Here is a 144,179-nt window from a genome sequence, read left to right on the forward strand (position 1 = left end):
CGGAAGTGCGACGCGAGAGAGAGTGCGAGAAGAAGAGCACGACGATATGGTGAACTCGCTCTACTGTAATGTGTAGAGCATAGTGAGTTCTTATTAGGTTTTCACAAAAGAATATGTGTACATACTTGGCGGCCCACCCACTTACCTGGGCGACCACATTGGGCTTTATACCCCAACAAGGAGAAGAAGAGAATGGGGAAGGGGATGAAGCACAATACACAACAGGTTTGGGGTTAGTGAAGAGGAAAGTGAGAGAGTGGTCAACTCTCTCCCTTTCTCTCCCTATATTCATTTAGGTGAAATTGTAAATAGGGGCGGTTTCCCACGGCCACCTGGCCTACACCCCAACACATAGGTCTTCACTACTTCTGGTGGGAATCTACTCTAGACTAGGAATGCTCCTATTTGATGTAGTCTATGATGTCACTAGCTTCTACTTAGGGCTATATAAGGGCCTCTTCCCTTCCTCTTTGTATCTTTTCCATCACACCTATCACTCATTATGCTCACTTTCACTCTCCCTATTTTCCTCTATCCTCTACTTTGTTTTATTATTGTGATCTCGTGAGTTGTTTGGTCCCTCTCATGTTTTGTACATGGTATTAAAGCGGGTACGATAACCTAATCTTACCCATTTTTTATGTATTCATTTTATTTATCCATTGTCTCATCTCGTTGACTATGCCTTATTATTTACGAGTAATTTCCTATATTGAGAAGAGCCTACTATGATTATGGATAGGCCTTTCATCCATAGAGATAAGATCCTCGAGATCATTCAGATGTGTGTGTGTGTGTTTTAACTCTCATGAAAGAGTTCAGTTTTATTCTAAAGCCTCTTTATGGCTTGGCCTCTATCAAATGAAGCCTTTTTGACGATGGACATTTCTTGTGAGTGCTCATGCTACAACTAGAGAGTCACCCTCCTTGCTAGCGCCATGATTACTTTACTCGTGCATACGCACTAGCATGGAGATTCTCAGGCCCTCATCCAACAAGCTTTGAGCATCTTGCACATTCAAGCTTGCCATATTCAGTGGCTTCTCTGAAAACCCATTACAGCTATGTAACCTTCATCATCTTGGCTATTCAAACCCTTATGAGCCCAATTCCACAAGCTCAACTTGTAGCAGTGCTAGCCATCACTTGTTAATTAAGGCAAGGTGTTCAAAAAATTGCCCTCCACTAGCATCAACTGGCACCTATTCTCATACCATACAAGGTGACCTTGAACAATGCAATCTTCCTGTCATCCTCTGCAAATCGGCCGATTTTCGATTCACTAAGTGGCTCCAAATCAATCAAGCATATGAAAGCTGTTTTCGCCTTAGTTGGCACTTCACACTGTATGTATCTCAAAGCTCGACATATAATATGTCAATTGCTGACACCATAACTTGTCGAGAACCAATTGGCACAAGAATAAGGAAAGTCAAGCTGCTCTATTCACTATTCACACATAAATGCATAGCCAATAAACCACCTCCAAAACGGGCTACAAGTAAATTGATTGAAATTGATGGAAGATTGAAAAAAGCCTTAGGCTCTTAGTTTCATTGAGCAATCCAACAATTTAAGATTAAAAATTCCTCTTTTGAGGGGGAGTAGAAGAAGTTTTAAATGGGAATTTTTATCCAACCCATAGAGCAACGTTATATCGAAAGATATCATATAGCAAGGGTACGAGATCGACATTGTACATCAAGAGGAGTGGAGGGTCAGCTTCATAGGAGAGTGTGAGCATTTGTTGACAGTTGAGGCCACTTACAAGATGAGTGGGGTGTAAGGTTTAAAAGCAAGTCTAGAAGGGAAAGCTTCCTTTGGGTGCACTTTGCAAGTCTATATTGAAAGCACGTGTCCAACCTCCAAGGTATGGGGACTCAAAAGTATGAAAAGTGTGTAAGGTCCCCACACCACACTAAGGGAAAAAAGGGCCAAAAGGCTGTACCCGGGCAACCGGGACTGTCGGTCACCTCCCTCGGTGACCTGCTGCGGACTCAGAGGTTTAAGAGCGAGTAATTCTCCCTTAATTCTCCCACATTTCGTCTTTCAAAAAAAACTATACACAGGTCGCGGGGAGACGCCAGACTCGCTCCAGCGCCCTTACTCGCACACGACCACACAAACACAGACATCTCCACATCACCTGCACTCCCATAAACCCTGCCAGGGCTGATTATGGCGGGTCTCCAAGCGAAGGACGGCGAGCAGAGCTCTGCTTCGCCTGCAGCTCAAAAACGCTCAGACTGTGACCAAGGTGCGACTCTCTGCGACGGCTCAGTGGATGGAAGGGAGGACGGCTGCACCACCATCAAGACAATGCCCTACCATTTTTGCTGCCCTCGCGGAGTTGACCTCTATGCGCCTAGTGCCACCGCGACGCCTGGCACTGGGCGTGCCAACTTGTCAAATGGCATCCCTGGATGGTACTCAGAAATCAACCCCATGTGGCAAGGTAACCAGCGTCCTTCTCTCCTACATGTCTATTCAAGTATTGTCTGATATTGCAATAACTTGTTCTTCATACGGATTGTTGGTGGTGCTGTTTTCTCCCTTACATTCTCTCTCCCCTGTATGAAATGCCTGTTTCCTCAGTATTTTCAGTCCATACTGATTCATCATGTGAAAATCTATCCATATTTGCTATGTAGAAATGTATTTTCCTTTAGTTCATCATTGACAATTGTGGTGCCTGTATATATTTAGAAGAGACAAAAATCTATCCTACAATTGTCACAAATTCATCTTGCAACAAGTGTTAAGGATGCCCTCAGATGGAGGTACATTATGAATGCTCGTCGGTTATGTAATCTCATGCTACATTGCCACAAAGCCACATGGTGTGTGAGGAAGTTTCTTTTGTTATTCTTCTTAAGGATACAGGATAAAGTGTTTCGTTCTTTGGTTAGTTTCAAGGGACAGTTTTTCAGAAACTCTCTTTGGCTGTTTCTTTGTGTAGATCTTAGAATGCACAGCTTTCCATTTCAATTCTTAGATGACCTTATTGCAATGCTTTAAAGTGTAAGCTCTTTTTTTCAATGAGTTTGTTTACAATGTAAGATTTAAACTTTCAACAGAATCTGAGGTAGAGGGGCCAATAGAGCGGTGGCCCACAGCCATGCCCAGACATGTCCTAGTAATATTGCAAGCCTGCTTTAATTTCACAAATGCTACATTGGTTGGCTGGATGGTGTACATGGCTAGCTTGAAAGACGGACATCATAGATTTGCAGCTGCCATATTGCTGGCAATGAAGTGCAACACTACTTTTGTCCACATCGTTTTCGCAATCGAAGCAGTCTGTGCTTGGCGAAATGGAGCAATATTTTGTTGCGACAGCAAATTGATGCTCGCAAAGACATTGCTGCAAGCGAAAATTGTGTCTGAGTTCAAGAGAGAGCTCTGCGTTCAAAAAATAGTGCATAAGACTGGCCCTGTTACCTTAGTGCCTTTTTTTGGGGTGGGGCAAATAGGTCCAGCAAAAGTAGAACAGATTTTAGTGAGATGTAAGGATTGACTTTTCTGTAACTGAAAGGTTCTTTCGTGGGCTGTTTGTCTTTTTGTTATGCTTGTATGCGACATGTTTTCAGTTCTTAATGAGAAAGAGGGTTGAGGGCCTCTAAAGATCTAACTTCAAGCTTATGATAAGGCCGGAAACAGGCAGGTGGAGCCCAGATCAAAATATCGTTAAAGTTATTGTTTCCATCTATTTATAGATCATTATGGAAATTCATGACGTAAGTGCGAGATTGCTGTTCCTCTTTGTTTCAACTTTTGAATTGGACACTGTTGGAGGTTTTCACATTTTGGATTTTTTGGCTTAGAAAAGTTGTCCCCCTTCCCTCCCCCCCACTTCTCTTCCCCTTTTTCCCTACCTCTTTTTATATATGTTTCATGTGTCCTGTTGTCTCATGAAAGTCATGCTAAGAGTGGAGGGACTATTATGTTAGTCACAATGTCATGTTTTTGCAGGAGAAATTGATTACTTGAAAGAGGGTTGACATTGTAGAATGCCTTCACATTTATTTGATAGTGGGTTTGTCCTCTTATAGTGTCACGGTTTTCTTTCAGGGGAGGCACATTCTCTGAAGGTAGACAAAGTTCTTTTTGAAGGGAAGTCAGATTATCAAGATGTTCTTGTTTTTCAGGTTTGTGGTGTTCTTGGATAAATCTGCTGGTATTTTGCTTGTGTTGGCTTTTTCCAATCTTGCTTTGAAAGATTATGGCTAACATCCTTTCTATTTATGGCAGTCTGAGGCTTATGGAAAAGTATTAGTGCTGGATGGTGTCACTCAACTGACAGAACGTGATGAATGTGCTTACCAAGAGATGATTACTCATCTTCCTCTTTGCTCTATTTCTGATCCTAGAAAGGTTAGCTATCGATCATGTTGCACAGGGAGCATGCATACTTTTGCTTATGTAAAGGAATAGTTACTATCATATGTTACTAAGCAATTCTAAGAAAATAGTGAGTGGAAGTACAAGTGACCTTTGCGCTTGCTGGTAGCTGCATGGAGTCTTTGCTTTGTCATGTATTTGGCCATGCTAGGACTGCACCTCCTCATGATAAGGCATTCCTTTGAGCATTGCGACTCTTGGAATGTCAACCATTACATGCCGGGTTCATGTGACCTGCCATATGCAGCCCACATGGAGTTGATTCCAAATGGTGCATCAAATCAGCCCCAGAGGTGCTTCATGTTGAAGATTTGCCATGGAGTAATCTCCCTAGAGTCATGTCAGTCCGTGCATTGAGTTATATTACCTGTTGTACTTTCTGCTTTTGCAATGGAAAGCAAATAACACTCTGGTAATAGGGTGGGGGGGCCTTTGAGAGGGTTTTGACCAACCTTGTTGGTGTGTTGCCTCTCTCTCTCTCTCTCTCTCTCTCTCTCTCTCTCTCTCTCTCTCTCTCCATCTTTAAAAGTCTGTTTGAGTCTCTTTCCGCTTGTATCTGCCTATCTACATTGAGAGTTCTATCTCTTCATCTATTTCTTTATTTGTGAATGCAAAGTCACATCCACCAAACGAGATTAAGCAGAAGGATTTTGATTGTGATTGCGAGTTGCAATTTTGTCTAATCTTTTAGTTTTGCTACATCTAACAGTATATCATAAGAGGGCAGCCTCAACGTTGAATAGATAGCTGCATGATTAGGCACGATCAAGAATTTGGTCCACTCCTTTCTGAACAAGTCAGTGATAACGTGATGGATATCCGATATCACCCTAGGATACAAAGGGAGGATGAATAGGAATTGTACGCGTGAGAAAGAGGACAGTGGATAGACAGCCAGCCAAAATACTGGGATGGAGAGACAAGAGAGCGATATTAGGAAACCACATATCCAAGGGTAGCGAACCCCACACATATAGCCCCCTTAAAAAATCTTGTCACAAAACAACAAAAAACATCTAATCAGACATTGTCCAAAGACTATTCGGCATAAAATCACTGAGCCACCACAAACTGGGTTGTGTTGGTATTACATGGTAGAATATACATGAGGCGAGGCACAACCACAAAATAGTCCTCACTCCCTATAAACCACCCTTGGAATATATGGAGGACCTAGGAGCACTATCAAAGAGGTGAATCTTGTCCTGTTGTGGTGGACAGTGGCTTGTCTGAAGGGTACGTTAGTGTGGCGGCATGCATACCAAAAACCCTCCTTGGCATGTTCCATAAGTCTTTGAGTGGAGTTGGACTTCTGTTTCAGGCAATATCGCAAATCTTCTGGGTAGACTGCATAAAAGCTGGATGAAGGCAAGGCCCGATGGTTATCCTTGTAGCCTAAAAACGTATCAAACTTGATAGCTCGCTCTCCTTCCTTGAACTTCTTGGTCTTCTCACCCTTTTTCTCGAGATGGTCGTCTAAGTCAAACTGTGTATAGGTCTTCTGTTCTTCCTATAGTCAAACTGTGTATAGGTCTTCTGTTCTTCCTATACATTGGCTCATGGAGTTGGGATTGTTAGAGGATGAGGTATCCTCGTTGGAACTGTCATAATGCTTGCGGTGCTTTCTAGACTTTTTGTGGGATTTGCTTTCTTGCTTTTCTTGTTCTTTTGAGTCTTTCTCCGCTTTCGGTGCTTCATGTCCTCCTTGTTGGAGTGAGAGGAAGAGGAGCTCTCTTAATTGTCTGATGATGTCACAAATACTGACGTGTTAAGCCACCGAAGAATGGAGTCAACTGACACATCTGACCGAGGGGCCTAAACCCTAGAAGAAGCAGAAGCAGCAAAATAAGTTTTACCAACTTGCAAAGTCTTGCTGAGTGGCCTATTTCTAAAGAGAAGTTCTCGCCAACTTATGGGACCCTGTCCGATGGGGCCCAAGTGACTTAAAGGCATCAAAATAAAGTAAGATCACACGCACACTCAATCTCTTGCATAGAAGCTGATGATGTAGTAGCTGCGGAACCCCGCGATTTGAGCTGACATGCTGACGTGGCAGACAATACAAAATTCTGCGTTTTACGTTGTAGGTGTTGACGTGGAAGTTGTACGTATTTTCGCAATTGGCGTTGCTTGCTTTTGGACACCTGCTTTTGGACCAGAAGCTTTCGAGTTTGACTGCTTTTCATATAAATTGCTTTTAGAGGCCAAGGGCCTTTAAATATGACCCATGGGCTCTCACTCTGGCAGTCTACTTGCGGGGGATGCAGAGTAGAGCCATGGGAGTTGTACTGAGTTCAAGCAATATAAAGAGATACCGAAAGGGGTGCCAACGTTTGGGGCCAGTGCTCTCTCGGGGTGGAACTTAGCCACTCCCTGTCTCGTGTGTCGTCTATCTGTTTCAGTTCAGTTGTTATTTGAAGTGCTTAAACTTGTTCAATCTGTTCTTTTCTATTGGCACGTGGTGCCCGTCCCCGTTACAGTGGTATTAGAGCTTTAGGCATGTGCTTTTCTTGAAAGCATACCGGTCCTACCAAAGAGCAGACAGAGCAAGAGGGCGCTTCTAAGCTTTACATGAAATTTTATTAAAGAATCTTTGTGGAAATTGAAAGAATTTTCGTGGCTCGACATGGGACTTATTAGCCACTCCCACCCTTCCTTCATCGCGCATCAGGCGCGCTCCTGTCTTCATCGCTCTGTCTTGCAGGGCATAAGCCATAAAGATCACTTGCAAGAGAACGATCAAAGATTTCTTGAGCCACTGTTTTTCTCAGAGGTAGTGCCATGTAGTGGTGGAAGTCTATAGCCACCAAATCGCACACTTCAAGTACCTGGCAAGCTTTCAATAAATTTTTTTGCCCGAAGTTACATGCTTTTTGACATTTTTCTTCGGATTGCAACTTCTGGCAGAGTGCGGTATTTTGAAAGGCTTGCCACAGAAACCCTAGCAGATTACAACTTGCACTCTTTGGACATCTCTCAACAGGTGTCTCTTTTCGAGCAGATGACCTTGGAGGTAGTGTATTGGTATATCTTGGGGCTACCATCACCGGCGCAGGAACTTTGTTTGTTAAGGCTTGTTTCGACTATTCAAGAGCTTATGGACCATGCTATGGTCGGCTACACTTGATGGAAAAAATCTAACCCTAATTTTGGTGCAGGTTTCAGGGTGGAAGCCATGTTGTCCTTTCGAGCTTGAGTGATGTCGGGAATGCTTTTTTAGTTTGATGGAGCAGTTTTTTGAAATTTTTTTGAGAACTTGTTTGGTGATCGTGTTTGAAATTTGTTTGAAATGGATGGTATCTGTTTTAAACATGTCTTGGTGCTGATTTGAACTGTTTGACTCTGGTTTTAATATCGGTTTCAATGCTTTGTGATTTACTCCCGGGTGGAGTAGTGAGAAATGCTGTTTTGGTATTGTCTGACCCTCCGAAACGACGTAGACGGGATGTCTGGGGAGCGTTTCGTTGTATGTTGGAAAACCTCCGAGCAACGTAGACGGGATGTCTGGGGAGCGTTTGGTTGTATGCTTGAACCTCCAAGTGATGCAGTGTAAGGTGCAGCGGAAGTGATTGTTGAACTTTGCTCAAGATGAGTGCTCCGAACTGTGCTCAAGGATTCCTTTTACTTACGAAAGGGAGAGCCTTCCGTTCCTTTAGTGAGAGAGTGCAATGGACGCAAACAAAGTGAATGGACCATAGTTACCGGGGAACGCCCCCTAGCCCCCGTTCCGGCGTTCCGGGGGGCAGTTCCCTTCCCGAATGTTCCGGAACGTCCCGGAATGTCTGACATTCCGGGTGGCCAATGCAAACCGGAACGGCCGTTCCGGAACGTTTCGAAACGCCCCCGGACCGTTCCGGAATGCCCTTGGAACGGCCAACGGCTACAAACAAATTTGGCAAAAATTGAAAAAATTGAAGTAAATGTTTGGGCTTCTTTTGAAAGTGTGCAAGGCCTCAAGGACTCATAAAATGCACCCCCCTTCCCCTTTCTCTTCACAAGCTAATCCTCAAGGCTCAAGCTCTCTCCCTCTCACTCTCAAGATCTCTCCCTCTCAAGACTCACTCTCTCAAGGCTCAAGGCTTCAAGCCTTCAAGCTCTCTTCCTCTCCCTCCCACTCTCTCAAATCTCTCCCTCTCCCTCTCTCTCTCTCTCTCTCTCTCTCTCTCTCTCTTCATCTAGTCATAGCAAGGTTGAATGGTCTTCAAAACGAGTTTTTTGTGAGTATTAGAGTCAAAGCACTCTAATACTCCTTGTATTTAAACACAAGGAGCTAAAAATTGCACTATTTGGGTGTTTTTTATACCTCCCGTTCCGCGACGTTCCCGTTCCGGACCCCTAGCCGTTCCCCCGTTCCGCGGGGATCTCGTTGCCGTTGCCGTTGCCGTTCCGCGTTCCGGGTAACTATGGAATGGACACTGTGCGTGAAGATGCATGAGACTGAGAGAGAGAGAGAGAGAAGAGAATACGACACTAGAGATGTTGTCAAACCCTCCTCCAAGGGCCCCACTCTCTATGGCGAGAGCGGTCTACTTATGATTGCACAAATCTCTACAATGCTTGGACTTGTCGACGATGAGGACGACGGCGAGATGGGCTGAAATTTGAGAATGCTAAGGGCTGAAATATGCAAATCTTTATCTGCTGAATCCTGACTCTATGTCGGTGACGACGTTGATGACGACGATGCGACGACGACGCACTGAAAACATAGATGCTGAAATCTGCGTTTTTAGGGCTGAAACTGTAAACTTCGATGGATCCCACCGTGTGGCGAGGAACTGTTGCGGGAAGGTGAGGTCTGCGAGGTTTGGGACTTGTTCTGCTGTGTCTAAAGGCTGAAAACTGAAAATGCTGGTCCTATGGCTGATTCTGTCGCGATGATCTACAAAAACGCTAGGTCTCTGGCTGATCCAAAAACGCTAGGCTGATTTGGGGTTCTACGGTGGAAATCTGCTAATGGTAGGGCTGATCTACTGTCTACTGTCGTCGTGAATCTGCAAGTGCAAAAACACTGGCTGATGTGATGCAAAAATGCCAGGCCTTTTGCAATGTTGAAAACGCTACAGTTGTCGTGGGGGTTGGTCTTGTTGAGAAGTTGCCTGTTGAGCAAGAGCTCTTGTTGCCACTTCTGCCAGAAAGTGCTAGCTCTAGTTTTCTTTTATACAAACTTAGCAAAATTGCCCTACCTACAGTCACTTAAAAATAATAAGTGAAAAATGTCAAAAATAGGGAAAATAGGTTTAATGCACTGGAAAATTCCCCGGATGGATTCTGATGGGAATGTTGATGATCATGCTGTGTGCAACAGGAGGATATGCATCTAATCTAAGTGACTTGTCATGCACGGTCTGCGAACAAACTCACAAAAGTGCCAGATCACTTCCTATTCTAGACTGACTTGACTGAACTGAACCCTGGTCACGCTGTATCTTGTCGACGGACACATAGGGTTGGATGTGTCACGTGACATCCCCTCCTTTTCAAAGTGAGGTACTGGTACCGAACTGTATGGCGTCGAGGGAGATCGCCAACAAGATCCGGAATCCTCGAAAGGACTCTTCGCCGGCCCACTTTGAGGTGTGGGTTGTGCGATACTTGAACTTCATAAAGGTCTGCAACGTCTGCTTCTTTGGGCCGTGCCGAAAGCGACAGTCTTCTGTGGCTCCTCAATGCTTCAACTTCGGCTATGGATGTAGGTCCATCTTCTTCTAGAATCTCTGAGGCTAAAAATTCCTGAAACCACTTACAACACAAAAACATGAACATACCTATTCCATGTAAAGTGACTGGAAAAATTCGTCTTCCTCAAAGACTGTGCATGCAATGTAGATGAACAAATAGGCGGAGTGCCAAACCGTTCACCACACACACGCAAACAATGAGATCGAATCTTGTCTTTCTGATCTATATCAATCAACTGTGGCAAAACACAATGGAAATGCCGATGCTTGGTGCTCATACTTTCTTGTGCTCTTTCTACGACTGTGTCGTGCCAAGGAAGAGACATGGAATGTGACTTGCTTGAATGCATACTTTTCAGCCTTTCATGAAGAATCCGCACGGCGCATACATCCGTGCTCATTCATGAGTGAAACGTGCTCAACGTACAATATGTCATGCCTATGGAAAAGGGATCACATAAAGACGTTGACTAAAATACAGGAAACGATCACGAATGAAACACTCGAACAATGCGTGCTGATGATCATTCGGATACATAGTACTTCCTGTGAGGGGCTCGAGAGCCAAGATCGGTTCTTCTTGAGGGGGTTCTTTGGACCTAGGCTTGAGAGCCAAGATAGGTTCTTCCTGAGGGGGTTCTTTGGAGCTCGACTCGAAAGCCAAGATCGGTTCTTCGTGATTGATCGAATCTACAATGAGGTTAGCTTCACTAGAGAAAGTATCAACTAACACATCATCCTTGTGAACAATCACATCATCTTCATGCAAATCATCATGCTTGTGAGAAATCACATCTTGATCATGCAAATCATCATGCTTGTCATTGTCATCCAAATCATCATGCTTTAACATTATCATTCAAATCTTGTGTGGCTTGCCTTGGAGACGAAGAGACTGAGAGAGTCTCCTTTTCCCAAATCTCTTGCATCTGTGCCTGCACTTGAGAAAAGAGTCGCAACATCTCTTTCATGTGTCGGTCGTTCATGGCTTTTCTTGCTTTGTTCTCGCGATCCATTTCTGCTTTTCTTTCTGCACATTCACGATCAAATTCTGCTATTCTTTCTGCTCTTCTTGCTTCGCGTTCTAACTTCTTGTCCATCATCATCATGTCGAAAGGAGTTAGTTCAATCCTTTGCGTAGATGGGGAAGGGAGAGGGTCGGAAAAAACTCTTGGTGGGGAAAATTCTTCTTCGCCTCTCTCATGCTCATAATTTCCAAGCGAAGTATCCATTCCGCTTTGAGGGATGACCATCCACTGAAGTCTTGTGTTCTTGTGGGTTCTTGGGTTCTTAAGTTCACGAGGAACTTGGGTTCTTGGGGGGTCTTGGTTCTTGAGGTTCTTGAGAGTCTTGAGGTTCTTGGGGTTCTTCTTTCGCTTGCAATCTGTGTTAGAGAAGGATCTTCTCTTCACCCGAGTTCTTTCTCTTTTCTGCGGGCGCAGTGCGCACCCCATGGTGGCCTTGCGCTCACACCAAGGTTGCTTTTTCCCACCTCACGTCGATTGGCTAGCCGCTAAGTGCACGGTCCGCTCTCAATGAGTGAAAAGAGGCACAAGGGGAGGTTGGACAAGCCCTTCGTTCTTAGGTTTCTTGTCACTCTTCAAAAATACGATTAGGAATCGACACGCCCAAGTGAACTTGGGTTCGTGCGACCTCAACAAGCAAAATTTTTTTCTGTGGTTCTTGTGGTTCTTTCGTTGAGTGATACAGAACACTGCCAAAGCTCTGATACCAATGTAAGGTGGAGCGGACGTGAATGTTGAACTTTTGCCAAGATGAGTGCTCCGAACTGTGCTCAAGGATTCCTTTTACTTACGGAAGGGAGAGCCTTCCGTTCCTTTAGTGAGAGAGTGCAATGGACACAAACAAAGTGAATGGACACTGTGCGTGAAGGTGCATGAGACTGAGAGATAGAGAATACGACACCAGAGATGTTGTCAAACCCTCCTCCAAGGGCCCCACTTTCTATGGTGAGAGCGGTCTACTTATGATTGCACAAATCTCTACAATGCTTGGACTTGCCGACGATGAGGACGACGACGAGACGGGCTAAAATCTGAGAATGTTAAGGGCTGAAATCTGCAAGTCTTTATCTGCTGAATCCTGACTCTATGTCGGTGACGATGTCGATGACGACGATGCAACGACGACGCGCTGAAAACGCAGATGCTGAAATTTACGTTTTCTGGGCTGAAACTGTAAACTTCGATGGATCCCACCGTGCGGCGAGGAACTGCTGTGGGAAGGTGAGATCTGCGAGGTTTGGGACTTGTTCTGCTGTGTCTAAAGGCTGAAAACAGAAAATGCTGGTCCTATGGCTGATTTTGTCGCGATGATCTGCAAAAACACTAGGTCTCTGGCTGATCCAAAAACGTTAGGCTGATTTGGGGTTCTGCAGTGGAAATTTGCTAACGCTAGGGCTGATCTACTGTCTACTGTCGCCGTGAATCTGCAAGTGCAAAAACGCTAGCTCTAGTTTTCTTATATACAAACTTAGCAAAATTGCCCTACCTACTTTCCAACAAAAGTCACTTAAAAATAATAAGTGAAAAATGTCAAAAATAGGGAAAATAGGTTTAATGCATTGGAAAATTCCGCTGATGGATTCTGATGGAAATGCTGATGATCATGCTGTGTGCAACCGGAGGATATGCATCTAATCTAAGTGACTGGTCATGCACGGTCTGCGAACAAACTCACAAAAGTGCCAGATCACTTCCTATTCTAGACTGACTTGACTGAACTGAACCTTGGTCATGCTGTAGCTTGTCCACGGACACATAGGGTTGGATGTGTCACGTGACATGGAGGCTGCCATCTGGGGAGTGTTTGGTTGTACCAATCCTCTGAACTCATGGCTCGGACCTTTTTAGGTTATTTGCGGGGGGAGTGACAAGGTAGTTGTTGAGTAGCTTCATACTGCAAATCGTCTGTCTCAGGGGAGTGCTCAACGGCGCTGTTCGTTGTGTCTTGTAACATGCATATGTGAGCATGCATTTGTGTCTCATTGTGATGTGTCAATCACTGTATATTCCTTATTGGATGAGATTTTTCTGGGAAACCCAACGACCCAGGATATCAAGAGTTCCAATCTGGAATGAGACTCCTTGTTGGATGAGGATTTTCTGGGTCTTTATAAGATTTTTCTGGGAAGCCAACAACCTAGGATATCAAGGGCTCCAATCTGGTCCCTCGGCTCCGAATGTCACTCAGAACGACCCTCGAAATTTTTTGAGCTAACTTGAGTTGTTTTGCAAATGCTGTAATCGCGGACGATTACTTTCTTTCAAGAAGGGGGAATGTTACAAACTACTGACGTGTCAAACCATTGAAGAACGGAGCCAACCTGCACATCCCGGTCGAGGGGCCCAAACCCTAGAAGAAGCAGAAGCAGTAGAATAAGTTTTACCAACTTGCAAAGTCTTGCCTAGTGGCCTATTTCTAAAGGTAAGTTCCCGCCAACTTATGGCAAGTGACCTAAAGGCATTAAAATAAAGCAGGATCACACGCACACACAATCTCTTGCGTAGAAGCTGATGACATGGTAGCTGTATGGAACCCCCACAATTTGCGTTGACATGTTGACGTGGTAGACAATATGGAATTCCACGTTTTGCGTTGCAGGTGCTGACGTGGTAGTTGTATGCCATGTGATTTTCCGCAATTGGCGCTGGCTGCTTTTGGACACCTGCTTTTGGACCAAAAGCTTTTGAGTTTGATTGCTTTTCATGTAAATTGCTTTTAGAGGGCAAGGGCCTTTAAATATGACCCATGGGCTCTCACTCTAGCTGTCTACCCGTAAGGGATGTAGAGCAGAGCCATGGGAGTTGTAATGGATTCAAGCAATATAAAAAAATACCAAAAGGGGCACCAATGTTTGGGGCCAGTGCTCTCTCAGGGTGGAACTCTGCTACCCCCCGTCTCGTGTGTCGTCTATCTCTTTCAGTTCAGTTGTTATTTGAAGTGCTCAATATTGTTCAATCTGTTCTTTTCCGTTGGCATGTGGTGCTCGTCCCCGTTACAAATGACGAATGCAACGAATTGGGATCAACCTCGAAATGAACATGATTCTTGGATTTGGTAGCTTCCTCAAAAGTAGATTTCCGACCCAAGTAGCCGAGATGATCTGTTGAATGGCTCTTCTTTCGAGAATTCTTGGTAGTCTTCATCAATTTGCCAACCGTGTGCTCAAGGGCGTCGTCAAACTCTTCTTGACGATTTAACTTGTGACTAGAATTCACCACTTCACAACAAATCAAGACTTGGTCGTTAGAGTGGTTCCAAGTAGACAATGACACCCAAAGGTTGGCCTCCTTTTCGGGATTTCTTTATTCCAATTAAATTTGGAGAAAGCTTGTAAACTTCTACGCCCACTTCTATTGGGCTGAAAATTGCCTCTAGCCCAATTTTGGCAGCATAATGTCTCTAGAAGGCTTCATAGACAAAATTCCCATGTAGTAGGTGACTTTCCGCGGGTATTAGAGCACGTTTACAAACCTGGCGAGAAAATACAGCACGCTGAAATCTCTGTTTTTCACCTCTAAAATGCACCAGAACACCTGTTTGATAGTTCCCTAGCCTCCCAGAAGCTCTTGCGACTCTTAGGCATAAAAAAGGGTCAAAACTTTAAACCTGCAAAAAATTACAGCAGCTGTAATTCTCTGTTTTGGGCTCCATTTTGCGTGCCGAACGCATTTGTAGATAGCCCTCGAGTTCGCGCACTTGTAGGGCTACTCGCCCATTGATTTCGACGAGATGTCTTGCGAGAAATCTCTCTAAATCAGCTTGTACTTGCTTGGGATCAACAATTACCTAATTCGGTACGTGTGCAAGAGGCTCTTGCCTCGACAATCGCGCATAAACCCATAGAGCCTCGATCTCGGCATCACGATTCCGTATTCTAAAGGGGAGAGAGGTGCATGAGAGCGGAATCCAGGTGGTCGTATCACCATAGGGCTCTGATACCATGTCAAAGGTGGCAACGGAAGATGCAATGAAGACAAGAACTGGCTCGCGATCCGGTGGGTACCTCGACTCCGATCTAGAAGGCCTACAATGCCAAACACATGAACAAGGCACACTTATGGAGAAGAGAGATCATTGAGGTAGAGAGAGACTGGACATTTGAGAATGAGAGAGAGAAAGAGAGAGTGAGATGTGAGAAAGGTTCTCCATGCTGATAACAATCTGCTCATACAAGTGACCAAGGGTGGTCCGGCATAGAATTGGCATGCCCAATGGATAGACCCGAAGCGCGCACAACTACGATTGCTATTGACACTGCCGAATGCTCCTGCACACTAGACCACTGGCACGGTCTCCACATAGACATCACCTCCAACATGCTCTGAGAGCATAGATCTGGTGCATCTCCTCTTGGCTATATCTAGATGTGGATCTAGATCTTGGTCCAGGAAACCTGCCATTGCATGGTTGCAAGGGCCTATGAAAGGTTGCCACGAGGTGGTACTGCATCGTAGAGATGAACACCGAGCACTGCTCCTGCTGCCCATGAAAAACACATGGCTCATCCTTCTTTGCAGGCTACTGACTGCACCAAAAACGCTAGTATGGGTGCTGCCCAAAAACACTAGGCTGCCACCCTGTTGTCCACTAGCTGTTGGCCTCAAAGGACTGCGTCACAAATTGCTGACGTGTCAAGCCACCAAAGAACGGAGCCAACTTGCTGATCTTGGCCGAGGGGCCTAAACCCTAGAAGAAGAAGCAGAAGAAGTTTTACCAACTTAAGGGACCCCGTCCGATGGGGCCCAAGTGACACTAAGATATTAAATAGAGCAGAAACATACTGAGAATGCTTTGCACAATAAAATATGATGACGTGGCATCTGTACGGACATCCTGAAATTTGCGGCGGATTTTTAGAGAAATCCCGAAATTTTAGGAAAGTGTTTATTTGGGGACAACTTTTCATATTTGATGCGTTTAGGCTTTGGGCCTTTAAGTATGAGCCTTGGGGGACCCTCTTTGGCACTCTTTAGTGCGTAGATTGCAGTGGATGTGCTCGCTGGCTGTTGTACTTTGCGAATCAGCAATAATAAAGAAATACTGAAACGGGCGCCAATGTTTGGGACCAGTGCTCTCTTGGCGTGGAACTTCGCCACTCCCCGTCTCATGTCTTGCATCTCTTTTGGTTCATTTGTTAGTTGAAGTGCTTAAAGTTGTTCAATCTGTTCTTTTCCGTTGGCACGTGGTGCCTGTCCCCGTTATAGTGGTATCAGAGCTTCAGGCGTGTGCTTTTTTGAAAGCATACCGGTCCTACCAAAGAGCAGACAGAGCAAGATGGTGCTTCTAAGTTTCATCGCGAATTTTCTAAAGAATCTTCGTGCCCCAACCCAAACTTATTAGCCACTCCAACCCTTACTCCATCACGCATCGGATCCACGTTTGCATTGCTCTGTCTTACAGGGCATAAGCCATAAAGATCACTTACAAGAGAAGGATCGTTGGGCCCACTCGTCTTCATCGCTCTGTCTTACAGGGCATAAGCCATAAAGATCACTTACAAGAGAAGGATCAAAGATCTCTCGAGCCACCATTTTTATTTTCTCAGAGGCAGTGCTATGCAGTGGTGGATGTCTATGGCTACCAAGCTGCACACTCCAAGGACTTCGCAAGCTTTCAAGAAATTTTTTGCCCGAAGTTGTATGGTTTCTAACATCTTCCTTCGAGTGTAGCTTCTGGCATAGTGGGGTATCCTGAAATGCTTGCCATGGAAACCCTAGCAGATTACAACTTGAAAATTTCTCGACATCTCTTAGTAGGTGTCTCTTCTCGAATTGATAACCTTGGGAGGTCCAGCGTGATTGCCATGTCTTGGGGCTACCATCACTGCCACATGAACTTTGTTTGTCGAGGCTTGTTTTGACTATTCAAGAGCTTATTTGACCATGCTGCGGTCGACTACAACCTTATGGAAGAAATCCGACCCTAATCTTGGTGCAGGTTTCAAGATGGAAAGCCAATCGTCTTTGCGAGCGTTTGAGAACTTGTTTGGTGATACTGTTTGGAATTGTTTGAAATGGATGGTATTTGGTGCCGATTTGATTTGTTTGACTCTGGTTTTAATACTCGTTTCAATGATTGTGATTTTACTCCCGGGTGGAGTAGTGAGAAATGATGTTTGAGAATGCTTGCTCATACTCATGGCCCGGACCCTTGTGGTTATTTACAGGGAGGGTATTGAATGTTTGAAAAGTGCTATTTCTACTCATGGCGTGGACCCTGTGGTTATTTACGGGGGGAGTATTGTTGTTGGTACTCATGGCCCGGACCTCGATGGTTATTTATGAGGGAGTATTAAGAAGTCTAAGCAGTGGTTACTCTCAGCACCTCCAAACGACGCAAGTTGTGGTCTGGGGGGTGTTTGGTTGTAAAAGGCCTCTATATCTCATGGCTTGGATCTTTTTAGGTTATTTGCGGGAGGAGATGAGAGGGTCGTTGAACAACTCTTGGCCCGTACCTGGATGGTTATTTGCAAGGGGAGTGTTCATTGGCGAATTTATGTTTTTATGTTCTGTAACATGCATATGTGAGCATTTGTGTTGCATTGTGATGTGCCAACCACTGAAAACTCCTTATTAGATGAGATTTTTCTGGGAAACCAACAACCCAGGATATCAAGAGCTTCAATCTGGAATGAGACTCCTTATTGGATGAGATTTTTCAAGGAAGCCAACAACCGAGAATATCAAGAGCTGCAATATGGAGTGAGAAAACTGATTGTCCCTCGGAATGACCCTCAGAATTTTTTTGAGCTAACTTGAGTTGTTTTGCAGATATGTTGTAATTGCGGACGATTACTTCCGTTATCACTCTAGGGATAACTTATCTTTCTATTTGTGCACTGAGCAATACACTCTTTGTTGTGTGTCTCAAGAAGGGGGGATGTCACAAATTGCTGACGTGTCAAGCCACTAAAGAACGGAGCCAACTTGCAGATCTCGGTCGAGGGGCCTAAACCCTAGAAGAAGCAGCAAAAGAAGCAAAAAGCAGCAGAAGAAGTTTTACCAACTTAAGGGACCCCGTCCGATGTGGCTCAAGTGACACAAAGATATTAAATAAAGCAGAAACATACTCAAAAGACTTTGCACAACAAAATATGATGACGTGGCACTTGTACGAACATCCCAAAATTCGCGGCGGATTTTTAGGGTAATCTCGAAATTTTAGAAGTGTTTTTTTTGGGGTCAGCTTTTCATATTTGATGCTTTTAGGTTTTGGGCCTTTAAGTATGAGCCTTGGGGGCCCTCTTTGGCACTCTTCAATGCGCAGATTGGAGAGGAGGTGCTCCCCGGCTGTTGTACTTTGTGAATTAACAATAATAAAGAAATACCGAAAGGGGTGCCATCATTTGGGGCTAGTGCTCTCTTGGGGTGGAACTTCGTCACTCCTTGTCTCGTGTCGTGCATCTCTTTCAATTCAGTTGTTATTTGAAGTGCTTAAATTTGTTCAGTCTGTTCCTTTTCGTTGGCATGTGATGCCCGCTCCATGATAACTGCCCACTGGGGCACCCAAGGGAGGGCGCTCCCCCACTGAGGTTGATCTGTAGTGAATGGAAGTGAGACCCCCCCCCCCCCCCCGCCCCACCCCCACCCTGAACACACACACCACCCCCATTCCGCCTACCTATATAGGCATGTCCGACCCACACCTCCAACCCCACTACCTGGTGAATAGGGGAAAATAGGGAGAAAGTAGAAAGGGGGGTACCAGAATCCGGATGCCCATAGGCTCAGGGCGGGGAAAATATACCAAGGCTGGGAAATGCTATTCCCAGCCTGTAGGACAACTGGAGACCATGGAACCAAGCCAAAACCTGAGCTAAACATGGCTAGACACAACCCAACATGAGGAACCTACCTCACACTGGCCGAGCGCAATCACAACACAACCCTCACTCCCTAGCACTTGTCCCTGGGATCGACTGGGCAAATCTGGATATATGCCTAAACTCTAATAGAGAGAGGTGTACGAGATATTGTGCTACATGAGACAGAGGAGAAGGCAAGCTTCCATTAAAGCTGTGATCACCTGCACCAACTACTCCCCACGCACAGTAGCTCAGAAACGATTCAAATGAGCCCCTCCCTCTCTTGAGATCGATTATGGGGGCTCCCCTTGTTGAGGTGTCCCTGCAAATGGCTCACAAAGTGCCAAGTGTCTTCTTCACCCTTTTGCGTTAAATTCCTCACCAACTGTACTTCGGGTCCTTGGAGTACTTCAATTATTCTTGTGGCACAAGTATCAACTTGCAAGTGATGCCAGTGGTAAGATCTTGGGCGGGAATGGGCCATGCTTTTCCCCATATTCCTCAAAGGAAGGTCTGCTACGGTCGGAAGTCTCGTTGGTATCTGCTGATCCCCCATTAGGATTGGGGTCGATTTCATCCTCACGAAGCTGGGTGGTCGGTGGAACAACCCTCTCTTCACCATATTCATTGCGGGGATCCATGTGCTGTGGAAAAAGGCATCGGACCCTCCGCATAAGAAGAATTGTCTGAGCTCTGATACCAATGTAATAGACATGGACACCCCAAGCCAAAAATTAATAGCAACACGTGAGAAAATTGCAAAAAACTGAATTGAATTTAAAAGAGAGAGAGAGAGAGAGAGAGAGAGAGAGAGAGAGAGAGAGAGAGAGAGAGAGAGAGAGAGAGAGAGAGAGAGCTTTCTTTTTGACCTATTGGGATGTATTGCAAATACCACTGCTTCGTGGTTGTTAGGATATCTTTGCATCAGGATATATGCATCCGGATCTTTGTTCAGGTCTCATATCTCTTATTTCGAAAGGGGGTGACACCACACAGCTCCGTCAGTGGAGACCTATTACCCTACTCCCTTCTGTCTATAAGATATTAGCGTTACTGATCAGCCATCGCCTGCGACCGTTCTTACCGGATATTATTCATACTTCTCAGACAGGCTTTGTCATGGATCGATGCATACTGGATAATATCTTCACTTTTTATGAGGCAGTAGAGTGGGCCAGATCATCTTCTGAACCTCTCGCTTTTTTCATCCTTGACTTCGAGAAAGCATACGATCGTGTTGAGTGGGAGTTTCTTGAAGGATCATTAGCCAGGATGGGTTTCCCTTCGTCATGGATCTCAAGCATTTCCGCTCTCTTCAGGACTGCTAGCAGTGCTATTACTATTGGTGGTCGTGTCAGTCGCAGTTTCGAGCTCTCTCGATCTGTTCGTCAGGATGTCCTTAAGCAGCATATCTGTATCTGTTTGTAGGAGAGACTATGTCCGACTGTCTTCGAGCGCAGAGTCCTGCATTTCGTGGCTTGACTATGCCAGTATCTTCAGCTCTGGACCTTATCGATCAGGAGTTTGCTGATGACACTATGTTGATGTTGCGCTATTTGCTAGCAGCTCTTGATGCCATGCGGGAGGCCCTAGAGGTTTTTTGCATGGCCAGTGGTGCACGCATTAACTGGCATAAATCCTATGGGTTACTGGTTGGCACTGATGACATACCTACTTGGGGGGTGACTGATGGTTTCACATGGCTACAGCCGGGTCAAACATGCAGATATCTTGGCTTTCAGGTTGGATTAGACGTTTCCTCACAGCAACAGTTTGCACCCGTACTACAGTCTATTCGCAAGAAGCTATGTCATTGGTCTTCACGTCATCTGTCGTTGGCTGGCCGTGCATTGGTCGCCAACCAGGTCATTCTGGCTACAGTATGGTATACTGCCTCCTGTTGGATGCTACATTCTGGTGTGATAGCTCAGCTACGCAGACTCGTGCGGAACTTTTTATGGAATGGCACAGATGGGACTACTGATACTCGTGCTCGAGTTCGCTGGTCCACGATTATTCGTCCTAGGTCAGCATGCGGCCTTGGCATTATTGATCCAAAATTACAGAGCCGCGCCCTTCTTACCAAGCTTATTGTTCGGGGTCTCTTTCCCGGCCAAGAACCTTGGAAGATGCTTCTTCAGGCTGCTCTTTCCACAGCGACTCCACGTCTCGGCACTAGAGATGGCCATACTTGGCAAACAGGGTATCGTTTTCTCTTTACGGATGCCCCCTTGTGCACTAGCACTCTCTCACCCTTCATCCGCTTACTCCTGCTGATTTGGGTATCCATGCGGCGAGCTATCATACGCTCACCTCCCTCATGCCGTGAAGAGATTGAACGCCAACCTCTCATTTGGAATGATGTAGTTCTTGATTCTTCAGTTAATCCACCCCGTCAGCTTGGAGAGAGGACTCACATTGATTGGGCTGCTTGGGACACTGGCGCTGTTGCCTCTATGCGGTTGTTTTATGAGACACGTATGCTGGATGCAGATTTTGTGGCAGAACATTATGACATTGGTCGTGGGGTAACAGACAGACTGCTTGAGATTGACTCCGCCATTCCTTCACATTGGGACGCAGTCATGCGAGGCACGGTTCAGATGCCTCCACATTGTGGCTGGGAAGGCCTCTTTGCTCAGAGCACTCTCTTATTAGTTCGTTTTGACACCATGCTGTTCACAGTTGAGACTGACTACTCTCCGGGGATGCATGCTAGATTGACATATGCTACCACCACTCCGCACCTTCTCTACAGCGGCGCTCGATGGGAGGCCATACGAGTAGTTGGCTCTCGCGAGAAGCGTCGTTGTGTTGACCCCCGTTTCGCTTCCGCTGATGCTACACTTTGGAGGCTTTGGGTTTGGGAGGGTCATGCCCTATCTCAGCTTTATTGGGACCCAGGAGAGTGGCATTGGCCTCACACTAACCCCACGGGTGCACATGTATCATTCTTTGAGTACACTGTCAGAATTGGAAGATTCGCATTGATGAGACAACACATAGAGCAGCCCACTCGTATGCGTTTCTGGTTACATTCAGGTCTCTCCCATGCCTATCTACAGCAGTTTTGGTCAGCCATCTGGGATTTACATGTGGCTCGTCGTATTTCTTTTTTCATGTGGATGATTGCACATGCAGGACTTCTAGTTGGGACTTGGCTCGCTTCTATGGGTCATGATCCGTTATGTACTCGTTGTCCTTTGCGACTCCCTGAGTCACCTGCACACTGTCTTTGGTCATGCTCGTCTTCTCATGTAGTGTGGCTAGCAGTTTGCTCTTTACTTAGCAGAGCTGGTGTTCAACATGGATTTCTCACTTGGGGATCTGTCTCTTGGTTGATGACGATGCCCGGACCGCATCTTTTCTACGAGGGCTCAGACACAGATCCAACTCTTATGCTTACCTCGACTGGTTATCGGCGAGGGACTTTGGCTATCTTACCACATATTGCTTGGCACGGGGATCCTCAGACGCGTGATGAAATCTTCTCAGTTATCACTAGCATTGCAATTGTCTTCACATTCTCAGTGCGGCTCCACAGCTCCTTCCGGATACCCTCACTGCCATTTGGCTCGACATCATTCACACCCTCCTTTGGCAGTGGGATTCTTCCTCAGGTACATCTACAACAGCCGAGGCTCGTCGATTTGACTTCCTTCGGCATTGGGCTCAAACTCCACTCTTCTTCACACTTACAGGTGGACAGATTACATGGCATTATGCACCTCCTCAGTGGTTTCTCCTCCACTCATCATATAGACCACCATGAGATTGTACTAGTAGAGTTGTCACTATAGTGGCTATCACCCTTACATTCAGCTTGTACACCCCACGTGATAGGCTTTTTTGGCATCCGCTGGGGATTATATTGTACTCAGTAATATACAACCCCGATTTTTCCCAAAAGAGAGAGAGAGAGAGAGAGAGAGAGAGAGAGAGAGAGAGAGAGAGAGAGAGAGAGAGAGAGAGAGAGAGAACGAAATGTTATATTAACGTCTTCAAAAGGCCAAAATGACCTTTGAGACCAAAACATTACAACCATGTGTGACTCTAGTACAATGTCAGGGAAACATAAAGATAAAAATAAATGGGGGTACCTAGAGTGGGTAGGTATGTAAGCCTAACCTATATCTTGATCATCATAATGTCCTCATCACATAATACATTAGCTCAGAACATATGGGGAGTGGTTACAATCACGAGGGCTTATGAGGTGCACAACAGGGGAAGTACTTAGTAGACAATGGTGATCATCCCATGAGCTCTCTCATGGGTCTCCACAATATTGCCTCAATATCCTCCATGGTCAGCTCTCAAGGGAGGAGGGGCGTGCTTGATATCGCTCAATGATCTCCATAGCATCCGATGTAGACCTCGTCTATTGTGTGAAGATTCTCACATCCTTGAGCGTCGTGACTGGCCAAGTTGGATGACTCAATCAAGAAGACTGCCCTGATGAGGGTGTGATTGAGTAGTCTCTTTGTAAAAAGTAGTGAGCTGGCTTTGTATGGATCCTCTATGTGTAGGCCTTTTGCTTCGAAGGATAGTCTCTCCACGTCTACGGATCTCCATCAAGAAGAGACCTAGGCGCCACTGATCATAGTAATTTATGATGCAGGATAATGGGCAAAAGCCCTCTCTGAATAAGCAATGAAAACACCCGCGGATCTCATAGTATGTTGGTGCACTCGCAATTATAGTGCTCCTTTGTCTCTGGCTCTCTTTGGCAAACGTGGCATAATCTCTCCTATGGGGGGTATACCTCTGTATTGGCCAGTCTCTATCTCCAATTGGTGAGATGAGGTGTGTAGTTGATCAATAACACATCTAATGCCATGAGATAGGTGTAAGGTGCAGCGGAAGTGAATGTTGAACTTTGCTCAAGATGAGTGCTCCAAACTGTGCTCAAGGGTTCCTTTTACTTAAGGCTTCCGTTCCTTTAGTGAGAGAGTGCAAATGATCACAACAAAGCGGTAAACACTGTCAGTGAAGGTGTTGAGATTGAGAGATAGAGAGAGAAGAATACGACACCACTCCTCCGAAGGCCCCACTCTCTATGGCGAGAGCGGTCTACTATTGATTGCACAAATCTCTACAATGCAATGGACTTGCGGATGATGTCGACGACGACGACGAGACGGGCCGAAAAACTGAAAACGCTAAGGGCTAAAATCTGCAAATCTTGTATTTGCTGATTTCTGACTCTACGGCGATGACGACGCGCTGAAAATGCAGTTGCTGAAATCTGCGTTTGTTGGGCTGAATCTGCAAATACTGGCTGATCTAATCATGCGGCGAGGATCTGCTGCGGGATGGTGAGATCTGCGAGGTTTGGGGGCTGCGGTACGGAGTCTATACGCTGAAATCTGAAAACGTTGATGCAGAAAATGGCTGTGACGTCGGGAATCTGCAAAACGCTAGGCTGAAATGCTGGTCCAAAAACGCTAGGGCTGAATCTGTATCTGTTGCAGAACATGCTAGGAAAACTGCAAACGCCAGGCTGATCTACAAGTGGAAAAACGCTGGGGCTGATGTGCACTTGGTGAAAAACGCTTGCTGTCTTTGGTGGCTTGAAAACACTGGGTCCTCTTGCCGTCTTGCTGAGAAGGTGCACTTCAATTGTGGTTTGCTGCCTCTTCGGCCAGAAATTGCTAGCGCTAGCTTTTCTTATATATTGTCTCAGCCAAATTGCCCTACCCAGTTTCCCAACAAAGTCACTTATTAATAATAAGTGAAAAATGGCTAAAATAGGGAAAATAGGTCTGTGCACTGTAAAAATGCTTCTGATGGGTTCTAATGGTAATCTGATGATCATGCTGTGTGCAACCAAAGGATATGCATCTACTCTAAGTGCCTGGACATGCACGGTCTGCGAACAGACTCACAAAAAGTGCCAGAACACTTCCTAAGCTAACTGAAGTGAACCTTAGACATGAAGTAGCTTGTCCACGTACACATAGGGTTAGATGTGCACGTGACAATAGGTGGGTGTCCATATACTTGGGGCGTGAGATGAACCCATCACGTGTCATCTGGAGAAGATGGTCTCGATAAAAAGCCATCTTCATCCTCAACTCGTGTGACGGAGACAACCAAGTCCTTCTAGTATCTAGCTGAATGAGATCATGTCTGATAATCTTGCTAATCTGTGAATGTGTGAGGGTCCATCCAAGGAATACTGAAAAGGGGGCAGCCTGTCCATACTAAATCCACGTAGCTCAAACCAAGATGATACCTGTGCAAACCAACATGAAGTATCACCCTCACTAGCACTCTTTAGATGATCCCAGATGCAAGTCACCAGTTGGATTTCTGCTAGTGAGACATTGTTTTCACCACGATATGCAACATCACACTATGGACCATGTGGAAGGCTGGTTGTGCTCACATTCTAGGCTCACAATCCTCCCCTACGTCCACCATTTTGATAGCCATTTGGACTCAGCTATTGCATACTCTTCGTAGTCCGTGGGATTCTTTAGTAGGCTTCTCTATGGGCAGCGGAGCAGTGTCGATGTGTCTTTCTTCGCACATGGATGAGGTCATTAATTTTCTTTTGTCGGGATTATCGCCACATCACGTGGCATTATGCATCCCCACAGTGGTTCATTCGACAGTCATCGCACATACCACCTCGATGTTTACATAGCTTACACATTGTTGCCCCGCTTTTGTACTTACTCTAGGTGATAGGCCATTAGGCATCTTGAGAGGTCTCTTATGTACACTGAATATAGCCCCTTTTCTTGCGCGCGCGCGCGCACACACACACACACACACAGAGAGAGAGAGAGAGAGAGAGAGAGAGAGAGAGAGAGAGAGAGAGAGAGAGAGAGAGAGGCCGAGTTTTACTTTTGGATGCACTGGTCCCAAGCATAGTTGACACATACGCTCATGTACGACGTTACACGTGTGACATGCGGTACTAATCGAACTAAAAAAAATAGATGCACGTTGACGTAACGTATGATGCAAAAAAAAAATCATTCATCTATAGAGCCTACACGAAACCAAGAAGTTCTCAAACTCAAGAGTCAAAAGTTAGAACATGATAGATCAGTCATCACATGTATTTACTATTATGAGTTATGACATAGACCTTAGTACTTAGTACTAAGTACTAACAAAGTCTTACAAGTTGCGAGGAGATGGATAGTAAGGAGAGTGATGGAGGGCTTGAAGGAGATGAAGGGAGGGTGATGGAGATGAAAGGAGCTTGATGGAATAATGGAGAGCTTGAAGGAGATGAAGGGAGCTTGATGGAGTAGGGGGCTTGATGAATGGAGAGAGCTTGAGGGAGATAGGGTAGGTGGTAACTTGTAAGTTGATAGAGAAGAAGAGAGGGTGGGAAAGCCTTACATAGATTTTTTGGGGGGGAAAAGAGAGAGAGAGAGAGAGAGAGAGAGAGAGAGAGAGAGAGAGAGAGAGAGAGAGAGAGAGAGAGAGAGAGCTTTATTTACGTCTACTAAACGCCAAAGTTGGCCTATGAGACCAATCATATACAAAAGTGGTGATATGGGTGTCGATAAAAATGAGAGAAAAGAAAGAATAAACTGACTGTGCCTACTATGAATGAGTATGAGAGTGGGTGGTAGCTCCGACTCCGCGGATAGTGGCTACCCTGTGTGTGCAGCATAGCAATATAGGCATGTGTGTAGCTCTGGCACAACAGAAAATGACTACACAGTATAATACAAGGCCACATGATGGTGGGCAATGTCCAGCTAAAAGCATACTATAGGGGGTGGGGGGAGAATGTCATACATAGGGGAGGGTGGTCGAAGAGCCTCCTGCAGCCTGGTGGTCCAATGCGTAGATGCATACCTCATCTCCAGGTGGTGCTGATGGAGTGCTCGTATCCTCAATACCTCGTCGTGATGTGGCCGCCGTCTCAGATAGCCAGGGACTCGTGGTCTACGTCGCGCTCTTTGGGTGTCGGCCTACTGAAGCGTGAGCCCGCTTGTGTTAGTCGGAGGTCTCTGGCTATACACCTCTCGCTAGAAGAACTCTGTAATAGTCCGCTGTGTACTCGCACCTGGCTGCTGCCGTGGCTGTAGAATCTGCTCACGCATGCGAAAAACAGTGGTTAGGAAGCGGCCTAGTTGGATCTGGTCACTCCTCGCTATACACTGTTGGAGTGTATCCTCTATGCCAAACTGAACTCTGAGCTCCAAGTAAGCTGGGCATCTCACCATGAAGTGCTCCTCGCTCTCCACCTCTATATGGCAAATGGGACATATACGCTCATCTCGTGGTATGCCTCTGGCTCTGCCCCTCTCAATCTCCAACTGGTGCGAGGACACTCTAAGCTGCCCAATGGCCACCCGAAGGTGATGTGGCATATATCTCTGCATGTATAGGGGGGTCTCAATGAACCCCTGCTCTGATAGCTGTAGAAAATGCTCGCGGTAATGTAGCATTTTCGATGGTAGCTCATGTCCTGGGTCAACCCATGTCTTCTGAATGTAGGTGTGCCATATCTCGTGTCTAATGACCCTATTCCTCTCAAATCGTGTGAGGGAATAGGTGGGGGCTTGAGTGTCGTACTGTAGTGGCGGTAGTCTATCAATATCCAGTCCCTGAGAAGAAAACCAATCCCGTGTCTGAGCATACCATGAGGTCACGCCAAGGTAAACATATGACCCTGTAATCTCAATGCTCCCTCCTGCTATAAATGCACTCTGCCTCCTGACCTGTGCTGAAGTATGAAAGATAAGAACCTTGGTTTTACCAAGGTTCACTGAAAGCCCTCGATGTAAGCAAAAATCATCAGGCACTGAAAGATGTTGCTGTAGCCCCTCAGCAGACTCTGCTACTAGCACTATGTCATCCGCGTAGAGCAATATGTGTACTGTAGTCCCGCCTATCTTCACTCCATCTCCTCCTCTGTGCTGAATGAAGTCCACAATCTCATCAATATAGAGTCCAAATAGTGTAGGTGAAAGAGGGCACCCCTGTTTCACCCGAATGGTGTTAACAAGAGTGTTTGATATACCTCCTGGACATCTGACTCTGCCAGAAACATGCTCATACAATGCATATATCCCCCAAATCATCTCCTCACCCACACCCAGATCCATCAGTCGTCTGAATAACCTCTCTCTAGGTATTGTGTCAAAAGCTTTGCGGAAGTCCACAAAGCAGCAATACAATCTCCTCTTCTTCTCTCGAGTCTGATCAATCAAACATCTAAGAGTGAAGATATGGCCTATGGTAGAGAAAGACCGCCGAAATCCTGCCTGGCCTGGAGCTCTAAGACCCTCCGTCTCGGCTAGAGTGCTCAATGCCTCCTCCAATACTGCTCCATATAACTTGGCCAGCATGGGCCCAATCATGATAGTGCGATATGTGCCCGGGTCCATAACATCCCCTGACTTGTGGATAGGCACAATGGTATGCTCTGTCCACGAGTTCAGGAATCCCTCTACTAGAGCCCTGTTGAAGAGGTGAGCAATAAGTGGTGCCAGGGTATCTCTCCCATAAATCAAATGCTTTGCTTGTAATCCAGACTGATCTCTGGCTCGTCCATGCCGGAGGCGCCCTCGCTCAAGGATGCGTCGCCAGGCCTCTCCACTATCTCTACTCATGAGCAAGTGATATAACTCCCAATACTGACGTTCTTCCCATTCCCGCTTTTTACGGCGGATAAGGCATTGCATGCGCCTCTGTGCCTGTCTGTGTGTGATCTCGTCACGAGCCTCTGCTGTGCGAAGACCTCTGCGAAGCTCCCGGCAATCATCATCATACCAGCCATTCTGTGGCATAGACCCCACTCGAGATGGGTGTGTGTGAGTGCTATGAGGAAAACTATGGAGAGCTGAATCATGGAGAATCTGTGTGAATTGTGTGGTAAGTGTGTCGAGTGGGGCATGAGGGTCAAGAGAGAGCAAGCGTGAGTGGAGATGATCAATGTAGACATGTGAGAGCTCATGAGTAAAGTGGATCGTGGTGTGAGTGTGTGTAGGAGGTGGAGTGTCAAGTGAGACGGAGGATGAGAGTGCAAAGCTAAGAAAGGTGTGGTCAGCTCCCAGTGGGCAGCGTCCAATACTGAATGATTGTAATAAGTGTGCAGCAGATAGAGGTCCCAAGACGTAATCCACAGTGCTCCCCCCTCCTCCATGTGGGAAGCAAGTCAGTCCGGTAGAATCTGGCCATCGATGCATCCCGTTATATCCTGTGGTATCCTGGCCTGTGTCGTTTGAAGATTTGCCGATCCCCGTCTCCTCCGGGTCAAGAGTCCTCATAATATCGGGCTGCTCCATGTCATATATCTCGCACTGTCTGGTCTGGGTGCGGTCGTTGAAGTCCCCCATGAGGAAGACTTCTCCGAGTGTGGAGTAATGTAGGATATCCTCCGATAGAGACGCGTATGGGGAGTCACTATCTCTGACCTGTCTCGCACCCTCCTGACCCGCGTATCTAGATCCACGTGGAGGAAAATAGCAAATGGCTAGATAAATCCATCTGTGATGTGATATCTCCAGACGTACCCATAGATATATGGCCTCCTCATCCTTGCTCATGATCTGAATGTGACTCTGTAGAGTATGTCTAAATAAAATAGCCACTCCCCCCGACCCTCTAGCTGTACTCTGGCGTGTAGTATGACGGAAAGCTGACTCCCACTGGAATCCGGTAATACGAGGTAGTCCCCTCTCCGGGCTCTCATGAGTCTCTGTGATACATATGAAATCATGCCCCTCCATGACCTCCTCTAGCATGTCTGGCCGCGTCCATAAAGAGCCATTGCAGTTCCATACTGCTCCTCTAATCAATATCTCCGGTGGTATTGATGTCTCATAGGCCACGTGGCAGGGCGACCATCGATAAAGACCCTACCATCATGGTGGAAGGCCTTTCTGCCCTCCCTCCTGGCCTGTAGAATCTGGGGCATGCATGCTCTCCTATGCTCAATCTGCATCCTGGTCAAGTCCTCATCCATATATATGGTCTCACTGTGCCGCCCACGTAGTATGGCTCGCTTTCAAAAGAAAGCAACTCTGTCCTCTTGAGACTGCATCTGTAAAATAAGAGCTCTAGATCTAGTTGCATCTTTCCCTGCCCTCCAGACCCGTGTGAATGGCATGGTCGTGTATCCCATGCTTCGACAAAACTCCTGCGCATCTGAATCGGGTGAAGCCCCTTTTGGGAGTCCAGTAATACGCACGTTTAGTCTGCGTGCATAACGTAGCTTCTCCTCTTCCAGTCTGTCCTGAACCCTTATCACATCTTCTTTCGCATTCTCTTCCCGCACTTCTTTCTTGATGTTTTTCTTTACTACCTCGATCCAATTCCCTTGCTTTGCATCCAATTCCTGTATCATGTCTTTCTTGAGCTCTGCTATGCACTCTTTTTTCAGTCCTCCTTTGAGTTCCTCTATTTGGGAGATTTCACCTTCTTCTCGTGCTACCCCTCTCATATGATGTATGTCCTCTTGTATGCGGTGAAGTTCTCTAGTGAACTCCTACTGAATTTCAGCGTTTGCTATCTTCCATGCATCCCTTTCTGCAGTGAGAACTTTAAATTGCTCCTCCGTTTGCTTCCTCTCCTCTTCCAATTGCTTAATTTTGTCTGACAATTTGCGCATCTCTGTGTTTAGTGCTTTGTCGGCCTCCTTCTTGACCTGGGAGATGGCCCGAGCTATCATTTCCTCCACCTCCCTCTTATCAAGGGGTGCCATGATGGGAGGGTGGGGTGAAGGAGGGGCGCTCATGTGGGTCACCAAGTGTTGAACCTCATACCAATGTGGGGGGGGGGGGTCTGAAATTAAAAACACAGAGACTGTTTTTCAGGACAGTTTTGGGCTCTGTTGTTTTCTTTGCTGCAGACAACTTACCCGTGCACACTGCAAGTAGCAGGCACATTTGCAGGTATTACAAGATCGAGTTTGACTCCCAGGTACAGGTTGAGTTTAGTACTCCCACAGGTGTTGCCAATTGCAGTTGAGTGGTTCTTCTGCAGTGTTGTGGCTTGCATACATGGTCTTTGAGCGGGTAATGCTCTATGTATGCTTATTTGGTGAGCAGTAGATCTTGTGAGCAAGTGCAGAGGTTGGTTGTGAATGACATGTATGGTCACCTGTGGTACTATTTGTGAGCATTTGTTGGACACAGGTTTGCAGAGCTTATGCATGTATGTTGACTGTAGTTTGATGCGCATTGGTTGCTCATTGTATTGAGCTTGCAGGACAATGCTTATTTTGTGTTGATAGCCATTGTGCGTCGAAACTCTGGCGAAATTTTCCCAGGAGTTTTATGCGTATCATTTATGCGATCTAGGTAGGGATTGCGGGTTGCACTCAACATTTGCGTGCGGTGTTCTCTGCAGGTGGGAGATTTGTGCGTGTGTATGCATCGATACCGCACAGTGTGGGCTTGGTGATTAGCTCATGGTTTGACAGGCGTACAGTTATCTTGGCAATTTGTGCGTGTGTATGCATCGATACCGCACAGTGTGGGCTTGGTGATTAGCTCACGGTTTGACAGGCGTACAATTATCTTGGCACACTCACAGGAGTGAATATTGTGATGTATGCTTGTGTGGCTACTACGAGCTAGGTAGCTGGATTCGAGCACCAATGGCTTGAGGTTTTTTAGCAGGTTTCAGCTTCAGGTTTACAAGTTTATAGGCAGGTTTGAGGGCTTATTTGGGCGCTGAATTTTCAGCCTTTGTTTCCTCTTTGCAGGTGTCCATGTATGGCTCAGTTGTAGGCTGATCTGGGACATGTTTGTGACTTGTTTATGCAACTGTTTAAGAGCTGAATTTTGGGGCTGTTTTGGGGCTGATTTGCAGTCATATTTTACAGCCATACAGGAGCTTGGTTTACTCTACAGGAGTCTCGTACACTTGGCATTTGGGATTTGCATCATTGTCATTTGTGGAGCACAGTGTGGTTACACTACTGCGAGAGATTTTATGCGTGGATTCGCATGAGCATTGTAGGTGCTAGTGAGCTCTTTTTTTGAGAGCATTTTCTCGTTGCAGGTTGCTTCTTTTGGTCTAGTTGAGTGCATTTCATTGCTACCGTACCTAGAGTAGAGTTACAGCTCTTGGTTACTTTTTACATTCACTTATAGTAGTCAATATGTGTGAGACTTTCGAGTCTAGGACAATGACTCATGAGAGACAGCGTTCTCGTTCGTGTCGACACTTGAGATGTTGGCATTGTGGTCACACAAGGCACATTAGACGGCGATGCTTTCGTCGTATGAGACAGCACAGGAGACAGGCTAGTCTCAAGGATGCAGTAGATTCTATAGGCTCCGTTGACTTGACAGTTGCAGGATCAGATACAGTGTCTGAGTACCCTAGTGACAGTGAGGTCACATTTGCTTTCTGTATTACTCCTGATTTTTTGACGTCTGAGGATAGTGCACTTCTTTTGCAATGGGTGCTAGACAGGGACGCTACTTTTCATGTCACTCCGTATCGTGACTGGTTCAGTAGCTATTCTAGCAGAGTGCATGGTAGTGTGCGATTGGCAGATGGGTCATTGCATGAGATTGCTGATTCAGGAGATGTGAGACTGTCATTACCGAGCGGTGCATCGTACGTGCTCAGAGATGTGCGTCATGTGCCAGATTTGACAATGAGTTTGATCTTCGTTGGTCAGCTCAGGGATAGTGGATGTCGGGTAGTGTTGCTTGAGCGATCTTTTGCGTTGCATTTGGGTTCGCTAGTGATTGCGAGAGGTGCTAGAGTTGGCACATGGTACCCATTGCACGTAGTATTGGTGCGAGATGGTCGAGTCTCAATCTTGTTACAGCCATACAGAGAGCGAGAGACCCGGACAGTCTCTTTTGCTCATGGGTTGCAGGGTGCTTTGCATGGAGTGCAGAGTAGTGAGCTCGTTGTGCACACAGTTGGGGCACGACTTGAGCAGTCACACAGAGAGGTGACAGAGTCAGACATGCATGCTTTGCTAGTGACTGAGCAAAGCAGAGAGTCACTTGTGCGAGATACTTCTATGTCGGATAGACAGGTAGAGCGGTCTTGCTCTAGTGAGTCACGACAGGAGGAAGTTGTGCAAGAGTCTATGCATAAGGAGTTAGAGAGTCACAGCAGATTGAGTGGTCATGTTTGCAGTGGGTGATTGCAGAGGAGGCTGAGACGTCAGCGATAATGCAATCATTCCTTTCTATGCTCGACAGTGAGCATGGGGATATAGTTGTGCAGGATATGTTTTCCAGCAGACACCTAGAGCAGCTGGTTTGCTCTGAGGTTGCACGACAGGTTGATGCGTCTTTTGCGGACAGTCAGGAGATGCATGTGGCTGACACGCCTTGTCAGTCAAAGATGCCTATTGCCAGGGATATATATGTTGATGCATGCTCCGTAGAGCTAGCAGGGCCCACTAGCATTGCATCGGCATTCGGTGGTCTCATGTATGAGATGCTGATCTTGAGACCGGATATCGCAGTTGTAGTGGGAGCATTTGCAGTTGGGGTTGTCAGTCGTTTGTTGATTGATGATGTCATAGTGCACGAGGGAGATATGCAGGTATTGCGTACATACTTGCAGTACGTGTGCTGTACGTCTGGTGGTGTATGGACTTACACGGGAGCAGGACAGCCGGATGCACACGATCACAGTCAGCCAGTGGGCATCGGTTGAGAGCGGTTTTCTCTCGCCTTTTGTAGTCTTTAGACTAGGTTCTCTTGCTTAAAGGCACAATCGCCTTTAAGTGGGAGGTTGTTGGGGTATAGGTGCCTTTTGTAGTCTTTTAGACTAGGTTCTCTTGCTTAAAGGCACATTCGCCTTTAAGTGGGAGGTTGTTGGGGTATAGGCGTCTGTGCCTTGCTCGGCCGCCCAGAGTCTGGGCGCCCACTGACTTGTATACCTTATACATAACATTAGTGTATAGGGGGCTGTTCACTCTATTGAGTCTCCCTACCCATATTTGTGTGTCGTGTCTCCTTCTCTCTCTCACTCTCCGTCTGTGGTGCTCTCCGATCCCCTGAGAGAGAGAGAGAGAGAGAGAGAGAGAGAGAGAGAGAGAGAGAGAGAGAGAGAGAGAGGCTCCCAATCGCCATGCTAAACAATAAATAAAAAATGCAACCGTTGGGTGCCTTTCAAACCCGGTCAAACGCGTGGGTTGCAACAGGCTTAGAGACTCCAAGCGAGAAATCAATAGCAACACATGAATAGAAACTTCAAAATCACTGAAATTTGATAGAGAGAGAGAGAGAGAGAGAGAGAGAGAGAGAGAGAGAGAGAGAGAGAGAGAGAGAGAGAGAGAGAGAGAGAGAGAGAGAGAGAGAGAGAGAGAGAGTCGACATTGCCCGATGTAGTTCCGTGCCTAGGGGTATTGGCCCCAAAGTCTGGCGTCCCTTTCGGTTTTCTTTATCATTAATCATTGCAAAATACAACTCCCGAGGGACCTTTGCTGTCAGACTCTGTGTCCAGATGCTCTGCAAAGTGAGGCCCCCAAGGCTCTTACAAACAGTACAAGGGATGCCCCAAAAACCAAAGCCCCAAAAGCAATTACATGAAAATCTTCAATCTCCAAATCATTTGGCCCAAAAACAGTTGTTCCCATGGCGCCAAAAGTTGCAACGCGAATCGCGGAAATCTGTAGAGGTGCCACGTCAGCAGTCAGCGTGCAAATTGCGGAGGTCTGTACTACCTGCCACGACAACATCCTCCGCAATCTTTATTTTTATTGTCTCTGTGTCCCCTTGGCCCATCAAACGGAACCCCCATAAGTTGGGAATAACTTTTTATCTGATCCTTGATCGAGTGGTCATGCCACGTCATCATTTTGTGACACTCGGACGCAAGTTAGGCCATGCCACATCACAAATTTGTGACATGCATCGACTGTGTAACTCACTGAGGCACTGTCACGTGCACATGGCTCTATGTGCCACATGGGCATGCTTCATCGACTGCTAGAGCCAATTTTCTAGTTATGGATTTCTTGCATAAATGGTTTGTACATGTGTTTTGGCAGATGTTCTGACACTCAGGTGGGTATCTGACATGATGAACATGTTGTCACGTGCCGCGTGCGCACTGCACTTGCGTCACGCGGACAAGCTTTTGCTACAGTCTAGCGTTAGTCCTAGTTAGCAGAGGACCTAGCCTGGCACTTTGGTGAGCCTCTAGCAGGACGTGCATGTCCAGGCCGGTCATAGTTGCATACCCTCACTTTGCACAGTCAAGTTGCTTAAGCATATAGACATATGAACAATCACTTAAGTCATTTTTTAATAAGTGACTTTGACTTGAAATTTATTAAAAGTAGGTAGGGCAAATGGCTAAAAGACCTATAAACGAAGCCCTTTGGGCGCTAGAGAAGACAAAAGAGACAGAAGACGAAGTAGTATCGACATCACCCTCTTCTCAACAGTACCTAGCAGAACATCAACGTTTTCAGCCAGCCTTGGCGTTTCTCCTTAGCCTCTCCCACCAGCGTTTTATAGCCCTAAGCACCCTGAATTCAGCGATCAGCCCTTGCGGATCAGCAACGTTTTCAGATCACCCAGCAAGACCAGCTTTTTCAGTTTTTCAGCCATCATTATCCTCGGCGATAGCATATCAGCCACAGCCTCCTCATCGTTGTCATCATCGTCGCAGTACCAAGCATCTCCAGCAGTACCCATTAGCACCTCAGCAACATCGCAGTACAAGTATCTCTCATTGTCCTCATCATCGATGCAATACCCCAATATCTAGCACCCCTTGCGTTTTGGCTTGGCTCTTGCCTAGCTCAGCATAAGGATCATTAGGACCTCCGTGTCCTTAGCACCCAAGTACCTTCAATACCCAACAATACCCGCAATACCAAGAACCTGCAGTATCAAGCACCAAGTACCCGCAATACCCCTCAGTATCTCAGTAGTACCAAGCATCTGTGACAAGAACCCATTAGCATCTCAACATCTCAACATTAGCATCATTGTATCAGCATTTGTGCAAGTAATAAAAGCAAGTACTTGCTCTGGAGCAATGGGGCCCTTGAGGGTGGTTGGGACTTGACATACCTTGTGGTTTCTCTTTCTCTCTTTGCGTCTCTTTGATTAGTTGTCTTCAGTTTCAGTTTCTCTTTCAAGTGAAGTAAAGTAACCCCTTGTGTTTGTGCGGAGTACTAGATACGAGCTAAACCCTTAAACACTTTCGCTGCACCTGACACATGTAGTTTTGGGTTAGAGGAACGTGTCGGTCCGGTCGGTTCGTCAATTGGCTCATTGAGCAATGAGTTGTTGCCCGTGTGCGCTCATTTGCACATTTTTTCCGATCTGACCTAAGTTTCCCAACTTGGCCAAAAGTCATATATAAGGAGCAGCTAGGCCAACATTCACACAGATTTGGAAATGCTAGCTGGAGGATAGCGTTACCGATTTGCAATAGCAGACCAACCCTAGCGTTTTTCAACTCCAGATCAGCTTCAATGTTTTCGGGCTAGATCAGCCAGTGCTTGTGCAATTCAGCCCTAGCCTTTCGAGATTCAACAGATTAGCACTAGTGTTTACAGATTTCAGCCCTTCCCTTGCTGGATTGACCTGGATCTACAATCGCTAGACATCTTCGTTGCGGTACAGTACTGTGGCAGCCCATCAAGCCTCTCCTTCGCCATTCCTGTTAGAGTTCATATTCTTGTCCGTTGGTAACTCTGGTATCTCCTAGGAGCAGATTAGGGAGTGGGGGCTGTTTTGTGGCTGTGTCTGGTGAGTGTGAGGTAGGACTCTCATGTAGGGTCGTGTCTAGCCATGTTTAGCTTGGGTTTTTGGCTCTGCTCCACGGCCTTTAGGCCCCTACAGGGTGGGAGTAATTTTCCCACACCTGCTGGTATTTTTCCTTGCAGTCCACATGTCATCTGCTGCCCTCTTTTCATTCTTTTTCCCCTTTATGCTGGTCGTGAGTACTGGCTGCTGGCTGGCCGACCTGGTCACTGACAAGTATATTGTAAGGTGCAGTGGAAGTGAATGTTGATATTGCTCAAGATGAGTGCTCCGGACTGTGCTCAAGGGTTCCTTTTACTTACAGAAAGGAGAGCCTTCCGTTCCTTTAGAGAGAGAATGCCACGATCACAAACAAAGTGAATGCTACTGTGAGTGAAGGTGCTGAGATTCAGAGAAAGAGAGAGAAGAATACGATACCAGGTGGTTCTCAAACCCTCCTCCCAGGGCCCCCCTCTCTATGGCGAGAGAGGTCTATGCTATAGATTGCACAAATCTGGTACAATGGTCTAGATGCAGTGGACTTGCCGACGATGTCAGCGACAATGATGACAATGACGAGGACGGACTGAAAACTGTTAATGCTAGGGCTGAAATGCTGAAATCTGCAAAACGTTGACTTTTTGCTAAATGTTGACCAGGATGGCGATGGCGACGACTCGACGACGATGCGCTGAAAACTCAGATGCTGAAATCTGAAAACAGCGGGCTGAAACTGTAAACGTTGGCTGACTCGACGATATGGCGAGGGTTTGCTGCTTGTAGGTGAGGTCTGCGAGGCTATGGGCTAAATCTGCAAAGTCTAAGTGCTGAAACTGAAAACGCTGATGGTCTTGGCTGATCTGGTGTCGGAAACTGCAAAACGCTAGGCTTGATCTGGAAATTGAAAATGCCAGGTTGATCTAGTACTGATGGAAACGCTAGGGAGGATCTATTGTAGAAACGCTAAGGGAGGGAATCCAAACACGTTGGCTACTTCTGTTGGCTGAAAACGCTAGGGCCTTCTGCCGGTCTTGCTGAGAAGGTGCATTGCAAGTTGCCTGAGCTTCTTCTGCATCCTCTTCTGCTTTTATTGAGTGACCACTAGATTTCTTTTATAATTCCTTAGCAATTTGCCCTACTTACATTTCCAAGAAAAGTCACTTGTTAATAAATAAGTGAAAAATGTGTATTTTGGCAGGTTCTATGCTCTGGATGCCACCAGGAGGTGTATTTTTCCTGTTGCCTTTCGTAAATAAGTATTAGATATATTTATTTTATCTTTACTTGTTTGTCCCAAAACCCTTGAAAAGGTGCAAGTGGACATTGCATGGCCAGTGTGAAACGGCTGCAGCCAAATGGGTTTCTCACGTCGGGGATCTAGGTCGGTCAGACAGGGACTGCCCGAGCCAGTTAGCACTGAATTCTGATGAGTATGGAAGCTCGTGTGCGCCAAACTGGAATTTGGGCTGTAACAAACTTGGACACTCCAAGTCAAGAATCAATCGCGACAGCACCAAATAACCACTTCAAAACAATTCACAGATCACAATAGATTTGCACTAGCTCGGCGGAGTTCCGTGCCTAGAGATATTGGCCCCAAAGACTGGCGCCCCTTTTGGTATTTCTTTTTGTATTAATCAATCATCAAAGTACAAGAGAGCGGTTAGGGTTTCACTCTCAGACTCTGCGTCCAGATGCTCTGAGAAGTGAGGCCCTCACCACTAATTTAAAGGTTACAAGGGATGCCCAAAAGCAGAGCCCCAAAAGCTTTTAAAATCAAAAGCATCAGTTCTCTCTCTCTCTTAGAGAGTCTTTTCTCTTTTTTTTAATAAAAAAAAGCAAAAGCAAAATTCGCGTTGCTCATCATTTTCCAAAAAAAAATAAATAAATATATTTTTTAATAATTCGCCTCCGCGATTTCCGAAATTTAGGGTTTTTGGCAAAAATTAGGGTTTGCAGGAATTTTAGGGTTTCTGGCAGAATTTAGGGTTTTTGCTGTCCGCCACGTCATCACTTTGTGACATGGGCCACTTGTCAAGTCACTGCAACTTTATAAGTTGAAAGGGGCCAGTAAATTAACCCACATTGTAGATGTTGGTCAAATGGTAGTCTTCAATGATGGTCAGGAGACCGATAGGGACGCCATGGGAGCATCTCTTAAAATTTAGGGAACTGCTATTTTTGACCGGAAAATGTGTTCGCGTCATTAGCTCTGGAATGACAAGGGGAACATTTTATTGCTCTGCTGCCAAGTCAACTGACGCACCAGTTGAGATATTTTTAGCAGGGAAAGCCCAAACTCGGAAACTGGGCGACGTGTCAGCCTGTGAGCGATTCTGTCACTCTGGGAGGCAAAAACGAGCTGCATATCAACAAAGGGGGCGCCATTTTCAGCCTCAGGTGGATTGTAGCAGGTACAGAAGCTATGGAATGCTTACCTTGCCCTCTATGCACAGTATGGTGACAGGAGTGATGCCCCGCACGCTACATACTGCTCTCTTTCTCCCCTACGTATAGTATGTTATGCCCCACTAGTGGGCTTCTCATTTGACCTATGTACAGTTGTGGGGAAATATGCTTTCATGCTGAGGCAAGAGCCTCTTTGCACAGGAACATGTGTAGCTAGCTGCTGCACCAAAGCAGGTCCACGAGAGGGTGATAACCTCTCGATTGCGCAGTAAATTCAGCACTGTTTGCTTGCTGTTTTTTTACTTTGTTTTGAGACTGTTTTGTGTACGGGATGCTTCCAGAATCAAGGGGCACTAAGCCCAAGGTGCAGGGAACAGTCGTGTGCCCAAATCAGGTCAAAAACAGGGCTGAACCAGAAATTACAGCGACCTGCAATTTACTGTTTTGTGCTCCCGACTAAGGGAATATGTCCGTGGAACAGAGGGCCTACCTTAGAAACTGATTCGGATTGATTTCGGTATCGTTATGTTGCCGAAATTTTGCCGAATCTGGAGCGTACTAGCTGGATGCAGGTGTTGTCTTCTTGGGGCTCTTTTTTGTAATTCTCTCTCTCTAAATTAAAGAAATACCGAAAGGGGCGCCAATCTTTGGGGCCTATAGGGTGTCGGTCTCGTGTGCGCAGTGACATTCTAGTCGCTGGACGCAACTGTGTTCTCTTCTCTTCTCAGTGCTCTGTGTAAAGTTTACAGGTAATTGAAATAGTACTGTCCTCTACATTGTACGGGCCGGTTATATTGGAAAATGCTCATGATGGATATTGAATGTCATCCTGATGATCTTGCTATATGCAATCAGAGGATATGCAATTACTCTAAGTGCCTGGACATGCACGGCCTACGCACATGCTCACAAGGGTGCCAACACACTTCCTAAGCTGACTTGAACCCTAGACTTGAGATAGCTTGTCCACATGCACATAGGGGGTTAGATGTGCACGTGATATATATATGCAAGGCAAGGGTGCAGTGGGAGAGCAATGTGTATGCAAGCCTTGGGAGCATAGGGTGTCCCTAGGGGCTAGCCCGAGGAGGTGCAGAGGGCGGATGGGGCAGACAACCCTAACGTTTTTGTCCATGCTGCCCAACGTTTTCTCTCCCTTCGCCAGAGGGCAACACTCAGCCCTAACGTTTTTGGTGGACAACAGATGCGGTGCTTGGAGATCATCTCGACGGTGCAATATTATCTCAGGCCCCAGGGCAGCCCTTCACAGGCTTTGTGTCCATGCAGTAGCCGGTTTCCTTGACCGAGATCTAGATCCACATCTAGATCCAGCCAGGAGGAGATGCACCAGATCTATGCTCTCTGAGCATGTTGGAGGTGATGCAAATGACGAGACCGTGTCAGTGGTCTCGTGTGGAGCAGTTGGCAGTGTCAATAGCAGGCGCAGTTGTGTGTCCTCGGGTCTATCCATTGGGCATGTCAGTTCTATGACGGACCACCCTTCGTCACTTGTATGAGTAGATTGTTATCAGCATGGAGAGCCTTTCCCATCTCTCTCTCTCTCTCTCTCTCTCTCTCTCTCTCTCTCTCTCTCTCTCTCTCTCTCTCTCTCTCGTCCAATCACAAATGAATGTGCAATGCGTCGTTTGGAAGCGGGGAACAGAGCATATTATGCATTTGAGAACATGTGTAATGCGGGAAACATCAAGTGTTGGGTTCTCAAGAAGTACCATTTTGATGCATTGGTGACACCGGTTCGTCTTTATGGAGTTGAAGTGTGGGGCGGGAGCATCTCAAAGTCTACTTGGAAAGAGTTTGAGAATGTCCAAAAGCGTTTTCTTACAAACTTTCTCCAAGTTAAGACACAAACACCATATCTGCTCCTACTTCTTGAGTCGGGATCTCTTCCATTTGAGGTTATGGGCATGGAAAGGGTTGTGGAGTACATGATAAAGATGCGTAAAAACCTCTCACATCGACTTCCTACAATTGCATGGGAAGCAAGCCAAAAAGTTCAAAAGACGCATAAAAGCAAGATCTTGAGCACGGGATGGATGCAAGACATAAAGAAGTGGTTTGGGAGATGGGATGCATTACACTTGCTACATGATGCTTCAATTGACTCCCAAGTGAATGAAGCTTTTCTACAATGCCAATGTATTACGGCTTGGGAGAAATCTGGTGGGTCACATTTCATATATTACACTGCCCCCAACTACAAAACCATGTTCTTCGTTGCAAGGTAGTTAGGTACGTAGTGTTCGGTACATATTCGGTACGTAAGTATGTAGTACATAATGGATTGAGTTTTTAGGTACGTAAAAATTCGTCCTTTTTTTTACAAAGCCTAAAACAGGGGGAACTTCATACATTTACTTATGCATTCACCAAGACTTCAAATAAGACTAGCAAATCAACAGTACACCATTACAAATGCCAAAAACTGGAGTCCACGACTCTAACCGAACAATGAAAACGCAAAGCTGAGATTAGCTAACCATTGATCAATGTCTACCAACAAATAGTATCAGATGTTTGCTGCCATGGTCACAAAACTAAGAGCATCAAAATAAATACATAGTGAATCATGAAAATGATAAATCCAAGACTGAAGTTTGAAGTCCTGACTCCAATAACTAGTAAGCACTAAAAACCGCACACTCAGCACTGCACTCAAAAGCCATCATCATCATCAAAGGACGATGAAGATGATGAGGAGGACATCTCTGCCTTTGTGAGGACATTGCCCTCATCATCATACTCTGGCCCTGTAAATCCTGGGTCCCTTGGTGTGTTTGCATCATCCTCATGTGGATCACCCTGCTCTGAAGTCTGGAGGAGACGAATAGCCGGGTTCGCTCGAACTCGAGGTCTATGTATTGGAAGCTTCCCAATCCAAATGCTCTCGCCGTGCTATGTCAAGATCTGCAGCCTCCTGGTGGAGAGGGATGCTCTAGGCCCGAGCGCGTGACCTGGTGACTCGCCTATCCACACTCTCCAACTCTCTGTGAAGCTCTCGCAGTATCTCCTCCTGCTCGTCTCTGATAGGAGTATCTATCTCCTCTACTGTAGGGTCTGGAACCATCTTCACCTCCGTAGGATCCACCTGCACCAACATTGATAAAAATCCATAAAGATTTAAAGATACTTTAAGTAATTCAACCTAGTCTATATACGAGCCTTTAGGGGACTGAAGCATGGATCAAAGTTCAAACCTGCTTGGGATCTCCCAAAGCATGGAAAGAGCGCACTAGCCTCATGTTCGCTCGACAGTACACCAACTTCTCTAGCTGGGTCGTGCTCAATTTGTTCCTAATCTTCGTGTGCACCAAGGAATATGCACTCCAATTGCGCTCATAAGCGCCAACTAAACAATCCCGATGGCAATGTAGTAATGTACACGAGGTGCAAATCTTTAGAGGACAAAAGTGCACAAGGTCAACGTTTTAGGCACAACTCACAAACATGTTACAACTTGAGTACTTGAGAGAGAATACGTAGAGCTAGCTTGCAAATTTGTGGAAGTCCTGAACTTCCATAGTTCTGCCACCAACTTGAGTACCTGAGAATACGTAGAGCTAGCTTGCAAATTTGTGGAAGTCTTGAACTTCCATAGTTTTGCCACCAACTTAGGGGAAGCTTGGCAGCCTCGGGTCTCACTGCAACACTCCTCATGAAAGTAGGACCCAAGTTGTTCATGAAGCTTGACATCTCACCATCTATGATCAATTGCTCATCCTCGCTGAACATGAGATTGAGGTACTCCGAACGAAGGGTCAGCAAGGCCATGTTTCCAAAAAGCTCGGGCTTCTTGTAGAAGGGATGGAGTATAGCTGCCATCCCATGAATGGGACGACGCATATACTGCCGTCGACTATCTACAATAGCCAGAAAAAGTTCAAAAAGAACAATCATTGAATCTGAGATTGGCAGATTGCCTAACATTCTATTTGAGAAAAAGCAAGGTAAGCAACCTATTGAATCAATGATTCTTACCGCTCTAGAGGTAGTGTCTTGCACGTCTCAACGTGTCCTCTCATCTGCATGAAAAGGTGAAATACTAGACCAAGGGTAGATCCCTCCATATCTGTCACGTGCAAGAGAACAAAGAGTGGCTGAAGAGCCACGGCAAAGCTATGCACCTTTGTCCAGAAGGCTTCATCTAGAACCTTCCTCTGAATGGCCTTGGTAGGCTCCTGTCCTGCATGGCGCATTAGGCGCCACTTTGGATCCACAACAGTCTGCAAAAGTGGGTCCCTCAGCTTGTACAATGAAGAACAAGGTACATGTATGCAAACCTGGTCTTCGAGGGCCCCACCATATCCAATGTGCTGTGGCTCCTGAAGATCGCTAGAGCTTGGTGCTTCTTGCGGAAAAAAGTGGTAATCCTCGTTGCCTCAGACACAATAGGCTGAACCCATGGCAATTTTTCTATGTCCATCATGAGTAAGTCTAGGCAATGGGCGGCACATGGAGTCCACAATGCGAGGGAAATCCCTCTCTATCATATCACCCATGGCCTTGCAATTGCTAGCATTATCGGTAACAACCTGCAAGTAGCCAAACAATGTACATTGAAATAGTAGAGATAGAAAAAAAAAACACAAGGAGAAGAGATGCCAGCAGCAAAATGGGGAGATTGAATTTACCTGCACCACATTCTCCTTTCCCACCTCAAGAATGGCCCGACGAATATGTTTGTAGATGAACTCTGCAGTGATCTTCTCACCCGCCTTTCCGGCATCCACGGCTCTCAAAAAGTACGTACCAAGGCAAGATGAGACTAGATTGTTGATGATGTGGCGTCTACGTACATCACTCCATCCATTAGAAATGATAGAACACCCAAAAGTTTGCCACCGAGCTTTTACTGGAGTGACTACTCTGTCAATGACCGCTTTCTGCTCATCTAGCATACTTGTACGCATCTTGTTGTAATCCAAGCTAGTCCACGACTCCGTGGGGCCAACCTGAGAAATGGCTCTGACCACCCTCTTCCATTGATCTGTTCGAAGCACATTGAATGCACTATTGCACTCTACAAGAGTGCGAGCAATCTCCATCTCTGCTATCTTTTGTCTCTCTTTCACCCAATACTGAGAGTTTATGCGTGAAGGCAGCGTGGTCTGCCTCGGTGCATTGGTGGGAGTTGTAGACCGTTCATCCCCAATGTCCTCCTCATCATGCCCTGCTACACGAGCTCTTTTTCTACTAGTGCCGACATTGGAGGGCACACTAGTCTGAGAGCCAGAACCCATCCCTCCATCTCTTGGATTGTCACCAAGGTCCCCAAGTAATGCATCCTGCAAGGCATCCTGTGAAATCGAAGACCCCCTCGAAGGTGCACTTGATGCTGAGGAGGAATGCTCTCGAATTAGGTTTTCCTTGATTAGAGGTGGAGTCTTCTCACAGCCATCACAATGATTTGTAGTACCTATCTCTGTAAGATGCTTGAGAACACGAGTAATAGTACTTGTCTTGCTTTCCCCACAGTATTTGCATTGCCACTGACGAGTACCCGACCCTTGCTGACCCGGCGTAGTAACTATTCGGATCATGTGGGTGTGCGTGTCCCACAGTGGGTTGGGTTTGCGAGGCATCTTACTGATCACCTGCAAGAGAGGAGCACTCACTGGTCAATTGCACCTTGCAGAGTACCTGCAGGTTCTTACCAGAAGCGCTTAAAAATCAGCCGCAGAAGACGTTTTGCGATAATAGTTCCCAGCGCCTGAAATAGGGCTTAATTAAAAAAAAAAAAACACGTGTACACTACCTATCCGTACAGTATGGTACGGTTGTACGGTACGGATATGATTCATACGTACGTAGGATGCAACCTTACTTTGTTGAAAGAGGAAACCGTACTCACACTTACATGCTTGAACCTATCCCCTTGTCGGTCGATGATACGCACTATTGCAGCCATTCGGCTTAGCTCCCATTTCCTTCGATGCGAGACAGGGCGTTGGGGCAATGAAGAAGAGTCAAATCGACTGCGCACATTATGCTCACTGCTAGAGTGCTCAGCTTTTGGTCACATTCGAGCTTGCTTCTCTCACATTTTCAGCCATGACTTAGACCTACACACTTTCCTCTCCCAGCCACAATGTGGGCTCTCCATTGCGACACTCATCACCACAATTTTGGAGCATCGAGAGTCACTCATCAGCCATACACACACTACATCACATGTAATTTTGGTCCCAAAGGTCATATTTGACCTCCGAGGACGATTATGAAATCTATCCATCTATCTATCTCTCATTCTCAGATGTCCCGTCTCTCTCTCTCTCTATCTTAGTGATTTCTCTTCTCCACAGGTGCGCCTTGTTCATGTGTTTGGCATTGCAGGTGTTCTAGATCGAAGTCGAGGTACCCACCAGATCACGAGCCAGTTCTTGTCTTCATTGCATCTTCCGCTGTCACATTTGACATGGTATCAGAGCCCTATGGTGACACGACCACCTGAGTGCTTGGATATGGCTGATCCGGTGCGGTTCTGGACATGATTGCGAGAGAAGGAGATTGCTGTTTTTTCCTGATTTTCTCGAAGTTTGGGGCATATTTGGTTAACTGGACGCCTTGAATCCTCGTCTACGACTTCCCTGTCTTTACCCTTTATTGCCCTGACCTCTCTTCACTGAGGGGAACCCGATGGAGACTTGAGGATGTGTAGCAGTGCTGGATTGCTCTGGTTATTCTAGATGGAGTTATGTTACCGTGCTTTCCCGCAAGGGGAGCAAGCATGCAGTGGAGCCACTTATTTCTAGCTTCGTTTTCAGAGAGAAGTGGTTTTTATGGTTGTGTTTTCTTCGAGGAGATGGATTGGTAGATTTGCTTTGCCTTTTGCAAATGCACGTCTTTCTTGGAATTGTCGATGGAGCTACCTATCCGATGGGTAGCAGCTTTGATGATTCAATTGTACTTCTGTACGAGAATGTGGATTAAGGATGACAAAGGGGGATTTCTTCCCGTTTGAAGCAGAGGACGTCCCATGATTTTTCATTTTCCATCTCAGGATGGAAGTTCCAGTTCCGGCTTAAGTAGCTTTTGTTTATCCGGTATGCAGCAGGTGCATGCTCCAGCGCATGTCTTCGAGTTGGCTTTGACATGGAGAGGGGGATACTTCTATCTCCAGAACCACTTCGTGTTTGATCATCTGACTTCCCTTGGATGAGGTTTAGAGGTGGAGAATGTGGTACCAGACCCTTAGCCAACAATGACAACAATTCGAGGAGGTTTTGTTGGAGTGTGGACCCTTTTTTTCTCCATGTTCTCTCCTTTCCCCAATGGTAGTGTGGCCCTACAGATTTGGTCGCTTCTTTGCCTTCTTGTGAGCTTGTTAGTATCAATTGTGGGACAATTTACGACTTCTTGTGAGCTTGTCAGCACCAGTTTCGGGATAGGTTTGCAATGTTCTATGGGCAGTTTTCTTGATGATCGACAACAAATTTGTTGAGATCCTTTGGATGATAGGTTTACACGTAGTGTCGACAGTTGGTGGGAACATCTAGTTCCTACTCCCGCAGTAAGCAACATTTGGATGCTTCTTCCAGACATCCGTTTGGAGAGATTCAACCTTGGGTGCAACCCTTCTTTAGGTGTGCAGATTTGGCCACGGTTGGCTAGTATAGCAGGTTCTTCCCTTGCAGTCTTTTGCCCAGCTTTCTGGCATGTTACAAATTAGCCACAGCGTTCCTCACGGGCTTGTTCCCCAAGCTGGTTCCTTTATTCTCCGTTTGAGTATTGGAGCTATGTTGTGTATTGGATATTGATTGCACAGTTCAGTTGTGGGTATGTTTTCCTTAGCACAAGTACAAACGATAATTTTTGATGAAGAACCACAAAGGGAGTATATGTGCTCTTCCGAGTGTGTGCAATTTGGCATATTGTATTGGATTGTACCTACAGGTTTTGGTCTTGGTAGATGCAGAGATGTGGTGGACCCCCAACGGCTTCTTTGGCAAACATGATCATCAGGTGATGACCTTTCAGGTCTTCCTATTCTTAGCAGTCCGAGTTTACCAATGGTGTGATTCTCTTTGAGCCTCGAGTTGCATGAGATTCAGGTTATTGCTGTTCTGTTATGGAGGAAGCAATTTTACTCTAGATTGTCTCAGATTTATTGCTGCTGGTACTTCTTCTCTTTTCCCAGGATTGAGCGGGAGGGGGACTTCCTATCTTTGGGGGAGTTCTCAGCTTTATCTCTTGAGCATTCAGTCACAGTGTTTGCTCTATTCTGACGTGGGTTGAGTCACTTGCTACCTCAGAGCGTACTTTTGAGGATACTTCTCTTTCAAAGGGGGATTCCGGGTTGTTATCTTTAGTCAACTACCGGTGCTCCATGTCACAAGACGAACACCACGTGCCAATAGAAAAGAACAACTGAACAAACTTTTAGCACTTAAGTAACAACTGAACTGAAAGAGAGAGACGACACATGACACGGAGTGGCGGAGTTCCACCCCAGAGAGTATTGGCCCCAAACCTTGGCGCCCCTTTTGGTATTTCTTTATATTGCATCATCAAATTACAAGCCGATACTCCATACTCTGCATCTTCTCCAGGAAGCATGCCCGAGAATGAGCCCATGACCTCATATTTAAAGGCCCTAGGCCCAAAAGCAGTTTACAAGAAAAGCCTTCAAACTCAAAAGCATCTAGTCCAAAAGCGATGCCCAAAAGCTGCGACCGTAAATAACGGAAATCCGTACAATTGCCATGTCAACAGCCAGCGCAAAACCCGGAAATCTGGACAATCTGCCACGTCATCATGTCAACGCAAAATCCAGGTTTTCCGTACAGTTGCCACGTCATCAGCTCCACACAAATCCTTCTGTGTGTGTGTGTGTGCGCACTATGGGTCCTGCTTTATTTATATGCCTTTGTCACTTGGGCCCCATCGGACAGTCTTCTAGGTTGATCCCTGGAGACTATACCTCTCAGGACACACCTTCTTCCCTTATCCTTAGACTTGCACGTTCTCTGGTGGATAGTGGTCCTTCTCGGACTAGGAACCACTTACAGTTAGCTGGCATTCTTCATAGAGGGGAGACAATCTTCATGGTTCTCCTAGATTTGGTTCCAGGTTCCACAGGTATATTTTATTTTCCTTTCGGATTCACCTACCTTTGGTGATCCAGTTACATAGACAAAGACTATTGGAGAGTTATGATAGTTATCCAAGGTTCGGGTGTTCTCCCTTCTGCTGGGGATATGGCGCCAGCTTGGGAGCCAGTTTCTGCGGATTACTTCTTTACAGTTCCAGTGGTTCCATGTGTAACATACAAGATTAATAGTCTATTTGATGGCTTTCTACAGCACCTTGTTTTTCTCTTGTAGAGCTTGGGAGCAGGATCGTCTTTTGATCTTGCCTGTTAACTCAAGTCTCAATATTGATGTGTGTTTCTTTATTGCTGGATGTTTGTTCCCTATTCAAATTTCACTCTAAGAGTGAGGTGATATTCTCTCGGGTGGTGTTCCAGATAGATCAGTTACAGTTTTCACTCTCAGTTCCGATAAAGTTCCTTCAGATACAGTTTTGTTAGGTGCAACAGAATGAATGTTTGTGCTTTGCTCAAGATGAGTGCTCCGAACTGTGCTCAAGGTTCCTTTTTGTTCTTGTGGAAGGTAGAGCCTTCTGCTCTTAATGAGAGAGTGCAATGTTTTCAAACAAAGTGAATAGACACTGTGCGTGCAAGTGTATGAGACTGAGAGATAGAGAGAGAAGAGAGATACGACACCAGAGACGTTGTAAAACCCTCCTCCGAAGGCTCCACTCTCTATGGCGAGAGCAGTCTACTTATGATTGCACAAATCTCTACAATGCTTGGACTTGCCGATGATGTCGACGACGATGAGGACGACGACGAGACGGGCTGAGATCTGGAAACTCAAGGGCTGAAATCTGCAAATCTTTATCTATTGAATTCTGACTCTATGTCGGTGACGATGTCGATGACGACGATGTGACGACGACGCACTGAAAACGCAGGTGCTGAAATCTGCGTTTTCCGGGCTGAAACTGTAAACCTTGCGGAAAGTGACCGTGCGGCGAGGAACTGTTGCGGGAAGGTGAGATCTGCGAGGTTCGGGACTTGATTTGCGAGGTTTGGGACTTGATCTGCGATGTCTAGGGGCTGAAAACTGAAAACGCTGAGGTTTCTTGATGTTCCATCGCGGTGAATCTGCAAAACGTTGGGGCTGATCTGCAATAAAAAACGCTAGGGCTGAATTCTGTGCTTCTGCAAAAACGCTAGGCTTCTGCTGTGTCTTGCTGTCGCCGGGTTGGTCTGCAATGCAAAACACTGGGGCTGATCTGCAATGGAGAAAAACGCTGGCTATCCTTGGTTGAAAACGCTAAGTCTCTTGCCGGGGGGGGGGGGTCTTGTTGAGAAGTTGCCTGTTGAGCAAGGTGCTCCTCCTGCCTCTTCTGCCAATTAGTGCTAGTCTAGGTTTGCTTATATACAACTTAGCAAAATTGCCCTACCTACTTTTGTTGGAAAGTCACTTAAATTAATAAGTGAAAAATGCCAAAAATAGGTAAAATAGGCTAAATGCAATGGAAAATTTTCCTGATGGAATCTGATGGATTCTGTTGGGAATACTTCTAATCATGCTGTGTGCAACCAGAGGATATGCATCTACACTAAGTGACTGGGAATGCACGGTCTACGAATAGACTCACAAAAAGTGCGAGATCACTTCTAAATCTAGACCGACTGGACTGACTGAACCCTTGTCGTGCTGTAGCTTGTCCACGGACACATAGGGTTGGATGTGTCACGTGACAAGTTTGTTGATCATCATTCTATATGGTGGTTGGTGCAGCTCTTTGGTTCTTTGTCATTGGACATATAGTTCCTTAGTAGCCTGGGTTGTCCCTTTCCTTGGACTTCTTGTAGCAGCTTGGAGTTTTTTGGCGTGTGGTATATGACTGGAGGTGTAGATTTCCGTTTCTTTCCTTGAGGGTGGACACTTCGGAGTTGGGAAATGACTCGGGTACCAGTCCTTCTATGCCTTTTACCCTCAGTACGGATACATACTCTTGGAGCGGTCATTGGTCAACAACATTACCTTCTGTAGATGCTGGTTGTGCGACTTATAAGTCGGTTGGCTTGAGGAGTGTAAGGTGCAGCGGAATGAATGTTTGAACTTTGCTCAAGATGAGTGCTCCGAACTGTGCTCAAGGTTCCTTTTGTTCTTACTGAAGGGAGAGCCTTCCGTTCCTTTAATGAGAGAGTGCAATGGACACAAACAAAGTGAATGGACACTGTGAATGGAAGTGTATGAGACTGAGAGAGAGAGAGAGAGAGAGAGAGAGAGAGAGAGAGAGAGAGAGAGAGAGAGAGAGAGAGAGAGGAGAAATACGACACCAGAGACGTTGTAAAACCCTCCTCCGAAGGCCCCACTCTCGTCGGCGAGAGTTGTCTACTATTGATTGCACAAAATCTCTACAATGCTTGAACTTGCCGACGATGTCGACGATGATGAGGACGACGACGAGACGGCTGAAATCTGGAAACGGCTGAAATCTGCAAATCTTCTATCTGCTGAATTCTGACTCTATGTCTATGACGACGGCGATGACGACGATGCAATGACGACGCGCTGAAAACGCAGATGCTGAAATCTGCGTTTTTTGGGCTGAAATTGTAAACCTTGCGGAAACTGACCTTGCGGCGAGGAACTGTTGCGGGAAGGTGAGATCTGCGAGGTTCGGGGGTTCTTTTGCGATGTCTGAAGGCTGAAAACTGAAAACGCTGATGGTTCTTGAGGTTCCGTTGCGAAGAATCTGCAAAACGCTAGGGTTGGATGCAGATGTAAAAACGCTAGGGCTGAAAATCTGCTCTGCTGTAGCCGATTGTCTTGCAAATGCAAAACGCTAGGCTGATCTACTGTGTTGGGATGGCGCCGGGGCTGATCTGCTGTGCACCAACACGCCAGGGCTGATATGATCCAAAACGCTAGCTTTATGCTTGTGAATCAAAAACGCTTGGGCTTGGGGTTCTGCTGAGAAGTGCCTGTTGAGCGAGTGCTCCTGTTGCCTCTTCTGCCAATTAGTGCTAGTCTAGGTTTGCATATATACAAACTTACTCAATTTGCCGTACCTACTTTCCAACAAAGTCACTTAAAAATAATAAGTGAAAAATGTCAAAAATAGGGAAAATAGGCTAAATGCATTGGAAAATTCCCCTGAAGGATTCTGATGGGAATGCTTATGATCGTGTTGTGTGCAACCAGAGGATATGCATCTACACTAAGTAACTGGGCATGCACGGTCTGCGAATAGACTCACAAAAAGTGCAAGAACACTTCTAAATCTAGATTGATTGGACCGACTGAACCCTTGTCGTTCTGTAGCTTGTCCACGGACAAATAGGGTTGGATGTGTCACGTGACAAGGAGATTCTTGATAGAGCTGGATTTACTTTCAGCAGAACACATTATACTTCCCGAATGTCTTTCGCGGGTAGTGGTTGCATGATACAACGGCCGTGTATTGATTCGACCCCGGAGTTCTTTAGCAGATATCCTCGTCCACGAAACCCTCTCTTTAGAGTTGCAGATTGCTCATTCAAGCTTCTTGGACTCGTTTCCCGTTCAGGATCTGAGAGGGGATGTTAGAGTTCATATTCTTGTCCGGTGGTAGCTCCGGTATCTCTCAGGGGCAGATTAGGGAGTGGACTGTTTTGTGGCTGTGCCCAGTGAGTGTGAGGTAGGACTCTCATGTCGGGTTGTGTCTAGCCATGTTTAGCTTGGTTTTTGGCTCTTTTCCATGGCCTTTAGGCTCCTGCAAGGTGAGAGTATTTTTCCCACACCTGCGCAAAGGTATTTTTCCTTGCAGTCCAGAGGTCATTTGCTGCCCTTTTTTCATTCTTTTTCCCCTTTATGCTGGTCGTGAGTGCTGGCTGGCCGACCTGGTCCCTGACAGGTCTATATGCAGCATAGTTACAGGGGACGGAGGGGACGGACCCTAGGGACGGGGGACGCCCGATTCCGGGACGGGGACGGACGGGGACGGGTGGGGACGGACGGCAAAAGGGCTGCCAGGTCGGAACGCAAGCAAAACGTCCCCGAGACGGGAGGGGACGGGAGGGGACGGCAGGAGACTTTTTTAAAAATTTGAAAAATTGATCATTTCTAGTGGCTTGTTCCTCTCCAATAGCCATATGTTTGAACTTTGAAGCACCCCAATGGCTATAAAAGCCACCCTTTGGTCCTCATTTCTCGATGTTTTATAAGCACATTTGCGTTTATATCACTCATGTTGTTTGGTCTAATTAGTGTAAATTTGTGGTCAAAGTGATGCTCTGTGTGTGTTGCATGTGTGTAGGTAAAAAAATGCCAAAAAAAATCTTTTTTTTTTTTTGTTTTTTTTGCCGTTTCGACCCCCGTCTCCATTTCTTGACTTTTGCCGTCCCGTCCCCGTTCCCGACCTCGACCCACGGTCCCATGTAACTATGATATGCAGGGCAGGGGCGCATTGGGAGAGGAGTGTGTATGCAGGCCTTGGGAGCACAGGGTGTGCCTAGGGAGCAGCCCTAGGAGGTGCAAAGGGCAGATGGGGCAGGCAGCCCTAGCGTTTTTGCGCATGCTGCCCAGATTTTCTCTCCGTTCGCCAGAGGGCAGCACTCAGCCCTAGCGTTTTTGGTGGACAGCAGATGCGGTGCTCTGAGATCATCTCTACGGTGCAGTATTACCTCAGGGCAGCCCTTCACAGGCTTTGTGTGTAGTAGCCGGTTTCCTTGACTGAGATCTAGATCCACATCTAGATCCAACCAGGAGGAGATGCACCAGGGTCCAAATCTATGCTCTTAGAGCATGTTGGAGGTTATGCACATGACGAGACCGTGTCAGCGGTCTTGTGTGCTAGAGCAGTTGGCAGTGTTAGTAGCAGTCCCAGTTGTGTGTCTTGGGCATGTCAGTTCTATGCCAGACCACCCTTGGTCACTTGTATGAACAAATTGTTATCAGCACAGCTGAGGCATACCCACACACACAGCCTGAGCAGAGCTAGTTCTGGGAGCATGCCCTAGAACAAATGGTATGACAAGGAATGCCGCGAGACCAGAGCTAGACTTCAGAGGGAGGTGCTTTTGGGGGACATCACTCACAGACAGTCACAGATTGACCTCCGACACCTAGTGCGGCGGAAGAAGAGGGCATTTTTGGCTCACCTAGAGCAGGATCTATACCAGCTATTCTTGAGCCTGGACTCACGTGAGGCATGGCGGCTCTTTCATGAGTGCACAACCCCTCCCCCCCCCCCGGGGCATTACCTCTACAGAGGCCTGGGACCAGTATGCGTCATCTCTGTACACGGTTGATGGACAGCCGCCCCTTCCTGACACCCCCGATCCATGCCCCCACACATGTGCTTTTTTCACCGTTGAGATGGTGAGGAAGGCCATTGACAGGATGAGGATTGGGAGTCTGGAGAGCATATGATCATGATAGCTTAGTGGCTGAGCACTTCATGCATGCCAGAGATCTACTAGCAGAGCTCCTAGCAGTTATGTTTAACCGTGCCATGTGTGAGGGCTTGCCTGATACTTGGAGCCTATCTACTATTGTACCTATCTTCAAGTCAAGAGACCCTATGGAGCCTGGGAATTATCGCACTATCATGATCGGACACACATTGGCACGGTTGTACGCATCCATTCTTGAGCAACAGCTGAGTAGATGGGCAGGGAGGGAGAGGATACGCGTAGCCGGGCAGGCAGGATTTAGGAGAGGTTTTTCTACTCTTGACCATATCTTGACACTCAGAGCCATCATTGAGGAGGGCAGATCGCATGGGAGACGGATCTATTGCAGCTTTGTGGACTTCCGCAAAGCAATTTACATAGTACCCAGAGCTAGATTGATGCGCAGATTACAGGAGATGGGAGTACCCACAAAGCTCATTTGGGGGGTCATGGCACTATACAGGTAAGTACTGCATGTACGCACCTCAAATGGCCTATCTACAGCGGTTCATTCCACTATTGGGGTGAAGTAGGGTTGCCCGCTCTCTCCTACTTTGTTTGGTATGTATGTGGATGAGGTTTCTGACTACATTGAGAGAGATGGTGATAGAGGTGCACAACTGGTAGGAACGTGGATTCCACTATTGCTATATGCTGATGATATTGTGTTGATCTCCGACTTTGCGGAGGTGATGCAACGTCACTTGGATGCTTTGCATAGGTTTTCCCATGAAAGTGGTTTGTCTGTCAACCTTGGTAAAACCAAGGTCATGGTATTTAATACCACCCCATAGTGGATCAGGAGGTTAGCGCCTGCATTCACATACGGCCAGGAGACAGTGGAGTATACAGATGCTTACACCTACCTTGGAGTGGTTTTCAGTGGACCAACATTTTCATTGAGAAGAGCAGCAGAGACTAGATTGACCAGAGCCCATGCAGCATTGGGTAGATTGGAGAGGATGTGTTCACATGTTCAGTTTCAGGAGGCTCGGACGAAGCTTTGGCTCTTTGTCACCCTGGCGGCTTCTGCATTGCTTTAGGGAGCTGAGATTTGGGGACCTTCATTGGACCATCATGGGAGGACGGGTCGCACTGATGGATGGGGGGACATACAGAAGCCACTAGTCTCTATGATCTCACAGCTCATTAGAGCCAAGGCTTCAGTACCACGTGCCATTATCCGAGCAGAGATAGCTGCCCCCCCACTAGTGGTTGAGGCGCTCACCAGATCTGTCTCCTTCATACACCGCATGTGGGAACTTCCCAGAAACAGATATGCCCGCCGTGCACTTGAGTCCTCTCGACAGTTAGCCATGCAGGGAGATACATCATGCTGGTATGGGGAGATGACATCATGGTTTCAGGCGCATGGGTTCAGCATAGACAGATTGCCCCCCTTCCAATACTCATTGGATGCACCCTCTTTGACGCTCACACAGTCCGAGATCACCAGGCTCATCCGCCAGGACTTGACTCAGCTAGACACCAGGAGGACATGGATACAGCCAACACAAGAGCTGGGCACGAAGATGGCTTTCTACAGAGAGCATCTTCTTCAGCTCACGGAGGACGGTTTTGTGAATAGACCCAGATACATGGACAACCACTTGTCTAATGGGATACGGTGTGCTATTGGCCAGATACGCACATCTTCACACCAGCGGATCGAGACTGGGAGATACAATAGAGTACCAACAGAGGCCAGGACATGCCCCTTGTGTGACCTAGAGCTTGAGACAGAGCTGCACTACGCATGCCACTACCCCGTCTACTACGAGATACGCGGCCGCTTCCACTGCTTGTTCAGAGAGGGCTTCGGACCACTCTCCAGAGTCATGCGGTACGAGGATCAGAGATGCTTGGGTCTGTTTTTGCTCGAGCTGCGCAGACACAAAGAGAGCATGATGAGGGGAGAGGCCAGCCAGTCTCAGAGACGGATCACAGACTTCTTTAGAGCAGACAATGGACACTCGGAGGAGCTACTACCACAGGAGAGCTCGCCGCCTCACACCAGAGGCACACTGATCAACCGAGCGACGAGCTAGGGAGATCCAGACGCCCACGATTGCGGAGGACTACACAGCATCGACGGAGGCTGCATCAGAGGATTCTGATCACTTTGGCCCGTCATGCACGACGCCCGGTCAGGCTATTGACCATGGAGGAGATTGATGAGATCTGCCAACGACCGATGCTGGATCTTTTGTGATCTTTGATTTAGCTATCCCACCTAGCTTCTCAAACCTAGCTGTTTCGGATTCCGTAGCATTTTATTCTGTCATTTTATTTTATTTTGTCATTTTCGTTACTCTGACTTTGTGTCAGATCCACCACATTGGAACTTTCTGGTTTCATAGGTCATTCTGGCCTTCTGAAGATGTTAATATAACATTTCATTTCATTTCATTTCACACACACACACATTCTGAGATTGTCCTCTCTCTCTCTCTCTCTCTCTCTCTCTCTCTCTCTCTCTCTACCTCAGTGATCTCTCTTCTCCACAGGTGCGCCTTGTTCATGTGATTGCATTGCAGGTGTTCTAGATCGGAGTCGAGATACCCACCGGATCACAAAGCCAGTTCTTGTCTTCATTGCATCTTCAGCTGCCACCTTTGACAATTCCCGCAGTGGCATCGAGAAGTCCCGCTCCCGCTCCCATGGCTGTCCATCATCAGCATCATCGAGATCGGCGTTTTCAGCCCTTCATTCCTCTCACATCGAGAGCGCAATTCAGCCCCAGATCTACCACTTGGTGGCCATCCGCAATCCTACATCGAGTAGGGTTGAAAGATGCATTAAATCAGACCCAAATACCACGGCGACATTCCCCATTCGAGTCAGTAGAGGTATTCCATGTGTGTATTTTCCATTTACGCAATCAAAAGCAAATACCACATCGACAACGGTGTGGGGGGCCCTTGCGAGGGAGGGTTGGGACCCCATCGGGTGTCATACTCTTCTCTCTTCTCTCTCTCTCTCTCTCTCTCTCTCTCTCTCTCTCTCTCTCCAAAAACCCCCCCCTCCCCCAACACACACACACACACACACACACACACACACACACACACACACACCACTACCGCTCTCTTCCATTTCCTCTCGAGGAGAAATAAAAGGAACCACCATTCAAGCTAAAAGGAATCACTAACGCAAAGAAAGGAAGAAAAGGATTTGTGGAAGTGTAAAACCTAGTTTTTTACCATTTCAATTCTGTCGCACCTGATAGGCACGCGGGCCTAAACCCTCTCTCTGCATACATCTTGGCGCTATGTGTTCCTTAGTTGAGAGATGCTCCTGATAAAACTCTGTAGCCATTGCGCGCATATCCTCTGGGTCTGTGGCCATAGAGCCATCTATCTGTCACAACTGTGACACTGTCGAATGCATGTGCGAGCAAGTCGGGGGCCCATTGTAACAAAAAACTCTCCTGTGATGCTGTTCCCCACCTGAGTCCAATGAGCAGCCTGTCTATGAAAGCATTGAGAAAACTCACGTCTGTTCTCCCCTGCAGTGGCAAGCTCATGTTGAGCTTGTTGCAACTTGTCCTCCATCCATGGGCTATTAGGGTGCTTCTTTGCATTTTTTGAAGAGTTGCTATGCCTCGTCGAAGCCTCCTCTCCTCCTCTTGTGCCTCAACCAATCTAATTGCAGTCTCTTGATGAAAGAATTTGCCGAGTCTAGGGAGGCCGTCAGCTGCCATGGTAGCTGGATCCACTGTTGCTGTGCGCATGCTCTCTTTGCAGATAGCCTCTACCTGAGGCTAGGAAACTTCAAATCCGTATCCAAAAGCATTCTCTCAAGGATATGCAACTTCGACCTTGAAGTCCTCTGCCTGTCTGCTATTGTCAGAATAATAAGAGCATGATTTGAAAAAGTAGTCCCTGCAAGAATGCAAAAGAGGTTCGCCCCCGGACCCTACGACCGGAGCGAAAGTGAGCACACACAAAGCCCACATGTTGCCATACATCTGTAATCCTCAGAGTCATACATAAATGCTCCCAGGCAGCCAACTTTGCACCATGTAGTGTAGTGTGATTTCCTACAATTGGTCAAATGAGCCCGGAACTGTGCTCGAGCACTTGCATGTTTGGGAGCATAGAGGTTGAGAAAACCCATTGTACTACGCTGAAATTGCATGGTGAGCTAGTGTGCTCGTCCCATCACAAGGAAATCTCTACCAACAATAGCATGTTGCCAAGAATCCCCAATAGTCATACATACTTCTTGGATACCACCTGGCCCATAGGCGACTGACCAAAAAGTGTCATAGCAGCCATGCAGCACTTGACCACATTATCGAAATTCGAGTACGGCTCACATAGATGGTGCTCTTGAATCATGAGCATATCAATCTGGCCCCCGATAAGGGAGCTTTGTAACTCTTGTCTCAACCGACCTCTCTGTCGCATAAACAAGCCCCCCCCCCCCCCCCCCCCCCCCCCCCCCCCCCCAAAAAAAAAAAAAAAAAACCCCCCCAAATCCTTGTACATTCCATTAAACATTTATTATAGGGTCATTGAGAGAAAACTGTAGCTACCATGAGAGAAAACTGTAGCTACCACAACAGCCAAGCGTGCTATCTTTGGAGCCGGCTTGGATGGGGGATAGTGTCACAAAGTGATGATGTGGCATGACCAATTGAAAGAGAAATGGCCGGGTGGACAAGAGAAACTGAACCGACTTGCAGGTCGACCGCTAGGGGGGCCTGTGGGATGTGCCTGTCGTCGGCAGCAATAGCCATGCACTTGTTGCCTCACCAGTCTTTGTGGAGGTGCCATCGTGTGCACCTTGAGCCTCTGTCTGCTGTGTGGCGAGCCTTGAGTATGTGGCGCCAGTCAGGTTCTATTGCGAGGACATGCCTTCGCAAGATGGCACATCTGTTTGCATATGAAGCACTGATTCGAGAGACCCGAATACCAATGTAACAGAAAACGAGCGGAACGGCCCCTTGCTGTACCGAAACGGTGTTCCAGTCGGTGCAGTGTGCCAAAACGGTGACGGGAACGTTTTAACGTTCCGGAACCGGAACCGGAACCGCGGGGGGGAACTTGAAGTTGTGGAACCACTCTCACCCTCTCTCTTAAGCTTGAAGCCACAAGCTCTCAAGCTCCATCCCTCCATCGGAGTCCATCCCTCTCTCAAGGCTCTGGCCTCCAGCTCCATCCCTCTCTCCCTCTCTCAAGCTCCATCCCTCTCTCCCTCTCTCAAGCTCCGTTCGCAACCACTAACGCGCACAAGCGACATGTTGAAACATGCCAAACCATGATTCTAATTGTGCAACTAGACCTTAGAAGCTTGGCTTATACTTGTTTACTAACTTATAGGCCGTTTTGAGGCTGATTTGAGCGTTTTTTTAGTGTACCGTTCCGACATCCCCCTCCTTGTTCCGGTACCATTCCAAAGCTCCCCGTTCCCGTTCCAAGTAATTATGCCGAATACTCCACACTTTGGCGGAACCATGTGTCACAAATTGTTGACGTGTCAAGTCAGTGAAGACCCTAGCCAATCTGCAGATCACGGCGGAGGGACCTAAACCTTAGCAAAAGCAAAAGAGATGAAGTCCTCACAACCTTACAGATCCTTGCCGAGTGGCCCATGGGTTAGAACCCCCAACAACTTATGGGACCCCCGGCCAATGGGGCCTAACACACACACACACACACACACACACACACACACACACACACACACACACGCACTGAAGACATTGTGTAGAGGGTTGACGACGTGAAAGTTGTACAAACATCCACGTGTTACGATGGCATGTTGACGTGGCAGCTGTATGGATTTCGTGATTTCCGATGGCAGATTATGGTGCGAGCTTTTGGGACCAGATGCTTTTGGACTCAATGCTTTTCATGTAAACTGCTTTTGGATGGCCAAGGGCCTTTAAATATGTACAAGTGCTCACTCTCTGGCATGCTACCTACGGGAGATGCAGAGTAGAGACGCAAGTGTTGTACCTCTTTGAAAGGGACGCCACAGTTTGGAACTAGTGCACTCTGGGGGTGGAACTATGCCACTTCGCGTCTTGTGTAAATTCTTTCTTTCAGCTCAGTTGTTTTGAAGTGCCTAAAAGTTTGTTCAGTTTATTCTTTTTTGTTGGCATGTGGTGCCGTCCCATTACACCATCTACCACTCACCCTAGGCAGCAGGACTACCTTCCGGGGAGAGTGGGTGTCTCAAACCAAAACGCGTACTGTAGGTATAACTGCTGCCTTGGTAGCGACTGAAGTTTAGGCCGGGGAAACAAACCGAGATGGGAAAACATTCTTCCTCGACAGGAACATGGGAAGCTGGGTCGAAACCATGGTGTCATTGTCAAAATGAGCCCTAACTGCTTGGATGGCCAGTGGGCTCATTGAAATGACCTTGGGTGCCATCTCGGGGGTCTCAAACTCGATATGATAGCAGCAACAGGGGGAGGGGAGGCAATGGGAGGGTGAAGCAGCAGCAGCCAGCTTTGTTCTTGATTTTTTTTCCTTGGTTATACATAATTATTGAGACATTTCATGAGACTGGCTTACAAAGGGGTAGTGTTTTTGCAGGTGCTGGTTATTGGCGGAGGTGATGGAGGGGTTTTACGGGAGATAAGTCGGCACGACTCAGTCGAACAAATTGACATATGTGAAATAGATGAAATGGTTGTGGATGTATGTGACTTCCAAGAATGCTTTCCCACTTCAATTGAGCATTTGTAATGCAAACATTTACCCCTATCTGAACATTCTGGGGTTTGTATGCTGTGCTGTGTGCTAGCAGGTGTCAAAGAAGTTTTTTCCCCAGCTTGCTGTTGGCTACGAGGATCCAAGGGTGAAGCTTTTTATTGGTGATGGTATGACTTTCTCTTTCTTCTATGAACATGACTAATGAATTCACATGACTTTGTTATGTTGCTTACTTGGTCTAGTGGTGTTTGACTTTCAGGAGCCACTTTTCTTAGAGATGTCTCTGAGGGATTTTATGATGCTGTGATTGTCGACTCTTCTGACCCTATAGGTGGTTTAATTTTTTTTTAATAGATTGACCTCTTTATTTCACTTTCAACTCTTAACGGTTAAATTGTTCCTTTCATACTAGCTGATAGACCACCTTGCCTTCTCTGCAAATCCTTGTATTGAAAAGCATTTTTGACATGCAGGTCCTGCCCAACAACTTTTTGAGAAGCCGTTTTTTGACTTAGTAGCAAGGGCCTTGCGACCTGGAGGAGTTTTATGCACACAGACAGAGAGTTTATGGTTGCACATGCACACCATTCAAGACCTTGCTGCTGTTTGCAAACAAACATTCAAGGGATCTATCAATTATGCTTGGACAAGTGTTCCAACTTATCCAAGGTATGCATATACTGCGACCGTTTCCTGATTACTACCTCTAACAATTTGCCAGGAAGGTAGAAGGAGAGCATGGGCTGAGACAACTCAGTTGAAAATGTGATGTCTGGATGTGTGCGTTGGGGATGTATTATTTGGGGGGCCAAGGAGCTGGGAAAAATAAATATCAACAAATACTTGCATACTGTGTGGAAGGGATTCACATAAAAGAAGTCAAAATAAACCTCTTTGGCCCAAGCCTTGCTGGGTGCATATCAAGCATTTCAGCCCATCCCAAATGTCAGCTGAATTCTTCCTTGCTACATTGTAATGACGGAGTGATTTATCTCATCAATGGCTGTTTTTTGTACAGGATGTTTGCTTAAACATCCTCTATACTGAGTATGTTGTAGTACGGACTGGAACTTAAGTGAGGCGAGGTCTACTTGTTTCACTCTGAACTGTGGTTTAAAACATACCATTCAACAAGTGTAGAACCACTGAATTTGTGATCTCATACTTTTGTGTGTGGATGAAAAGTTAAAAAGAATTTGAGAGTAGTTTCCACATTCTCACAAAGACTGGCAAAAACTAACTTATTATCTTAGGATCTCTACCCGAAACAAAAGATGTAGGCATCCCATAACATCTGACAAATTTGAGAAACGAAACTTTCCATTTGATTGAAACTGGCCATCTGGTGTCTTTGTGCTTGTCATATTTAGCCTCCTGACAAACCATGCCTATAGGCATTAAGGTATCCACGTCACTTGAGTTGAGGCTGAAAGAAGTAAGGCTCAACTGCCTTGAGAGTTGCCATGTCCTGTAAAAGGTGGGTTGTGAGACTTAGTCAACGCCTGCTATCTCAAACTCTTTGTGGCACACAATCTGGTATGCTCGATCCCTTGAGAGAATCCGGAACGAAGGGTCCATTTTGCAAATGCACGTCTTTCTTGGAATTGTCGACGGAGCTACCTATTCGATGGGTAGCATTGATTTAGCTGCACTTTTGTACGAGATTATGGATTATGGATGACAGAGTGGGATCTCTTTCCTCTTTGAAGCAATGGATGTTCTTTGATTTTTTCTCTTCCATCCAAGGATGGAAGATTCAGCTCCAGCTTCAGTAGTCTCTTGTTCATCTGGGTATGCAACAGACTAGGTGCATGTTCGAGTTTGTGTTGGAGTTGACTTTGATAGACAGAGGGGGACAATTCTACCTCCAGAACCACTTCTTGTTTGGTCATTGAACTTCATTATATGAGGTGTAGAGGTGGAGCATACGGTGCTAGATGCTTAGCAGACAGTGATAACAATTTGAGGAGGTTTTGTTGGATTGTAGACTACTATATCTCCATGCTCTCTCTTCACCGATGGTAGCGTGGCCCTACAGATTTGGTCATTCCTTTGCCCATTTGTGACCTTGTCAGTATTTGAGTTGCTGGACAAGTTTGCGATCTCTTATGGGTGGTTTTCTTGGTATATTCTAAAGGATAGTTACAACAATGGGAGTATATGTGTTCTTCCGAGCCTATATGGAGTATGGCATATTGTATTGGATTATACCTAGATGTTTGGTTTTAGCAGATGCAGAGGTGTTCCTATTCTCAGTAGTTCGAGTTTATGAATGGTGTGGTTCTCTTTGAGGCTGGAGTTCTATGAGATTCAAGTTTGCTATTCAATTATAGAGGAAGCAGTGTTACTCTAGGTTGTCTCAAATTTCTTTCTGGGGGTATTTATTCTCTTTCCCCAGCTCTCGGATTTAGCTCCAAAGCTTTTAACAGTGTTTGTCTGTGTGCCGACGTGGGGTTAAGTCAGTTGTTACCTCAGAGCGTACTTTCTAGGATACTTCCGTTTTAGAGGGGGCTTCCAAGTTATTATCTTTAGTTGACTATTGGTGCTCCATTCATCGAGTACCATGCACGGTGTCTTTCAGTCCTTGGTTTCCTTGCCCATTTCTTGTGGCTTTGGATGATGATGCTTTAGCCCACAATGCAGTTAGTATCTTGACGGATTTTTTCTTGAGCCACTTTGGTGGCTGCTTTGTCTTTTGGGATTGTGGTGTGACAATTACTCTTCCCAGTGCATCCGAGCGGTAGTTCGTGGTGCCTTATTGATCCTTGGAGACTGTACTCATCTCGAGAGAATATCTCATGTCACATGCACATGCTTCATTGGCTTCCAGAGCGAGTTTTTCACTTCTTCCTAGATAGGAGTGTCCAGAATCCTACGAGGATTAGTATCGGCAATTTTGTGAGCCTGTTCGCAAGACTTGTATGTCCGAACGATTCTATTAGATTAGGTTTTCTGTCACCAGGAGGTGTATTTTTCCTGTTTCCTTCAATAAATAAGTACTAGATAATTTTATTTATTTTAATATTTACTTGTTTCCAGGGTGTCAGTCTCGTGTGCGCAGTGACATTCTAGTCGTTGGACGCAACTGTGTTCTCTTCCCTTCTCAGTGCTCTGTGTAAAGTTAACAGGTAATTCAAATAGTACCGCCCTCTACGTTGTATAGGCCGGTTAAATGGTTCCATCGACGGGATAGTCACTTTTTCTTCAAAAGGTGCAGCGTGGATTGTTGTGGGTGAAAGCAACACAGAGCTTGTCGTTATGGCAGAGAAGAGAGACCAAGTACCTGAAGAGGGATCTTCCTCATATGGCACAGAGAAAATTCCTTTAACTCTTCAAGAAGAGGACAGGTTGTTTAGGACTCAACTGTGTTGCTGCATGGACATGTTTCAGCAGTTGGCTAACAACCCAAGGATGCAGGAGTTCTTACAAGCTCCGACATAGGGTTTTCAGCCTCCTACACAGAGCATGATTGAGCCGTTGCAGGAAAAGGAGATTTCCAATGCGCAGAGGACTCATGATGCTCAAGGGAAAGCCCGTGTGGTTGAGCAACTAGCGGTGTCAAATGATCCAAAGCAACTTGCTTTAGCTGGACAGGAACCGTTTGTGAATGGTCAAGGGAGTAATGTGAAGAGTGCGTGCGAGAGCGTGTGTGTGTGTGTGCAGCAATGGAGAAGAGAGGAGACACAGGTTTGGGTGGACTCCAAACACAATACTGTTAGGGTTATGAGTCCTTATTCTTTTCGTATAGAATGAATGGTCAATGTTAGTTCCCGGTTAGTCTCCGGCCGCCCAACACTCAGGCGCGGCACATTGGGCTTTACCACCCCAACAACCTCCCACTTAAAGGACAATGTGCCTTTAAGTTGGGGTGATAATGTATATATACATACAATATAGGTAGACTATGACCATGATTATCTACCCAATGCCCATGAGTGCCCGACAATGTGCAAACCGCTCTGAAGGTAAGCCCTTTGTTAGAAGATCAGCAGGATTCTCAATGGTGTGAATTTTGGCAAGCTGCAATCGCTTGTCCTCAAGCAGCTCACGAATGAAGTGATACTTCACTTCCACATGCTTTGTCTTTGCATGGAACACTGGATTCTTTGCCAATTGTATAGCACTTTGGCTATCGCAATGTAACACAGGCATCTCAACATTGATTCCCAAGTCTCGCACCAACCGACCAAGCCATATAGCTTCCTTGCAAGCTTCTGAAGCTGCAACATATTCAGCCTCTGTAGTAGACAAGGTAACACAATCTTGCAAACGAGATCGCCATGAAACTGCACCTCCAGTGAATTCAAAAAACATAGCCTGAAGTGGACCTTCTCTTGTCCAAGTCTCCTGCATAATCTGCATTTGTGTAACCAATGACACATGCTTCCTTTCTTCCAAAGCAAATGCACATGTCTTTTGTATCATTCAAATATCGCATAACCCCTTTCACTGCCTTCCAATGTTTCTTGCCTGGATTTGACATATATCTGCTAACAACTCCCACTGCAAAAGCAATATGAGGACGTGTAGCAATCATAGCATACATCAAACTTCCAACTGCAGATGAATAAGGCACTTTTTCCATTTCAGCCTTTTCCTCTTCAGACTTAGGGCAATCATTTTTAGAAAGTTTCACATATGGAGGCAATGGAGTACTCAATGTCTTCCCCTTCTCCATATTGAAACGCTTGAGCACTTTAGCAATGTACTGAGATTGAGACAAATAGACCAATTTCTTGCATCTGTCTCGCTTAATGCGCATGCCAAGGATATGGTTTGCTTCACCCATGTCTTTCATTTCAAAATTTGCATGTAACTCTGACTTCAAAGCTGAAATCTCATCCCAGCATTTCCCGGCAATTAACATATCATCCACATAAAGGACCAAAATCAACAAACTACTATCTTTAGCTCGCTTAGTGTAGAGGCAATGGTCCATATTGCTACGTTTGTAGCCTTGAGAGAGCATGAACGAGTAGAATTTACGATACCACTCCCTTGATGACTGTTTTAGACCGTAAAGAGTCTTTTCTAACCGACACACCAAGTCTTCATTGCCCTTCTCAACAAAACCTTCTGGCTGCTGCATATAAACTTCTTCTTGAAGATCACCATGCAAGAACGCCGTCTTGACATCTATCTGGTCAAGTTCCATGTCGTCTTTAGCAACCAATGCAAGTACACACCGCAGAGTAGTCATCTTGACAACCGGAGAAAAGATCTCATCAAAGTCAATACCCTGCTGCTGCTTAAATCCTTTAGCAACAAGCCGTGCCTTGTACTTGGGTTTATTATCATGATGTATAATTTTCTTCTTGTACACCCATTTGCATGGTAATGCCTTTTTACCTTTAGGCAACCGAACCAACTTCCAAGTTTGATTCTTATGCAACGAGTCCATGTCTGATTGCATAGCTTTCTCCCACTTCGCCTTGTCATCCATTGACATGGCTTCCTTATAGCAGGAAGGCTCTCCGCAATTTGTCAACATAATGTAGTCCAATGAGGGAGTAAATCTATCAGGAGGCCTTGAAACTCTTGTAGACCTTCTAATAATTGCTTGAGCCGGTTGTCCCTCAACATCTTGTACTACAGGAGGATTTTGCACTTCTTGTCTGACATTAGGCACTTCAGTCCTATTGTGGACAATCCATCTTCTTGGAAGATAACTCTCCTGACCTCCACTGTATGCACAGGCTTCTTATGCATCTTTTCTTCATTGAAGTATACGTCATTGTTGCGAACTATCTTTTTAGCTTCAGGATCCCATAAGCGAAATCCCATCTCGCCAGGATTGCCATAGCCAAGAAATATGTATTTCTTTGACTTAGGAGGCAACTTGCTTCGAAACTCCTTTGGAACATGGCAATATGCTTCACAACCAAAGACTCTAAGATGCTTGTAAGAAGGGGGCTTCCCAGACCAAAGCGCTCAGGTACCTTCTTATCTAAAGCCTTGTTAGGAGATCTATTAATAAGATGGACAGCAGTTGCTAACGCTTCCGCCCAAAATCCATTAGGTTACTCTGCATTAGACAACATGCTATGTAACTTCTCTTGTATGGTATGGTTCATCCTCTCAGCAACACCATTTTGTGGAGGGTTATATGGAGCAGTCAGCTCTCTTTTTATGCCTTTGGAATCACAAAAATTCTGAAAGGCTTTAGTGACATACTCACCACCACTGTCTGACCTTAAGCACTTTACTTTCTTGCTAGACTGATTTTCCACTAATGTCACAAAATTCTGAAATTTTGAAAGAACTTCATCCTTCTTCTTGAGAGGATATACCCACACTTTCCTTGAGAAGTCATCAATGAATGTAACAAAGTACAATGAACCTCCCATGGGTACGTTAGGCATAGGTCCACAAACATCACTATGCACTAACTCTAATGGCTCACTTTTTCGAGTGCTTCCCCTTTTGTGTGGTGACTGTGTTTGTTTACCATAAAGACAATGATCACAAACTGAAAAGTCTGAGAAATTGAAGCCAGGCACATAACCAAAACGAGATAAGATTTTCATTCCCTTTTGAGACATATGTCCTAACCGGCGATGCCACAAAGAAACACTTGGCTGCTCGGTTACACAAATTACATGGTTTTTAACCTTCGATACATGTAGCATGTACAATGTCCCAGACTTTGAATCATGTGCTACTACTAAAGAACCTTTGGTGATGTTCAACGAGCTATCACCAAATGTGCAGTAATATCCTGCGTCATCCAATTGTCATGTACTTATCAAGCTTTTGGTAATCTTCGGCACGTGTCTCACATTCTTGAGCATGAATGAAGAACCATTCTGAAATTTCAGCTGCATATCGCCGACACCAACTATGTCGCAAGCAAAATCATTGCCAAGACGAACACGACCTTTACGAGCTGCATCATATGTACTGAACCATTCTCTGTGAGGAGTCACATGAAACGATACACCTGAGTCAATAACCCAATCCTGTAAAGCATAGTCATCAGTGGTAACCAAAAATGCTGAATCCATGGCAGATGTGAGATAAATGTCTCCATCAGAATCTTCAACAAAAACATTATTGATCTCTTCAATCTTTATACTGCTTTCCTTAGTCTTGCCTTCTTCCGACTTCTTGTCTTTACCTTTCTCTTGTTTCCACTTTCGACAGTCTTTCTTCATATGACCCTTTTTGTGACAATGATAGCACTCAATGTCTTTTCGGCCACGTGATTTGCTACGAGATTTTTCTCTCTGATTCTGCTTGCTCTTGTCTTGTGATCGACCACGAACAATGAGAGCATTGCTAGTACCACGAGAAGTATTAAGATTCTTCCTACTAACCTCTTTAGTGAGCAAACTGTCCTCAACATCAGCACATGTTAAACCATTAGGAGGTGCTGAGTTACTTATGGCTGTTGACTGAAAATTGTGTTGAACTCATTGTGATGGTTGCACATGGGTGTGCCCTCATCCATCTTCAAATCAACTAACTTTTTCAGCCAATAAACCTGTGATGCTCCACTTTGCTTCTCATATAGGTCACATAACTTCTTCCACAGCTCATAACTAGTCTTTTCCATGTTCACATTGAAGTACACATTCTTTGACAAAGTCAGCATGATGGTGGACTTGGCAAGCTCATCCAACTCCTCCCAGTCATACTCATCCATATCCTCAGGCTTTATCCCCTTCATCTTTATCGGTTGGATCTGCTTCTTCTGTACTAAGACATTGTAAATTTGTTTCTTCCAAAATGGGAAGTTAGTGCCATCCAACTTCTCAATGTTGAACAAAGAGTTCTCCGATGATGAAGCCATCACTCGACAAGGAACAAAAGTGATAGATCCGCTCCACTAAAGAAGATGATAGAAAACTTGGAAAATTTCGGCAGAGTCTCCCCTGCAAAACTGACTTCTGAACCCAAAACAAATGTGTACAATGACTGAAACGCTGATCAAAGTGGCTAAATTGGCAAGATAAAATCTCAAAAAACTGTCACTGTCAATGTCTCCAACTCTAGAAGAGTGTCTCTGACCAACTGAACACTGTCAAAGGCATACGCATAAAGATGACAGCAATGCCAACAATGGTGGGTCAACAGATGCACACCAATACTGCACTAACCGCATAAACATACATTCTATGTTGATGCCGAAACTATGGGGATGTCGGGGGCTCGCTCCAAAACCTGTATCACCGAAAGGATCTCCACATTTGAGAATCCCTCAGCTCAATAAAACCTCACTACGACCCTCAACAATAGGCTTTGCATATTTCCATCACAATACATAAACCGCATAAGATCTTACATCAACCACAGAAACCCTTTCTGTAACCGTTGCGGCGGCTTGTCTGATATAACAGACCCTTAAGACCTTACATGAAATATGCATGTGACAGACATTGCAGAAAGAGTCTGCAATGAAAACCTGTACGCAGAAGAACCGACGAGGGTAGACCACCCTGTTGTCTGAACTGAATATCTCTCTAATTATGCAAAATTTGTAGAAACTTCCTTCTGCAAAGTTGTAGACCACGCGAAAACGGTTGGGGTAAGGGGGAATGTTCTGAAATGTGCTGTTTTTACAGGTCAAAACAGATCTGTAAAAATCTGCACCTGTGTACCCTAGACGTGTAGGCAGTCTGAGTGACGTATCTCAAAATTGGTGAGGATTTTGAGAAAACTTTCTTTTGCAAAGTTGAAGAGGACGAAAAACCGGTTAGGAATCGCGGGAATCAACTTGAGTAAAGACGTTTCGGTAGGCCAAAACGGATCTGTAAAAAATTGCTGCAGTTTTTGCTACTTCTCCGCTTGCCTCCCCGCTGAGCTCCAATGGTGCTCCCAATCCTTGAGCTCTGATACCAGTTGAAGAGTGCGTGCGAGAGCGTGTGTGGGTGCATCAATGGAGAAGAGAGGAGACACAGGTTTGGGTGGACTCCAAACACAATAGTGTTAGGGTTATGAGTCCTTATTCTTTTTGTATAGAATGAATGGTTAGTATTAGTTCCCGGTTAGTCTCCGGCCGCCCAACACTCGGACGCGGCACATTGGGCTTTACCATCCCAACATAATGAACAGGCTATGCGTCAGACCCTTCCATTACCTATTACTTATCCTGGTTATTTTGGAGGTGGTTCAGTGTTTCAAGCTATGGTTGGACCTTCCACAGGTTATATGCCAGGGAATGTGTTTGGGACAATGCAAACAGGCATGGGTAACCCTATGTACGCGAACATGGGTGTCCAACCAGGTTTTCAGGGTGCCTATGGCCAGTTTCGAGTGCCTTGAACACAATTTGGTATGGTTGGTTTTTCGCAGCCATACGTACAAAATGCAGATACGACAGGGAAAATAGTGGATGCGAGTGCTGGAATGAACAACCATGGAGCACCACTGTTACAGGCTCATGTCTATGATAATGTGGCTCCTTTGAGTCAGCCTAAAGATTACAGGGAGTGAAGTTTGAAACTTTCAGAGGAACTGAGGACTAATTGAAGGCTTTGACCTTTATACAACAGTTCGATGCAGCTTATGCTGGAGGAAACTTCACGGAATCTTCAAAGATACGCAAGGCTGCCACTTTCTTGAAGGGGAATGCGCTTCAATGGTGGACCGCATTGTTGTTCAAGTCCCAACAACGTGGGTCCAATTCAAACAGCTTTTTGCGCCTGCATGGTTGACAAACACTTTTGAAGTGGATGTGATGACAGAATGGCACGAGCTGAATGCTAAACTGTGTGCGAATCTGGAAGAGTACAATAAACAATTTTGGGCCGCACTGTTGCCAGTCACCTCTTATAGGTTTGTGCCATTGTCAGAACAGATTGAGAAGTACTGTTGCGGATTGCCCAAGAAAATCAGGGACTACTACACAAAGACTACTGTCATGAATATTTTGCAGTTGATTGAGAATGCAAGAGTGGCCAGCAATCTGTCGAAGGGAGATTCCGATGGATTTAATAGCCACAAGAAAGGGTCCCAGGGCAAACAGTTTTCAGTCAAGGGCAATGTTGCAGCAAAGCCTTTTGAGCCTCCCACAAAGAAGCCCTTCACTGAAGAAGGTGATACGTCCAAGAAGTAGTCTAAATCTTCTTCGGGACGAGGACAAGGGCAAAAAAGGCATTTTTCTGGCAAAACTTTTGAAGAAAGGAAAGCTCTTAGGGAGGCCAAGAAATGCTACATTTGTGAACAAGGACATTTTGCAAATAAATGCCCACAGAAGAAGTCACAGGATAAGGATGACAAGTCAGACCATAAAGGGAAGAAGCCAATGCCAAGTGCAGGACTTGTTCCAGATTTGGTTGGAGACCAGCCAAACACAGATGCCACGGAGCTGTGCAGAGCTTGGGGCAAAGTTAGAGACCAGACAGTGCTGGTTTTCTTTGATCGACGAGCCCGTGCAAATTTCATATCACCGGAATTGGCATCAAAGTTGGGCATTCGTGCAGAGGAGATGGTTATGACAGGGGAAGCAGGTTTGGCATGCCCAGGTCATTCAGAGCCCGTTACTCCCATTTAGGGAAGCTTCATCTGCACATTGAGAGCTATGTGGATGCGGAAGAATTTCATATTATGCCACTTGAGGGCTGTGATGTGTTACTAGGTATCCCATGGTGTTACAGGTTGCATGCTATGGTGGATACTTACAACAAAAAGATTACCCTTGTACATAGAGGAAAGACTCATGTCCTTGATGTAAAGCTTAAAGGCGAGTCTGTTTCAACTGTTTTTGCTTCTGCTATTTCATCTGTAATAAAGAATCATCTTTCTGCGTACTTGATCTTTGCAAAAGAAGTACCTCAAGTTGTATCTAATTTGTCTACCTTAGATAAAGACAGGTCAACTTTTTTGAGTGGTTTTAGTGATTGTTTCTCGGACTCTTTGCCAGGGGAGTTACTTCCTGAGAGACCTGAGGATCATACTATAGATCTTGTGCCAGGTTCTAGTCCATCGAATAGACCACCATACAGGGTTAGTGCAGCCCAACAAAAAGAGATTATGAGTCAGGTCAACGAGCTCTTAGAGAAGGGGTTGATTCAGCCCAGTTCATCCTCTTTTTGTTCGCCTGTACTCTTAGTGCAGAAGAAGGATGGTTCATGGCGCATGTGCATTGACTATCGTGCCTTGAATAAGAATACCATCAAGAACAAGTTCCGCATATCGAGGATAGATGACATTCTTGATCGGCTTGAGGGAGCGTCATTGTTTACAAGGATAGACCTAAAGAGTGGTTACCATCAGATACGCATTAGGCCAGAAGATGTCCATAAGACTGCGTTCAGGACAACATTTTGTCTTTATGAGTTTCTTGTCATGCCATTTGGTCTCACAAATGCTCTTGCCACGTTTAATAGAATGATGGACATAATTTTTAGACCACAGAGAAACTTCGTGGGAACCTTCTTTGATGACATGATTGTCTACTTGAAGTCTGAAGAGGAGCATAGGGATCACTTGACTGCAGTTTTCAATGAGTTACGTAACAACAGGCTACTCATTAATGCGAAGAAGAGTGAATTCTTTTTGCAAGAGATTCACTTCCTTGGGCACATTGTTTCAAAGGATGGGGTACGCATGGATCCCGCTAAAGTGAAAGCAATTAGGTCATGGCTAGACTTGAAGTCCGTACATGACATTCGAAGCTTTCTAGGCTTATGTTCCTACTACAAGAGGTTCATCCGAAATTTTGCTGAGATTGCTTCTCCACTCCATGCATTGCAAGGAAAAGGAGTTACGTTCAAGTGGACAACCAAGGAAATTTTAGCGTTCAAACACTTGAAAGAGAAGCTGACCTCAGATCCAGTAATCATTTTGCCAGATCTTTCGAAACCTTTTGTGGTTCAGTGTGATGCGTGTGGCCATAGTCTTGGTGCAATTCTAATGCAGAATGGCCGAGTAGTCGCATATGAGAGCAGAATTCTTTCGAAGACTGAAAGAAACTTGCAAGTCTATGAGAAAGAATTGTTGGCAGTAATTCATGCTCTCACTAGTTGGAAACACTATTTGCTAGGGGCTGATTTTGTTGTCCAAACAGATCATCAAACCTTGCGATATTTTCTCACACAGACGAAGTTGTGTGAGAAGCACATGCGATGGGCAAACATCTTGTCAATGTTTCATTGTCAAATTGTGCATGTGCAAGGGAAAAAGAACGTGGTGGTTGATGCGTTGTCACGAAAGCCCCAAATTTCAGCAGTGTCAATTCCGTACCATTGTGAACTAGACGAAATGAAGACACAATATGCTGAAGATTGAGATTTTGCAAGGATTTATGAGCAGCTTGTTGATGGGCAACATCATGAGCACTATATGCTTAAGAATGACTTTCTCATGCATGGAAAGTTATGCGTTACTAAACAGTTACGGCCAAAGATTTTAATGGAAAGTCATGCTCCACCTTATGTTGGGCATCGTGGAATTGATGCAACAATGAAAGGGGTTGAGGCATTCTTCTACTGGCCAACTTTGCGTCAAGATGTTGACACATTTGTAAGATCATTCTTAGTATGCCAAAAAGTCAAATTTGATAGAAAAAAGCAACCGGGATTGTTGCAGCCATTGTCGATCCCTGATAGGCCATGGGAAAGCATAGCAATGGACTTTATCTTTGATCTTCCAAGGACGCAAACAAGCAATGATGGGATTTTGACTATCATTTGTAGGTTCAGTAAGCAGGTCCATTTCATTCCTGTGAGGAAGAAGATAAAGCCAGAACACATGGTCAAGATATTCATGAGCAATATCTTTAAATATCATGGGATGCCTCAGTCAATTGTCAGTGACAGGGATCCACGTATGACGAGTCTTTTCTGGAAGGCATTGTTTGAGAACATGGGCACTACGCTAAAGTTCTCTTCTTCGTTTCATCCGCAAACTGATGGCCAGTCAAAAGAGGCAAATTCTACTGTCATCGACTTGCTCAAATGGTATGTGTCAAAGCACAAGGCAACTTGGGAACACCATCTTCCATTGGTTGAATATGCTTACAATAACACTGTGCATATGTCAACAGGTAAGGCACCATTTGAGATAGTGGAAGGAGGGAAGAAAGTCCCGTCCATTTTGCAGACCAAGGACAAGATATTTGAGGCAGACAAGTATGTGCAAGATATGGATGAAACATACAGGAAGATAAAGATTGCTCTTGAGAAGACTGAGGCTAAGCAAAAGAACTTGTATTTTGACTTGGTGATTGGGTGCTTTTGCGCTTTGAAAAAGCCAGGTTAAGGAAAAGGAAAGGCAAGGAACGTTTGTTTCCTAAGCTCAGTATGCGATATTATGGTCCTTTTTAGATTTCAGAAAAGATCAGCGATGTAGCTTATAGGTTGAAGCTACCAGAAGGCTAGAAAATACATAATGCTTTTCACGTCAGCCTTCTAAGACCCTTTGTTGGTGATGTGCTAGAGAATATGCTTGATGAGGAACAACCTGAAGTGGAAGAGTTGGATGAAATCCTTGTTCCTGAACAGATATTGGCACATAAAGAAAGAAAGGTTAGAGGAAAGGTTGCAAGACGCTATTTGGTGAAGTTCAAGAACTATCCATCGTTGGATGCCAAATGGATGGAAGAGTCTGAATGGTTGATTCACCTCAGCTATTGCAATTGTATCTTGAAGCCTTTCAGATGGAACCCACAGTGACTTGATGTAGCCTTTTCTGGAGCAAGGCAAGAGCATGGTTCATGATGCTCAAGAGAGTAGTTAAGCAATTGTATCTACTCTTTCCATACAGAATTTAGCTAGAGAAGTTTGTGCTTGAGAGTACACTAGAAGACTTCTATGCTTAATATATGTGTCGTAGCCAGGTTGGTGGGATTGTTTAATCGTCCAACGCTACATTTTCGGAAGCATGTATATCTTGGATTCCAATCATAGAAATGTGTGATATCAAGAGATACCGCATGTATTATTGGCATGCAAGCGAGGTCGCTTGCAGTATTTCAAGGGTGGGGTGTGTCACCAGGAGGTGTATTTTTCCTGTTGCCTTCGATAAATAAGTACTAGATATTTTTATTTTTTTTAAATTTTTACTTGTTTCCTCGGGACCCTTGAAAAGGTGCAAGTGGACATTGCATGGCCAATATGAAACGACTGCGGCCGAATAGGTTTCTCACATCGGGAGTCTGGGTCGGTCAGTCAGGGACTGGTCGGGCCAGTTAGCACTGAATTCTGATGAGTATGGAAGCCTGTGCCCGCCAAACGAAATCTGGGCCACTCGGAAAGTCACTTACAACTTTATAAGTGAGTGGGAACTAGGGAATTAAGTCAAAGGGGCAAATTGGACACTTGGCAGGAAGAGAGCAGCCTGCAGGACACCTCAGCAAGAGGAGGCGCCCATTTGAGGCTGGGGGTTGTTTTTTGCTCAATAAGTGACCTAGAGTGTGTGTGTGAGTAGTGGGTGTAGGTCTACAGCTTTAATGGAAAGCTTGCCTTCTCCTCTGTCTCATGTAGCGCGATGATTTGCTCTCGTGCATCTCTCTCTCCCCTTTGGCACATATGGTAGTGCCCCACTAGTTGGGCTACTCAGATGAACATGTACAGTTCTGGGGGTTTATGCGCGTTTGCCAAGGCAAGAGCCTTCTGAACAGGAATCGGATTAGGTAATTGCTAATCCCCCACAGGTACGTGTAGTTCCATCGCGAAAGATTGCGAGTTTGGAGAGTTTCTCGCGCGAAAACTTGTCCAATTCACAGCGGAACTGTCCCATTGTGTGCGGGAGCCCTTGGGACACGCGTAGGCGTGTTCGCTCCGCTAAAAACGATCCGAAACAGCGAATTACAGCCTGCTGTGTTTTTCTGCAGGTTTAGGGTTTCGCACCTAAACTGCAAGGGTACCCACCCGGCAGGTTGGCATGAGACATGACCCATGTTCCTAGGGTTACTCGGGGCGAGAGTATCACTAGGAGATGTATATTTCATGTTGCTTTCTTTAAATATGTACTACATATTTTTTATTTTTTTATTACTTGTTTTCCCAAGAACCCTTGAAAAGGTGCAAGTGAACATTGCATGGACAATGTAAAACGGCTACTGCCGAACAGGTTTCTCACATCGAGAGTCTAGGTCAGTCAGTCTGGGATTGGTCGAGCCAGTTAGCACTGAATTCTGATGAGTATGGAAACTTGCCTTCTCCTTTGTCTCATGTAGCGCGATGATTTGCTCTCGTGTATCTCTCTCCCCCATTTTGCACATATGGTAATGCCCCACTAGTTGGGCTACTCAGATGATCATGTACAGTTCCGAGGGTTTTATGCGTGTTTGCCAAGGCAAGAGCCTTCTAAGCAGGAACCGGATTAGCTAATTCCTAATCCCCCACAAGCACGCACCGTTCCATCGTGAAAGGTTGCGAATTTGGAGAGTTTTCTCGCATGAAAGCTCGTCCAATTTACAAAGGAACTGTCCCATTGCGTGTGGATGCCCTTGGGACACGCGTAGACGTGTTCGTTCTACTAAAAACGATCCAAAACAGAGAATTACAGCCTGCTCTGTTTTTCTACAGGTTTAGGGTTTCGTACCTAAACTGCAAGGGAACACTAAGGGAGCCTCGAGAAGCCTCGAGACTTGTGGGTCCACCGTCCCATTTGGGATTACAAAATGAAGTGCAAACGCCTTTTCCAAACTTGAGCACAATCACCTAGTCCCACTCCCATTGTAAAAAGAGAGAAAAGCGAGGAGGCTGACACTCGCTATGAGAAGGGAGAGTGTATCTCCTTGGGGCTGAAAAGTACCAGATAGGGCCCACTGCCTCTGTAGAGATGGTAGCCACTGGCAGAGGCTCAAGGCTCAAGTCTCTCTCTCTCTCTCTCTCTCTCTCTCTCTCTCTCTCTCTCTCTCTCTCTCTCTGTGCTCTGTGCGCTGTAAATGGTGCCCAGTCTCCCAGCTTGTCGGCCTGCAAACTTTTCCCTTCTATAGCGTGAAAAACACCCACAGTAATAAATGTGAGGCTCCCAATTTGGGCCTAAACTAAAGGGGGGAAGTTGGAGTATGGTTTCTGGTAGCAAACTGGTTTTTCTTACGTTTTTTAAATGTTTCGAATATAATAGTATTTGAGATCAGGGAAAAACCATAACACGGACCTGCATGGAAATGCACAGTGCACCCACACACATGCAGGCTCTCATGTTTTGTGGATTTTAATGTTTCGAATATATAGTATTCGAGATCAGGGAAAAACCATAACACGCACCTGCATGGAAATGCACAGTGCACCCACACACATGCAGGCTCTCATGTTTTGTGGATTTTAATGTTTTATCTAATGGTTTAAATTGTGCCAAATCCTTAGCAGCATTTCAAACTAGATGGTTGTGTACTCTTATCTTGCAGTGGTGTAATTGGGCTTATGCTCTGCTCAACGGAAGGTCCAGCAGTTAACTTCCGCCAACCTGTTAATCCCATAGAGAAACAGAAGAGTGCCAGCAAAGGGAAGTGTCGGCCTCTGAAGTACTACAATTCGGAGGTTAGCTCAAGCTGTTGCTATCCTTCCTGAGAGCTTTGAACTTGAAGATGTTTTAAAAATCTGACGTTATATTTCATGTTTGTACGCTTTCAGATGCATACGGCCGCATTCTGCCTGCCACAGTTTGTCCGGATGTTATTGGAACCCGTGATATTTTCAGGTGCTTAGCTGTTTCTTCTGCCACAAGACTTCCTAGGGTATGCTTGCCTTTTGTATTCTTCCTTGGATTGCGCCGTTTTCTCTTGATGCCCTAGTGATTCTCTTTCTTTGTTTGATCCAGTATATTAATGATAAGCTTCTATGTGATCCGATAGACAAATGATACATGCTCCAGGTGTTCCTTTTTGCCAGCTTGGATTTTAGCACAAGCTTATACCATGTGAACCTACAGTTAATCCTGTAAACTTATCATTTTGGGGGGTTGGCATCATTATCTTCTTTATAGTGATAGTAATAAACCACATGGCACATTTAGTGGTGTATATTTAAGCTGTTATGAGCATTCAAGGGCGAAATCATTGGATTTCTGACGCATTTGTAACAAATCAGACTTTTTTCCATAAGAGATATAACATTTGAGTCTTTTTGACAGAGTTTTGAGCTTCAAATGAAATCAAACCAAGTCTGCGTTGCGACTGTAATTGTTTTGGCTCACTATCACCACACGCGATACCGACTGAACACACGTGGTTTTGTTACCTCGGTATCTAGAGATGACGACTGTATGAGCTGTTGGTCCACAAGTTTCATGGGATTTTGGAGTCGTGTGAAGTCATATAAGCTGGTGGAACAGGCTCTTTAACGGTTAAATCTCGTACTTTGCAGTGGTTATGGCTCTTTAATTTTTGGTTGGTGATTTTTGTTAGGTATAATATCTTTGTACAAGTGCCAAGATAGGTGTGCGAGCATTCTCTCTCTCTCTCTCTCTCTCTCTCTCTCTCTCTCTCTCTGTGAGAGATCCACATTGCCGTTTGGAACTGTAATGGGTATCTATGGACACATCCAGAGAGGCTTGATGAGGAGGAGAGGTGATCCATGGCCTATGCGACACGAGGAAATCCACATTGCGGTTTGGAATTTCAATGGGGATCTATGGACACATCCAGAGAGGCTTGAGGAGGTGGTGAGAGGACGGGACCTCATTCTCTTGACAGAGGCACATGAGAGCCCAGGGCGAAGCCTATCGAGGATTCATGGCTTTTAATGGGAGTCCTCACATTGAGGGAGTCCTTGTCAGCACACTACACCAGGATCGGGAGGGGTGGCTATACTCTTTAAAAAGGGACTCTAGAGTAGGATACAGATTGCTGCATGCGACCTGCAGGCCCGTTACCTTTGGATTCGCCTTGAGCTATCACGGGACAAGATTATCTACATTGCTCAGTGCTAGTTCTGTCCCTCATGCTCCATATTTGCTACTACATGACAAAGAGGGATGGGGAAGAGAGACCATCCCCATACACACGCTTGTCAGATGAGATTATGGAATACTTTACACTTATGGAAGTCTTCCTCATGAGAGACTTCCTCGTGGGAGACTTCAATGCCAAAACATATGACGGGTGGGAGACATACGACACATAGGATTTGGTGGCGTTACACGTCACACAGGAGGATGCTACCATGAGAGATTTAGCAGACAACCCACATCTCAGAGTACAACTATCATTAGGCTGTCAACACCGTCTCGATTTTTATAACGGGATGGCCTAGTGACCCACTTTAGGAGGGTTGCCATGCATACCACGTAGAGTTACTATTGTGGATTACATCATGGGATCTAGAGAGGCCACCCACATGCTGAGCTCTTTCACCATCCGGCCCATACCAATTGGAACGACCACACCTATCTTGCACTCTCCCTCATTGGAGATGCTATACCTTCCATATCCATGACATGCCCCCCACACCATGATCCATTTCATACGAGCTAGTTCCCTTGTAGTCTGTAGAGGTCGAGAAGGGACTCCTTTTACTCCACCCTACTACGCCACTACCCATGCTCACCTCTCACATCACATCTATCCTTCAAACATTGGCCATTAGCTCTTTCCTGCACACCACCCACACATGCCACACTTCCCCACCACGAGGGATTATTCCACATAATAGTTGTTATGATGATGACTGTAGAGACCTTTACCGTTAATTATGTGCGTAGTGGACGTGTGGGAGATCACTGATCGAGAAGCCAAACGCCGATGAAGATACTCACACGCCGAAAGCGGTGAGCTTTCGAGGAGGCACAAGAGCTAGAGCTATACCGCTTATACACGAGCATGGACAATGCCACAACATGGCATGCCCTTCGAGGGCCACGCCCGATTACTCCAATTGAGGACCCACAAGTATGGCACGATTATGCAAAGAGACTATGAGGTACCAAGCCAGCCTCCGATTTCACAGCCACCCGGACCTCGACCCACAAGCTCTTCTTTCTTCACATTAGAGATGGTCAAGAAAGCAATTTATCGCCTATAACACCGTCGGTCTTCAGATTATACATGATTACAAGTAAGCACCTCATTTACGCAGCTGCCACTCTAGCCTTGTTGATTGCACATGTATTCAACCGGGCCATAGGGGAGGGCTTTCTAGAGGAGTGGACACGACACACCATTGTGCCAACCCACAAATCTGGGACACCTTGGACCCAGGGGATTACAGGACTATCATGATTGGCCATACAATGGCAAAACTATATGGTGCAATACTGAGGGCCTATGGGATCCTGGCATCTCCACCATCGACCACTCATTCTGTGTTGCATCATTAATGGGGCAAAGGTGCGGTAGAAGCAGCTTTATTGCAGCTTTGTGGACTTACCTGACACAATCGTGCGTGAGAGGCTCTCTTGATGACTTCAGAGTCCAGGGATACTATTAGAGTATTAGAGATGATATGGGCCATCTATGCTTTCTATGAGAGAGTGAGTCCCGTGGGAGAGGCTCTTTTGACGACTTCAGAGTCCAAGGATACCATCAGAGATGATATGGGCCACCTATGCTTTCTATGAGAGAGTGACTGGGAGAGTTCGTTGTCCAGGTGGCTTGTTAGAGTCCATTGATAGCACCATTGGTGTTAAGCAAGAATGCCCCCTCTCCCTGATCCTCTTTGGAGTCTACATGGACGAGATCTTTGACTACATCTTACGAGCGGGAGGGGAAGGAGCGGGGCAGGAGCTAACTTATCAGGTACTCCAGCCCACATTATGCTATATGCTAATGACATTGTTTTTATGTCGAGAGTCACCAGAGGGTCTACAAAGCCATTTGAGAACCTTGGATGAGTTTTGTACATAGGATTGACAATGAACCTTGGGAAGACCAAGGTCATGATCTTCCACACCTCCAAGTCAGTTTGGCGAGGAACCACATTTACAACAGCTAGAGGTACAATCGAGGTGGTCACCTCCTATGTCTATATGGGAGTGAGCTTCACTAGCAGACATGGCCCCTTCTCTAAGGGTTAAGTTGCCATTGACAATCTGACCCGTGGAGATGCAGCTATGGCCATGTTAGAGCGGAGATGTCATTATGCACACTTTCAGGAGCCCTGTACGAAGGGGTGGCTATACATTAGTCACCCTAGCCTTGATGTACGCAACAACAATGTGGGCACCCGGGTTGATAGATAGCCAGTGGGCATGGATCGAGAGACCATAGGTATATATGATCTCTCGCTTCTTTCGAGGCAAGCACACAGTGCCACAAGATATCATCAAGGTAGAAATTTCTGCCCCCCCCCCCCCCCAAACTCCCCAAAAAAAAAAAAAAAAACATGGTAGTGGAGGCACTCTTTGAGACGGTCTGCCTTATCGAGAGAGTGAGAGAGCTCCCGATTGACTGACTCACACGACGAGCATTTGAGTCAGCCATACAGATAGCAGAGTCTAGTTATGACAGAGCTTGGTACACCCAGGTCAAAGCATGATTCGGAGCACACGGCCTTGATCTTGAGAGCTTGCCACCTTTCTAATATGACCTTAACTCACCCTAAGGTCATCTCTCAGAGAAACATAGTGCTCCGAGTGGATCTTTGTCAGCTATATATCAGACAGACTTGGATCACATCTCCCTTTGAGTAGAAGATGTCACACTACAAAGATCATTTCCTTCCATACTCGAGGACGGGTTTATACAACGACCACACTACATGGACACCTACATGCCAAACAACTCACCGGCAGCGATTGGCCAGCTCAGAGTATCATCACACAAACTAGAGAAAGAGGTGGCGGGAGCTCATGACATTCACGGGAAGGAGAGAGTCTGTCAAGTATGCAGAGAGGTGGTGGAGAGTGAGGAGCATTTTATTTGTGATGTAGAGCTTATGATGATATTAGAGGCAGATATGAGTCATTATTTAGAGGACAACCCACCGTCTGCGAGATCATGCACTCTCGAAATCAGAGATTGTTGGCTAGAGGTACAGAGGCATAGAGATACATTTCTGTAGCCACATACAAAGACACAGGTTTTGGGGGGGAAGGACAGTCACATCTTACAGATTTTTTGTAGAGGACCACACCTCCTTCACTCCCAGATCCACCGAGGGGAGTGACTCTCTAGCAGATTGAGATGAGCGGGCCAGACGACATTTGAGTGTTACCCGCTGCTGGCCCCCACGAGATCCAGACCTGAGAGCGTCGAGCTGCTGAGGAGGGATGAGCCCAGATGATGGCTCACCCGGTTGCGTTCATTCGAGTAGCCCTTGCTCTCGATCCTCCCATGTACCACATTTTACACCCCCCTATTCGCACAGGTCAGAGCTAGCTAGCTTGATGCATCTGCATGGTTGTACTACCTTGAGCAAATAGACACGCACACATCCCTAGTACTAGAGCTCTATCCCCTCCCCCCCCCCCCCCCCCCCCCCCCCCCAACCCCGATCCCATCATGTACCAAGGTTTTCTCTTTATTTTGTACCAGTAGATGTTAAAATATATATATTTATATATATCACACACACACACACACACACGTGCGCGTGCACACACACACACACACACACACACTTGGTCACTTTAATTTAGCTTTGATTGCTTCTTTTCTTTGACCATTATGGCACTGTTGATAAGTATTGCTTTTGTTCACTATCCTGTAGCTTTTATGTTTTCAATATGCTTGATAGAGATGATGGGTATATTGTCTTTTGTATAATTACCATGGGTATTTTACCTTGGTAGTTGGGAGAATCTGGCTCTATGATGCATGATGTAACTGATGGATATAATATTGTGCAACTACCATAACCTTGTGGTGGTTTGCCTTGCAGTTGCTGCTACCCTTCTTTATGCTTTACTTATTGAAGCTACTTACCCTCCAAGAAATTTAACAGGGCTTATGAATAGTTAAGCCATGTGGGACCCTCCCCCTTGGTTGAGCTAAGTGGGAGTTGGATGAGATTTTAATGCTCTCAACTTCCCAATGCCGGGTCCTTCCCCTGTTATACCTGGGATTTGCTGCGATTTTGCATGTTCTTTTGCCCCTTTCACTCTTTGTCTGAACTCAGAGATGTATCCTCTTTCCCGATTTGTTGATGGGCTGCTCCCTTTGTTGTGCTAATACTATTCTTTTTCGCTCATGCTGTGTGTACTTGAGTGACGTAGGTCCTGTTGCCGACTCAGATACCCATCTCGTTTGATGTGCCAACTGGCCTCCCCTATGGATGATACAAACCAAGGTTGCTTGAGAGGATGGCTCCCAGCTAGAATCCTCTTACATGATGCTGCAACCAAGGGTGAAGGTTCTCTGTTGCCCTCACTTAGCCTTGCATTACTTTTTGGTAATTTGAATGTGAGGAGTACTGTGCATCTCTTGCTATTGCTTAACATTTTCCACTTTTACAATGAAGCTTGTTGGGATTATTGCAGCTTCTCAGGTCTTAGACTCGCTTAGCCTTGCAGTAATGCCTAAGTTGAATGAGTATGATGGTAATTGTGCATCTTGATTGTGCATCTTTATTGAGAGAGTGAGAAGGGATATGGGATGTTATGCTATGGCAAATGTTCTCTGGGAGCTTGCTGGATTCACCACCTCTTCATAGTTTTTTTCAAAACCCATTGGTGTTATAGTTATTTTTAGCATGCAATTTGACTTTTCATAATGGGAAACTTTTATCTCTGATGCTTATGTGGCTTACTTGCCATGATGATTTTATTGCTTATCTGAAATAGATGTCTGCTTTTCTGATGGTTGAATATTATACTTTGTGTGCTACATTTTTTTTTTTGCTTTCATAGCTTTGTTGATTGAAATCTGTTGAAATCTTTGTTGCTGTTGAATTTAATTGTTTCAACTACTTGAGTTGTATCTTGACGTTTTGCTTAAAAAGAATGATAATTTAGTAGGATATGATGTATCTACAATTATGCCACAAATGTTTTAAGGCTAAAGTAAAAAAATTTGGGAAGGATAATATCTTTCTAGGTGATGGGTTGTAGAATTTTGAAGTACTTATTACCATAGTAGTTTCTTTTGGGCATACTGTATCACTAGCATAATTAGTGTAAAATTGGAATGGGGCTACATTCTTTAAACTGGTTTTTTAATTGAAAAAACACATGCCTTTAAACAAAGGCATGATGAGAAGAGGAATGCTCAGCCATCTTTAATGACAGTAAATGTATCATGCTGACAATGGTGAGGTTTTGGTTTGATTCTAACTTGATATGGGAAGATAATTGGCTATGTTCTGCTGAAACAAACCTGTAATATCTAAAAAATGCTGTTTCTATGAGAGTTACTACTGTTAATTGAGACTTACTGCTGATTCTTTGCATTCATTAAAAAATCCAGATTTTTAAACATATTAGCCCTTAAAATTTGTGTATTACCGTGGATATAGGACTTGATATACCAAGTCCAACTTAATTTTATGATAAGAATCCCTAAAATAATGCACACTATAAGATGGATGCATTGGATGCAATCACTTCTGGTTGTGATTGGGTATTTGGATAGCTTTACCTTTGTTTAGGCATGGTATGACTTTGATTTAAAAACTGAATATAGTTTTCTTAAAAACATTGGATGGAATGTTCAACACAAACACACACACACACACACACACCCCTTACATCGGTTGACCTTGAATTGTTGCATGATCAATAACACACTGATATATATTGGTCGGACACCAAATATGTATCATGGATATATAGGAAATCCATGTACATACAATCTTACATTGGTTGATCTTGAATTGTTGCATGATCAATAACACCACTGACATATATCTACCGGACAACAAATATGTATCTTGGATATATAGGAAATCCATGTACATATACACTTCATCTTCTCATGATGATTCTAATAATTTGAATTTTGATACACGTGGTGCAGAAAAATCTTGTATAAGGGAACGCCAAGTCCACCGGCTTTGTTGACGATTCAGACACTACAAATGATGTTTAACCTTCAAGGTCTATCCATAAGGACTACCTTGTAGTTGAAAGGGAGTGCTATTACTTGTATTGGCAATGTACTCATGTGGCATGATTTGTAATAGTGATGGGCTTCTTTACCACTCCAATATGGTTGTTGTCTTGATCACTTGGAAGAATTTAAGTTTTTTTTAATTGAAAAAACTTCATTAATGTAGTGGGATAGATGTAATTGGCGTAACAAAATTCACCCTCGTTAAGTCCCGATGTCCCACGATGTGAAAGGGCCTTAATATACCCCACTAAAGTAAGGATTGATGGCACCTCTACTAGCTATGAAGAGGTTGCTAAGCGATGGCTATGTGCAATGAATTTAAAGCACCGTATGCAGATGATATATCGATATGTATAAAATAAATAGAAATCAACAAGCTGCTACACACATTTGCTCCCTTTGTTTGTAGCCACATCGTAGTTTTTTGCACCCTCTTCAGGGAGCGTGCATGTCTATATACACACACACACACACAAACTCTCTCTCTCTCTCTCTCTCTCTCTCACACACACACACACACACACACACACACACACACACACACACACACACACACACACACACACACACGTGCATGCGCGTGCACACACAAATTAGCACCGCAGAAAAGTCTATTAAAGTCCTAAGGAGGAGATGTTTGCAACCTTAGGTCTCGATCCCTATTAAAACAAGGAAGTTATATGGTTAATCAACAGTGATGGTACTCATATCTTTAGCGAATTTTTGGTCTATCAAGTATTCCACCATATATTTGCTCCGCGTAAATATATCTAGGATAAAGTAGCATGCAGAATGGATGCTCTCTTTTTGCATTGGGAGCAATTGAGTACATAGACATCAACATCCCATTCATGTTTGTTTAGTAAACCCCTAACGTTGTAAGTCTTTTCAAGGTTTGGTCTACCATAAAATGGATTTCTACTACTGCTGTATTGATAGCCATTTTTTGGCTATCCACATTTGCCATAGTGAGCTACCTTGCCCAAACAAAATCATCTAAACACTATGATCATCATACATAGGCATGTGTGTGAAGCACTTTACCCATATCTTTTAAAAAAAGAAAATTTATTACGGCCTCTTTTTGCGTATAAGTATTTTCTTTTTATAATGGCCTAAATTTAGATTTTTTTTTTGAATGCTTTATATATTTTGGTATGTATGTAAATACTTGCATTATGTGTGCATGAGACCAAAGTATGTCTTTCCACTTTCTTTTTTCCATCCATAATATTTTGTGTTTCCATTGTGTATATACTTCAATGAGTGAATAAAACCCTATATCCTCACATTTCTACCCGCACCCTCATGAAAAATCCTAAAAAAACAACTACTACTACCTTAGTCGCTTTTTTGTAAATATTTTCATCTTTTTTTCTCTCTTCTACCATAATAAGAAAATAAATGAGGGTCCCCTATCCTTTGACTTTCTATTTTCTAATTTCTAATTTTTATTTTCTATAGATTTTTTGTATATTTTATTTTCCCTATCATGATGACCATATGGATAACATGACTAGCCGTAGTACTAGCTTGCTTTTTTCGTCATGTATATATATTATAAATATAAAAAATCTCCTCCCTGCAAGTGTCCATATATACTTGAGTCTCTTAAATCACGCTATGATGTGTGGGGGAGCTCACTCTTGGAGCTATAAGGAAATTCTACCAAAGATGACCTACACAAACACCTTGGAAGGGTAAAAAATGCATATTTTTGCTCAATTTTTAGCGTCCCTTTTCAATCCCAATATGAAAAGATCATCAAAGCAAAAAGGTTAGGTCATGAAATTAGGACATGCTCAAAGTTTTAGAGAATTTTTGGGGTTAAAGATGCTCAGATATGAATTTTGCAATTAAAGGTGCTGAGATATGAATTTTCTTGTGGACTCTATTTTGCCCACCTTTTCTTACAAGGTATCTTTAGTCTTCTCTCACCTCCCTTCGCACACACATGTGCGCGCGCGCACACACACACACACACACACACACACACACACACACACACACACACACACACACACACACACACATGCTCATCTCTCTCTATCCCCCACTCAAATCTGCACATTCCATGACCTTTCTCACCCTTTTCATGATTACCCACCCCTCTCATCTCCATATCTTTCATTTGCACCTCTACACACTTACACGCTCTTTATTTCTATTTCTATGTTATCCCAAGTTACTAGCTCCTTTATTTATGTCACAATGCCTAAAAAATCAATATGTGAATCATGTCCAACCTCTGCAAGTTTGGGATTTTCATCCATAAAAACCCACATACAAATAATGCAAATCAACCTTGCGGCAGTGTAAAAAAATAGAAGAAGACTGGTGGTCATTTTTGAAGATCTACACAAGGGTGAGTCCAAGCTTCTTTAACAATAACCCAACGTCATAATGAGTTTACCACCCTCATCAAACCTATTTCTTTACCATTTTCAATGCATTTTACATGTATCATTATTCTATTAGTGATTACTAACAATAACTACTAACCTTTTGCTCTAAAATGCCCACTCTACTCTACCTTGGAGCACGCAACCTACAATCACCAAATTCTATTATTCTCCCAATTGTAGACTACACTTCCTATTATTCACCAAATCCTATTATCTCCCAATTGTAGCCTACACTTTCTCTTTTGATGTGCATGTTTTTATTCCGTTTTAGTTGGGACCTTTACCGCAAGATTGATTCCTTTGGTTAGGAAAGAAGTTGGAAAGAGGGAATGAAAAACACACCTAGAATGCACACATCTGCCTCTCTATAGCTCAGGGCATTCATAACACCCCTACCCTCTCACCAACATCGATTAAAATGAACTCACTGCCCTCTAAAAAATTACAATTGAACACACATACACATATCTACACAACTCACTTTTCAACACTTACACCACACACAAAATCTGTGTCTGTGTGTGTGTGCGCGCGCGCGCGTGCAAACACCGACAGATCGGGGGGCACACACATGCATACTAACGGCACCACAAAGCAAAAGACGAGTAAAAAAGGAGAGGGGGAAGGGGAAAATGATGAGAGTAGGCGAGTTGAATTCTTCTTGTTCAATAGAGCACATACAATCCTTCTTGTATAAAGAATGGCTGTTTGCCTCCCCAAAACAGGCCACACACCCAAGAACTCCCCCTTGCCGACCAAATCCATCCTCTTACAAAATATTTCCCTCCCATTTTTAGCCTTCACCTCCCAACTAGACACTTGTTCCACTTTCCCTTAGTTAACACCGCATGTGCACAAAAGTATCGCATTTGGGTGAGCTTTCTGCCCATTTCACTGACGTGCACTCTCATTGGTTACAAAATGGAAGGGCAGTCCCTTGTGTGAAATTGACCTTAACCAGACTTCCAATGAAAGGCACCCCCACTGAGTACAACCAACAATGCAAAACAGAGCCGCCGAACACCCGCACGTGCCCGCAAGGGCCTCCCACATAACGCCATGCATGAGGGAGGGGAGGGAGCCATAGCCACGAGCTCCCTCCCCTCTCTTGGATGTCTAATGAGAGGTTTTGAATTTTATAGATATAAGTTTAACCTCGGTACCTCACAATGCATTGGTCTGCCATGTGGTTCCACTAGGTCGAAGCCCTCCTTGTGAGCCTAAAAAAAAACCTCATTTTCAACCACTATTTCTTGCTCCCTTATTGAGTGACTAATTTATGAAGCTCTCTTGAAAGTCCTAGTTTTAGACCTTGGTCTCCAACTCAAGCTCTACATTTCTACCTCCCCTTGGCCCCCAATTAAGGGTTGCAAAATAGAGAAAAGTCACCTGGTCTCTCACCATCCGTGCAGTCTGCCAAATTTAACGTGCTATAACTTGGTATTCAGAGCTCTGATTGACAAGCCATAACTTCTGTCTTGTGTCATACACTATGAAATAACTGTGAAACCTTTGGAAAGCCTATGAAAATCACAGTGGTAGGCTTTCCAAAGCAGTCAAACTGGTGCAATACTGGTCCCTGACAAAATCTTCTTGGCTCATAACTTGATCATTCGGGCTCTAACTGTAGGTTTGAAAAGATTGGCATCCTCCATAAACCAAGCACTTCAATGCATAGATGTCCCACCCGATGGGAATATGCAAAGCACATTTTCATTCAAGCTACCAAATCTTGATCTTTACAGCTCCGTTTGACAAGCAGTCTAGACCTCTCTGAAGACCACTTCAAGGATCTTCTTTTGCACCACAATTTTTTCACTTTGGAAATTTTGAGCAGCCATGTTGATTAGCCCCAAAACATAGCTCCTTGGCAAAAAAACCCTCCAAACATCTGGATTCACCTGTCTGCATTTAATTTTCATCTTTGCTTTTGTACTTGAGTCTGTACCTATAGACACCCATAGACTGGCTTGTGCCCTCTTCTAGCTCTGACATGCTTTGGTTGTACCATCATTGGCGAACCCACTTGTTGAGCATACATGTTCAACCAAAAAAGTGTTTATTGAATTGGTAAAGTTGGTAACAACTTTATAGGATGTTCTCTAAGTGTTGGGAAGCGTGTGCCCTAATCATGCATAGGATATGGAGGATGGAGCCTTAGCTTTTAACCATGATTTTAGGGTTAGGGTTAGAGAGATAGAGATTAGGGTTAGGCTATGCCAAGTACAAGAGCATCAAGGTAGAGTATATACACAAATCATAGAACTCAAAAGTGCATGTTGGAGGTCAAGCCAGACGGGCGCCCTTCGAGTCAATGCCTTCTTCCATAAGCCTAAAATTTCCATATCTCTTCATTTATTTTTCAAAAAGCATTGTAATTATTTGAAGTCCCTCATTATATATGGGCTAGCTCTGAGATGTTAAGTTGTACAATCTGTAAAAGGTTTGACTTTTGTCAAGTTGGCCATTGGCCAAGAGAGCCCTATGTATAAAGCCTATGTGGTAAAGTGGGAAAAGAACACTGACCTTTACCAAGTTTTGAAGTACTGAGCGTACGACTGAGAGTGACGATTCTTTGAAAACTTGTAATCATCATATCTTGAGCTCTGGTAATGACATTTTAATTTTGAAACTTGCATTGTGTTCCTTGTTCGATGCTTTTTCATTCAAGTGATTTCGTGATGATTTGTTACTATGCATTAGCAGGCTAAATCTATTGACTTGAGAGCATTAGTGACTGTTTTTTGACATTTTGATCATAGGAGATGTTCCTAGACCCTAGGGCGACCTTTTTGGTATGTTCTATTGTAGCTTTTAGGACCTTGATCATGATGGATCGTGACTTTGGACCTCCTTGTAATGCGATCAAACTTTGTAGGTTTGTGCCCCTAAGTGTCCTGGACATCATCCTAAAGTTTTGTATTATTAGGATTCCATTGAGTGCCAAAATAGGTTGATGATTGAGTGCGATGATGTAGAACATAGGCAGATTGCCAAATTCTTGAGGTTGACACCCTCAAAGAGTCTCTGTGCCCCATCAATTCGCTTCCTCGAGTATTGACATTGTGTTAGTGTAAAAAAAATGCTATAGACGTCCGTCACGATGACCTGCTAACATTGGCGCCATTGCTAGGGACAATGATCCTTTGATGGTGAGTGACCTAGTCACCGTTTTCCACTTCAAAACCTTGATTTTGATTTCCACTCCATTATAATTTAGTAGTCATGTAGCTAGACATGGGGTTTAGTGCTTGTTAGAGTCTAAAAGTCGAGGGCTTGCTGGATCTATTCTCGAGAGTAAAAAGAATTTCTTTCTCCAATTTTCTCGTTACTTTCAGAGTGTTGTATCGTTTTTTGTTTCAACTTCAATTTGTACCGTTTTGTCTATTTTTGTTTCATGTTTCATTTCAGTACTTAGGAGTAGGGTAAATAGAAACTATCACCATCAAAATTGGGCTGAGATCATAGAAGAAAAGGGTGAAAACCATATTTTGGGCAAAATGACCTCAAACTCTGAAATACTGAAAAATTGATGGTTAGAACTCCAAAGCTGATTAAAACTCAAAAAGAAGTGCAAAAAAGGCATAACCAAATCACATAGAGTGAATCTGGAAATTTCCATGCAGGTTGATGCAGGAACATGGATCATGATCAATGACCTCTTGTAACATTTTTGGCAAGGAACTGATACCATTGGGTCTAGGGTGATTGCAAATCTCCAGCTATACACTTTTGGTGGAAAAATTGATACAAAAATCAAGGAAATTGGGCAAAAACACAAAGAACCTTGGAACTATACTAAAATTGGACCTTTTTGACTTTTTGGTGTTGCAATTAAAAAAGAAGTGAAAAGTTGAGTTCATGGTCTAGATATAAAGTTCAATTTTTTTTGTGTCAAGATGCAGAGGAACATGGATCGCGCAATCCTTGACCCCCTGACAGATCTGACACCGAGATTTGACTAGTGAGAAGCTGATACCATTTGGAACAACTTTTGTGAAGACCTTTCATAGAAGAAAACAACAAAAAGTTGACCAGAACACCCCAAAACGAGCTGTAAGTGAAAAACTACAAGTAGTGTAGCAGGGATACAGGGCTACACAAGGCTCAACTTGCATGGCCACCTTGGTGGACGTGCTTTAGAGGACAACATGTTTGAGTTGGAGCATCCTTTGTTCGAGTGCCCAAGCACTCTTGGACCGCCCATCGATGGGCACCCCAGTGTGGACACACCGGACGGTCTTGGTGGGGCTCAGACCACCTTGGCTAGAGAGGTAGCATTGATCATCCAGAGTGTAATATGTGGCCACCCCTTTTAGAGAATTTGAGAGCTACCAAACATAACTTCTTTAGTAGCTGCAACCATACTAGTCTTTGTATGGTCTTTTTGGTTATGTATAGGGTGTTGCCTTGGAGGGCTTGTGGCTTCTTGTCTATTATTGAGTCGTTGTCTCTGTTCTCTATCTTTTCATTTGGTCATTCTTTCATTTTGTTGAGTTGAGCTAGCTTGTGAAGTTCGCATGCACACTGCATCCAGAGCACCCCACCACCACTAGAGATCACATTGCACCATTTCCATCTACATTTGCTCTCATTTTAGACACGCCCGGTGGGAATTCTCTATCAAATCTTGCAAGCTAGCCCAATCACCTGGTAAGCTAGATTGAGGAAAACCAATAGTGTGGCCACATTCTAGGGTGCCATAGGTATCTATAGTCGCTCCGACCACCTACCCCAAATTTTAGCCTAAAATTTAGGAAACTCTATTTTTGCATCTATGCATGGATATTACTCGCTCTAAGTCAAGTGGAGCACCTCTAAAAAGTCCTGTGAAGATTTAGTACCATCGTCACTTATACTCGCCTTTCGCCACCTCGCCTGCACCATTGCCTCTACCTTCATCGAAGCCTTGTCTTGAGTCATTGAGGTCACCTTCACAATCTCCACCATCATTGCCCTCTCTTAAATTCTTCTCCAAAACCACCACCCACCCCTCTCATCAAGCTCGCCATGGTGGAGGAATTGACAAACCTTCTCTCGAGGGTCATCATCAAGTTTCCTCCTTTTAAGGGACTATCTCCTGAGGATGCTGTCGACCATGTGAGGTGGTGCTTGTCACTCTGCCAAAGCCAGGGCTAAACCGAGAAGATGCCTACATGGTGCTTTTTCCTTCCACCCTAGAGGGATTGAATGACAAGTGGTATAGTCAGTTTGTAGAGGGCCACTTCACCACCTGGAATGCCTCAAGGCGGCTTTTACTGCTGAGTTTCAACCGAGTGACTATAGGGAGAAGGCCTTGGACCAACTGGAAAGCTTGGAGTTGGGTCCTAGGGAGACTTTTGCAGAGTTGAGGACCCGGGCTAGATCCCTGGTAGCCAGGTTACCCCAACAACGAGGAGATTTCATGATCAAGAAGTGGGTGGAGAAGGCCTTGCCTGCTTCTCGGGGGGTGCACTATGTAATCATGCTAATATATAACGTGAGTTCAAAAGGAGGGGTTTTGAAATGCAAAAAATTTAGGCAATTTAACAAAGATATATTAAAATAAGGGGTTTTTATATTCAATTTTGAAAAAAATCATAAAATAAGGGCTCATTTTATTTATTCATACATGTTAAAAGAGAGGTTTTTTAAATACCCAGCGAACACACGTTATATGGGGGGTACTAAATGGTAACCCCCCAAGGCCTTCTTTGACTCAACAAAAGCTTTGGGAAACCTTGCAGGCTGAAGCTACCATGGATGATTTTGTTGCAGCTGCCACCAAAATAAAAAATGCCATATTACAATTTGCTTGCTCACCATGTAACTCTTTGCTTGTTGTTCTTATGAATGACCCTACTACTGACACCCTGGATGATCTCAAAAGAGAATTGGAAACCCTTAAGCTACAGAGGGCACTACAGGATGAAAAGATGTCAATAGCAACATTGGCTTGATCGTCTTAGCCGCCAGATGTGGTGGCACAACTCAAAAGGGAATTAGAGGAACTGAAAGAACAACAAGAGGCAAGGGCCCAAGTATGGTGAAAAAATTGCAACAACCCCGGCCACCCGCCTTAGGGATGTCCCATGATGTTCCACTATCAGTTTTGTGGTAAAAGCAGTCATGAAGCTAAGGATTTTTACCATATGAAGGGTGTCCATCATCTGCACCAAAACTTGGCCTCGGCCATGCACATGAGTGCAACTCCCATAGGCTGTTCTACCAGCTCACCTTGGGCTACTCACTTTGGCCCTAGTACATCCCTTGCTATTGCTACCATCTCCCACTGTACCTAGTATGACCCCTTATGGTAGCCCTGTGATTTAGAGCTTCTATACTACCCCTAGCCTAGACCAAGTCTCCGCCCCAACAACACCGTGCCCTCTACTCTCCACCTATCATAGGGCAGCCAACCACCCAGTGATGTGCTATAGGTTTAGAAAACATGGTCATTACCAAACTAGATGTTCTCTACCAGAAGGAGCTCCACCATGCAAAAATGTCCAGATGCTAAAGATCACTATTTGAGAGACTGCCCCAAGCAATGTCCATCTTCTTCTCTCAACATGATCTTAGTAAATTCTCTGCTTACTTCACAAGAGTCCACTATGTACACTTCGCCCTCACCATCCAATCATGTCTCATCCTCCACCTTCACCTGCTACATTGGCTCAAGAAATCTCAGGCACTACTAGAGTACTCACAAGAACTCAAAGACTAGAACCTATCCTTGCCCATAAAAAAGCCTGTGCCTACAAGACAACCTAAGGAGTCAACTAAGTTGCGGCCGGTAGTGGAAGAAGAAAAGATAGAGTCACAAAATACAGTTATGCCATCGGCATTGGGGCATGCATACACAGAATCCCTACAGGACATGGAGACCCAAGCTCTACCACAAGGAAGGCTTTATAGGTTAACATAATTGCGAGTTGAGGAGATACTAAAAACCACCAACAAAAGATTCTCATTGTATCAACTTATCCAAATAGACCCTACCTTTAGGGGTGACCTTCTTAGGGAAATCCAAGCTCTCTACCCCTCATGCTCAAATAGTGGTGGGTGAAGGAGTACGAGCGGAAGTGCGACGCGAGAGAGAGTGCGAGAAGAAGAGCACGACGATATGGTGAACTCGCTCTACTGTAATGTGTAGAGCATAGCGAGTTCTTATTAGGTTTTCACAAAAGAATATGTGTACATACCTGGCGGCCCGCCCACTTACCTGGGCGACCACATTGGGCTTTATACCCCAACAACCTCCCACTTAAAGTCCAATGTGGTACTTTAAGTGTGAGAGAAGCTACTATAGAAGCTAATATACAAGAGATGTAGAGAAGTGATGTACTACCCTACACCTAACTGCTTGCGAAAATGCGCAAAGCTCTTTGAGGGAAGTCTTTTTGTAAGTAGATCAGCAGGATTTTCTGTGGTGTGAACTTTGACAAGCTGAAGTTGCTTATCCTCGAGCATTTCCCTGATGAAATGATACTTCACATCCACATGCTTTGTCTTTGAGTGATAAACTGGATTGCGAGCCAATTGTATAGCACTTTGACTATCACAATATAACACAGGCATCTCTTCTTTGATTCCCAAATCTGTTACTAGTCGATTAAGCCAAATTGATTCTTTGCATGCCTCTGATGCTGCAACATATTCAGCCTCTGTAGTAGACTGAGTAACACAATCTTGTAATCTAGAATGCCATGATACTTCTCCACCAGCCAATGTAAAGACATACCCTGACGTAGACCTTCGGTTGTCTAAGTCACCTACATAATCTGAGTCTGTAAAACCCTTTACACTTAGCTTCTGACTCCCATAGAATATACACATACTCTTTGTAGCTTTCAGGTATCTCAATATTCCTTTCACTGCCTCCCAATGTTTCTTGCCTGGGTTTGACATGTATCGACTTACTACTCCCACTGCAAATGCAATGTCTGGGCGAGTAGCAATCATTGCATACATCAAACTACCCACTGCAGACGCATATGGAATCTTATCCATTTCAGCCTGTTCTTCCTCAGACACGGGACAATCTTGTTTGCTAAGTTTCACATATGGTGGCAATGGAACACTCAGTGCCTTTCCCTTCTCCATATTGAAACGTTGCAAAACCTTGTCAATATAGTCTGTTTGAGATAACCAAATCAACTTCTTTGAATTGTCTCTCTCAATGCGCATACCAAGTATATGACTTGCCTCACCCATGTCTTTCATGTCAAACGATTTTGCCATCTTTGACTTCAAAGCTGAAATTTCTTCCAAGTGCTTGCCAGCAATCAACATGTCATCCACATACAAAATAAGGATCAGCCAACTGCCATCCTTAGCCTTCTTTGTATATAGACAGTGATCAACTCACTACGTTTGTAGCCTTGAGAAAGCATAAACTTGTGGAATTTATGGTACCATGCCCTCGGTGATTGTTTTAAGCCATAAAGACTCTTTAACAACTGGCATACCCAATCTTCCTTGCCTTTCTCAACAAACCCTTCTGGTTGCTGCATGTAAATTTCCACATCTAAATCACCATGCAAGAACGCTGTCTTGACATCCATTTGGTGCAACACCAAATCTAATATGGCAACCAATGCAAGAAAGCATCTCAATGTAGTCATCTTGACCACCGGAGAGAAGACTTCATCAAAGTCAATGCCTTGTTCTTGCTTAAAGCCCTTGGCAACAAGCCTTGCTTTGTACTTTGGTTGACTATCATGAGCGGTGATCTTATACCTGTAAACCCATTTACAAGATAGAGCCTATTTGCCCTGTGGTAATTTAACTAGCTTCCATGCCTTGTTTTTATGCAGAGGTGTCATCTCTGACTGCATGGCCAATTGCCAATTCCCGGAGTCCTTCATTTGCACTGCTTCCTTGTAACATGAAGGCTCATTACAATCAGTCAACATGACATAGTTCATAAATGGAACAAACCTATCAAGAGGTCGCGTGACACGTCCAGATCTACGCACAATAGGTGGCTCAGGCTCATCCACAACCTGTGGTTCCACTCTATCCTGTCCTTGCTCCTCTTGAGCCCTGACATTTTGTCTTGCACGTGCAGGTCCATCTTCTTGGAAGACAACTCTTCTAATCTCCTCAACCCTCTCTGGTTTAGAATGATATTTGGATTCATTAAAGTGAACATCATTGCTGCGGACAACCTTTCTGGATTCGGGATCCCAAAGTCTGTACCCCATCTCACCAGAATTACCATAGCCTAGAAAGATGCACTTTCTACTCTTTGGCTCAAGTTTGTTTCTAAATTCCTTTGGAACGTGAGTATATGCCTCACAGCCAAAGACTCTGAGATGCTTGTATGAGGGCATTTTTCCTGACCATACCATCTCTGGCACTGAATCCTTCTGCAAAACCTTGCTAGGAGATCTATTTACAAGATGAATAGCTGTTGATACAGCTTTAGCCCGAAACCCATTTGGCAGCTGTGCATTAGACAACATACTTCTGACCTTCTCTTGTATGGTCCTATTCATCCTCTCAGCAACACCATTTTGAGGAGGATTGTAAGGAGCAGTAAGTTCACGTTTTATACCTTTTGACTCACAAAAGTCATGAAAGGCCTTTGAAACATACTCTCCACCATTGTCAATGCGTAAGCATTTAAGCTTCTTGCCACTCTGATTCTCCACAAGTGTCACAAACGTTTTGAAAACACTAAACGCTTCATCCTTGTGCTTGAGAAAGTAAACCCATACTTTCCTCGAGTAATCATCTATAAATGTCATAAAGTAAGAAGCTCCCCCTAGAGATAGGTTAGGCATAGGTCCACACAAATCACTATGAACAAGTGCCAACTGTGTATCTCTTCTACTGCTTCTATGCTTATGTGGCTGCTGTGTTTGCTTACCATACAGACAACGTTTACAGAATTCAAAATCATTATATGAAAAGCCAGGCAAATAACCAGAACGAGACAAGATTTCCATTCCCTTCTTGGACATATGTCCTAACCGGCTATGCCACAAAGAAACGTTCGGCTGCTCGTTACATTGATTACATTTTTAGAGACATTTGATACATAAATCATGTAAAGTCCTCCAGACTTTACTCCATGTGCTACTGTCATAGAACCCTTGGATATCTTCCACATGTTCTGTCCAAAAGTGGTGACGTAGCCAGCATCATCAAGTAAACCTGTGCTGATCAAGCTCTTTGTAATTGCGGGAACATGTCTCACATTCTTCAGCGTGAAAGAAGAGCCATTCTGAAACTTCAATTGAACATCTCCAACACCTAAGATCTCACATGTCTACCCATTGCCAAGCCAAACATGATCTTTAGTGGTCACATAAGAGGTAAACCACTCCTTGTTTGGAGACACATGAAGTGATGCCCCTGAGTCTATAATCCAGTCACTTAGTGCATTTCCATCAGATGCTATAAGAAGAGCTGAGTCCATTGTATTCTTCAAGAAGTAGATGTCTCCTGACACTAGACTGTCATCCTCTGCAACAGTGTTTGTCACATTTATTTCTTGAATCTTCACTGAGGACTTGTTCTTCTCACCATGGTCTTCAACTTTCTCTTTGCCTTTTTCTGCTTTCCATTCTCTGCAGTCTCTTTTCATGTGACCCTTCTTGCCACAATGGTAGCATTCTATGTCACTCTTGCCTTTAGCACTGCGAGACTTGCTACGAGACTGATTCCTCTTTCCACCTTTGTACTTTTCTTTGGTCCTTCCCCTGACAACTAAGGCTGTTCCTTTGCCTTTGTCCATTGTCTTTCTATTGGTTTCTTCAGTAAGCAGACTGCCTTCTACACCTGCTATGGTCAAACCATCTGGAGGTGCAAAATTACTCAAAGCTGTGCGAAAAGTGTCCCAACTTTCCGGCAATGTGATCAACAGGAACATAGCTCTAACAGGTTCATCAAACTTGACACCTTGAGCTGACAACTGACTGTAGATTGTGTTGAATTCATTCAGATGATTGGACATAGGTGTCCCTTCTTTCATCTTCAAGTCAACAAGCTTCTTAAGCCAGTATACCTGTGAAGCTGCACTCTGCTTCTCATAAAGATCACTCAGCTTTAACCATGCTTGATAAGCCGACATCTCGTCTGCTACATTGAAGTAAACGCTTTCTGCCAAAGTCAGCATAATGGTAGAAAGTGCCAATTCATCCATTTCGCTCCATTCATCTTCGTCCATATCTTCTGGTTTTATCCCCTTGAGCTTTATAGGTTTTATCTGCTTCTTTTGTACCAACACGTGCCAAATCTGCTTCTTCCACAATGGGAAATTGGTTCCATCCAGCTTCTTGATATTGTAAAGAGCAGTGTCCTGTGATCCAGCCATAGCTACGCTTCACAGTAGTTTACTTTCCTGTGAAAAATTCGGCAGAGTTTCCCTTGTAAACTGACCTCTGAACCAATATCAACCTGTCAAATGAACCAAGAAAGCTTCAGATTCTGCAGAAATTTTGGCAGAGTCTCCTTTGTAAAATGTCTTTGGTGTACTAAAAACAGACCAAAAAACAGCTCAAAAAACCACTGTCTCTCTAACACTGTAAGCTGTGGGTAAAGCTGTCCTGCACCTGTACTGTCTCTGACTGTCCTGTCACTGTCCTGTAAGCATAGACTGCGACAATGCCTCAATGGCAGTAAAGCAAAGATGCAATCCCAACTGTCTAACTCACAGTCAATACATCCTAGCTGCCTATCTAAGGGTGCTCGAGGGATCGCTCCAAGACCTGTATCACCGAAAGGATCTCAACATTCGAGAATCCCCTAGCTCAATAAAACCTCACTTGACCCTCAACAAAGGCTGCAGTAAATCTGACAGTACATAGACTTCCCACAAAGTCATACATCCACAAATTTCCCACTGTATGCTGTAACCGCTGCGGTGGTTGTTTGCTGCGTGACTCACAGCCATCAAACCCTCAACAGACATACATCATCTCTGACAATACATCCCATGTGGAAGTACCTGCAATGTCAGGATGAAATCTGGAATATCAAGCAGCAAACACAAGCTACCTGATGAACTAGTGGATGTCGCCTACAGTCTGTGTGTAGATACGCCCGTGTCGTATGTGACACGCCTCCAAGAACTGTGAGCCGTCCTTCGATGTGTAGACAGCCACAAATCAACACTCTGGGAGTGTCGATATCCTCAGCACCTGCAGTCGTAGGCCGAAAACCCCAAATTTGCAGAGTCTAATGTGCACCCGCTGAGACCACGTAGTCGAAAATGGCATGCACAGAACTTTGTCGAAGCCGAACGGGGACCGAGATGACCTCAGAATGAATTTCTGAGCACACGAAGCCCTATGGGATCTCCCACAAGATTTGGAGCCGTGTCTTTGCCTGTCGAATTTCAGTCCAATCTGAGCTGGTGACTCTAGCCTCCTGCAGTGCTGCCCCGAGCCTCGATCTGAGGTCTGATACCAATTGAAGGAGTACGAGCGGAAGTGAGACGCGAGAGAGAGTGTGAGAAGAAGAGCACGACGATATGGTGAACTCGCTCTACTGTAATGTGTAGAGCATAGTGAGTTCTTATTAGGGTTTTACAAAAGAATATGTGTACATACCTGGCGGCCCGCCCACTTACCTGGGCGACCACATTGGGCTTTATACCCCAACAGTGGGCACTTGCCCACACTTCCTCTCAAGATTAATACATGATTTCCTACCCACATACACCACTCATGGACTACAAGAGTCCGTGCCATAAAGTGTCCATTTATGGCTAGTTTACAAGTGTAATTGTGGATGGTGGCTTGGGTAGTAACCTAATGCCAGAATTCACCATGCAATAGCTTGGATTGGTGCCCACCAAGACTGCCACTTTTACTGTCAGTTTGTCTGACCAACACAAAGTCCAGTAAGGGTGGTGGAACAAGTTCCGATGGTAGTTGAAGACCAATTTTTGGCTCGATGTTTTGTGGTGGTCCAGGTACCAAAAGCGGATGGAAGTTTCCCTCTGGCGATTGGTTGACTTTGGCTGGGACATACCTGTTTCCTTAATGATTGGGACAATGATGCAATGTGGATGACTACACCAAGTATAGGGCATAGACATATCCAACTGGAAAGTGGAGCGGACCCATCCAATATAAGGTCGTCCCTTAGTATTGCACAACATGATGACCACCAAGCAGAAGCTAAAGCGGCGAGGAGAACCCACCAGAGGAAGATGTTTTACCCAACGTCCTCAGTGACAACAATGAGCTCCTAGAATGGTTAGAGGCAACACTCGACCATCACTATTTTGTAGTCCTCACTGGATGGAGGAAGACACAGGTATCGAAGAAGTAGAGTCTCTTGGTCTTAGAGAGCCCATCACTCACCAAAGGCATGGTAAGAAGTCTCTCCTACAAGGGCAACAACAAGAAGATTTAGAGCATGAAATTGACATAGACAATTCTTCCCTGCCCCTAGGCAAGGCTTGGACCATCCCCACCCCACCCCACTCTACCCCACACCACCCCACCCAAGAGTCAACAAACCAGCTCAAAGAAAAGTAGGGATGACTCGCCTCTAGAGGAACTTCCTCCAGGATAGTTACAAGAGCAAGCACAAGACTTTCCCATTGATCAGAGTCCTGCTCATGATGTGGACGCATTGATCAAAGCTGGACAAGAGGTAGCTAAAGAGTGGAACCCAGACAACTATCTAGACTCAATCAAAGAAGTCAACTTAGGTACTGCAGAAGAGCCCAACCCATTATTGCTGGCTTCATGGCATTGGGATCACCCCCAGATACTAGATTTCATGGTTTTTTGAATCATTAGTTGGAAGGATGTCTTTGCCTGGTCATACAAGGACCTCACAAAATTTAACCAGGCTTTGCTTTCAACTTGCTTGCCCTGCCTTGTTGGCCGCCTCATCATATCAACACTCCACCCAGGCCGCCACACCCTTTCACCTCATTCTTGTCCCCTTATTTTCCTTCCACTCGTATCTCATTACCTAAAACCTCCCCTCTCTATCTAATCGCCCCCCTCATTCTCTCTCTAGTCGCCCTCTCTTTCTCTTTCTAATCGCCGTCCCTCTTTCTATCTCCACTAGCCCCCTTTTTCTCTCTCTACGCGTCTTCCCCCTTTCTATCTCCACTTGCTCCTCTTTCTCTCTCTACTCCCCCCATAAACTGCTCTTGCCCTTTTCTTTTCTCTACTCGCTCCTTGCCCCATTTTCTCTCTCTACTCGCCTCATAACTTCCCCCTCGCCGTTTTCCTCTCTCCACTCGCCCTTGTCCCATTTTCCATCTCACCTTGTTTTTCCTCTCTGCCCCCACCTTCTCTCTCTACTCACCTTACCTTACTCTCTCTCTACTCGCCTCAGTCCTTTGCACTCGATGCAATAAGTTGTGGAGCCTCAAAGGTCTTGGGCACAAGACATTGCACATTTTAAACCCTATGGCTAAGGTATAAAAGCCACTCTTTGTAAGGGTTTGTAAGTTTTGAATAATGAAGGTGAGCATAAGCTGCAGTATAATTTTGTGATCTCTCTAGTGTTCCATCTCTTTGTGTCTCCCTCGTGTGGTGTTGCATTGAAAATTCTAGCATACCAATGTGCTCGCAAGTGAAAGATTTTCTTTTCTACATAAGTTTCTCGCGATGAAGTTGTGGTTTTAGTCGTGTCCATCTACGAGCTATTTTCATTCCTTATGAACCATACATACAACCAAACTAGTTTTTGACTAGAAAGAGCATGTCCTAAGGAAGCTATAGAGCGCTTTGGAGGCGGAAACTGACCTACCCAAAATAGTCTGTTTGTCTTTGTGGCACGGTGGAGAGGGGGAATGGGGAGCATGCCCAGCGCGCCAGCACGGAATGCCTCCTGTAGCCCAGGGCACACACTGCACCCCAATCCACTTTGAGAGCACCTTTGACTCGCTCTTTTCACCAAACCACGTGCGCACACGCGCTCACATAGACACACCCTAACTCACACAACCTGCACACCTCAATGCAATAGCTTTTACGCTCTCCCACACGCTCAAAATGCCACACGCACTCTCTTTCTCTCTCTACAACACTTCGTCGGGGCGGCGCACACTTGCCGACACGCCCGCCCGCACACACGAGAGCAGAAGAGAAGGGGGGAAAGGGGGGACGAGACTATACAAGAGACTCAATGCAATGGGGTAAAATCTGCTTTACTAGCATCAATCACAAGTACAAGATCAACGCCGCAACCGACGCGCATCAAAAAGTACACAAAGGCGAGCCCCGCTCAAACCCGGCTTCAAGGACTCCATGGATTGTACTCCTCGTGAGCTCCCTGTGGCTCCAAACGAACGAGCAACCCAAGATAAAAAAAAAGACCCATCGAGCAAGTTCTCCTCCTTCTTTCCTCACCTTCTCTTCTCCTTTCTTCTTTCAAAGCCTCAAAACTCCAGCAGCCCAAAAAAAACTCCTCTAAAGAACTCTCTCCCTCTTTTTCCCCTTTTGTTTCTTTTTAAAGGCAAAATCAAAACATACTCTTTTTGGCCCCAAAGTCCAGCCACCCCTTTGCCTCCTTTATTAAAATCAAGGAGTTTTAGTCTTTGTTTCCCATGCATCGGTGCTTTTTACGCACATGCTTGCTCGCCCCAAAATCCTTGTGATTCCCCACCATTCCGCACCTTGGCCTCGGACAACCCGTTCAAGAGAGAGAAAAATTTTTTATCTGATCCCTTTCTATCATGATTGCCTGCCCAAATGAATTGTGCGTATCGTGATGCTCATGACTTTGGTCGGCAAGCCGTAAACTTTGGCTGACTCCCCACAATGTATGCTACCTTGCCAAACCTAGGCGAGGCAAGAAAAACACCTGGTCACACGCCTTTTGATGCGGACAACCTCGCACACACCCGACCCTCGAAAAACTTTCAACTGGCCGTAACTTTCTTGTTTGAGCTCCGAATGGCGAATCGAAAAAACCGGCATGATCGACAGCTCAAGCTTTACACGTGTATCCACTGATCCCATTTTTCGCCACTTGTCTGTACTACCTACCCTGCCCGTCGGGACCTGCGAAGCCTTCCATCTTCGGACAATCATAACTTTCACACCGGGACTCTATTTGGCGAGCCGTCTGGACGAGCTTCTAGAGCATCTTGAACACCACATTTCGGGGCACATTCCACGCATCTCGAACACTTTGATGCGCCGTCCCAATTAGCCCACTTCAGAGTCCCCCTGGCCTAAAAAAACACTTTAAGCATGCATTTTCGTTCCCACTGTTCTGCTGAGGTCTCCCACACTCGCTTTAGCCGTCTACCATGCACCTGTTAGCACCCTTTGCACTGCACAACACACTTTATAGCGCGGACCAACTTTGGCTGCACCATCATTGCCCACCCCCCTGTTGAACATTCATGTTCAACCAAAAGTAGCTTTATTGAACTTGAAACTTGCAACACTTTGCAAACACCCAAGCATGCTGAAAAACACACCACCATATGTACAATATGTACAAAACTCTATGTCTGTTACTCTTGAGTCGCTTCAAGTGGGTTGCCCAAACCCCTTGTTGACCATTTGATGTACATCGGGCACCACTCCCCTATCAAAGTACAGCTTGAGCCGTACACCATTTACCCTGTGCCTGAGAAGCTTACCATTGGCTCTCACCAGCTGATAGGTCCCATTCGGAAAGGCCTTTTGCACTTTGTACGGACCCGTCCACTTCTTTTGAACTTCTTCTGGAAGGTGAAGTCCAAGTAGCTCTCATACTTCATTACTAGATCCCCTTCTTCTATCTTTTTTCTGGCAGACTCTCATTGACTTTGGCCATTCTCCTTTCCCGCTGCTTCACATAGTAGTCGGCTGCTGCCTCTCTGTCCATCTGCAATGCCTCAAGGCTGACAATCCTATCTTGTAAGACAGCTTGTGGAGTGGCATTGATGCGCCACATACCTTTCAAAGCACCCAGTTGTGCATGCACTGGCAGCACTGCCTCGTTACCATAAACCAATTCAAATGGAGTAAAGTTGGTCGCCACTTTGTAGGACGTTCTGTAGGCCCATAGACACTTCTCTAGATTGATTTCCCATTCTGTCTCCTGCTTATATACATACTTCGTGAGAATTTTGATGATTTGTCCATTGGCACTCTCCACAAGACCATTGCATTGGGGATGATAAGGCGAGGAAAACCGATGCTGAATCTTTAGTTTTTCCACCAATGCCTGCATAAGCTTGCTTCTAAATCCTTGCCCTCTATTAGAAATGAGTACCCATGGCACTCCGAAACGACAACAAATGTTATTGAAAACAAAGTGGGCCACAACCTGTGCATTTACCTCCTTCACAGGTTTGGCCTCGACCCACCTGGTGAGGTAGTCGATGGCTACCGCAACATATTTCTTACCACTTGTAGACTTAGGGAGTGGTCCGATGGCATCCAAACCCCATTTTTCGAAAGCATTTTGAGCAATAATCGCTCCCCGTGACTCAGCCGTCAAACGCCTCTCACCTACAGTTTGACATTCATGGCAGGTCTTGCACCAATAGTGCACATCCTTCATTACTGAAGGCCACAAAAAACCCGCTCTCAACACTCGAAACAATACTTGACCTTTCCCCTGGTGTCCGCCCTCCTCATGACATTGCTCCAGCACCAAGTTAATCTCTTCTTTATAGAGCACTCTCCTTAGCACCCCGTCTCTGCCGTAAGTCATTAGGTCTTCACCTACTAGTGTAAATTTGCGTGCTTTCTGAACTATCCTCCTCCTTTGCAGTTTAGACAAACCTTAAGGACATTTCCCAGTACTCAAAAAATCTTCCACTTCCTTTAAGGACTCCCTACCTGTGTATGTGGCCGGGGCCACATATATACCTACAACATGTACCTGCACCTTACTGCTTGCTAGCTGGTCTGCCTCTTGATTGTGATCTCTCTTCACATGCTTGAACTGGATTTATCTAAAGAATTTCAACAACTTCTTGATGGCAAAGAACCAATGTTTTAAGGAATCGCATTTTACTTGCCATTGGCCTAGAAGTTGCTTGATGACCAATAACGCATCACCTTTGACCACCAACCTGGAAATGCCGAACTCGACGCATTGTTTCAAACCTAGATGGAGGGCGAGATATTCTGCTTCATTGTTGGTATGAACATCCTCCAAATCATAGGCTTTTGAGAAGATTACCTTGCCGTGTGGATCGTGTATCACCACACCTCCACCAGCTTTCTTTAACACCCTCCTATATGCACCATCAAACCACATGGTAAAAGCTCCAATCAGGTCGGGCTCCTCTTTGGCTTCATCTCGCACCACTCTTGGATAAATTGGCAAATCTACCGCTTTGCTGACCAAAATGTCTGCCAAATGGGACCGACTTGTATGGTCAATTTTGAACTTGAACTCGAATTCCTGTAACTCTATCACCCACTTCACGATCCGCTTCCTTGGCTTCAAGTGTAGTACTATTTCCGGCAATAGATTATTAGCCGTCAACACATAAAACTTACATACAATGAGGTGCACTTTGAACTTTCTACAAGAAAAAACCAATGCCATGACCTACTGCTCCGCTTTAGTGTAAGCCGCCTCTCGAGGACTTATCACCCTGCTTTCAAAGTAGATAGGCTTATAGCTCCTTCCTACCTTCTGCAGTAACACCGCCCCAATAGCCACGGTACCTACCGTCATTGACACATAGAAATCATCCTCTTGGCTTGGAGGGCACACAGCTGGAAACTGACACAAAATTTCTTTCACTCTGTCAAAATTTTCTTCAGCATCTTCATCCCATTCGAAACCATGCACCTGTTGAGCTCTCTTTTGGAGAGGATACACATACTGTGACAGCATCCAGAAAAAACACGACAAGTACTTTAGCTTATGTACAAAGGAGGCCAAGCCTTGCGGACTAGAGGGAGGCTCCATTAAGACTAGCACCTTGACCTTTTCCGGATCCGCCTCAATTCCATTCTGTGACACCACATGACCTAGCAATTGCGCTCGATGTTGTGCTAGCTTGCACTTCGTAGGGTTTAATTGACCTCCTTCTTCGTCCAGCCTTTGAAAACATAGCCGGAGCTTTGACAAATGATCCGCCCTTGAGCTATAGCACCCAATGTCATCCATGAAAACCCTAATGAATCTGCCCAAGTAGGGACCAAACACCCTATTCATCCAGTCTTGGAAGGTGGCATAGGCATTCACTAAACCAAACGGCATCCTGCGCGATAGGCAAAGCATCCCCATGGAGAGATAAATGTCGTCTTCAGCTGGTCTTCAAGCGCAATCCCTATCTGAAAGTACCATGAAAATCCATCCATAATAGAGTACCTCTCATGTCCTGCCACCTGATTTAAAATTTCATCTTGGAACGGCAGCGGGTAGTGGTTTCTCTTGGTCGCCGCATTCAATGGCTTGTAATCGACGCACACCCGCCATCTTCCATTCTTCTTAGGGGTGATAACCACTGGAGAAACCCACTCTGACTCCTTCAGGAGGTATATGATACCTGCATCTAACAATTGGTTAATCTCCTGCCAAAGAGCCTCCTTCTGAATTTCCCCTAACCTCCTTAGCTTCTGCGCCTTTGGTTTGCACCCTTCTTTGAGAACTATCTTGTGCTCTGCACCCTTCGCTCCTCGTAAATCCTTGTACTTCGTTGCAAATAAATTTGGAAAAGAGGCACACAGCTCCACATAGACTTCTCTCTCTTCCTTGGTCAAATCTTTGCTTAGCATAGCAGTTAACTCCTCCACACGTATGCCCCCAACCTACGGTTGCACCTCCCCTTTTGCATGGGAGCCTTCAACAGTGACCCCAAACAAGTCGGCATCTATCTTTAGCATATCATCCTCGCTTTCCTCTTCCTCAGTATCTGTGTAGCCCTCATCATAGCCTGTCTCGGTCTCATACTCATAGCTTGTCGTATAATCTTTGTCTTTTTCTGCCATAGGGTGGAAACGACTCTCTTTGGTCTTTAAATCAAGCACCACCTGTCTCCCTCTTTCCTTGTCAGGCAAGGTGAACACTCTGCTCCCCCAATCCTGCTTAGCCCCTATTGCAAGTTGTAACATTTAATGGCCTAATAACTTGTGTGTAGCGGAAATGAGCATGAACATAGTGGGCAGTTCATTAGAATAGATTCCTAATGAGAATTACAAGAGTGCTTGGGTGGAGAGAGCAACAAAAAGCATAACACCTAGTTAGATAGCATCGACAATACTTTCAAAAGAGAGAGAAATTAAGCTATTGACAACAATTGAGGACCGGATTTTCATGGAGCCGGTCCCCCCTCCAAAAGGCTTTGTATTATGGTTTCTCCCATGAAGAGAGACATTGTACAATACAATTCTTTGTGTTCCTTCAAGACTAGCTAGTGCAATGAAGATGAAATCTTCATGCACTAAGCAAAACACTTAACAAACACAACTTTAATTATCCCCGTTCTCAGACCCAAGACCTCACACACCTTCGAAGATGGTGAGAGCTAGCAGGGTATGCGAGTATATTGAGAGGAAGAAGGAGTATCTTACGAGAAATATGTACATCTCCTCACATAATCACTCATATTAGCATAGCTTTAGCTTAGTAATTAGCTTGGTAGAGGAGATGAGCATGCATTGAAGCTTGGCTCTTGGTTGGATTTGCATCCATATGCCAAGAGTGTGTTGATGTAGGCTTCTATCTCACAAGCTTGGAGTAGGTGATGAGCTCTCCATTAAAGCTTGGGAAGAGATAGTCTTCTTTGCTTCACACATAGACTGTGTGTGTGATAATGCCTTGCAAAAATTAGCCCCCTCTCTCTCTCTTGGGCGAGCCCTCTTGCTATTTGCTCTTGCTGAAGCCTCATTGGCCCTCCCCAAGTCAAGCCAATAACCATTAAGCAACATAAGTGATAGCCTTTTGACATGTGTCCCCCTTTCCCCTTTTGTGAGAGCTTTAGGTAATTAAATAATTAAACTAAACTCTCATTGGACCCCTTTGCCTCCTGGCCAATAGGAATCAGGCAAGCCATTGGGCTCCTGAATGCTCATTGGATCCCTTGGGAGACTGCCCAATAGTCTTCTAGGAGACTTAATTCTCATTGGTTTCTTTTATTAAATGCTTTTAAATAAATTAAACTAGATTTACTCTAGCTTAATTCTCATTGGTCCACTTCAAGGGTCATCCAATAGAAATTGGGCACACCTTGTGGGCATCTGGCCTAGGGAGCTGACATGTGTCCCTCATTCCCTTTGAGTAAAGGGAGCCTGTGTGTGTGTGTGTGTGTGTGTGTGCGCTCCTTGCCGCACTGTTGAAGCAAGGGACTTGCCGATACACCGTGTACGAGCCGCAGACGGCTCCAAGCACACAACTAGTTTAACTAGTAAGCTCAAAGAGGGCAATGGTGTGTCACTCACCGCCTTATGCTCCTGCCGTAGAGGATTCCTCGCCGCGAAGAAGAGGGAGACGCTGCTACGCCGCGCTCAACCGCCTCGCCGCCGTTGTGCCGTCGCAACGCTCGATCGCACACACACTCTCACACACACACTCTCTCTCTCTCTCTCTCACGCACACACACAAGGAGATGGTGGAGATGGAGCAAGAGCAGCTTCTATTGCACAATGAGAGAATGACTCAATTTTAGGTCTAATTGGCTTTTATGTGAGCTCACCCCATTCACACTTGGGCGCCCATGCTTAGCCAACTAACCCTAGCATGTTCGTGTTAGAGTGCGCCTCTCATCGGCGATCACTCTACCTTTCCCTATTGGACCGACAAGCCCGGTGCCTGACTCTACTTAAATAAATAATACGGTTACAGTGTCCGTCGTAGGCGATAGGGTGTCCGTGAGCCAGGAGGGTTAACATTGCCCCCCTTCCTGATGTAGATTCCGTCCTCGGAAGCTATTGAGTTGAAGCTTGGTATGTCCATGTTGTAGAGCATCTAGATTTGAATCTGCAAGGCAAAGTCACTGTTTTAGCAAGCGGAATTATATTGCCATAAATCATGAGGGGAATGTAAAGTACATGTGGAAATGAGTAAATGCAAGATTTATGAAATGTTAGACTGCCATTAAGGACAAATAAATTGCACTTTGAGTAAATTAATTAATCAAGAGTTTTGTGCTTATGGGTGAGTCTATCAATTAGTTAGCTATGAATAAGGTTAAAACAACTACTCTAGTACTAGCTAAGCTAAGAAGATTATCTAAATGCAAGATTCCCTAATTATGCTTTTCAGCTTTGATTAGCCAACTCGCTCTCACAACTGCAAACAAAAGCTTGAAATGTTAACTCTAAGCTCAATGGAAGTCTTTAAATTTTTTTTATTTTTATTTTTTTAATACTTTTTTTACTTTGGGTCACAATCATGTGACGTGTGTGCTTATTTTGTATGTCCGGGGTTTTTTGCTTCTCAAGGAAAAGCTCCCACACTGGGAACCTCGAGGGCTCTAGTACCATAGACAATACATGTGAGTGAAGTACCAATTCAAGCCAGGATTTCTCTTCCAGCGTAAGATTTTTCATTTGTGGAACTTATGTTTTTTTTTTTTTTTTTTTTTTGCTTCCATTTCCTTGGTATTAGCACTAGTGTTTTTTGTTGTTTGAGTGAGCAAGCCTTTCTCTGCCTAAAACATTCCTAAGGTCTCAAATACTCGGATAATTTTATTAGCTAGGCCTAGTGGTCAAGTAAATGAGTTAACCTAAAGTCACGGTCTCCTAATCTCCAGGCTCATCCATAAGATTAAACTGGAGTTCAATCAACTTAAGCAAAGACAAATTTATACATCTATAATGGCAGATAACAATCATAACTATTGCACTCAAACAAAGAATGAAAAATCATTATTAGCAATTACACATATCCACCAACATGAATCATGGAAAGTAGTACACCTGGAGGTATGGAGTGGCTCATTTCGTTGAAGCAGATGTCCTCAGCCATGTGGATGGAGATCCATATAAGTTCTACCTAACACATCCAAAAACAGGCACTATACCTCTAGGAGGCATGTCAGTGTGAAAAATTAAAACTCCTAAAAAACAAACTCAAAACACAATCTAGACCCCTAACCTACCTATCTGTCACCCCTTTTAGAATCAAGGAAAGAGGATATTATATAAACCGGGTGGCCACCCTAAGGCTAGGCCTCTATCCTCATCATCTAGATAAATAAAATCGTTGTCCGTGAGGCCATAGTCTTCCTCGGTCTCTATTAGTTCCTCTTCATCATCCTCTTGTGCAAGCATGCTAATCAAGAACCTCGCGATGCGTGGATACTCATCTTGTGCAAAAGAATAAGCATGTGCCATTGGAGACACATTCGCTACTGGGTATGGATCACTAGTTAGCCATAGACGTATCAGCCATTCTAACTCCTCAAAATTTCTCTCACATGCAAGGCTCTCTATCAAATCCCATTCGCAAGAAAGTATAGGGTAGCATACGTAGAACACTTGAGGAAAAGACAAAGGGTACCTTTCATCAAAAATAGAAGTGCATGCCTCTGTTGAAGTAGCCATTTCTGACAAGACAGATAGATTTGGTTAGGCCTTTAAAACTTAAGAGTTGTTTTTATGTGTTGCTTGAATTGACACGGTGAATTTGGACTTATATGTAAGATCTGATAGGGTGCTCTCTCGTTGCTAGTCGCTCTTGCTCTTTACTATTTTTGTTTTTTGTGAGTATAAGGCTATATATATACATTCCCTAAGATTGGAATTGAGAGGTCAGGGAGGAAGGTTGAGAGGGGAGCGAGTGAATGATTGATGTTAGCAAACACTTCCCCCTTCCTTGGGTAGATCATACCTTTTGGAATGAGGTCGTCACCTTTTGAAACCAATTGTTCCAAGTTGTTATGGGTGAAGGTTTTAACCAATAGTTTTCGACCGCCCTATGCGTTTCATCTAGTTGCAAGGGTGGTAAGGTACTCTCCCATGATTTTATTTTCAACGTTGTTGTAGGTGGTGAACTTACCCCGGGAGGTGCAAACTCTTTCGTGCTTGTATGGATATGTACAGTGGTAGGTGGAGGTTGTGTCGAAGCTTCTATTTGCGTATAGGAACTACATGAAGAGCAAGAAGCTTTATTTGATTTCCCTGTTCCTGAGCTAGGTGGAACAAATCGTTCTTTCTTTGGTACCCAAACTAGCTCTAGATCGGGTGTGTAACATTCCATGATTTTTTCTTTTCCGCGATTTTCAATTTGTTTTGGAGCCACAGGATTGGGTTTACATGGGCCAGGTGACAGGTAAGAGTACACTTTACGTTTGGGCACCCAGATTTGATCATTCCCTTCATAGTATCCTTGGGCTTCCAATAGTCGTTTAGGAATCCAACGCAACGTTTCTTTACATTTCTTGGAGTGAGTGGGACGGTTCTTACTAGGTTTCCGTTTTTTTGCATCAACCATGCTCACTACAGAGGCTTTAGGGACCCACTTGTATGTTTTCTGTGTTATATTAGGATGGTTCTTGTGTGTCTCAAGCTTTCTTTCAACTACATCAGTTGAAGCTCTAGAGAGTTGGGCTATGGGGACGTATGGTTCAACCTCCTGGACATGCAATGTCTTGGGTTTTATTTCCTTAGGCAATATCTCAGGGACTATGGCTTGAGTGGTAGGGCTAAGAGTTGGTTTTTGCGTTGTAACACCCCCAGTCCCCCAATAAATAGTGCATTTGGTGGCTATCATCCACGTGAGGCCTAGGTTTATATTACCCTCCATAGTTCCAGTAGGCATGACCAAAAAGTCTTGAGCTACAATTCCATTGTCATAACTGACAGAAGTGTGCCAGATTCCAAAAACCGTAGTTTTTTTCTTGTTGACACCCTTGACTTGGATAATACTCTTAGATAGAGGTGGCTTCCCTAACTGACACCACACCCCATAGGATAGCAGATTATATTTAGCACCCGTGTCCAATAAGGCGTTATATAGCACTTTTTCATAGGCACTATTTAACTCAATGGGGTATCGTAGAGGTGTGTCAGAGTCCAACCCATCCTCTTCGATTTCCATGTGGAATGCATTTGTGACTCCAAGGTTAGCCTCTCGTTTTTGTCTTATACGTTGTTGTCGCTCTTTAGCCTCAGCTTGAGCTTGTATCTTGTTTAACTCGGTTTGTGCTTTGGCGGCCTTCTTTTGATGAATGGCCCGTAGTTCTTCTTGGCTTAAAGGATCATAATATCTTTTGAATTTACTCCCATTGAGGAATCCAATGGTTTCAACTCCATCAAGAGTTTCCACACAAAGGGTACCTTGTGGGGTAATTTCACATACTCTATATGGTCCTTTACCAGCATATTTCAACTTTTTCTTCTCTTTACGTACTCCATACATAAGGACTTTATCACCAACTTTGATGTCCTTGTCCTTCACATGGCGATCAAACCACTTCTTTCTCCTATCCTTTTCCACCAGAGCATTTTGCACAGCCAACTGTCTCTCTTCGTCTAGTTTTTTTAAGATATACAAACGCTCGGTTAAGGGGTTACCATTCCATCCTTCTTGCGAAGCTACCCTAAGACTAGTAATGACAAACTCCCAAGGCATAACCGCTTCTTGGCCGTATACCATTTTGAATGGCGTACAATTAATAGCCACTTTATAAGCAGTACGATAAGCCCATAGAGCAGATGTCAACTTCAAATCCCAATCAGTGCGATTAGCTTCTACCGTCTTGGTTAAAATAGAGATTAGAGTCTTGTTGGTGCTCTCGGCTTGTCCATTAGCTTGTGGGTAATAAGGTGTAGACTTATGGTGGGATATCATAAAGGTCGTGGTAAGCTCTCTTATTACCTCATTTATAAAATGGGTACCATTATCACTAACAATTTCAAAAGGGCAACCAAATCTTGTGATAATGTTCTCAAAAAGAAACTTAGCTGTTGTCCTCGCGTCAGCTTTTTGTGAAGCCTTAGCTTCAGCCCACTTTGTTACATAGTCCGTAGCAACTAGAATATATCGAGATTGAGTGTTGCGAGCTGCGGGACTAATTGGACCTACAAAGTCTAAGCCCCATTTTTCAAATGGTTGGGTTACTTTAATAGGATGTAAGGGCATTCTGTCTTTGCGCTGTGTGGTCTTGTAACGTTGGCACTCATCACACCCTTTTGTAAAAAGTGATGCATCCTTAAATAAAGTTGGCCACCAATAGCCTGATTGCAGCACCTTTCTAGCAGTCAGGTCTCCTGAAAAATGTCCTCCTGCTATGCCCATATGTGCTTCTTGCAAGATATACAAATATTCATCCTCGCGGGCACAACGCCTAAGAATATCATCCTTGCCTAATCTATACAGAGTTTCGGCAATCAAACAATAGGGTTCACATTCTTTTACTAGCCTTCGAGCGATATCCTTACGAAGTTCCTTGGGTGGAAAACCATTAACTAAAAAGTTAACAATGTTCTCACTCCATTCAGGCATAGTCTCAACTATGAATAGGGAAGTATCGGGTAATTCATCATCAACTCCTGTAGGGGCTTCACCATTGGGTATGCGAGACAAATGATCAGCCATGACGTGCCTTTTACCGGGTCTCACTACAATCGTGAAATCAAACTCCAGAAGAATTAACAACCATCGTGTGATTCTTCCTGTGGAGCATGGCTTGTTTACCAGATACAGCAACGCTTGATGGTCCACATAAAATACAAACTTGTTTGACAGAAGGTAGTAGCGAAATTTCTTTACTGCATAAACCATTGCCAAACCTTCTCGCTCTGTAGTGGTGTAGTTCCTTTCAGCATCGTTCAATTGACGGCTTGCAAAGCTAATGGGATAGTCCAATTTATGTTCTCCTGGTTGAGTGAGAATACACCCAATAGCAAAGTTTGATGCATCAATATGCACATGGAAAATGACATCCCAGTTAGGTGTCCTTAAAATCGGAGCACTTGCTAGTGTTTTCTTCAATTGTTCATAGGCCTGGTCATACTCTTAAGTCCATTTAAATTCAATGAGAAGCTTGTACAAAGGACGTGCTATCTCATCGAAAAATAAAATAAACCGTCGATAATAACCCACGTGTCCCATGAACCTTTGAACTCCCTTGTAATTGGTTGGTGGTGGTAACTCTAGAATCACTTTAATTTTGCTCTCATCGGTTGAGATACCATTCTTGGATACTATATGCCCTAAAATAACTCCATGCTTGACCCAAAATTGGCATTTGAACGGGTTCAATGAGATACGATATAACCTACACTTTTCAAACACCTTCCGCAAACATGATAGATGTTCTTTCCAAGAAGAGTAAACACAAAGGTCGTCTAAGAAAGCTTCACAAAACTCTCTCAAATATTCTTTAAAAGCAGTGTTTATTAATCGTTGGAATGTAGCAGGGGCATTTGTTAAGCCAAAAGCCATCACACGAAATGCAAATACGCCAAATTCTGTGATGAAGGCAGTTTTAGCTTGGTCCTCTAGCGCTATCGTGATTTGGTTGTAGCCTGAGTACCCATCTAGAAAGCTATAAGCTTCCTTGCCTGCAACTCTTTCGAGTACATGTTCGGAATATGGTAGGGGGTAATGGTCTCTTCTAGTAGCTGCATTAACTTTTTTGAGGTCCATGCACACCCTGAGTTTCCCATTCTTTTTTGGCACGATAACTATTGGAGACACCCATTTAGAGTGTTCAATAGGATATATGAACCCACATTTGATAAGCTTTTCTAGTTCTTCTTGAATGATCTTTGCGTACTTAGGATTCATCGGGTAGGGTCTTTGTTGTACGGGCTTCGCAGTGCTAATCATAGGGATTGTATGTTGGACCACAGAAGGTGGAACACCTTTCATATCATGGTATGTCCAAGCGAATACGTCCTTGAATTCCTTGAGAAGCTCTTTGAGGACCACCTCTTCAACTTCTGTGAGGTCTTGGGCAATAAAAACAGGTTTTGATTCTTCACCGGGGTCAGCTAATTCTATTTCCTTAACTATTGCCGGACCATCATAGATTCCATTATTCCCATCGATAGGTATTCTTTGGGCTTTTGTGTACACAACCTTTGCTTCCCCTGTGGTGTAAGATTTGAAATGTTCTGGTGCAGGATGCAAGTCTGTGGATTGTGGTTGTGCTTTGGTTTGTGCTTCCATTTCTGCTTTCTTGTGTTGTCAAGCTAACTCTTGGTTTTGACGCCTCCTTGCAGTGCGGCTCAACTTTGGCTTGTCTATGATCTCTAATTGGGCTATGTCATGGGGTCGTGGTCTACACCACATAACATTTTGGAGATATTCACCCCAATTGTCTACCAATTTTTGATGAGCATCACATGCCCCTATATAACTGAGCCATTCTACTGAGGATCTCTTCTTTTTTATCCTAGCACGTACATTGGCTCGATATCGACGCCTCTTAAGGTTTTTATTTTTCTTATTTGAGACCTGCTTTTGATTTGCATTTAGATCTGGCTCACTAAAGGAGTCCTCGTTGGTGTCCTCTTCACTCTCGGGGGAGCTATCATCGGTTGATGTGCTCGGTCCTTCCGAATGTTTTGACTCTGAACTTGCTCCACTCTCTAATTCATGAGATTCAGAATCCGTTTCACTCTGGGAGTCAGTGTCCAAGTCGTGTTGGTCAAAGTCTTCTATTGAGCTATCGGTGTCACTGTTAGATTGGTCCACAATTGCCTTGCCCTTAGAAGATGCATGTATGGCACTTATCATGTTCAGAGGTGCAATTTGTGGTACCTCTTCCCCCTCTGGTGTGACCCAAGTGGTTCCTCTATTTCCCCAGGTATCTATGGTTGCAGCTAGGTGTACCCAGTCTACGTTGTCTGATTCGGTCATACCCGGTAACACATCCATGCAAGGAGAATCTTGGCCAATGTCTGTATCCTTCTTACAAGTGTAACAATATTGTAGTGGGGCCGAGTGAACTGTGGTGTCAGAGCGATGATCAATAATGGTTTTACTCCCTAAGGGGTGTACCTTACCAGTCACCAAACCCACTCTAAGGACAGAGTCTTGGAATTGCAAATAGACATGATTTTTAGACCAATCATGAACCATTTGTGCTTCCCTCATGAATGGTCATCCTAAAATCATTTCATATGACATAAGGTGTTTAGAGAAATCCATTACAATGAACGTATGTCGTACCTTGTGTCCTAGAACTTTGATCTTAAGATCCTTGAGCATCCCCATAGGTTTGGCTATGGTACCATTTGCCATCTTTACCACAATGTTAGTAACACTGAGGCGGGGTTTTCCCATGGATTCCCAACAATCTTTTGTAACGATGCTAACTCCTGCACCACCATCAAGAATTCCCTTTATAGTTAATCCCTTGGTAGTGATGGGTAGGGTCGCATTAGACTCGTCGCCTTCAAAATACTGCCCTAATTCGTTAATGGGTACCTCGATCACGGACTCGTGTCCATCTAAGTCAAGTGATTGCACATGATTTTCCTCATCAATCATAATCGAGTCAGGCCTATTTGGTTGCGCAAACTGTGGTAATCCCGTTCGTAGCTCTCCGTTAAGGAATGCTCGAAGTGCAAGGAATAACTCAGGATCTCCATACAGCTTTGCTATGATCGTGGTTCGGACCTCAGAAGACATGACGTCCACTAGTTTGGCAACATTCATTGGCATTTTGCAGGGTGTAGGTCCTTGACTAGGAACTGGTGAGGATGGAATCTCATATTCCTCAATGGGATCAGGTATTCCTTCGTTAAACATCCTTTCCAACAAGAAGGGTGTTTGCTCACTTTCTGATGTCCTGTCCTCACTCCCTTCTTGGATGATACTAGATATGGCTAACGGTCTATGGTTCATGTGGGGTGGATGAACTTGCGTGGGAAACACTGTGTCATGAATTTTGACATGCATGGGTTCTGGTTCTAGTTTCCTTTGAGTCTCCTCCACTAAACCTCTTAGATGTTTCACCTGCTCAATCTTGTCTACTGGGTTTGGGTACGTCCCAATCTTCTTTTTACGATTCTTCCCTTTTTGCCCCTGCGGTTTATCTCGAGGGTCTTGGATTGGATTTGGAAACACTTGTGGTGTTTTCAGAGGCTCTTTATGGTTTTCTCTTATTCGGTTTTCATTTGGTTCCATGTTACGGTTTTCTTTGTCGGTCTTTCCCTTTGTGGTATTGGTTCTAGTCTCCATTGTCTCGATTGAATCTGAATCATCCTCGAGGTCATTCATATACACGGGGTCATCTCCTGTTCCTATGTTTGTTTTGGAACTTGGCTTTGAATTTCCCGTATTCTGCGACCTCTTCCTTCGTGTCTTCTTTTTCTTTGCTTGGATAACTGACGCGGTATCTCTCTCTTCGAGGATATGGCCTGGCCCTTGAAGCATGGACCGTGTAATCGCATAAGCGGGTGCGACGGGTGGTATTGGCGATGTCACACTAGCAATTTTGACCAAATTTAGGGGTGTGATTTTAGGCGCATTTGGGTTATAGGGGCATTGGGAAATCAAGTGATCTATGCCACAACGATTACATGTGAGTATTGGCATTGCAGACGTGCTCCCTTGATTCATTTGCATCTGTGCAGCATTCTTTTGCAGCCTAATAGGGCACTCCGCTGCCCGATGTGTTCCACCACACTCGTAGCATTGAAGAGGTGGCCTCCTAGCCTGGGTGTTGATATTTTGACCTCTCGATGCGAGAGCAGCAGCTTGATAAACCGGCTTGACTTGCCCCCAACAATCTTCCATGTAGTATATAGGACACTCTTCCAATGTATCAAGTCCGTAGGCAATACTAGTGTCTATTTCCTCCTCACAGCCATCTGCATAAGCATTTGATGGCTCGCAACCCACTTGGTTCATAGGGGCAACTCTTGGATGCGGGGGCTGCGGTCCTAGCACAGGAGGTGGTAGCGGTGTAGCTTGTACAAAATTTTGAGATCTAGGGACCATGTGTTGCGGTAGTTGCTCAACAGGTGGAGCAGGCATCAATACAGGAGCTCGAGGTGCATCCGTCCAGGCTACAGGTGGTCTATTTGCCATCATACGTTTGATCATTAAACAATCCTTAGCTTGGTGACCATACCTACCACATGCGTTGCAAGTTCCATTAAATTTTACTCTAAACGTAGGGCACTCACTAGTGCTATGTGGACCTAAGCAAATGGAACACCATTATTGCTCCCTTCTTGGATACATGTGACTATTTTGAGGGGGTCGATTATCCTTAAGAGACTCTTGGATTGCCTTGGTGAGGTCTGTCAAGAATGTCTCAAATACCTTTGGCTCATTGGCAATGGGATTTGCAGTCATGGGTTCATACTCAATGGCTTGTAAGCTAGTGGATCTCGTGTCAGTAGACACCCTCATGCCTACTATCATCAAGTTGTCCTCTAATTGGATTGCATTGGCAGTGACATCTTCCCAGGTTGTGATACCTCTAATCACTAGTCCATTATAGATTCCTTCATTCCTCAACCCTCGAATGAATCGATCAAGCAGTTGGTTATTGTTGAAGCGCTCATTTACAGGGCAACGAGAGTTTAAGTGCTTTAGACGACTAATGAAGTCCCTTACTGACTCTCCTTCCTTACGTTCGGCCTTCTGTAGCTGAGATGCTACACCCCAAAGCACACCTTCTCGTATGTACTCCTTTAGAAACAACCTTCGAAGGGTAGGGTAGATTGTTTTCTCGTCCACCCTTAGGGTTCTATACCAATCTCCAGCCTTCCCACTTAATGTCAAGCTTAAGGCATTGCACTTATGTAGTTCGTTGCGTTCCCCTAAGGAATCACATACTTGTTCAAACACTTCAATGTGTTTTCTAGCATCTTCGTCCCCATTGAATTTTTGCGTGAGTTTGGCAATTTGTACTGCCTTACTTCTAGGCTCTCTATCAGATGCATGACGCATATTTTCCGCGATAGATCGACCTATGGTTTGAGCAAACGCTGCCAAGTCACCTATGTGAGGAGGCAGGGCCGGTGGAGGTACTCTTGGAATCATATGTGGGAGAGGGACGGGTACCGGTCTTGGCATATGTGTGGATGATGCAGGATATGGAACATAACCGGGCATAGGTCCACTCGGATAAGGGCTAGGGAGCGGCACTCGAGGAGCATAAACAAGTGGTACAATTGGAGGTGTGGGGGCCATGTGTGCATAAGGGGCTAGAGGCACATACGGTCGAGGCCCCATATTAGGTACTACGACACTAGGTAGTGGCACTGCGCTAACCGTAGATGTCATCGGTACATTCTCTGTCAGGCTTATCCCTAGAGTGAGCACTGTGTTTTCCTTAATAGAGGGTTGAGCCAAGTTAGGGAAGCTAAAGTTGTCGCTTGGAGGCTCAGATTGCATAGAGACCCCAGGTGAAATGACGTAAGATGGGTCCATGGGGCTCATTAGAGGAGTCTCCATTTGTGATAGAGTAGGATGTTGAGCCTTGCTCGTATCCAGAAATCTCATGGGGCCAGTTGAGAGTATATTTACCCCTCGGTTTTGCCTTTCTGATTGAATAATGCCATGGATAACATTACAGATCATTTTCTGTTGATCTTCGATGCTCGTGGCACTAGAGGTGGATTGTACAATCTCTATCCATCCTACATGGTAGGCGTGGCCAGAGTGTAGATCCGTCAACACCTCAGTGTGGAGGTCGTATGTCCAATGATCATTAATGAACAATCCTTCTAGAGTCGACGTGTTAACGGTTTCTTGTGAGGTAGAAGCAATGTTGCTCCCCGTGGTTTTACTTGTCACCAACGGTACTCTAGAGGGAACTTCTGAAGGAGGCAGCTCAACAGGGACTTCTTGGTAAGAAGTTGGCAGGATATCCACATGGACACTCTTTGGGGGTGTGGGGTCCACGTGCGATGTGAAAGGAGAGTCCACTTCCCCACCCCCTTCGTGTGCTTCATTTGCATCAGGTTCCGAGCGAGTAGCTCTACCTAATGTTTCCATGAAACGGCTAAACATACTAGTACTAGGCTGTGGAGCTTCGGGAGGCGCATGGCCTTCTCTCTCAGTGTTTTGGGTAGGGTATGCTTCCATGATTTCTGAGTCGGAGGAGGAATCACTAGCGGCTATTTTAGGGTCTTGGGTGGTGCTACCTTGTGTCCCCGCTGAGGGTCTAGAGCCTATCGTGGATGGGTAATGGGTGTCCGTATGAATAGAGGCACCCTCAATATGCTCGTGTTCTAGCACCCGCCCAGAGCGTAAGTGCATGTGCTTTTGATACCCTAAGGTGTCAAAAAGCTGCTCTAGGAGGCCTTGTGACTAGTTTTTAGCGTGTTTTTTGTTTGTTTTTTTGCTAGATTTTTTAGAGCGTGTCGTGGAATGGACCGTGTGATAGCTCGAAACAAGCGTATCGGTCAGAGGGTCGTGCCGTGCTTTACAGCCCTCCGTTTGGTCACTCTATGCCCTCGGAATCCCTAAAACTGTCAATTTCCAGTAGGGAACTAGGCCCAAACTAGAAAGTCTAAGGGTGCAAGTGGGAAGAGAAGGGAGGAGAGTGGAGGACTTGTCCCACATGCTCTCATTCTCTCTTGAGGGAGTAGGGTATATATATAAGAGTGAGTTTAGTATATATCATAGGACAGAGGCTTGGGCCTGAGCTTGGGCTTGGGCTTGGGCTTGGGGAAATGATCCCAATCCCGATCTATCTTTTATACAGACCAACCCGTACGTTTTTATAACTCACGTTTTTTTTTTATTTTCGAAAATTTTTAACCTCCCACTCACTCGCGTTTTTATTTTTTGGATTTTTTTTTCACAATTTTTTTTTTTTGAAAACAAATTTTTTTTTTACAAATTTTTTTTTGGAGATATTATTTGGTACGCGTTTTGGTGCGCGTTGACCTCACCTACCTATTTACTGTCCCATCTACCTACTAACCTGCTAATCAGTGGTTCACCTAATTACTAACCTACTTAATTAACTAACTGTGCGCCTAACTGTACACAAACCAGAAAACACAGAAAACACAGAAAACACAGAAAATGCAGAAATTGAAACTTGACAAAACTGTGCAGTGAAAACACAGAAAATGCAAAAAACGCAAGAAATGCTAACTGTGTGACTAATGCTACCTGTGTGCAAACAGAAAAACAGAATTTTGCTAACTGTCTAACTAATACTAAATGTACGCAGCAGAAAAACAGAAAATGCTAACTTCCTCTCACTCTTCTTTCCTACTGCAAACCACTCATACAAGAAGCACAAAGTGCCTCTTGGGCTTAGTGCAGGGCTATTCCCCGGCAACGACGCCAAAAATGTGCGCTCCTTGCCGCACTGTCAAAGCAAGGGACTTGCCGATACACCGTGTACGAGCCGCAGACGGCTCCAAGCACACAACTAGTTTAACTAGTAAGCTCAAAGAGGGCAATGGTGTGTCACTCACCGCCTTATGCTCCTGCAGTAGAGGATTCCTCGCCGCGAAGAAGAGGGAGACGCCGCTACGCCGCGCTCAACCGCCTCGCCGCCGTCGTGCCGCCGCAACGCTCGATCGCACACACACTCTCACACACTCTCTCTCTCTCTCTCTCACACACGCACACACACAAGGAGATGGTGAAGGAGAAGGTGGAGATGGAGCAAGAGCAGCTTCTATTGCACAATGAGAGAATGACTCAATTTTAGGTCTAATTGGCTTTTATGTGAGCTCACCCCATTCACACTTGGGCGCCCATGCTTAGCCAACTAACCCTAGCATGTTCGTGTTAGAGTGCGCCTCTCATCGGCGATCACTCTACCTTTCCCTATTGGACCGACAAGCCCGGTGCCTGACTCTACTTAAATAAATAATACGGTTACAGTGTCCGTCGTAGGCGATAGGGTGTCCGTGATAATACGGTTACAGTGTCCGTCGTAGGCGATAGGGTGTCCGTGAGCCACGAGGGTTAACAGTCTGTGTGGCTTTCTCTCTCATCCCCTACTCTCAAGGCTCGCCCCGTCCCATGTAGGGATATGCCAAGACTTTTTAGTCACACACAAAGCATCCAATTTCCCCTAGGTTTGACCTTTGGACACAACCTTTGAATTTTGGAACCTTAGCATTTTGGAAGTCTTAATGGGCTGAACCTTAGGGTCTTTTTAGCCTATTGTTGCATATGGATCTTTTGTAGATGACCCCCCCTTTGGATCCCTATTTTCCCTCCTTTGGATCCCTACTGTGGCCGGTCTGCTAGCTTAGTCAATATTCTAGCTTTTTCTCCCCTGGCACTTCCCCACATTAAATGATCAGTTTAATATGAGAAAATCATTTAGGAGAATTAGATATTGATTATTATGACATTACCTCTCTCTTGAAATCATAGTCGTCCTCAACTATGGTGTAGAGAAGATAAAGCATATTCATGAGTCCTTTTCTTAGCGCGTAGAGGATCCCTATGTTACCCTACGACATCATTCCACAATGGATGACTAGTCCATTTGGCGCTTGAGAGCCTGAGGCTGCCGCAAGCATGTCTGCACATTAGTCCTATCAGTCTTCCATAGTAGAGTGACAAGCTCTACTTGGTGTTTGGGAGACGTCGTCTCCGCAAACTTGATCTAAGCATGCATACTACTTCATTTTTGTGCACAATAAAGAAAAAGAGAGTCTTATAAGACAAAAACTTTGTTCATTTTTAACATTTTGTACATTTGCTTACTCTTGGGAAGCATTGTAAGCATTGACAAGGTTTAGGTTATCCTTTAATTGTATGCCTTGCATCCATCTAGCATCTTCAAAAGGATAATTCTTAAACTTAATAAGATATCGTCGGATAGTCTTACCGCCTCTTAGTACCTTGTCTTCATGTCGAAGAATGGACTTAGGCTGCAACACCTCCTCTTGGTCCTCGATCTCCGGTGGGTCTTCAATAGTGGGTTCTTGAGGTGGCTCTCCTTTGTAAGGCTTTAATAGGCTCACATGGAAAGCATTGTGTATGAGCCAATGATTGGGCAACTTGAGTTGATAGGCCATCTCATTGATTGGCCTAAGAATGTGAAAGGGACCATAGTACCTTTTTGCTAGTTTAGCATAGTACTTTTGGTGGCCCATAGGATTCTTGCCCGTCGTGTGCCTTAATCGAGCCTTGGGAAACTTTAACAAGACCCAATCGTTTTCTTTAAAGGCTTGGGCTCTTCTGTGCTTGTCAGCAACAGCCTTTTTCCTTTGCTGTGAGATAGAGATAGCATCCTTAATCTTTTCGAAAGATTCTTGTAGGTCTCGGCTATACTCATCTACAACGAAGATCTTCCCATGTACCTTAAGTAGCAAGGGACTTTTTGATCTTCCCTCAATTACCTCGAAAGGTGCTTTTCCCGTGGAAGTATGTACAATGTTGTTGTAAGCATACTCCACTAAGGGTAAGTACTTCTCCCATTGGGATCTTTGATCTACTTCCGTTACATAGGCTTTTAGTAGATCGAGAATGGTTAGGTTAGCTATTTCACTTTGGCCATCCACTAGAGGAAGAACATCCGTCGGGCTACCCACTCTCAATGCCATGTTTTGTATTGCATGCACATTCCCGTTAGCCTTTGGCAGCCTCGTGCTGACACTTGTAGACCACTGTCTTCGTAGCTTGGGATTTAAAGCCAACAACTGACCAAAGGTTATGTTAGCCTTAAGATTTTGAACATCGCTTACCAAGTCATATTCTGGGTAGCCGTGCCCTAGCTGAAAGTCTGCTTGCTTGATTTTGCGACGCCTCCTCTTCTTGCTAGTTTCCGGTTGCTGTTTGCCTTCGTACACTTTCTCCTTACCTTTACGGGCCCTCGTCTCGCGCTCGGTTTCTGTCTCTCTTTCCATCCTTTCTCTTTTGTTGGCCAAAACTTCAACATCTTACTTATCCACTCCGATGACATTCACCCTAGGGACTTCACCACCATCCTGAGGAGCTGGCTGCACATGATTCTTGACTACCCGCTCTCTCGGGCCATTGAGCTGTGCTTGGCCTCTACCTCTGCCAAACAGTGGGAAAAATACCGCCTCTTTCTCTTAGCGGATGAGGGCAATCCGGTGCGTAGTTTCCTTCTTTACAGCAATTGTAACACCGGCCAGGCAGTGGCCTTGCCCTGCCCCTTGCTCCTCTTGGTTGACCTCTATCCATCACGCTTAGCCGCAATTCCTGCATTTGCTCAGACAAATCTTACACAGTTCGCACCCAATTTTGTGGCACAACGTCTACACCTCGATTTGCAGGGTTCTCATCATGAACAACATCCCTCGGACCTTGAGGTTGGACCACTGCTTCATAGCCCGACATGCCTTGTTCAATCTTCTTTTTTATTTTCCTGCTTTTTGCCTTTGCGATGGCCACTTCACCATTATAGTTTTCTGGGCTCTCAAAATCCACTTTCTCCCTCACTTTAGGATGCAGGCATGCCATGAATTTATCGAGCTTGAAGTAGTTGCCATTGGCCAATTGCATGGCACCCGCTAACTCTACCCAACACACTTCAAAACGATCCAAAAACAAACTGAACTCTTCACTTACATCCTGTTTGAGTACCTTTAGTTTGGCATCCATCTCCACTGGGGACGCCTCTTTGCGAAAATCATGTAGGAAACGCGCTCGCCCGTAGAGCCGGCCAAGCATGCCTCGGCTCACCTTCCAAAGTTTCGTACCATATCTTTGCCTTCCTGCGCATCACCAAAGGAAACGTCTGCATCTTGCTGTCCTCGTTCGGCATGCGCAGTGACATCATATACAGCTCAAAGTCTGCAACCCACTCATCAGGATTTTCTTCACTTGTAAAAATCGGCCCATAGCTTCGAGACGCCATGTCGACCAGCACCAAAAATTGCTTCTCTTTACTTAACTGGGAGCAATTAGTGTGCTCCTCCGTGGGGGCACCAGAAGATGGAGAGGGGGAATGGGGAGCACGCCCAGCACGCCACTACGGAATGCCTCCTATAGCCCAGGGCACACACTGCACCCCAATCCACTTTGAGAGCACCTTCGACTCGCTCTTTTCACCAAACCACATGCGCACACGCGTTCACATAGACACACCCTAACTCACACAACCCGCGCACCTCAATGCAGTAGCTTTTACGCTCTCCCACACACTCACAACGCCACACGCACTCTCTCTCTCTCTCTCTCTCTCTCTCTCTCTCTCTCTCTCTCTGCAACACTTCGTCGGGGCGACGCACACTTGCCGACATGCCCGCACGTACACACACAAGAGCAGAAGAGAAGGGGGGACAAGACTACGCAAGAGACTCAATGCAATGGGGTAAACTCTGCTTTACTAGCGTCAATCACAAGTACAGGATCAATACCGCAACCGACACGCATCAAAAAGTACACAAAGACGAGCCCCGCTCAAACTCGGCTTCAAGGACTCCATGGCTTGTACTCCTTGTGAGCTCCCTGTGGCTCCAAACGAACGAGCAACCCAAGATAAAAAAAAGACTTTCTCTTTTTCTTTCTTCTTTCAAAGCCTCAAAACTCCAGCAGCCCAAAAACCTCGTCGAAAGAACTCTCTTCCTCTTTTTCCCCTTTTGTTTCTTTTTCAAAGCAAAATCAAAACATACTCTTTTTGGCGCCACTGCCCTCTCAATCCTTTATCAACCTACTGGCTCCAACTTTCACTTTTCAATACATAGTATCTTCCCAAGATGCTTCAGCATCTAGAGTTAGCTTCAAAAGCACCCCTAATCCCTAGGATTTGACCTCAGCATGTAGACACTAAAAAGACAAGCTTAACCACTAGGCCATTCGCCTTGGCTACCCTTAGGGCTCCCTTACGCACTTAAACACCCCCCCCCCCCCCCCCCCAAAAAAAAAAAAAAAAAAAACCTAATTAATTAATGGTTTGTAGAAAAGTTGTTTTGGCCACTTACTCCTCTCAATCCTTTATCAACCTACTCCAAGCTTTTACTTTCTTTAATTTTTTGCCGTTGCTCCTTATAGCTTTATAAAGCTTACTTTCTCTTTTTCTTTTGGCCCCAAAGTCCAGCCACCCCTTTGCCTCCTTTATTACAATCAAGGAGTTTTAGTCTTCGTTTCCCATGCATCGGTGCTTTTTACGCACATGCTTGCCGGCCCCAAAATCCTTGTGATTCCCCACCATTCCGCACCTTGGCCTCGGACAACCCATTCAAGAGAGAGAAAAAAATAAAATCTGATCTCTTCCTATCATGATTGCCTGCCCAAATGAACTATGTGTATCGTGATGCTCATGACTTTGATCGGCAAGCCGTAAACTTTGGCAGACTCCCCACAATGTATGCTACCTTGCCAAACCTAGTCGAGGCAAGAAAAAAACCTAGTCACACGCCTTTTGATGCGGACAACCTCGCACACACCCGACCCCCGAAAAACTTTCAACCGATCGTAACTTTCTTGTTTGAGCTTCGAATGGCGAATCGAAAAAACCGGCATGATCGAGAGCTCAAGATTTACACGTGTATCCACTGATCCCATTTTTCTCCACCTGTCTGTACCTGCCCTGCCTGTCGGGACTTGCGAAGCCTTCCATCTTCGAACAATCATAACTTTCACACCGGGACTCTGTTTGGCGAGCCGTCTGGACGAGCTTCTAGAGCATCTTGAACACCACATTTCGGGGCACATTCCATGCATCTCGAACACTTTGATGTGCCATCCCAATTAGCCCACTTCGGAGTCCCCCTGGCCTAAAAAAACACTTTAAGTATGCATTTTCGTTGCCACTATCCTGCTGAGGTCTCCCACACTGGCTTTAGCCCTCTACCATGCACCTGTTACCCTTTGCACTGCACAACACACTTTATAGCGCGGACCAACTTTGGCTGCACCAACGGTTTTGACCAAGTGTTAGAAATGGCTTCTGAGCACCTGAGGATGTTGAGGAGACTGCACATTCTAGATATCAAGTTTTGTTGCATTTAGACTTGCGGCAATAAGGTTAGATTTTGGTGTTTGACGCACAAATGAGACAGATCTAGATGAGAGCATACTAGAATTGGGTTTTCCCAGAGATTAGCTAACTATGGCAGCCTCCATGCGGAGTAAGATATTATGTATGTGGTTCGTAGGCTTGGTAGCCGACCATCATTTTGGTACCACTCGGGGACAAGGCAACCTAGAATAGAGAAAAATCCAAAGCATTCACTGAAATTTCCATAATTTTCACTAGTTTCAACTAGAGTGAAACATTTATTGACTTTATCATTGTTGAGAGGTGCTCGAGAGTAAAGATACTTGGTAAGAACCTTGAGAGCATTAGTTTATTAGGACAAACTATGTGAAGGGTCCTTGAGGCTAGGTAGTAGTCGGGAAGGGTATCACCTAAGTAGAAATTAGAGATTTGGTAAGGAAAGTCGATATTTCCACATTTTGCACTCTTTTTTTGAGTTTAGTAGGAGTAGAGTAAGTAGAAAGCGGTCAGGACTACATTTGATTTGGAAGAAACCAAAAAATAGTCAAATTTATCTTTGGCATGCCAAAGATAGACAAGGGATTTTTGGGGCTAAAACTGTGAAATTGAACTTGCAAGGTAAAAGAACAACTCATTTAGACCATCCCCATTGATTTTGGTATCATTTGGACCACTAAAAACCTGGTCGAGCCCAAGTTAATTTGGAAAATTTCAAAGATTTCAGGTTCCAGATTCATCAGGGAAGCTTGAGAGACATTTGAACAACATTTTTGGTCATGATTGGTCTTAGGAGAGCTGTGGTGGAAAAGAAATGGTAGGCAAAATTAGCTTTTGAAGAAGATTTCATTGGTTTTTTAGGAGTTGAAGATTGCAGATTGGTCCTTTGGCTACATTTGCAAAAGTGATAGTAAATTTTTCGACATGAAATTGGGAAACCTTTAAGATCGGCTCATAGTCTCTGAGCTAGCAAGATTATTCATGTTCTAGTCCCATTCAAAAATTTGCATCGCATTTTGAATGAAGAAGATGAAATGAGCTAAAGATTGATCGTGCAAGCTACAACTTTGTAAGTACCACTTTTGCATATTGGAGCTTAATGCAAAGTAATTATGATTAAGAATCAAAAGGCCAAGGGTACATGTAATTGTAGATCATGCTATTTAGAGCCATAGTTTTTCATCATTTCAAAGGGTTGCAATCAGTTCTAATGCATTTGAGCTAGAGTTGCCTAACTCTTGTGTTTCTACAAAGCATTCAACTTTCAAAATTCTTTTGTCACAAGTAATCTTTTCAACTTGAGAAGGAGGAATTTAACCATACAACGATATAATCTACTAGGGGACATCTTTATAGACCAAACACAACACGGATTCAATCGAAGTCGACTAAAGATAGTCAGTGGTTGTATCAAAAGTACAAATGAAACAAAGCAAATTTTACAACTCTATGGCTACAATGGAGATAAGGTTTTGTATACAGATTCACAAAGTCATAGGTATCTAATGAGCAAAAAATGTAGCACAGGAGCCAAGATCCTATGAATTGAGTAAAGCCAGATCTAGAGAACTCCTAGATGTTTACAGGTTTCAGTGGAGCCAAGTAATGCAAGCTCAAACAAGAGGTGCAAAAAATTGATCCAAGTGTTTGTCCAGATATTTGCACAAGCCAACAAACCATACAGTTGGTGCATATGCAATCAGGATTATTGTACATGGATTACAGTGGTAGGATCTATAGTTGAGAACCACAAATGGAAGATCCAATAGATTAGCCAATGGAAGAAAGTCTAATTGGAGTACCAAGTCAAAGAAGTACAAAGGTCAAGATGGAGTAGCCTACAACTTGATGCTAGGTGTTTTGAAAGAAGATATATATACCACCCATAATGGTGTATTATCAGGTTATGGAAGAAAAGGTGGTCATTTTCCAAAAGATTGTCTAAGAAACTTGGACAACAGGGACACGACAACCACCAAGGAAAGCACAACAAAAATGGGAAATGCAAATTCCGATGTGAGTGCATCTAACTCATCATTTTTGGTGGAATCATTTGAAACACCAATAAAAGCATTGCAAGTTCAGAAGCTGCATGAAGATACACCAGCACCTGAGAAGCTTAAATTGAAACCTCTAAACAAAAAATTCCTACGTGAATTTATTCAAAGTCTTCGATTATAAAAAATAATATTAGGTTTGAAAAGGATTCTGCATCCACAACCACCAGTTTGCAATCATTCACAAGTCTAAGGGACACATAAAAGCAAATGTTGTTAGCATTGTATGACACCCATAATTCATATGCACACTATGTTGACCGCTTGAATCATTGATGCGTGGTCATTTGCATCCTCTCTTTCTCTCTGCTCCTTCTTCCGTTTGAGTTCATTCTGAATTTGTTGCCGCATGTTGCTGTCAATATTCATATTCTCCTCCTTTTCCTGTCTTTTGTGTTGTTTGATCCGTTCAAGAGCTACTGTTTTCCTACGTAGTAAAGGGACATCTTATTCTTCTTCTTCTTGTTCTTTTTCATCATCCACTTCTGTTGCCTTACTTCTTTTCTCCTCGTGCTTTTGTTGGCGGATTCTTTCTCTTTGTGCCTACGCTTCTTCCATTGTTCTTCTGGCTTGGGTAATTGGGATGGCCTTTGCCGCCCGGGACGTTCTCTTCTTCGATCTTGTATATCTCATGGAAAACTCACTCCCATGCTCCTCACCTAAAGACTAGTATTCAGAAGGGGTATCTCTTTCTTTAGACCCAACTTCCTCGCTGTTTGGTGCATCCAATGCCGTCTTCTCATTGTCTTCTTGTTGTACTTTGCCTTGTTCATTTGACCTCTGGTTTTGGCCTTGTGGATGGTCCTGCTATCGGTTTTACTGCTTTTTTAGATTTGTGGATCAAATATATCTGTGCTTCTACAGGTGGTAGATCAAAAATCATTCCCAATGCTTGGTAAGCGATTCGAGCCAACACTGGTCCAACGTTCATGTAGGTCCTTCTCTTGTGGCTACCCTTAAGATTTTCTTCTACTATGTTGTCAAGGAGGTAGTTGCCAAAGTCACAACAACTGACCACTCTTTGTTCTATTAACCCCATTGCGATTACCATTACCATGTGCAACAACGGTTCAATATATCTTGGTGGCTTCTGTACTTTGAAGTGTTGTGATATGAGGCACAACGGAAATTTTGTTTTCGAGTAGATCAAATCTTGATATGTCAGTTTGTGTCCTCTTTGCTTTAGAAAGGCTTTGTCATATTGCTTTCATTTTTTGCAATAGGTTGTGTGTTCTTTGCGCAGATGGAGAGCTTCATTGATTATTTCTGTAGTGAATTTAACTTTGACTATTGCTCCATCATTGTTAGTCAGGGTGGCTTCCCCATTGTACTGAATCGAGCTTATGAGTTCATGAGCCCTTCTGAAATCCGTTCCCCATGGTGGTAGTCGTAGAAAGCTATCTAACTGTAGGCACCTGGCCCCTGCTTGCACTTCAGACTTGTGGTGTAGTGTCCACAATTCCCTCAAAAAGATGGCGGTCTTTACTATCTCTCCGTCCGCTGCTTGAAATCTTTTGAGGAATATATTGGCCGGTATTGCTTCGAGCACATGTCCGGTGATATGGGCCTTCTCATTCAAGGATATATCTGTGATCTCATACGGTGGTGCTCCCCACTCCCTTTGTGCTTTTCTTTGAGGCATCTTGAGATCCATTTCAGATTGGAAACAAGATTTAGCAACTGATCAAAACTGTCAAAAAGTTGAAGAAAACACAAATTTTGACCATAAAATGAAAAATGAGCATAACTTCGTCAAAACTACCCCAATTTTAACCAGATTTCACCAATGCATCTAGGATTACTATACGCACAAGGGCATAAGGGTAACATATGAATTATGGCAAAAAGGTACATGGATCGCGACCCATGTTGGGAAGCATCTTGAAATTTCAACTAGTGGAGGTTGTTCCTAGCCACATGGGGATGCTATTGTGCAAATTTCTTTGGTTTTAGGTTTTGAGGAACATGGATTGTGATCCAGGTTTGGTAACATATTGAAGATCTAATGATACCAACTGGTAGGGCTCATAAAGATGATTCCTTGGTCCAAATGTTTTGGGATTTGGATCATTGGTTTGGTACTTAGGTCAATTTTTATAAATCATCCTCAAACTTAGAGAAATTTGGCATTTTGATGTGGATTTTGGAATTCAAATGACTTGAAACTTTATGGCTAGGCTTTGTTGAATATACTTGGCAAGATGGTATGATTTTTTCTTTGCTTGGGCAAAAAGGTACGTGGATCGTGATCCATATTGGGAGGGATTTTGATACAGCCTCTTGCACACATGTTCCTATAGGTCTTCCTAGCACATTGGTGAAATTTGGACATGTTTCTCTTATGTTTACTCAATTTTTCAGTTTATGGCCATGTTTTTCTCGTCTTGACCATATTGGTTATTTGAAACCACTTTTGGGCACTTCCTTTGATTGACATTTTTTGTTGCCTTGATTCTAAATGATTTGTGTCTGAAAAGCAAAAATTTTCCTAGCTCCCCACCAATTTTCATCAGTTTTTGAATCTATTTGAAAGGGGAAATTGGTCCAGGCAATTTGCACAACGTTGCAAGTACTCTTTTGCTTTGTTTTGACCACAATTACACCTTTAATATTACATCTCCTTGATGCTTGTCTTTCGCATTCTTCCAGACTCCCTTCTGTTTTAGCTGGCTTTGGAATAGAGCCCTAAGAAGTTCTAATTGTTTGCTGCTCTGGCCAGTGGGGTAGCTTCACATTCTTCTACTGACCCTACTCCATAAGTTTTTGCTTGAAACAGATCATTTCTCCTTTGATTATTGCCTAATGACCATTTGCAGACTAAAGGTAACAAACCATGAGGGTTTGGTGTTTTTAAAAGCCATTTATGTGACTATTTCTGCATGGTCAAACATACTTTTGCATCCCCTAGCTAGTGAACAACTCTTGCCCTGATTTTATTATCACGATACATGGACCGCGATCCATGTTGGGAAGCATTTTGAGATTCCAACTAGTGGAGGTTGTTCCTGGACACATGAGGATGCTACTGTACAATTTTTTCTAATTTTAGGGTTTGGGAAACATGGACCGCGATCCATATTTCACCACCTTTTGCAACTATTTTTGCACCCATTGATTTTGCCAGTAACCAAGGGTTTGGTGATGAAAAGTTTTTGGTTTTGGGTGAGTTTTGAAGTTCCCCATTGGCCTTGACAATTTGCAGATTTTGTGACTTTGATCTGCTCTGATCTGTTATTTTGGTATTGTTTGTGCAACATGGGGCATACACAAATGTTCTTGTAGGGTTAATGATCATACATGTCAAATCTGGTGTAGTAAGGGCTACCGAGGTGGTTACAGTGTACAGAAACAAAGGGAAAAACCCTATGCTTCTGTGGCTCTCTTTCCCCCCCTCTGAATGCAAATGACCTTATGTTGCCCCATTTGGCTATATGTTCCCAATCTACTGGGAATTCCCCATTCATACTTACCTCCATTGATCATATCTTGCTATTCATACCACCTACAGTTTGAACCGTTCTTCATTCTGATATTCAGTCGATGTTTTGATCCTTTAGAAGTTGGCTCAAAATTCGTCGTGTGCCGAATCTTTCCATATTTGCCATGTTCAAAGCCCTTGATTTGAAGTTTGGCGTTTGCTTTCAAAATCCAATTCCGACTTTCTTGGTTTTTTAATAAAGAAAAATTAGTTACAATTATTATTAGTTGGCCAAAATTTCACCAAAATTAGTGTAATCTCTCTTACATACATATTCTTAACCCGACATATAGATGGTGTCAATATTGCTCCTGATTATGCCTGTTAAGAGTTATAAGGTTTTGAAAAACTATCAAAGGAAAAGAAAAGAAAAAGAAATGATGCTATTATATACAAAATGATGATCTTGTTGCAATTTCCCCCCTTCCTAGAGTGAGTCACCCCAGACGAACATGTGTCAAAGTGCATGGGAACAAAGTATGTGTCTATGCATAGCCGTATATTATGGATCTATGATGCAAATCAAGGATATGCATGTGGTAACAAAATGCTGTGCAAGATATGGGTTCTGAACAATAAGTTCAGTGGTTTTCAATGGTGAGGTTATGTTGAAGTTGCATGGTCTGAACATAAGTAATTGTAGAAGACGCGCCCTTTGTTTGACAGTGGCCTCTAGAAGTTGTAACCCTGCCTTGTCTTGTGATTGAGGACTATGTTTTTGTCACCACTGAAATTGCTTAGATGTGGTCTTCATTGTTGCAGCATCCCGTGAGCAAGTCTATTTTTGTTTCCATACCCACTTCACTTCTTTTGGTTGTCGATGTTGAGATTGGGTTGGCCTAGGTTGCTTGACAAAAGCCTTGGGTGGTTTATTGAGGTTGGGTTTCTGTTGATGCATCATGGGTGGGCTTGCATTGCCATGTCATTTGGGTATTCATAATTTCTTTGGATTGGTTTGCACAATGGACTTTTTAACCCAGATTTTCTTGACCACCGTTGGAGAACATCACTCGATTGGATTACGTGGTGATTAGAGAGATTCCCATACGTGGTCTGATTGTACAAAGGGTGTGGTGAAAGATTGGTCATCTTGCTTGAGCTACAAAGTATTATCATGCCAGTTTGGTGTGGCTTGATAAGTGCGCATCCAAGATACTCCCAGAATAACTGCTTCGTTAAGATCCTTATCCTCGACCACATGAAACTGATGAGGATAAACTGTTCCATCAACAGTTATTGGTAAGCCTTTGTTTGCCACTTTGAACCCCATAGTATTTGGTGTTAGAGGTTCCTTTGTTAATTTCCTAAAAGTGGAGTAGTTGACAACATTTTCTTTTGTCCGCTAATGCATGCTTGGTGGTGCCATCGGTAAGCTGCAACATAATGCATAGATCCATGCCACCTAGCCATGTAGCCTCTGTTTGTATGGATGCTATTGGAGGGGAGTTGATACAATTGTTTTGGTGGGCCTTTCTATGAAGGTTTGCCTGTTCCTTTCGCTCTTATATTTTGATTTTGGCTTCTTGCTATGCCTGTTCCGGAATGTCGTGGGCTTGACTTCTGCGCTGATCTACAACATGTATTGTTTGGAGCTCCTCTAGTGTCAGTGGAAGAAGATATTTCTTTAATCTACAACCACTCATCCAATTAGGCATCTCCTCACCTGCGAATGTTGCGAGCTTGATGGCGCCACTTTGTGATCTATCATTTATTACAAAAGGGCCCAGCCCTCCCTTTTTGAGTTTTTTGGAGTGTTGTTTAAGGGTATACACTAAAACGTAATCCCCTTTTTGGAACTCCTTGCTAATCACATGTTGATAATGGAAAGCTTTCATTTGTCTTTTTTGAGCATATATCGCGGCTACCACTCTTACTCTGGTTTCATCCAATTGCTCTAGGGTGTCTAGTCTCTCCGACAGCTCATGTCCCGTCCATCCTAATTGTGTTGTGACTCATAGTATTTTAATTAAGAATTCAATGGGTAGAATTGCATTAATCCCGAACACAAGGTTAAAAGGAGTCGTTCTGATGGAAGTTTTAAAAGCTACTCTGTGAGCCCATAATGCAGTGGCTAGCTTTTGATCCCAATCATTTCTTGAATCACTAACTATTTTGGTGAGCACCATGTATAAGATTTTTTTGGTACTCTTGGCTTGTCCGTTAGCTTGTGGGGGATAGGGTGCTGATTTGCAATGGATCACCATGAATTCGTCAAGTAAGCTTTCAATGACATTGTTCAAAAAGTGTGTTCCCTTATTGCTCACTATTCCAATGGGTAGACCATATCTAGTAAAGATATGTTCGAAAAGGAAATGAGCCATAGTCCGTGCATTGTTTTTCTGTGTTGTCTTTGCTTCTACCCATTTGGTCATGTAATCTATTGCTACTATGATGTATTGTGCATGTGACCTATATGCAGGTGGTATGATGGGGCCAATAAAGTCGATGTCCAATTTGGCAAAAGCACGTACTCCCATAATTGGCCATAATGGCATTTCATCTCTCTGCAGCGGTGATTTTGTGTGTTGCAATCATCACATTGTTTGACATAGACCTCTGCATCCCTAAACAGGGTTGGCCACCATATGCTTGAATGAAGTACTAGCTTTGCCATTTTATTAGCAGCGAAATGTCCCCCGAGCAAGCCCGAGTGTGCTTGTTCTAGGATAGAGAAATATTCTCTTTCTGTAGCACACAATCGTAGTTGTTCATCCTTTCCCTAGTTGGTTTGCAATTAGCAGATAATATTTTGCTTCTTCTACTACAATTCTCATGTATGCGTTACCCCACCCCTTTGGCAAGGTCTTGTTTTTTAAGTACTCGGTTATGTGAGTAATCCATTTGGGTGCTTGTACTACTCGAAACAGGGTGGCGTGTTCCATTGGAGGTTGCTTTGTACAGATATCACATGATTTTACATAAGTATAGACACTATTTTCCATTTTTTCCCAGTCTCTTTAGTCTTTAGTAAGTTTGTGTTTCTCCATTGTGAAACCCTGTATGTTGTATATGAGCCTGTTTGAGGTAGTATTCATATTCTTCTAGCTATACACATAGTCTCAAAATCCCATCCTTATCGTGCTTGTACAGTTGTCTTGCTAAAAGCTGGAGATTTCTTGTTTGATGTACTATTGATGGTTGTCTTTCCACTTGTAATGATCCGATTGTGAGTAGAGGGACGACCTCTTCGCTCCACCTTGGAACCATTTTAATGTTAAACAGGTACGAATCTGGAAGATCATCATCAATACCTTCAAGTGCTTCCCCATGGAACAGTCTAGAAAGATGATCTGCTCGTGTGTGTGTAGTCCACTTTTTTACGATTACTGTGAAATCAAACTCTAGAAATAGTATAAAACAACGAACAATTCTTCCAGTGTTACAAGGTTTGTTTACCAGATATAATAGTGCTTGGTGATCTACGAAGAAAATGAACTTGTTTGCAAGAAGGTAGTGCCTAAACTTTTTGACAGCATATATCATTCCTAGACCTTCTCTTTCCGTAGTGGTATAATTTATCTCCGCGTTGTTCAACAGCCTATTAGAGTAGCAAATGGGAATATCCATTTTCTTCTCTCCTAGCTGGGCTAATATGCATCCTATGGCATAGGCTGATACGTCAACATGAACATGAAAGATCTTGCTGCAGTAAGGGGCTTGCAAAATTGGAGCAGAAATTAATTGTTGCTTCAATTTGTGAAAAGCCTGCTCGTATTCTTCTGTCCATTCAAATTTATGAATGAGAGAGTAGAACGGCTTAGCTATTATGGCATACATGTATATGAAGCACTTGTAGTACCCATAATGTCCCATAAATGCATGCACTTCTTTCATTTTTGTAGGTCTTGGTAGTGCGGAAATTATTTGTATCTTTTCTTGATCAATGGAGATCCCGTTTTTGGACACAATGTGGCCCAAAATTTTACCTTGTCTTACCATGAAGACACATTTTTTAGTGTTTAAGCAATTAAAATAAGTTCTATACTTTTTGAAGACTTTCTGTAGATGCTTTATCTAATCACTTCTCAGGTGAGAATGAGTACAAAGATCATCCATGTATATCTCTAAAAATTGTCTGAGATATTCCTTGAATGCATGACTCATTAGTCTTTGAAAAGTGACAGGTGCATTGGTCAAGCCAAAAGGCATTACCTTGTATACAAATATGTCCCACTCTGTTGCAAAAGTTGTCTTATGCTGATCTTCTGTTTTGATGGTTAACTGGTTGTAGCTGGAGAACCCATCTAAAAAAGTTATAGGCCTCCTTCTCTACAACTCTCTCAATAACATGATCTGTTATTGGTAGTGGACAGTTGTCCCGGATGGTGGCAGCATTTGTATGTTTGAGGTTTACACAGACATGCAATTTTCCATTCTTTTTGGGCTCTACCACAATTGGGAACACTCAATCGGTGTGTTCAATATCGTAGATAAACTCCGCATCCTTCAGTTTGTCTATCTCTTCCTTAAATTTCTTGGCAAAAGTCTCATTGTATGTATAAGGACGTTGTCTGCGTGGTCTGGCATCACTTTGAAGGGGTATCGTGTACTGAAAGATCTTTGGATCTATCCCCTTTAGGTCTTTGTATGACCAAGCAAACACATCTTTATACATCTGAGTGTATCTATCAGAAGCCACTTTTCTTCTTTGGTGAAGTCTGTGACAATGTATGCCAATTTAGGTTCTTCAACTGGTTTTGCTAAGTTTATGCATTTGGCTTTTTCAGGCCCATCATATAAAGTTCCAGGCTCTTTGGGTCTCGTTTGGGTTTTTGCACCACAATTTTTCTATCTTGAATAGTGTACTTCTTGTAGTGGGAAGGTGCATCAAATTTATCATCGTTTGATTCCTCATCAGTTTCCAATTATGTTGTCCAAACTTCCTTCAAAGCTCGTTTCAATTCATTGTACTTGTTTTTGTGCCCGGTTTTGGACAATTTCGTTGACAACTTTTGCGCCCGGTTTTGGACAACTTCGTTGCTTTTTTGAAAATTCCCTTTGTTAGTGGTTTTGGTTTGTTCTTCTTTTTCATTTTTGTTTTGTTTGAGTCAGGTTTCATGTACCTCTTAGATATCCTATCTTTAAGGCAATCGGTTGCTTCAACCAACTTTAAGTACTACATTTTGTTGATTAATAGATGTACTGTTTATCTTTTGTCTTGTTTCTTCCTTGACAGAGATTTCCAATTCTAATTTTGGATTTAGGCTGCCACTCATCATCTGGAATGAAATGATACCATATCCTTCCTCATCACAGAATTTGGTCAGGGTCACCTCATTTACACATTCATCAAGAGTGGCCAGTATCTGCTGCTATCCAAAAGGTTCAAACATCTCTTTTGAAAAAAGCTCTGGTACATATGCCTTGTTTTGTGTTGACCTATCATGAATGCAATTCTCTTTTTTTAAACTACCACGTTCAGAATCTTTACCTGTCCAATTGTGAGATTTGTTTTGCAGCCAAGCTGGTATTTCTCCTTCTTGGTCAGTTGTGGAGTTTAGTTCCTCTCCTCGGGTTCATTCCACATCTCTATAGCTATGGTCCGTGACACTGATCTTCATAGTGACATCCTTATTTCTTAGGTAGATGTAGTCGTAATCCCAATCTTGCACCATTTTGAGCTGATACATAAATGGTATGTCCGATATGATATCAAAATTGCTGCTCTCATCAAAATTCATAATGGCAAACGTGTGTTCATATGAAACTCCAAAAGAGGTTACTACGATTTACTCCAAAATGCCAATAGGTCTCTCCAGGTACCCATATGCTAATTGAAGTTTCATTCTAGTTTTTTGGAGAGCAGGTTTTTCCCATTTTTTCCACATTGCTTTGGTGGCTATGGCTATTTCAGCTCCACTATTCAATATTGCTATCAACTTTACGTCTTTGTACTCCACGGGCAAGGTAGTATTTCCTTCTTCTCCTTCACAATAATCTCCTACCTTGTTCACTAGAATTGACTCATGTTTAGCTTTCTTTGAGGTTTGGGTATCTAGTGTATTTGGAGAAGCATTTGGTGGCAAAATTACTAGCCCTATTATCTCCAAATCTTTTTCCACCTCTGTCCAAAGATGAGGTCCTATATGCAGTAACTCTAATAGAGTTAGCGTACAATGGATAGGGGATGACGTCAGCTCATGAAGAGTTTTGGTATCCATCATCTTAGGATTAGACTTCCATTGAGATGGTACTTTCTTTACCTCCGATCTGGTTTCATGGTCACCAAATAAATGAAGCTAAAGTCTTCAATGATTTAGGTTTGCTATCTTTTGATATCTAATAGAGTTAGCGTACAATGGATATGGGATGACGTCAGCTCATGAAGAGTTTTGGTATCCATCATCTTAGGATTAGACTTCCATTGAGATGGTACTTTCTTTACCTCCGATCTGGTTTCATGGTCACCAAATAAATGAAGCTAAAGTCTTCAATGATTTAGGTTTGCTATCTTTTGATATCTCCATACCTGCACCACCATATAGTGATCGAATATCATTTGGGTAGAGCTTATGTTCGAGGTGGATCTCCGTGATAGGGGTTGACTCAAGCGTTGCACTTCCATCTTTTCTGTTTCTGATATGCTCCCAAAAATCCTGTGGCCATTGTTCTCCCACCTCAAGAATTGGCAGAGGTGCCTGCGAATACATTCCATCTGTTGTATTGGCTGCTATCCTCGTATCCAAGGGTGTTTCCTTTATAGAATCTATTTGGTCTCCATCTTCGATTCCATGCTCCTTTAACTCTTGAATTTTTTCACGAATTAACACCTCAGTTTTTGAAGCAATCGGAACTGGTGGTTCCATAAGAGCTTGAGCAACTTGGATGAGATCCTTGCACATCTTTAACCACTTTTTTTCATACCCCGGGTGAGGGTATGTTAACAATCTATCCTACTAGGTTTGGTTAGGCTTTAAATTAGCATCGTAAGCCTTTAAAATTGCATCCAAGGGTTCAAAGACCTTGTCCACCAAGACAAATCCTCCCGATGATATTGCTGATGGCTTTGCTACATTGTCTTTTTCCTTAAGCTCTCTTTCCATCCTCAACTGTTCCTCTGTTTGTAGTAACTTGGTTTCCAAAGCCGTTTTTTCTTTCTCTTTTGGCTTTTTTCTTGTCTCGTTCTACCTTCCAGGATTTCCTAGGGGTTCTAACAGACAAATTTTCTATCTTGATTTGGCTGGCTGGGACATTCCTTGCAGCCTCATGTGATTGGGCTCTTGTTACCACCTTTATTGTAATGGTTGGTTCTATTTCTGATCCACTTGAGCTTGGTACAATTACGATTTGGTTCATGGTTCCTTTCTCCTTATTTCAGGGTTTTTTGGACAATGTAGAATGAGATGGTCATTTGTACACCCCTCACAGAACCCAAAAAGTTTGATTCGTTCCCCTTTGTGTGGACAACTCCTTGCGCAATGATCACCGCTGCATTCATAGCATGGTTCTATAGGTGGTGGAGAAGCTTGTGGAGATCCCATTGGTTTTCCTGTTCTAGGAGGATATCCCCTAGGTTTGTAGTTCTGGTTTGCCATGAACATAAGCATATTTTCATCGACCAAGTAATGGTCTTTTGTTGGTTGAGCTATGTATGAGGGCTCTGGCATCTCTTTCGGGACCATCCATGGATTTGTCCCTCCGAAGCATATGCATTTTTGTCAAACCATCTCTCATAGGTATTGTCTATATCTTCTCGGTATGAAACTACCTGGACCATACTTTGATCACAAGGTGCTTCTATGGGTTGAGAAATCCTTACCATGGCCCTGTTTTCTTGGGGTAAAGGAGGTTGATGCCCCAACACAGGTTGAGGTTTTTCCTGCCCTTGGATTGCGTTATTTGGCCCTACTTGGTATCTTGGAGGGGGTAGAAACTGCTACCCTCCATGTGGCCCGTATTGTCTCTCTCTCTCTAACTTAGTTTCTATTATAGAAACATTCATGGGTTTCATGGTTTGTCCATTTTTGTTCAATAGCACACCACTTCAGTACACGCGGTACGTTTACTCGGGGTTTACTACTGGCCTCTCTGCTGAAGGTTGCACCACTGAGTTGGATGATCTCCTGCACAAGTGTCACATTTTTGGGTGGGCGGTTGTCATGTGTTTGGGTTCATCCTGTTTCCTTGGTTCATCCTTCTGAGCACTTACTCGACCATTTGATCAACGTCCGACATAGTTGTTTTGGCCACCCAGTTTCATTGTGGACTCACTATTGGTTGAAGAGGTGCTACTCATCCCTTGGCCTGTGTCTTTTGTCACCTCTCCATATGCCTTGCAATTTTCTACCAGATGCAACACCTCTTTGGTGACTTGCTCAAAAGTAGCACATGCCTTTAAGTGCAAGTCTTTTTCGAGAGTGTCATTTTACAATCCTTCTATGAAAAGGAATGTCAGTCTCTCATCCTGAGGTAGTTCTTTAGTTGGGAATCTTTCTATGTATTGCTTGAAATGAAGCAAGGCTTTCTTCACCTTTTCCTTCTCCTTTTGTCTAAATGCATAGATTTGGGAGACAATATTATGCTTAATTCCTCTCTTCGCGAATTCCTCATCGCATTCTTAAAGAAGTTGCTCAATACTTGTGAATTCTAGGCTGTTTAAAGGTTGAAACCTAGGTCAAAGCAGTTCCTTCTAAAGTCAACCCAAAACATTCATATTGAGTATGGGAATTAGTTAACTTTTCCGTCCTCAACACTTGTTTGAAGATCGAAACATGGGCATACGGATCTCCCGATCCACTATACTTTTTGGGTACACATTTTTCCACTTGAGATGGTCGCATGCCTCTGGACTTCGCAACCATCCTCACCACCCCTGGTCCTCCTGGTGTGGTCTCTCTAGGTTCATAATCTCCCCTTGGCACTATAATTGGTATCCTATCTGCTATACGTTCATCAGGTTGATCTCGTGTAATAGTCAGAGGGATTCTAGTTGTGTAAGTTACGTGAGGTGCCGCATTGCCCCTATGTGTGTTCATAGAAGCCCTAGACCCCATTGATCCCATAGGCCCCGTGTTAAAAAATCATTCATGTCCAAAATAATCTTCCACTCTGGTTCTCATTGAACTTACATGCCCAGTTTCTGGTTGCATGTAAGTAGTCATGGTTTTTACTTCTTCTGATTTACATAGTATTTGTGGAGTGGTCCCCCAAAATTGTATATCTTTCTAGCTCCTTACGATCCATATGACAATACTTTCTGCCATACTTGTCCATTATGACCACCCGTATACTTCTCCCCTCTGTTCCTTGATGTGGGGTTCATCACATCTATAGTAGAGTGTTTGTTCTCCATTATTGAATTTATATAGCCCCACGTAAGTGTTGTCTATATTAAGATGCTCTATCTCATTGGTGCATCCAAGCACCACTCTTTGCTTATCCATTTTGGGTGGTTCATCTGCTAGCTCTTCATCTACCTTGTCTCTGGTGCTAGTCATACCCTATTTGTCCACAATAACGGGGCTGTGAACCACTAAGTACATCATTCCCTCTCTGTCAAAATATGTATCCCCATCATAATCCACATCTACAAGGTCTTTGAGCTTGCTTGGATTATTTTCCAACTTACACACTAGCGGTCCATTCCATCCTTATAGATTTTGGCCTTAAGCATATTTTTAAATTGAATCTTCAAGTACAACAATTTTACGTCAGGTGCAGGTTGAGAAGGACCCGCCCCCATGGAAGACGTTTTCTTAGGGATCAACTTGTTGGAGTCCTCAGTCATTATGCTGTACGATCTTTCTGAGAGGTGTCAGAAAAGCTGAGGAAAATATTTCCTCTATAATGGCTTCTAAACGATGCAATGATCTTTGATTCACGCTTCCTTCAATTGAGTGATTTCTCACATGGTCTATGATGCTGGGATTCCTATTCTGGTACAATCTTCTTGATCACAAATTCATGAAGAATTGATATTGCAAAATCCAAACCGGGTTACCTCATTTGAATTCCCTGTTTTGATCATACTTGTTGGGTAGTATTCTCTAGTACCTGCAATCTGTCAAAAATGCTTGATAGTTGTGAGTTTATAGCCATTCTTGTTAGTTCTAGCTTTTAATTGACAAAATTTAACGAGGTTTTTCAATAGCACATAATTTTCCTCACAACATCAACAATTTAAGTCCAATTTTAATTTTGAAAATACCACCAGTTCCTATGGACTACCTCTCTATGTGGTCCAATTTTGATTTTATTTTGACTCAGAGGAACATAGATCACAATCCATGTTGGGAAGCCAAATTGACTTTTCTTGCTACCATGAGAGTCAACATGATTAGTAGGTACTATGGCATCAATTTTTTGGAAATAGACTTCTAGATTAAAAATCAGGTCAATTTTGACACTTTGCCAAGTTCTTGGGCAGCTTTGGGCTTTTGGTCTAGTTTTCATGTCCAAATTTAGTTTTGAAAAGGCCACTAGACTCCCTTTGATGTCCTCTAGCTATGGTGCAAATTTTGTATCAAATTATGTTAGAGGAACATCGATCGCGATCCATGTACATTAGTGCTAGAATGTACTGAAACTTGACACACAGCTAGTCCTTCGTCTACTGATGCTGGCTATATGGTTTTTGAGTGTTTTAGAGTTTTTTAGGTCAATCAAAAATCAAATTTAGGGTCTGTTTTAGTGGTTTTCTCCTTGATTTGTTTTCTGTCCTTTTGGTCCACCTTTTGACCTTTTTTGATAAGAGTGTTTTGGGAAAAAGTATTTCAAATGTTATCACTTTTCTACCTGCCAATTATCAGCTCAAAACTCCAAAAAGGTACATGGATTGCGATCCATGTTTGACAAGATTTTGGCATGACCTTTGGTGAGTTTGTGGCAGAGGGTATGGTGATGCTCTTCCCCAAATTATTTTGGATTCGACCCACTTTTTCCAAGCCAAAAGCAAGATTTTGTATCTGGTTGCGATTTTTGCAACTCCTATTTTGGTATTTTAATCAAATTTTTTCACTTTTTTGCTGTGGCTCCTTTTGGAAAATTTGATACCTTAGTTCTCAGGAGTGCATTGGTCCAATTTCCCTTAAAAATTTCCATTAGATACATGGATCGTGATCCATGTTGTGCAGCTTTTTGTCATGCTGGTTCCCTGCTTCTACTGGATCCCAATTCTCACCCCTGTTTGAATTTGGACATATGAAAGTTCAATGTTTCCAAATTTCTCAATTTTCCAGGTTTTGCTCTACTTAAGCCAATTTCTTGATTTACATGATCTTTTAGCATTCCATTTATGGCCAAACTCAAGGGTCTGATGCTTTACAGTTTGTTCTAAGAAAAGGAAACAATTTCTGTTCACTTTGCTTGAAAGGTACATGGATCGGGATCCATGTTGGACATGCAAGATGGAAACATTTTGCAAAGTCTGTCTCTAGCAAGATTGTATATCCCCTTTTTGCAAGTTTTGTTGGGTTTGGTTCAGCTTTGAGGCTCTAACCATCAATTTTACAAATTTTCAGAGGTATGGTCTTCAACACCAAAATAAGACTTTTGACAGTTTTTTCCTTGATCCTTTTGGCCCAAATTGATGGAAAATTGTTACTTAACCTACTCCTATAAACTGAAATAGATGCACAAACGTAAATGATTTTAACAGTACAAAATCAACAATGAAGTGTGTGGTGAAACAATCCTTTCCAAGCATGGGAAAATCAAAGAACAAAATATTCTTTTGTACTTCACTCACAGCTTTCTTTGCTCATAAGGAGTAGCAATGGCTAGTTTGGGACTCCAGTCTCTACTAAGCACTAAACCTACATCTAGATGCTTTACTGTCTATGTGTAAACAAAATGAGTGTCAAAAGCTTTGGAAGGGATTTTTCGTACAACTGAGTCACTCACCACCTAAGGATTGACTTCCCCGGCAGTGGTGCCAATGTCAGCGGGTCGCCACGATGGACGTCTGTAGCATAGCTTTTTGTACTAACATAGTGTTAATATTCTCATTACTAGACAAGGAGAAAAGCGGATTACAAGTTGTAGCAGCAAGAGGCTCTCACAGTAAACGTCCAATACTTCCTCCAACTAATGATAATGTGTTAGTCAAAACTAAGGGTTTTGACTTGAGAGCTAAAGGGACTTTCCCACGGCCATTCGGCCACTTACAAGGGGTGTAGACTCAGAGAGGCTAAGAGGGCATGACAAAATATATTACAATTGGGAATCCCTATTAGTAGAATTACACTGCTTCTTTTGAAAAAATGAGCGAGTACAACAAGGTCTGGTGTACATCTACCTTTTATGTGTCACTCCGCTGTGTCCACCAAACAGAAGATCAAGTGCAACATTATTGGTGAACATGAAGAAAAGCTATCAAGCGAAGCAAAATAAGACTTTTAGCTAGACAAGAACCTCATGTCTTCCTGTGCTTGGAGAAAATGTGGCCAACCACAGTTGGAAGGTGCTCCTAAATTCATTAGCAATATGGAAACAAACGAGTAGAATGATGGGGAATCATTTCCACCGCCATTCAAATAGGTTCAAAGACCACTCACATGTCAATTCCATGTGATAACATCAAAAAGATATAATGGAAAACATCATATTGGGAATTCCAC

General features: G+C 44.4%; 2 protein-coding genes and 1 pseudogene across 7 annotated transcripts; 1 reads left to right on the top strand and 2 right to left on the bottom strand.

Moving 5' to 3' along the window:
• The first annotated feature begins 2,026 nt into the window (after positions 1-2,026).
• Positions 2,027-84,171, top strand: LOC147434954 (spermidine synthase 1-like). 6 transcript variants are annotated; one of them, XM_086491330.1, is made up of 10 exons: positions 2,027-2,455; positions 4,072-4,148; positions 4,252-4,374; positions 60,012-60,116; positions 60,226-60,298; positions 60,391-60,462; positions 60,605-60,800; positions 76,432-76,564; positions 76,658-76,724; positions 81,842-82,148. In XM_086491330.1, the coding sequence occupies exons 1-10, from the start codon at positions 2,179-2,181 to the stop codon at positions 81,919-81,921; spliced, it is 1,203 nt and encodes a 400-aa protein (XP_086347456.1). In that variant the 5' UTR covers positions 2,027-2,178; the 3' UTR covers positions 81,922-82,148. The 6 variants fall into 6 exon arrangements, with proteins under 6 accessions (XP_086347456.1, XP_086347457.1, XP_086347460.1 ...); XM_086491331.1 differs by lacking the exon at positions 81,842-82,148 and adding an exon at positions 83,914-84,171 and having other exon boundaries at positions 2,028-2,455; XM_086491334.1 differs by lacking the exon at positions 81,842-82,148 and adding an exon at positions 82,176-82,312 and having other exon boundaries at positions 2,028-2,455; positions 76,658-76,761.
• Positions 26,371-29,240, bottom strand: LOC147434955 (uncharacterized). Its single transcript, XM_086491329.1, has one exon. The coding sequence runs from the start codon at positions 29,226-29,228 to the stop codon at positions 26,913-26,915; it is 2,316 nt and encodes a 771-aa protein (XP_086347455.1). The 5' UTR covers positions 29,229-29,240; the 3' UTR covers positions 26,371-26,912.
• Positions 29,383-30,595, bottom strand: LOC147434956 (uncharacterized; annotated as a pseudogene).
• Positions 84,172-144,179: the final 60,008 nt, after the last annotated feature.

Source organism: Adiantum capillus-veneris, chromosome 19, assembly GCF_014529385.1.
Source record: "Adiantum capillus-veneris isolate H3 chromosome 19, ASM1452938v2, whole genome shotgun sequence".
Classification (NCBI taxonomy): domain Eukaryota; kingdom Viridiplantae; phylum Streptophyta; class Polypodiopsida; order Polypodiales; family Pteridaceae; genus Adiantum; species Adiantum capillus-veneris.

What these genes read in the sequence shown, in the direction of transcription:
- LOC147434954 (XM_086491330.1), top strand. Translation starts at nt 2,179, where the DNA reads ATGGCGGGTCTCCAAGCGAAGGACGGCGAGCAGAGCTCTGCTTCGCCT. An exon ending in AAGATGTTCTTGTTTTTCAG is followed by an intron (nt 4,149 to 4,251) that starts GTTTGTGGTGTT and finishes TATTTATGGCAG; the next exon opens with TCTGAGGCTTATGGAAAAGT. An exon ending in GGAACCCGTGATATTTTCAG is followed by an intron (nt 76,725 to 81,841) that starts GTGCTTAGCTGT and finishes TTTGCCTTGCAG; the next exon opens with TTGCTGCTACCCTTCTTTAT.
- LOC147434955 (XM_086491329.1), bottom strand. Translation starts at nt 29,228, where the DNA reads ATGGGGGACTTCAACGACCGCACCCAGACCAGACAGTGCGAGATATAT.